We start from the raw sequence: 144,179 nt of genomic DNA on the forward strand, positions 1-144,179 counted from the left end.
GTGTGTAAGTAGAATTTTGTGATCTACACAGTTGAATGCTTTAGAAAGATAAGAAAAAAGATTCCAACTGGTGACATTTTATTGTTTATTGATTTGAGGAGTTGGTTAACAAGTGAGAAAACGGCGTGTTCAGTTGAAATGCCATTCTGGAATCCAAACTGATTTTTATGAAGGATGTTATGTTTATTAAGATGATCCATGATTCTCTCGAACACAAGTTTCTCTAGGATTTTAAAAAGACTTGTTAGCAATGAAATTGGCCAGTAGTTAGAAACCTCAGCTTTATCATCTTTTTTGAATAGTAGCATATTTGGGTCTATTAGGAGCAGTACCCTAATTTATAGACTCATTAAATATGTGACACAGAACTTCAAGAATAAACATGTAGCAGTGCTTCAGTACTTTCACAGGTATATTAGCCACGCCAGTGGAATTTTTATTTTTCAATTGGCTTATTATCTTCTCACTCTCGCTGGTTGTAATATCTGACTAATTTTGTTCTGCACTGCTTTTTGAAGAAGTTTCACTGCTTCAATTGTAGATACTTTACAAGGAATTTGATCTGCTGCTGTCAGAAAACGATTGTTCAAGATATTAGCAGCTATATCCCATTCATTACCACGTTTCCATAGTATGACTCACTTTGATACCGTCTCTCTCTTCTTAAATTTTTCCTGTCTCCATTTTGACCACCTTCCAAATAGTTTTTATTTTGTTATTTGACCTGTCAATTTCAGATTTGATAAACATGCTCCTGGATTTTTAATTACATTTATTAGGATGCTACAGTATAATTTCCAGCACTCACTATCCTGAGGTTTGTTGGAATTTCTAAGGGAAACTTAAAGCATTCTCTTTGTTTTACAAATGTTTTGATTCCCTTAGTGAGCCATTGTTTCTTGTAATCACTCAGGTTGTTACTTTTTGAAATTCTCCGGGAAATAGAGCTTCAAAAAGGGTAAAAAATTCATTAAGGGGTAGGATAAATTTATCACTGACATTTTTAGCCTTATATGCTGTGCCCCATTCTACCTGCTGCAAATATCTGCTGAATCTCACTGTTAATTTGTCTAAAAGATCTATTAATAAAACTACTCTCGTTAGGACAGCTTACATCACACATTTTTAACAGCTGTTCATCATGGTCAGAAAGTTCATTTAAGATTTGTGTTACATGTATGTTATCAATTCTGTTACTCCCTACAAAGATTCTGTCTATCTGACATGTGCAGTTCTTTGTCAGTATTGTGGGAAAGTCATCAACTGCCCTCGGATTAAAAGAGCTCATCACATTCTCAAAATCTGTTCGATCATTATTAAAAGTAAGAAAATTTACATTAAAGTCACCAAGCACGATTATTTCTTTGGGTTTTGAGAAGAGGCAAGTTAAAAGTCATTCTACTTGCTTGAGGAGTATACTAAGCTTTCCTGAGGGAGCTCAGTAAACAGTTATCACGTAAATAGGCAGAGCATTAACATGGAGTTCAGCACAGCAGGCCTCAAAATGTTGATCAACATAATAATTTCTTACATCTATAGACTTGTACACTATATTATTTTTAACAGACATTATTACTCCATCTTTATCCCTTGTACTCCTAGTGTAATAAGCTGCATGGTGAATTATACTTGTATCATTTCAGTCCTTTCCTTAAAATGACATTTAGTAAAACATAATACATGGGCATTGTTTATTGCATTGCTGTCATTAATGCAAACAGGCAATTGGTCAAGTTTGTTTCTTAGATCCATTATATTCTGGTGGGGAAAAAAAGTTTTTCATATCCTAAACTCTTTGTTCTGATTTCACTGTTCTGTTATAAATTGCAATTAGAGATTATAGGAAGTGTTCCTGCAGGTTTCTGACTTAAGTTAGTCTTGGAAATTGTGAACTGGAGAGAAGTCATGTATGTGTTAGTTATTAACCAACCACACAGGCATGACCTACCTTCCTGGTCATGTGTGAATAATTTAGTGATTAAGATAAACTCTGACATAAAGGATGTTTGTGGAAAATTTGAGCATGCAAATGTAATAGATGTGAGCACTCTTGAAAAATCTATGCACACCAGACATGGACTTCATCTAAACTATGCTGGTAAACAATACCTAACAGAGAAAATATATAATTTTGTAAAGTATTACACTAGAAAACTTACCAGTACATTGGATAATTGGCTCATAACAGGCAATGAAAGCCCAAAGAACAAAGCAGAACATGTTAAAGGGGTCCAAATTGACTCACAAGGAAGGATGAAACCCAAGGAAAGAACAGGTAACACAAAAATGGTCCAAAACACATTGGATAAATGGCTGGGAAGAAACACACACCAAGGGACAGGTAGACGTTTTTGAATGTAGCTGAGGGTGTCACAGGGGAATGTGTTACAGAACAAACTTATACATACACTTTAAAAGTCATTCACCAAAATGTACAGTCCCTACCAAACAAACTGGATGAAATAAATGTGGAAGGAGGTATCAGTTTTATGTTTTTGTGAGCACTGGCTAGAGAAGGACCATTTACAGTATTCAAACATAATCAGTTTCACTCTGGCAAACTACTTTTGAAGATCAATATCAAAGCTTGGAGGAAACTGCATTTATGTAAAAGAAAACATAGACTATACGATAATAGACTGTAAATCGATTAGGAAGTGAAAAACACTTTGAAGCCTCAGCTATTGAAATAACATCAGGAAAAGCTATACTAATGTTTGTTTACAGATCACCCAACAGCAATGTAAACATTTTCTTTAAAAAACTTGACCTTGCAAAACTATAGTTCTGTGTGGGGATTTTAATATTGACCTCTTAACACACAGCTCCCCTAAGAGAAAAATTCCTTAATATTATTCAAGAATATAACCTGTGCACTAAAATAAACTCCCATACACACATAACAAAAACTAGTGCTACACTTATTGATCAGATCTTTGTAAACACAGGCATGCACACCTCAGAAAACTTTAATACTGGCTACAGTGACCACAATGCACAGCTACTTGCCGTATGCGGAAGTATTGACTTGTCTAGGAATGGAAGTGTTATCTACATGAGAAAATTCTGCATGCAAAATATTGAGAACTTCAAACATATGCTAAGTACACACTTGTGGAATCAAATCTACAACAGTTACAACACAGATGAAAAGCTTGATAATTTCACGGAAATTTACAGCCATTGTTTTGAAATTGCATTTCCAAGAAAGAAAATAATTTGTAAAGGCTCCAGCAAACCCAAAACTAGGATTACATAAGGGATCAAAGTATCATGTAGAAGAAAAAGAGAACTTTTTGCATTATCAAAAACAGATAGCAGCCCTCAATTTGCTCATTACTTCAAAAAATACAAGTTAACTCTGAGTCATGTAATAAGGGAAGCAAAATTAAGGGAAAATGAATGACAAACTTATTATGGAATCATCAAACAAAGCTAAGACAATGAGGAACACGGTACAGAGACTTACTGGAAATGTAGAAACACACAAAAATATTGTATTGTCACAGGCGGGCAACAAGATCACTGATCCAAAATTAATTGCTAACCACTTCAATACTCACTACACCAATATTGCTGGTGACCTAGTGAAGGAACAAATGGGAAAAACATCAAAGAAAATATTACAAGAAATTTCTGGAAATAGTGTAACAAATACATCCATGTTCCTTAGACCAATAAGTAGGGAAGAACTGTTAAACACAATAAAGTCATTAAAAAATAAATATTCAGCCAGAGTTGACGATGTGCCAGACTATATTATAAAAATATCAGCTGAACCATTGCTAGATATATGCAATTCTTCACTATTTTCACACAACAGTTAAAAAGTGCAAAAGTTGTACGCCTTTACAAAAAGGGCAATTGGCAGCAGATGGTCAACTATAGACCTGTCACTCCTCTCAGGTTTTTCAAAAATCATTGAAAAACTAGTTCTGTCACAATTAACTGATTTCTTTAACTAAAAAATATGATCTCAGGATGTCAGCATGGCTTCAGGCCTCAGTGCAGTACTGAAACAGCCACTTTTAGCATCATAAATCGTATTTTAATTTCAGTGGATAATCACAAAAATGTTTCAGGGATTTTCCTGGATTTAACAAAAGCATTTGATTTAATAGACCATGAAATTCTCCTAAGAAAGTTAGAGTGGTATGGTGTAAGCGGCCTGCCACACGAGTGGCTGAAATCCTACCTAGAAAATCGCTCTCAGATAACAGATGTAAAACACATGGGAAAAAAATGAACTCCAAGCTTAGCAATCGAAACCTTCCACATTAACCCATGGTGTACCACAAGGCTCAATTTTAGGTCCCTTTCTCTTCTTAATTTTCATAAACGACTTCCCCCTACATGTTCAACACTCCGAACCAGTGCTATTTGCAGATGACACGAGGATATTAATTGAAGGTGAAAACGAAATGACTCTACGTTTAAATGCTAAAGTCACAAATGAAAATGTCACAGAGTGGTTTATGAGGAATAAATTACTGATAAACCCTCAAAAACAGTCATCTTACACTTCCATACACAACAAAATAAAAATCCATTAAAACCAAACATGTCCATGGAAAACCAAAGAATTAACAGTGTCACTGAAACAAAATTACTTGGCATCTACTTACAAGACAATCTTAAATGGAATTCCCACATCACATTATTAAATTCTAAACTATCGAAAATGACTTATGTGATGAGGATTATATGGAACAACACAAGTCCTGAAACAGTTAGCGCAGTGTATTATGCTTGCACACACTCCCTATTGAGATGTGGCATCATATTCTGGGGAAATTCTCCTCATAGCATAACAACATTCCGGAAACAAAAAAAGATTGTAAGGATAATGAAAAATGCTAACAGTCGAAAATCATGCAAACCATTCTTTAAAGAACTGGGGATTCTACCCCTACCATGTATCTATATACTAGAAGTTGTCATGTACCTACCAAAAAGCATGCTAAAAAATGGAAATGTATTTATTCAAAATAAATCTGTACATGAACACCATACAAGGGCAAATAGTGACATACACAGACATCACTGTCATACCACCCTGTGCAAGAAAGGTGTATATCATTCAGGTTCACATTTGTTTGATAAGCTGTCAAGTAACTTAAAGGCCATGAACAAAATCCATAGCTTTAAAAAATCTGTAACTTCATATCTCTTGGAAAACTGTTTTTACTCAGTAACACAGTATCTTGAAAAATAAGTTAATTTCTGTCGTAACAATATCAAAATGTAATGTAACAATATAGCAATATAACAATTTATAAATGTAATGTATACAATCAATACCCTAATTTAGCTCCATACCCTCTGAATCATCTGCTGCCATTCGTACAATATATTCTAGGACTAAATTAAAAAGTAGCGGAGACAGGGCATCTCCCTGCTTAAGTCCGTTCTTTATTACAAATTCTTCTGACTCCAATTTCCCCACGCGTACTCTACCTCACTTCTATAAGTCTAACATACTTCTTTGGTATTCCAAGTTCCAAAAGAATTCTGTACAATTTTGATTGCGATACTGAATCATATGCAGATGATCTAATCATCATTAGGGATAGGAAAGAATGTGTAACAGCAAATGCGAATGTGTTAATCAAGGCTAGTGAAGATGTAGGTCTAAGGATAAGTGAAGACAAAACCAAATACCTGGTTACTACTAGAATGCCAACAGCAGTAGATCAGGAAATGTTAAGAGTTGGAGACATGCAGTTTGAAAAAGTGAACACATTTAAGTATCTAGGTGTGGACATCGCTTCGAAAAATGAGATTGAATCCAAACTGAAGAAGAGATTATGGGCGGGAAATGTGTGCTACTTCTCACTGAATAGATTACTTTCATCACGGATATTGTCTAGGAATTTCAAGATTAGAATATACAAAACTATTAGTCTACCAGTTATGCTGTATGGGTGTGAGACTTGGTCTCTCACTGTGCAAAATGAGAAGCCGTTTCAAGTATTTGAAAATAACATTTTGAGGAAAATTTTCGGAACAAAAAGGGATGACATTAGCGGAGAATGGTGAAAACTGCATAACGAAGAGGTTCACAAACTCTATTCAAGCCCTGACGTAATCAGTATTATTAAATCACGTAGGCTGCGATGGGCAGGTCACGTAGCTCAAATGGGTGAGGGCAGGGCAGCGCGCAGAGTACTGGTAGGGCACCTAGAGGAAAAACGTCCTGTGGGGGGACTGAGGTGTAGATGGGAGGACAATGAGAAGACTGATTTGAGGAGCCTAGGTATTGAAGGTGGATGGAAGGAAACAGCCCAAGACAGGGACAGGTGGCGAAAATACGTTGCTGCGGTAGTGGACTCTCGAGTCCAGTATGACCAGTGAGTGAGTAAGTAAGTAAGTAATGTATACAATCAATGTAACAGTATCTTAATGTATGTCATTTTGTCCAACATCTAGGGTATATTATATGTACCTCAAAGATTCGGGACGTACATAAATAAATAAATGTAGATTTTGCTAATCACCATTCACACAACAGCCACAATTTAACATAAGTATTTTATAGCTTCTTCTGAGTTAGCCACTGTTGTTTATGAGAGATACAGCAGTCTTGTTATTAGATATTCTTTCATACAATGCGAATTAATTCCTACATCCAAGTGATACATTTATATGCCTGATTATATACATTACATCTACTTATGTCAGACTTGGAATGTTGTGTTAAACTGGCTGAGTCACACATGGATCAAAAAGGCAGGCTCGAAGCTCATAATTTGGGGCTTTTTGTGTCATCTGGGTGTACATGTGAGAAAAGGTAAGTAATGGCATATTTGATCTATTATATAAAGGATTGATATCTGTACCCTTTTATCCTCCTAATAATTGCTTCCAGAATCTGAGAAAAAACAATGATTTGTGAAAATAATTAATGAGATATTCCCCCAAAAAATTGGATTAAAAGAACCAAAAGTCACAAAATTCTGAAAGAAGATCCTAGAAATTTTAAATAAAATCCCCTCTTAATTTAACTCAGTACTTCCAAAATACTGACATTCCTGAGCACACACATATCTGTCCACCCATCCCTAATGACAAAAAACTTTACAGTATTTGCTATTACATGTATTTCGTTATGCCACATAAATTGCAAGAATAAAAGTTTAATCTCAAAACTTAACAATTGTAGGTCAATCTAACAATGTCAGTCAAATATTTCATTACTAGTAAGCTCTCATCCTTGATTCTTTAACCAATCTAGCTCTCAAGTATAATGATTACTTCACAAATGAATTAAACAAAGGAAATTCCAGGTAGGAATATCAACATAACACACTTGATTTCAGTGGCTGCTTCACTACCCAAGCCATCTGGACTCTTCCTTCCACCCCACATTTTCTGAGCTGTGCAGATGGGGGTTATCCTTACAACACATTCTCTGCTCCTGTAATTATCTCCACCTCAATGTATGATAAGATATTGTCCCCACACCCTCCGCCCAACTGTTTCCACCCCCTCTGTTCTGTCATCTCCTCCTCATTCTCATCTCCCACCCTGTTTATTTGCAGCTGTCTGCTAATGCATCCACCTGTCTTTTCCTGCTCCTCTCCTCTTTTGCTCCTTTTTTCCCCACCTCCCTGCCCCCAAACCTCCTGACACTGCACCTGTTGGCAGTCTAATCCCTGCACACTCCACCAGATGGTGGTCATCTCTCTCTCCACCCACACACTACTATTCCTTCCCCTTACCCGCCCCCTCCAGATTGCTACTTGCTTCCCATGTGATATTCGCATTCCGGCCTGAAATGCTGGAGTTAGCAATCATGTGCGCTTGAGGTGTGCTTAATTGTGTGTGTGAATGGTGTGTGTCTTTTACTGATGAAGGCTGTGGCCAGAAGCTTTATATTAGTGTCTTTTAATTGTGTCTGTCTGCAATGTGGCGTGTCTTCTTTATAGTAAGTTCACAAACGAATTAATGAGTTAAATATCTTATGTTAAGAATGTAAGTGAGAACCAGTTTAGAAAGGGTCTGAAGTTAGGTTCAAAGTTTGCTGGAAGTCGCTAAGTGCTCTCATTATCAAATAATAGATGAGTATAGTCTGGGCAACTAGCACTCTGTTTTAAGCAAAAGCTAGTTTTTCACCCATTTCAATGTTTATGTGTAATACAATAATAAAATTTTGCAGGTACATTCAGTGGTGTATGTGGGTATGACCGACAAAATATGTTACAAATAGAGGTAGTAGTAAACAAATAATACTGAAATCTGGTTTCACAGGATAGAGCAGATCGGGTTATGGTTGTGGAGGGGGCCGTAATCAATTACTGTCAGTTGCACAATCACACAAACTTTTATTTTCCTCAGAACCACTCAATTACACATTGCCTTAAAAGAATCAAAATAAAACAATATGGCTGAAGGCCTAGTTAAGAAAACTTGAGTTACCTCCTGGGCTGAAGGCCCAAAACCACACCAAAAACAAGAACAGCTGAAGGCCTGAACACAAGGTATAAAAAATTGCTTTAAAGAATACAAGTGGCTACAGGCCACACCACAAAAAAAAGTTCACGTAAATACTTGGCTGAAGCCCACACTCAAGACATTGAACAACTCAGAATTTCAGATGGAGCAAACTTTTTTTTTTTTTTTTTTTTTTTTAAAAAAAAGAAAAAGAAAGATTTGTTTTAGACAAATAAATCTTCAAATTTTAATTTAAGAAGGCTGAAGGCCTTATCTTAAAAATATTTCATGTAAAAGCTCAGCTGAAGGCCACACACTGGACATTGAACAACTCAGGGCTTAAGGCCTGGATAACAAGAATTTCAGATAGAACAAACATTTAAAATTTAGTTTTTAAACAAAACAATCTTCAAATTTTCATTTAAGTCAGATGAAGGTCTTATTTTAAAATTAAAACAAAGTAAATTACTAGACAGCTGAAGGCCTGGCACAGTACTTCAGACTAAAATGAAAATCACAATCTAAAACCAACAGAACAGTGATGCTCAAAAGTGTTCCAAGGGTCGGCCTGAGGAGGTAGCTCTAACGTAAGGTGAGGTGAGACAGGAGCCAAAAGTTGGGTTAAATAATCAGATGGCAACTCGACCCAGGGGCGGCTGAAGGACCGACCAACAACCTAATCAATTCCCTTTTGTCCGACCAACGGCACGACAACAGAAAGTATCAGCTGAGGACGAATATACTAGCAGCACTACCTCTTCAAAATTGGCATCTAAAAACAGCCAGGGCACAATAACCACTCTAAGAAAAAAATGTGAACAAACAACTAAAAGGCTGTTGGATTGCATGCCGTGCCGGACAGCATCAACATGGCGAGGAAAAACACACTGCCGGAAAACTACGCTAACGACCAGGGCAGATAACCAGGGGGGTTAACGGCTGCAAGGCAGAAAATACCACTGGTGCACTTCACTGATAAAGTAACAACCAATTTAATTGTTAAAGACCATAGGAAGATGGCTGCAAAATTTTGCAACTCCAACACACCGTAAGTCGCTGCTAGCTGGAACGGCCCATGAAGCAACAACCGAACAAAGAGTTGTCACAGCAGTTGAGGTTTCGTAACAGGTTAACTGATCACTCAACTTTAGTGTCCAGGTTCGGTGCGCAACGAACTTTGTAGCTCTTGCAGCTAGCGCCTCACAATCTGACCCCGCGTGCACGATGTCAGTGGTCTCGGCCAGACCTCACGCTGCGTAGACTTCCTCGTTGCTCTGTCCCAACTGATTGACTGCATCCAACATGCAGAGAGTGTTACAATAACTGGTCATTCAAAACCACAAGCTACACACAGTTCCACGGAAACACTTCCACAAACAACTCGAACGATACTAAAACCGGTCACTGAGGAACAACAAGGATGAATCACAAGTCAACACTCACAGAGAACCCAGAAGCAGTCAGCGACCAAATACACATTGTCCGATGAGACGACCGACCAAACGACCAACCAAGGTCATCTTCAATCAAATCATGTGTGTCGGCAACAATCGGGTGAGTCATGGCTGTCCGGACCCCACTGCTGCTACGTCTTGACTCAACTCCCAACACATGACGACCCAGAAATACTAGGGGCACTCCAAAGATGATACGACAGTGCTCTTATCGATAAGTGTGCTGCTGCCACTCAAGGGCAGGCAAGCCAGCACTTGGTGACGCCAGTAAATCAAATAAGAAATGAGGCGGTAGTACCGTAAACACAAGATGACAAGCAATAAACAGCATGAACACGAGCCATGCACGGCTCAGATACGTTAAAACGTCATACCTGATTCTGAAGGTTTACTACATGAACAGCAAAAATGTTGTATTATCTATTTTCCTTTCATCATTTTGCTTGGAGTGTCAACATGAAAAAGCTTTGTAAAGGTTTGAAATAATGTGTAAAGGTAGTTGGAAGTCACTAAGCGCTCTCATTCTCAACTACTTGATGGATATGGTCTGGGTAATTGGCACATTGTGAGTTGTATTGAATTAAGAATTCTACAGAGTTTCTGACTGTAATACTTGCCTTAGTGTGTTAAAACTTTAACATAAGATTATACTTCCTAATGTGTAGATTATGACAGCATTTTAAATTCATTCAGTAATTATATTAAATACTGAAAATCAATTTTTTGTCCCTGTAAGCTATCATATAGGCAACCTACAACAACTGGAACTGGGTTCAAAGATCTGGATTAGCCAGTTAGTTGGTGAAAAAATTCAGACATCAGAGACATTTGCAAATAATTCATGAAGTCAAACATCTGCAAAATTTAACAAAGCGTTCTGTTATACAGAGTTCCCAAGAAATGTGATTTGTGTCATATACTAAAGCAATGGCCTGATGCTTCAATGACAGGCTTCTTTAATGCAATAGTTTGTAAATTTGATTCGATCAGTGTGAAAGAAACAATAAATAAAAAGATCAGAAACTTAAGTCAGCTGAAATAGGAAGCCACTTCACTGTTTCATGCATTCAATAAAGCTAACTCTTTACATATGCAAGATTAACACACTGGGAAGTAACAGTTTAGCATAGGCAGCTGTGCACATGCAAACTTAACATGTACAGTGCACAAACACTTCATTTTTTTCTGTTTGCTGCTACGGTAAGGCATTCCATTACTCAGAAACACAATGTCTGAAAGGGCTGTAAGGCTTAGCTCCACCATCTGCTCTATGATAGGGGCTCATTGACCGCATCCACTGAAAGACGTCACGGCTCCTGCTGAAGTCTTCCCACTCTACTGACCACTTTCAGATGCAGTGTGAAGCTTCAGCCACTGGACAGCAGCTATTCTGCTGTGCCACTCTGTAGAAGAATGGAACTTTCTTCTCTCGATAGCTCACAAATTCAAACAAAAGCAACATGCCACATGTCTGTTTTCACAAGCTGGAGCTGCTATATTTCAGACGAGTACCTCCTCAATTTGCGTCACAAGTGCAGACTGCAGTCCACTTGCCAACACTGAATGGCAGACCTGGATGGTTGCTCATTGAAATGCACCTGCTTAACTTTGCAAATCTCACAAGAACTGGTGTATCCACCGCAGCAAGGCCATTGGCACATATACTCATAACATACTCATTTTCTGTAAGCAGATTTAACCTCACTACATTTTTAGCTCATATATATGAGGGAATACAAGCATAGGAAACTTTCAGTAACAACAAAAGTCCAGAAAAATGGCAGGAATTTTTGAGAATACAGAAAATTTCATCTAAGGCAATACAAACAGAAAAATGTACATATGGTATAAACTGGCTTAAAGAAATTGAACAAAAGTTTATCAAGAACAATACCAGAAAATTTTGCAAAATTTTCAGGGAAAACCTGAGAGGATATCAACCGCCTAATCTGTGCTTTTGCCAGCCTTATGGATCATTGGAAACCAAACAAGAAATAATTGTCATATTTTAACTACGCACTTTCACTCCTTCTCAACTGTGAGCCTCTGATAGAACAACTAGATTTTGAAAAAATCCCATCCAATTCTGATTCAAAACCACTATCTCACAAAGAAGTAAAGGAAATAATCAACTCTTTGAAGAACAATAAGTCTCCTGGGGAAGACAAAATCATAGCAGAAATACGAAAATTAAATGACAGTAATCTCACACAAGCAACTCACAGAATTATATCAAATAACCTCTCCACAAAAAAGGAATGAAAACTAATCCAAATAAATACAGGGGAATTTCACTGCTTCCTGTAGTGTACAAAATTCTTTCAAAAGCCCCTATAAGACTAGGTGGACCAATTAATAAGAAAGTATCAGACAGGATTTCATAAAGGTCAATCTTGCATTGAACAGATACGGAACCTAACAACACTCTTACAAATGAAAAGGTGTAAAAATACTGTGGTAACGTCTGTTGACTTTAAAAAGGCTTATGATTCAATAGACAGGCAAACATTATTTCACACTTTAGGGGAATTCAAGACTGACAGGAAAACAAGATCAGTTATCCAACAGACATTAACAGGTACAACCTCCAAAGTTAAATTCATGTGACAAACATCAGAAGCAATTGATATTCATACTGGTGTTCGCCGAGGAGATGGCCTTTCCCCTGTTCTATTTAATATGGTTCTGGAAAAAATTGTGAGGACATGGGAAAAGGCAATAAAGGAATTCAACTCAGGATTAAAAAAGAGCAAAGAATCAGTATTGTTGAGTGGTACTTAAGTAAATAAATTAGTGAAATCAAAGTGAAGTAGAAATTAGAATATAAATGAAAAACTTGGTTTAGTTTAGAGAGTTACATACTGGCAAACAGCGGGCAGAACAGCAGAACAGAAGAGACAATGACCGTGAAGTCAGCAAGTTCCACATAAGCGGGCACTGTCGATTCAGCCGTCAGGGCATCGCCTGACTGGCTCACGTGTTTCTCAGTCATCACATGTGATCAAAGGCCCTCGCCTACATTCCAAGAGCCAATGACCGACGTTAAGAAGATTCTTCGAGAAGTTTTTCAACGTGACAGAAGAGGCAATGACCGTGAAGTCGTTCACCTCCAGTAAACCGAAGTGAATAAATACGCGAGACGCAGTGGGCCCGACAGCCGAGAGACGAAGAAGTGAAGAATCGTAGCAGTAGTTTTCAGTCAGTTTCGGTGCTGAAGACCGTCATGCTAGAAGAGACTGCATCATGCACAGACGCACCAAGTCCGCCGCTGTAATGGAATAGCAAGCAGCAGCCGCGGCGCCAGAAGACAAGTTAAAAGGTATTTGAAGTCTGATTTTTACGTACCCGGGTGACTCGTGAGGACGGGAAGGAGACGGCCTCACATCAGCAGACACCTGTGAGCTGGGATGAAGATCTGACAGCTGAAGACTGGAAAGCGGGAGTCTGTTGTTCGAGTCCGGGACACTGGCCTTCCCCCGCCGCGCCGCTCAGCTGGCCGACGCACAACACACGCGGCCGCTTAGAGAAGAGAAACACTGGGACGCCACATCCAAGGTATCACCATCCGATGCACGACTTCGCTCGCAATAATTAAACGGGCCACCTCGCGCTGCGCATCTCCAGTCAACTGGGCGAGACGGCGACACGAGATACAAACTGCCACGCGTAATCAGACGCCGCCGCTGCCGCAGCGGAAGGCTACGCAAACGACACAGCTGCCGTTCTCCGAACCAGAACATCCAGTAAGATACAGTTGTACGAAACTTTCAATAAAAGTTATCTGATGTAAAAATGCTGTTTCATTCTACCTCATACCCGAGCCAAGGAAGAACCCACCCCGCCCACATGTTGTTAAGAGAGAAAAGTTAATTTATTTAGTATTTTCACCCTGACATAATGCCTTAGAATCAAATGCCCTTTGCAGTAATGCTCATCCTGACAATTGACTAGCATCAAAAGAGAAAACTCAGTTAGATTTAGTAGCAGAAGTGCTACAATTAGTACCAGAACTGTTACAGTATGAAGTGTCTGGCTTTTATGGATGATCTTGCCATTCTAACCACAACAGAAAAGAATGCAAACTTACACTGGAACAGCTTCATGAAACCTCACAGAAAACTAGCCTACAATTCCTATGAGAAGACTCAATACATGGAAAGCAAACCTGAAAATAGTCTTCCCCTTGCATCTCAGTATAGGAAAGTGGCACAAGTTGTGCACTTCAAATATCTAGGAGAGATAATTCAACCATAACTTCAAATACCTAGGAGAGATAATTCAACCATCAGGACTGAACTCCGTAGCCAATCGAGAAAGAATCTTCAAATTACAGAAAGTATGAAAGCTCACTTGGAATCACTACAATAAGAAATCTATTTCTGTCAATGCAAAACTAAGGCATTAGAACACAGTGGTTCTACCGGAAGCAGTCACGCTGCAGAAACTACAGTGATTCGTGGTCATACGTAAATCAGAGAGACTGAGAAGCATGTAAGAAAAATTCTGAGGCAAATATATGGACAAGTGTCTCATGGAGGAATTTGGATAAAGAGGCTAACAAGAGAGATCTACAAAGAGATAGAAACAATAACAGACACCTTTAGAAAGAGGAGGATGAAATTTTATGGACATATCAGCAGGATGAACAAGAACAGGCTCACAAGCCTATAGTAACCACTAACAAGAACAAGACAAAGTGGATCACTGAAACAGAAGAAGACATTAAGGAACTGGGAATTGAGAACAGTTCAGGAACATCATAAATGAACATACACTTCAACTAAAACACACTGAGAAAAGAACAGGAAATAAACGCAAGAGAGAGTACAGTGATAATACAAAGAGAATTTGGGAAGAAGTCTTTAACGTAAACATGTATAACTTAGCTCGTAGCAATATTGTTCTTTTCTAGTAGTCACAGCCATCACAAATAAGCATAACATTTTACTCACTACTGTCCTTTTTATTAATGCCTTCTGAGTGTGTTTCCTTCACTATACTGATCATAAAATTTCCCACACTGTTTCTTTCACTTTTGCACTAATATGGTCACTATTTCTTCTTGCAATAATCTTTCATTGCTCATTGTATCAGTTGTATGGGTACAAATACGTTTAAAAGGTTTTCTTTACTTTGTTGATGGAGGTCATGTCACGACTCCTGGTTGTTTGGTGAAACTTATAATACTTTTTTATTTTAGTACTTTTGTTGTCCACCTTGCCTCCTTCTACAAAAGAAAAAAATTCAACAGCAATGAGAGCTGAATGCTTCTTGCATAAGAAGGTATTCTCATTCTGCCAACGGACTTGACAAAGAGGGCGGAGGAGCGGACAGAGGTTCAGGGCCCTCACTTGCCCTTGGGATGGTAAACTGCCACTAAAAGGTGGAAGAATCAGCAATGATCAATGCCATGAGTATGTTGAAAGCAATGGAAAATACTGGATTAAAGGCACATAACATGTATCCACAGGACATATGGTCTGTAATTGAAAAAAGCGTCATGATGATCTCTCCATTGGTAACAGATTTTGGACTACCGTAGTCTCCCATTTGGATCTCCGGGAGGGGGCTGCCAAGGGGCAGATGACCTAGAGAAAAAGATTGAATAACTAACTAAAGTATAATGTTCTATGAGTCAGGGCATGAAATGGCAGAAGTTTGGATGTGGTAGGGAAGCCAGAAAATCTGAAAAGGAAATGCTAATGCAGAATCTGGATGTAGTGGGTGACAATGAAATGAAATGGAAATAAAACAAGGATTTCTAATCAGACAAGTATTGAGTAATATCAACAGCAGCAGAAAATGGTATAACGAGAGTAGGTATCATTATAAACAGCAAGGTGAGACAGGGACTGAGTTACTATTAACAGTTAAGTGATAGGATTCTGTTCATCAGAACTAACAGCAAACCAACACCAACCAATATAGTTCTCATATACATGCCAATGTCGCAAGCAGAAGATGAAGGGCTAGAGAAAGTATATCAGGGTACTGAATAGGTAATTCAGTACCTAATGGGAGATGGAATGCTGTTGTAGGGGAACGAGGACAAGAAAGGATCACAAGAGAAGATGATATTTGTAGTAGAAAGGAGAATGCCTAGTTGAGTTCTGCAATAAATTTCAGATGGTAATAGCAAATACTCTGTTCAAGAACCATGAGAGGAGGAGGTATACATGGAAAATGCTGGAAGATACAGGAAGGTTTCAGTTAGATCACATCATGGAAAGACAGAGACTCCAAAATGAGATACTGGTTCTAATGGTTCTAATGGCTCTGAGATACTGGTATTGTGAGGTGTTCCCTGGTGGCAGACATAGACTCAGATAACAATTTGGTAATGATGAAGAGTAGGTTGAAGTTTAAGAGACCAGTCAAGAAGAATCATTGTGCAAAGAAGTGGGACACTGAAGTATTAAGGAGAGAAGAGATACACTTGAAATTCTTTGAGGCTATAGACATTGTGGTAATGAATCACTCGGTAGATGATTCAGTTGTAGAGGAATGTAAATCTCTAAAAAGGGCAGTCATAGAATTTCTAAAGAAAAAGACAGATACAACGAAGGTAACTGCAAAGAAACCATGGGAAACAGGAGAAATTCTTCAGTTGATTGAAAAGAAGAAAGTACAAAAATGTTCAGAGGAATATACAAACACAATTTGCTTAGGAATGAAATAAATAGGAAGTGCAGAGAAGCCACGACAAAATGGCTATGTGAAAAATGTGAAAAAATTGGAAAATAAATTATTGTTGGAAGGACTGACTCAGCATATAGAAAAGTCAAAATAACCTTTGGTGAAATTAAAAGCAAGGCCAGTAACATTAAGAGTGCAAAGGGAATGCCACTGTTAAATGCAGAGGAGAGAATGTATAGGTGGAAAGAGTACATTGGGGACCTCTACGAAGGGGAGGACTTACCTGATGACATGATAAAAGAAGAAACAGGAATCAGCAGAAAAGAGATAGGGGATCCAGTATTAGAATCAGAATTTAAAAGAGCTTTGGAAGACTTGAAATCAGATATGGTAGAAAGAACAGATTACATTCCATCAGAATCTCTAAAATAATTTGGGGAAGTTGCAACAAAATGATTATTCATGTTGGTGTGTAGAACATTTGAGACTGATGATATACCATCAGACTTCCAGAAAAACATCATCCACACAATTCCCAAGATTGCAAGAGCTGACAAGTGTGAGATTAAAAGCTCATGCACCCAAGTTGCTGACATGAATGATATGCAGAAGAATGGAAAATTGAGGATGTAGTAGATGAGAATCAGTTTGGCTTTAGGAAAGGTAAGGTAAGGTAACAGAGAGGCAGTTGTGATGTTCTGATTTTGATAACAGAAGCAAAACTGAAGAAAAATTAAGACATGTTCATAGGATTTGTCAGTCTGGAAAAAGCATTTGACAATGTAAGACAGTGTAAGATGCTCAAAATCCTAAGGAAAATAAGGGTAAACTATAGGGAAAGGCAGGTATATATACAATATGCACAAGAATCAAGAGAGACCAATAAGAATATCAAACCAAGAATGAAGGGCATGATTACAAATGGGTAAGACAGGAATGTAGTCTTTCACCCATGTTGCTCGAGGTGAAAGAATATCAATGTTAAGATTTGCTGATGACATCACTATCCTCAGTGAAAGTGAAATAGAATTACAGGATCTGTTGCATGGAATGAAAAGACTAATGAGAGCAGAATATGGATAGAGAGTAAACTGAAAAAAGACAAAAGTGACAAGAAGTAGCAGAAATGAGAACAGTGAGAAACTTGACATCAGAATTGGAGATCACAAAGTAGACGAAGTCAAGGAATTCTGATACCTAGACAGCAAAATGATGGATAGAGCAAGAATGACATAAAAAGCAGACTGGCAGAGTAAATATGGGCATTCCTAGCCAAGACAAGTTGGCTGGCACCAAACATGGGTCTTAATTTGAGGAAGAAAATTCTGAACTGTGGGAAAACTGGAACAGAAGAGAACAGAAGCATTTAAGATGTGATACTACAGAAGACTGTTGAAAATTAGGTGACTGATACGATAAAGAGTGAGGAGGTTCTCCCGAGAATTGACAAGGAAAGGAATATGGAAAATGCTGACGAGAAGGAACAGGATGAGAGGACATCTGTTAAGACATCATGGAATAACTTCCATGGTACTAGAGGAAGCTGTAGAGGATAAAAACTTAAGATGAAGACAAAGATTGGGGGTATATTTAGCAAATAATTGAGGGGTAGGTTGCAAGTGCTATTCTGAGGTGAAAGGATTAGCAGGGGACAGGAATTCATGGTGGACTGCATCAAAAAAATTGACTGCAAATCACATCTTGGGGAAGTTCAGCTTCTTTTATTCATGTCTGTACATCAAAATTTGATTGCCTCAGTTAGTGCTCATTGTTTTTAATACAGAGCTACCAGTTATCTAGGAGAAAAAAAACTGGATTCATTCTCTGATACTGTCTTCCATAAAACATATTTCCTATATTTCTATTTCTGCACAAAAATTCCCTTCACTTCTTCTCATTTCTCTGTAATAATTCTCCACATTAGCACATTTTTCCCTTCACAACTGCAAACGAGGTAAGGGGCCACATAAAACAAGTCCCCTTGACATGAGATACATATCTAGCTCCTCACATTTTAAGCCCAGCAACATCGGACATTTAATAGGTACCTCACATTTGTCCACAGAACCATTTATTTTTAAATCCACTAATCAGTAATGTCGATTTTTTATTCCTTTTAACAGGACATCACTATAACAATTAACTGCTATTGCACACCTGACTTCCAGAATCAATTAATGATTTTGTTGTTTGTGCAGGGGTTAAAATCTTAATAAGTTGAATAATTACAGTGTTCTTGTTCAACACATTTAATTGCTCTAATAAACCGTCATATTCTTTATTTCAACTTCTGTTCTTACAACTCATGTTGTTTTAGTATCACCCGCTGCTTCTCCCCAAAAATTTTGCATCTATAGCATGGAGGGCTGCATCAAATCAGTCTCTGGACTGAAGACCACAACAGACTTGCTGGAATTTTTTGCCCTTTTCCTGCTCATTTTCAGACTCTCTGCTTTGTATTCACTCAGACCAAGTCCTTCTTCTCTTCCTCTGCCTAGTATCTTCAGTTTGCTACACCCAAAATGATATCTGTCACATTTGTGATTCCTTTCAGCAATACAGGAAATAGCTTTCTTCTTTCCACCTGTATTGAAGACACTGCTTTGCATGTTCGGCAATCTTTTTCTGTGCCACCGCATTTCTAGTAGTCTTACTCATTCCACCATTCCTATATCCTCACCTATTAAGTGGCTATGTATCTCACATTTGATCAGTGGACATATTACCTGCTGTTCTTCTACTGTCACTTCGACATCACTATTACCATCCTTGTTTAGTGACTGGTGGCTGCACACTTTGACTGGAGTCCCTACAGCTGCCCATTATATCACATTTTGTTCATCATCCTGCATGACTACCAACTGGTTTCTTTTGATTTCTCTTTCTCATGATGCACAATGCACTCTCTTTCAATCAGAACCTTTTACAGCTGCTTACAGTATCTATGGGATGGTTATTTCTAAAAATTAAAGTTGTTTAGTGCTCCCATACTAAATGTATTCTCTAAAAAGGGTTCTATGTGTTTCTGCACCATCTGATGCACTTTCTGTACTTCTTATTCCACTTCAGCCACTTGTAACTGCTGCTTCAGTCTGCTGTTTCTGGTTTTCCGTAGTTTCCATTTCCTTCTCTTTAAACATTTTCTCCATACTTACCAACTGCTCTTCAGTTGTTGTTGTTGTTGTTGTGATCTTCAGTCCAGAGACTGGTTTGATGCAGCTCTCCATGCTACTCTATCCTGTGCAAGCTTCTTGGATCTGTTTCCAGCATCTCGAAAGCTACATTCCCTGGAAAAGTGCATGCATGCATGTGGGCACAATCCTCCTGCCTTCCGCTGGCTGTACCTGACAAAGGCATTGGTACTATTTCCAATGCTTTGAGTTGATTGCTGTTTCTGGGTCACGCGTGAGTGTATTACTGCTTACGATATCAAGTCAGTAGTTCGAACATTTAATATAGGTTGTGAAAACATGTGCTGTTATTGTGGTCTTTAGTCCAGCGACTGGTTTGATGCAGCTTTCCATGCTACTCTATCCCGTGCAACCTCCTTCATCTCCCAGTACCTACTGAAACCTACATCCTTCTGAATTTGCTTAGCATATTCATCTCTTGGTCTCCCTCTATGATTTTTACCCTCCATGCTGCCCTTCAATACTAAATTGGTGATCCCTTGATGCCTCAGAATATGTCCTACCAACTGATCCCTTCTTCTCGTCAAGTTGTGCCACAAATTTCCCTTCTCCCCAATTCAATTCAATACCTCCTCATTACTTATGTGATCTACCCATCTAATCTTCAGCATTCTTCTGTAGCACCATATTTCGAAAGCTTCTATTCTCTTCTTGTCCAAACTATTTATCATCCATGCTTCATTTCCATACAAATACTTTCAGAAACTACTTCTTGACACTTAAATCTATACTCAATGTTAACAAATTTCTCTTCTTCAGAACTGCTTTCCTTGTCATTGCCAGTCTACATTTCATATCCTCTCTACTTTGACCATCATCAGTTATTTTGCTCCCCAAACAGCAAGACTCATCTACTACTTTAAGTGTCTCATTTACTAATTTAATTCCCTCAGCATCACCCAAATTAATTTGACTACATTCCATTATCCTCATTTTCTTTTGTTGATGTTCATCTTATATCCTCCTTTCGAGATACTGTCCATTCCGTTCAACTGCTCTTCCAGGTCCTTTGCCGTCTCTGACAGAATTAAAATGTCATCGGCGAACCTCAAAGTTTTCATTGCTTCTCCATGGATTTTAATTCCTGCTCCAAATTTTTCTTTTGTTTCCTTTATTGCTTGCTCAATATACAGATTGAATAACATTGGGGACAGGCTACAACCCTGTCTCACTCCCTTCCCAACCACTGCTTCCCTTTCATGCCCTTCGATTCTTATAACTGCCATCTGGTTTCTGTACAAATTGTAAATAGCCTTTCGCTCCCTGTATTTTACCCCTGCCTCATTTAGAATTTGAAAAATAATATTCCAGTCAACATTGTCAAAAGCTTTCTCTAAGTCTACAAATGCTAGAAATGTAAGTTTGTCTTCTCTTAATCTATCTTCTAAGATAAGTCATAGGGTCAGTATTGCCTCACGTGTTCCAACATTTCTACGGACTCCAAACTGGTCTTCCCCGACATCGGCTTCTACCAGTTTTTCCATTTGTCTGCAAAGAATTTGCATTAGTATTTTCCTGTCATGACTTATTAAACTGATAGTTCGGTAATTTACACATCTGTCAACACCTGCTTTCTTTGGGATTGGAATCATTATATTCTTCTTGAAATCTGAGGATACTTAGCCTGTCTCATTCATCTTGCTCACCAGATAATAGAGTTTTGTCAGGACTGGCTCTCCCAAGGATGTCAGTAGTTCTAATGGAATGTTGTCTACTCCCGTGGCCTTTTTTCGACTTAGGTCTTTGAGTGCTCTGTGAAACTTTCATGCAGTATCATTTCTCCCATTTCATCTTCATCTACATCCTCTTCCATTTCCATAATATTGTCCTCAAGTACATCACCCTTGTATAGACCCTCTATATACTCCTCCCACCTTTCTGCTTTCCCTTCTTTGCTTAGAACTGGGTTTCCATCTGAGCTCTTGATATTCATACAAGTGGTTCTCTTTTTCTCCAAAGGTCTCTTTAATTTTCCTGTAGGCAGTATCTATCTTACCCCTAGTGAGATATGCTTCTACATCCTTAAATTTAGCTTAGCCATTTTGCACTTCCTGTTGATCTCATTTTTGAGACGTTTGGATTCCTTTCTGCCTGCTTCATTTACTGCATTTTTACATTTTCTCCTTTCATCAATTAAATTCAATATATCTTCTGTTAACCAAGGATTTCTACTAGCCCTTGTATTTTTACCTAATTGATCCTCTGCTGTCTTCATTATTTCATCCCTCAAAGCTACCCATTCTTCTTCTACTGTATTTCTTTCCCCCATTCCTTCTGTCTGCTTCACATCTCCTGTGCAGCAAGCTATGTAAATTTAAGTATTAACTATGTTTTTCGTACTTGTCACTTCTTTTTCTGTGTGTTTTTGCTTTTAGGAAGCTTTAATTTTCGAGTACTAGTAATAGTGTTCCATTGATTTCGTGTTTGTTTTGAAGAGACAGTTAGTGCTTATTTTTATTGTTTCCAACAAGAAGTGTCTAGTAACCACAGTCTAGTCAGCTATCAGCCGCCTTTAGTGAATTAGCAGTCTAATTAAAAGTTGATTACTTAACTCTCTACAGTAAATTGTTGATTTCTTAGGATGGATAGGATGTGTGACTACTGTGTATGGACACAGGAGGAACTGGCCACTGTTCGTGATCAGTGGAATGTGCTGACGGCCACGGTCAGTCGTCTTCAGGCTGCTGCCTTGGATTGTAGTGGTAGTGGGGAGTCTGATGCATCACATGGTACACTCCAGGTGTTACATGCTTCACCCATGGTCCCTGCTGTCGAGACATCTTCGCGGGTACTGGGCTTGGTTGGGCCACCCTCTCCCCAAGGGGAGCGGCTGGTTCAACGGTGTTCGCGTAGCATGAGGCGGAGGGTCAATGTGGAGGCTGCCTGTGAGTGGACACATGGCCGTTCCTTCAGCAAGGTCCGAGGGGGCCCACAGGGGGAGAGGTTTATTAGTGATTGGGATCTCCAATTTAGGTGGGCTGTGGAGCCCCTTAGAGAAGTAGCGGAAAGGTCAGGAAAAAAGGCCACTGTTCACTCTGTCTGCTTGCAGGGTGGTCTCATCCAAGATGTGGAGGAGGCCCTGCCAGTGGCGATAGAGAGCACTGGGTGCACCCGACTGCAAATTGTTGCTCATGTCAGCACTGATGACTCCTGACGTCTGGGTTCAGAGGTCATCCTCAGTTCATACAGGCGATTGGCGGAGTTGGTGAAGGCGGAAACCGTTGCTCACGGGGTGGAATCTGAGTTAACTGTTTGTAGGCTCGTTCCCAGAACTGAACGCAGTCCTCTGGTTTGGGGCAGAGTGGAAGGCTTAAGCCAGAGGCTCAGACAATTCTGCAGAGATCTGGAGTGCAAATTTCACAACCTCCACTATCGGGTGGAGAAATGCAGGGTCCCCCTGAATAGGTCAGGTGTGCACTACATGCAGGAAGCAGCTACAAGGGTAGTGGAGTATGTGGAGTGCACATGTGGGTTTTTTAGGTTAGAGAATTCCCTCCCTAGGCCCGACAAGACACCTCCTGAGACACAACAAGGTAGCAGTAGGCAAAACGCAACAGGGAATGACAATATTAATGTGGTAATAGTAAACTACAGGAGCATCAATAGAAAGGTACCAGAACTGCTCTCATTAATAAACGGTCACAATGCCCACATAGTACTAGGGACAAAAGTTGGCTGAAACCAGATGTAAACAGTAATGGATTTCTAAACTCAGATTGGAAGTATACCACAGAGACAGGCTGGACAGTGAAGTGGGAGGTGTGTTTATAGCGATAAAAAGTGCAATAGCATCAAAGGAAATTGACGGAGATCTGAGATGTGAAATAATTTGGGTGAAAGTCACGGTTAAAGCAGGATCAAACATGGTAATTGGATGTCTCTATAGGCCCCCTGGCTCAGCAGATGTTGTGGCAGAACTCCTGAAGGAAAATTTGGAAAATATTTCGAGTAGATTTCCCAACCATGTTATAGTTTTGGGTGGAGATTTTAATTAACGAGGTATAGACTGGGAGACTCAAATGTTTATAATGGGTTGCAGGGACAAAGAATCCAGTGAAATTTTTTTAAGTGCATTATCTGAAAACTACCTTGAGCAGTTAAACAGAGAACAGACTTGTGGTGATAACATATTAGACCTTCTGGTGACAAACAGACCACAACTTTTTAAAAAAGTTAACGCAGAACAGGGAATCAGCAATCAAAAAGCGGTTACAGCATCGTTGATTTCAGCTGTAAATAGAAATATTTAAAAAAAGTAGGAAGGTTTTTCTGTTAGCAAAAGTGACAAAAAGCAGATTTCAGAGTACTTGATGGCTCAACACAAAAGTTTTATCTCAAGTACAGATAGTGTTCAGGATCAGCGGACAAAGTTCAAAACCATCGTACAATATGCATTACATGAGTCTGTGCCAAGCAAGATCTTAAGAGATGGAAAAGAGCCACCGTGGTACAACAACCAAGTTAGAAAACAGCTAAGGAAGCAATGGGAACTTCACAGCAAACATAAACATAGCCGAAGCCTTGCAGACAAACAAAAATTACATGAAGCTAAATGAAGTGTGTGGAGGGCTATGTGAGAAGCGTTCAACGAATTTGAAAGCAAAATTCTATGAACTGACTTGTCAGAAAATCCTAAGAAATTTTGGTCTGATGGCAAAGCGGTAGGTGGATCAAAACAAAATGTCCAGACACTCTGTGACCAAAATGGTACTGAAACAGAGGATGACAGACTAAAGGCCGAAATATTAAATGTCTGTTTCCAAAGCTGTTTCACAGAGGAAGACTGCACTGTAGCTCCTTCTCTAGAATGTCGCACAGATGACAAAATGGTAGATATCGAAATAGATGACAGAGAGATAGAGAAACAATTAAAATCACTCAAGAGAGGAAACGCTGCTGGACCTGATGGGATACCAGGTTGATTTTACACAGAGTACACATGAACCATGGACCTTGCCATTGGTGGGGAGGCTTGCGTGCCTCAGCAATACAGATGGCCATACCATAGGTGCAACCACAACGGAGGGGTATCTGTTGAGAGGCCAGACAAACGTGTCATTCCTGAAGAGGGGCAGCAGACTTCTAAGTAGTTGCAGGGGCAACAGTCTGGATGATTGACTGATTTGGCCTTGTAACACTAACCAAAACAGCCTTGCTGTGCTGGTACTGTGATTGGCTGAAAGCAATGGGGAAACTACAGCCATAATTTTTCCTGAGGGCATGCAGCTTTACTGTATGATTAAATGATGATGGCATCCTCTTGGGTAAAATATTCCGGAGGTAAAATAGTCCCCCATTCGGATCTCTGGGCAGCGGCTACTCAAGAGGACGTCGTTATCAGGAGAAAGAAAACTGGCGTTCTATGGATAGGAGTGTGGAATGTCAGATCCCTTAATCTGGTAGGTAAGTTAGAAAATTTAGAAAGGGATATGGATGGGTTAAAGCTAGACATAGTGGGAATTAGTGAAGTTTGGTGGCAGGAGGAACAAGACTTTTGGTCAGGTGGATACAGGGTTATAAATACAAAATCAAATAGGGGTAATGCAGGAGTAGGTTTAATAATGAATTAAAAAATGGGAGTGTGGGTAAGCTGCTATAAACAGCATAGTGAACACATTATTGTAGCCATACCTACTACAGTAGTACAAGTTTATATGCCAACTAACTCTGCAGATGATGAAGAAATTGATGAAACGTATGATGAGATAAAAGAAATTATTCAGGTATTGAAGGCAGACTAAAATTTAATAGTCAAGGGTGACTGGAATTTGATAGTAGGAAAAGAGAGAGAAGGAAACATAGTAGGTGAATATGGATTGGGGGTAAGAAATGAAAGAGGAAGCCACCTGGTAGAATTTTGCACAGAGCATAACTTAATCATAGCCAACACTTGGTTCAAGAATCATGAAAGAAGGTTGTATACATGGAAGAGGGCTCGAGATACGGAAAGGTTTCAGATAGATTATATAATGGTAAGACAGAGATTTAGGAACCAAGTTTTAAATTGTAAGACATTTCCAGGGGCAGATGTGGACTCTGACCACAATCTACTGGTAATGAATTGTAGAGTAAAACTGGAGAAACTGCAAAAAGGTGGGAATTTAAAGAGGTAGGGCCGGGATAAACTGACTAAACCAGGGGTTGTACAGAGTTTCAGGGTGAGTGTAAGGGAACAGTTGATAGCGATGGGGGAAAGAAATACAGTAGCAGAAGAATGGGTAGCTTTGAGGGATGAAGTAGTGAAGACAGCAGAGGGTCAAGTAGGTAAAAAGACGAGGGCTAGTAGAAATCCTTGGGTAACAGAACAAATATTGAATTTAACTGATGATAGGAGAAAATATAAAAGTGCAGTAAATGAGGCATGCAAAGAGGAATACAAACGTCTCAAAAATGGAAGGAAGTGCAAAATGGCTAAGCAGGGATGGCTAGATGACAAATGTAAGGATGTAGAGGCTTATCTCACTAGCGGTAAGATAGATACTGCCTACAGGAAAATTAAAGAGACCTTTGGAGAAAAGAGAATCACTTACATGAATATCAAGAGCTCAGATGGAAACCCAGTTCTAAGCAAAAAAGGGAAAGCGGAAAGGTGGAAGGAGTATATAGAGGGTCTATACAAGGGCGATGTACTTGAGGACAATATTATGGAAATGGAAGAGGATGTAGATGAAGATGAAATGGGAGATATGGTACTGCGTGAAGAGTGTGACATAGCACTGAAAGACCTAAGTCGAAACAAGGCTCCAGGAGTAGACAACATTCCATTAGAACTACTGACAGCCTTGGGAGAGCCAATCCTGACAAAACTCTGCCATCTGGTGAGCAAGATGTATGAAACAAGCGAAATACACTCAGACTTCAAGAAGAATATAATAATTTCGATCCCAAAGAAAGCAGGTGAAAATTACTGAACTATCAGTTTAATAAGTCACAGCTGCAAAATACTAACACGAATTTTTTACAGACGAATGAAAAAACTGGAAGAAGCTGATCTCAGGGAAGATCAGTTTGGATTCCGTAGAAATATTGGAACACATGAGGCAATACTGACCTTACAACTTATCTTAGAAGAAAGATTAAGGAAGGACAAACCTATGTTCCTAGCATTTGTAGACTTAGAGAAAGCTTTTGACAATGTTGCCTGGAATACTCTCTTTCAAATTCTAAAGGTGGCAGGGGTAAAATACAGGGAGCAAAAGGCTGTTTACAATTTGTACAGAAACCAGATGGCAGTTATAAGAGTCAAGGGGCATGAAAGGGAAGCAGTGGTTGGGAAGGGAGTGAGACAGGGTTGTAGCCTATCCCCAATGTTATTCAATCCGTATATTGAGCATGCAGTAAAGGAAACAAAAGAAAAATTTGGAGTAGGTATTATAACCCATGGAGAAGAAATAAAAACTTTGACGTTCATCGAGGACATTGTAATTCTGTCAGAGACAGCAAAGGACTTGGAATAGCAGTTGAACAGAATTGACAATGTCTTGAAAGGAGGATATAAGATGAACATCAACAAAAGCAAAACAAGGATAATGGAATGTAGTCAAATTAAGTCGGGTGATGCTGAGGAAATTAGATTAGGAAATGAGACACTTAAAGTTGTAAAGGAGTTATGCTATTTGGGTAGGAAAATAACTGATGATGGTCAAAGTAGAGAGGATATAAAATGTAGACTGGCAATGTCAAGAAAAGCATTTCTGAAGCAGAGAAAAGCGTTTCTGAAGAAGAGAGATTTGTTAACATTGAGTATAGATTTAAGTGTCGGGAAGTCGTTTCTGAAAGTATTTGTATGGAGTGTAGCCATGTATGGAAGTGAAACATGGATGATAAATAGTTTGGACAAGAAGAGAATAGAAGCTTTCGAAATGTGGTGCTACAGAAGAATGCTGAAGATTAGATGTGCTGAACTATAGACCTAGATCATTAATGTCGATCAGTTGTAGAATTTTGGAACACATATTATGTTCGAGTATAATGACTTTTCTGGAGACTAAAAAGCTGCTCTGTAGGAATCAGCATGGGTTTCGAAAAAGACGATCATGTGAAACCCAACTCATGTTATTCGTCCACAAGACTCAGAGGGCCATAGACACGGGTTCCCAGGTAGATGCCGTGTTTCTTAACTTCTGCAAGGTGTTTAATACAGTTCCTCACAGACGTTTAATGAACAAAGTAAGAGCATATGGACCATCAGACCAATTGTGTGATTGGATTGAAGAGTCCATAGATAACAGAACGCAGCATGTCATTCCCAATGGAGAGAAGTCTTCCAAAGTAAGAGTGATTTCAAGTGTGCTGCAGTGGAGTGACGCAGGACTGTTGCTATTCACAATATATATAAATGATCTTGTGGATAACACTGGAAGTTCACTGAGGCTTTTTGCAGATGAAGCTGTAGTATATCGAGAGATTGTAAAAATGGAAAATTGTACTGAAATGCAGGAGGATCTGCAACAAATTGACGCATGGCGCAGGGAATGGCAATTGAATCTCAATTTTTGAGTGGTACTTAAGATAGGGAAATAAATTAGTGAAATGAATGTGAAGTGAAGTAGAAATTAGAAAATAAATGAAAAACTTAGTTTAGTTTAGAAGAATTACACACTGACAAACAGCGGACAGAGCAGCACTGGCAACGGCCTGCTCTTGCAAGTCAGCACATTGAGGAGAAGCCATCGCCCTCCCCACATAAGCAGAAGCTGTCGATTCAGCCGGCAGGGGATCGCCCGACCGGCTCACATGTTTCTCAATTGTCACATGTGATCAGCGGCACTCGCCTACATTCTAAGAGACAATGACCGAGATTAAGAAGATTCTTCGAGAAGCTTTTCAATGTGACAGAAGAGGCAATGACCGTGAAGTTGCTCACCTCTAGTGAACTGAAGTAAATAAATACGCGAGACGCAGTGGGCCCGACAGTAGTAGTTTTCAGTTCAGTTTCGGTCCTGAAGACCGTTATGCAGGAAGAGACTACATTGTACTCAGAAGCACCAAGTGTGCCGCTGTAATGGAATAGCAAGCAGCAGCCTCACCACCAGAAGACAGAAGTCAGAAGGTATTTGAAGACTGATTGTTACGTACCCGGGTGACTTGTGAGGACGGGAAGGAGACGGCCTCACATCAGCAGTCACCTGTGAGCTGGGATGAAGATCTGACAGCTGAAGACTGGCAAGCTAGAGTCCGTTGTTCGAGTCTGGGACACTGGCCTTACCCCGCCGCGCCGCTCCGCTGGCCGACACACAACACGGACAGACTCGGCCGCTTAGGGAAGAGAAACACTGGGACGTCACATCCAAGGTATCACCATCCGTTTCACAACTTTGTTCTCAATAATTAAACGGGCCATATCATGATGCACATCTCCAGTCAACTGGGCAAAATGGCGACACGAGATACACACCTCCAGGCGTAATCAGATGCCGCCGCTCACGCAGCACGAAGGCTTCTCAAACGACACAGCTGCTGCTCTCCCAGCCAGAACAATCCAGTAAGAAAACCGTTGTACAAATCTTCAATAAAAGTTATCTTATGTAAAAATGCTGTTTCATTCTACCTCATACCCGAGCCAAGGAAGAACCCAACCTGCCCACATGTGTTTAAGAGAGAAAAAATAATTTATTTAGTGTTTTTCACCCTGACATAATGCTTTAGAATCAAATGTCCTTTGCAGTAATGCTCATTCTGGCAATTGACTAGCATCAAAAGAGAAAACCCAGTTACACAATGTAAACAAGTGTAAGGTGCTGCGAATACATAGAAAGAAGATCCTTTATCATTTAGCTACAATACAGCAGGTCAGCAACTGGAAGCAGCTAATTCCATAAATTATCTGGGAATAGGCATTAGGAGTGATTTAAAATGGAATGACAATAGAAAATTAATGATCGGTAAAGCAGATGCCAGACTGAGATTCATTGGAAGAATCCTAAGGAAATGCAGTCCGAAAACAAAGGATGTAGGTTACAGTACACTTGTTCATCCATTGCTTGAATACTGCTCACTGGTGTGGGATCCATACCTGATAGGGTTGATAGAAGAGATAGAGAAGATCCAACAGAGAGCACCGTGCTTCATTACAGGATCATTTAGTAATTGCGAAAGCATTACAGAGATGATAGATAAACTCCAGTGGAAGACTCTGCAAGAGATATGCTCAGTACGGGCTTTGTTGAAGTTTCGAGAATATACCTTCACCGAGGAGTCAAGCAGTATACTGCTCCCTCCTACGTATATCTCGCAAAGAGACGAATTGGATAAAATCGGAGAGATCAGAGCCCACACAGAGGCATACTGGCAATCCTTCTTTCCATGAACAATACGATACTGGAATTGAAGGGAGAACTGATAGAGGTAATCAAGGTACCATCCACCACACACCGTCAGGTGGCTTGCAGATTATGGATGTAGATGTAGATGTAGAATCGTTCCTTAATGCTCTCCCTGAAACTCTCTACAACCTCTGGTTCTGTCAGGTTATCCAGGTCCCATCTCCTTAAATTCACCTCTTTTTGCAATTTCTTCAGTTTTAATGTACAGTTCATAGCCAATAGATTGTGGTCAGAGTCCACATCTGCCCCTGGATATGTCTTACAATTTAAAACCTGGTTCCTAAATCTCTGTCTTACCATTATATAATCTATCTGAAACCTTCCAGTATCTCCAGGACTCTTCCATGTATACAGCCTTCTTTCATGATTCTTGAACCAAGTGTTACCTATGGTTAAGTTATGCTCTGTGCAAAATTCTAGCACATGGCTTTCTCTTTCATTCCTTCTCTTCCTTTACCAACTATCAAATTCCAGTCACCCATGACTATTAAATTTTCATCTCCCTTCACTATATGAATAATTTCTTTTATCTCATCATACATTTCATCAATCTCTTTATCATCTGCAGAGCTAGTTGGCATATAAACTTGTACTACGGTGGTAGGCGTGGGCTTCATGTCTATCTTGGCCACAATAATGCGTTCACTATGCTGTTTGTAGTAGCTTACCTACACTCCTATTTTTTTATTCATTATTAAACCTACTCCTGCATTACCCCTATTTGATTTTGTATTTATAACCCTGTATTCACCTGAACAGAAGTCTTGTTCCTCCTGCCACCGAGCTTCACTAATTCCCACTATACCTAACTTTAATCTGTCCATTTCCCTTTTTAAATTTTCTAACCTACCTGCCAGATTAAGGGATCTGACATTCCTCGCTCTGATCCATAGAACGCCAGTTTTCTTTCTCCTGATAAAGACGTTCTCCTGAGTAGTCCCCACCCAGAGATCCGAATGGGGGACTATTTTACCTCCGGAATAGTTTACCCAAGAGGACGCCATCATCATTAAACCATACAGTAAAGCTGCATGCCCTCAGGAAAAATTACGGCTGTAGTTTCCCCTTGCTTTCAGCTGATCACAGTACCAGCACAAAAAGGCCGTTTTGGTTAGTATAACAAGGCCAGATCAGTCTATCATCCAGACTGTTGCCCCTGCAACTTCTTCAATATTTTGACTTATTTTTCTTAATTATAATATCAAATCTTTTTTTATGCCCCTCATTTCTTTTATTTATTCTCACATTACAACCTGAACGCTTCCCTCATTTGATTGAATTCTATACTATTTCCTAACCTTCTCTTTGGTGTTTTGGCATATGTTACATAGCCAATTTCTGCTCTTGCTCTACATTTTCCCATCACACTGCTATGGGTGTGGTTACATTTCTCTCCACTCTGTTAAATGGTCTATATTAATCTTTCCTAGTCCAACAATTTTTTTTATTTACTTTCTTACTTGCACAAATTTATGACTGAAATATTATGTCGCACAAAGTAATTGTTGTGACTCTATTACATCAGCCCATCAGATTTTTTCACCAATTTTACACACTTTATGCCTACTGCAGAAAATCTAAATACTTGCCTACAGTAGTGATTCTAACTACTTGTCTGCAGCAGTGATTTTTAATTTTCACCTACAGCACCTCTGACACTTCCTCAGTCTTTGTGCTGCTGATGACTGCTTCATACTCCAACATGGCAGTTGGTTGATGCATATCTGTATGTCATGTGGTCTGTCCTCTTCTTCTTCCTTGTAGTGGTTAGTTTCTACGATTTTAAACAGTTCTAGTAGCCATCATATTTCACAAACAGCCCTGCCCTTTCTCCAGAAGTTTCTGGTAGTTGATATTACTTTCACATCTTTGCTGAAGTTGTGTCTGAAGATTTGGAGCAATTCATTCATTTGTCACACTTGTAGGTCATTATATCTGAAGATTTATATAGGTTGGTCCTGTCATGCAGGAACATATGTAAGTCCCCTCCCAACTTTCACTACAAAAAGTTTGGTTAATTTTGCTATCAAATTTATCTGGCACCTGACTTAGATTTATGACATCACTGGATTGGGGGAAATAAGCAAGCACTGAGAAGTGTATGCAGTATTAGTTTTCCTTCCAAGCAAAGGCTGAGACAACACAGCCTAGCAAAATACGTCTTCAGCAGTTAACAATGAGACTGCAACATACATTTATATAAACTTAAATGTTTAAATATTGTTTCAAAAATTGGTCAGATTATGTAACACTATGAAAGGGTTAAGTATTGTGAAGCTCAACACTGTTTGCTAACTAGTCCCTTTAAAAAATCCACCTTTTGTAAAATTTTGAGAGGTGCATAATATTAAAGTGAGAACACTCTAGTTTTGGAATTAGCTGCATTTTGTCACAAAAAAGGTGGCTGAGCTTTTCCATGAAACTACTCTTTTACTTTTTGAATTATTTCACTTTTTTTAAAATTTCAGAAAAACAGAATATTAAAGTTACGGAGTTCTACCTTCGTATGTGCATGGTTTTCAACAAGCTACTTCTTCTACTTTTTGAAATAGAGCAGAAACATGATGTATCATGATCCAATATACTGTGGACTTGGATATAATGTGGTATAAAGTAAGTCCGCAAAAATAAAATATCACTTATGAGTGATTTTTGTACTCTCAGCATATTTTATATAGTCTGTGTGTATCCTTTCTGCAATATAATTTACTACTGCAGCCTCCAAACTCTCTTCACAATAACGAAAATAGATGGACATAATTAAGCTCAACTTTTGGTTTGTCTTATCAACATACCAGGAGTGTTGTTGGACAGAAGCTTTGAATACACATCTCACAATTAACACTGTGACACAGTGATTATGCAACAATGCTTTGTAATCATTGAAATGAGCACATCCATCATGTGGATCACAGATTGTTCATTCACTGTATAGCTTTTTGTGTGCTTGTTATGATGTTACAGAAACAGAAAGCATGTTCTGTGAATGATAATCTAAAAATCATTGATCATGCGAAGAATCATGAAACTAAAGCAAGTTTATCACCTGAATGTGGTGTCCCAGAAGGAACAATTAGGAAATGAGTGAAAGAAGATGTGGGAAATGAGGTACTAGCTGTGTGATAGCAGTATAGTGACACAACATAGAGATACGATTTCCACACTTTTTATAGTAAGCACATATACATAACACATGTAAACATTACAAGACATTACAAGAGTACAGAGCCCCCCCCCCCCCCCCCTCCCAAGTGTGGAGCACATGAGGAGAGGCTTCTTTGGGCCATTATCTGTCTGATGTGATATGGGCAGCTGTGTGACAGTGGATGCAGTGGAAGATACGTCACAGTCAGCAAAGTGTGCTGGGGCAAAGGTACACCCAAAGCATGAGATTAGCAATGCAATTAATGGATTGTGGATGGTGGCATTAGCAGATAAGGAAGTAGTTTTGGCAGTGTCTTTAATTTTTCTAGATTCGGAGGCAGCATGTGAAGAGGGAGGCACGTTGGTGGCATAGGCTTGCATTGTTGTGTTCACAGGAGGTGTTGCAAGGCCAGTAGTAGTGTAAGCTGGGACACAGATGGTGAATGTACTGTCTGCTGAAAAATGGGAGGTGAGTCATGCCATGTCAACTTATGGTCGAACAGGAGTGGTGTACACAGAACTATATGTGGCAGTGCTTGCATCCAACTGCTTGTCCATGTAGGTAGCAGTAATCACGAGGTCAGTGTCGCATTACACGATGGATATGCCATCAGGCAGAAAAGCAGGGAGATTTACACGCTCTTGGAAATTGACTAATGGGTGCATAGGAGGTGTCGGTGTGGGGAGTGTGTGTAGTGGCAGGTCCACTACAGTACACACTGGTTCAAGCCGGCTCATTGACACTGTTTTATTTTTCCAGAAAATACTATATCAAAAATGTTTGTATTGTGTTTCAACACCTGGTATAGTCCTGTAAGTGGCAGTTGTAGGGTTGGCTTCACTGTGTCTGTATGTAGCATCACAGGAGAACATGAGACTAGGTCTTCATGAATAAAAATTTGTTGTGTCTTGTAATGGGAGGGGGTGACACATGGATGTTTTGAATATGTGAGCGTATGCGCGTGACTGTGTCTGGTAAGTCCTGGTCTGTGGGAATCGTTTCATGTACTATGAATTCAGTGGGTTGAGCAAGGAGCTCACTGTATAGTATTTTGGTGAGCGATGCATCAAGGTCATCTTTATGTGCTTTGTGAAGGCCCAGGAGAACCCATGGAGGGGCCTCCACCCATGATTCTGAGTGGCACATAAGAACAGCTTTCATCGTCCAATGCCACCGTTCCACGAGGCCATTGGATTGAGGGTGGTAGGCAACTGCATGGAGCTGGTAGCATCTGCATTGGTGGCATAAGTCATTGAACAGTTGAGATTCAAACTGCAGACCCAGGTCTGATGTTTAGAGTCTGGGCAGCCGAATCTGGCAATCCAACCATTGATGGTAGGTTTTGCTACTGTCTCTGCTGATAATAATAGGCGTGGCCTCCATCTATCATGTCGCATGATCTATCTTTGACAGAAAGTAACGGCACCATCTGATTTGGGGAGTGGCCCTACAAGGTCTATGTGGACGTGCTGGACCTACCCATTTGGAATCAGTAATTTACCAAAGAGGATCTTTGTATGGTGGCCAGTTTTTGCCTGCTGGCACAGAATGCAAGTCCTGGTCCACATGGCACAATCATTTTTAATGTTATTCCAGACAAACTGTACTATGATGAGGCATACCGGGGGGGATATGCCCTGATGTGCGAGGTTGGGGAGGGGGGGGGGGGGGGGGAGGTCAGAAATTGTCTTACGATGTGGCTCTGATATTACTAGTCAGATACATCCATTCAAAACGTCATACCAAACTTATTTCGTCACACTGGGTAATGTGCACTGCTGTAATTGGAATCCGGCATCTAGTTTGTTAAATCAGTATAGATCAGAATCTGTCACTTGTGCATCTGCGATTCTATCAAAGTCCATCTGGATGGACGTAACTGTGATCTGCTACAATATTATCAGCACTTTTAATGTATCATACATCGGTAGGTGGTGGAATTTCCTTGGTGCAGAATCTGCCGATAGATTGCAAATGCATCTGCCAATGGGTGATGATATGTATATATGGTAAGAGGTCTCCTCTCAACATCATTTTGAAAGAGAATTCTTTCTGAGTATCGGTAAGTTTGCATGAGAGCAACCTGAGCGGCTGAGTGATTCCATCAGTCTCTCGCTGTAAAACAGCCCTGATCACACGATCGCTAGCATCAGATGTGATAGTTATATGTGCATTGTGTGATGGTTGGCTGAGGGTCGTGGTGTGTAACAGGTGTTCTTTTATTTTGTTGAAGGAAGCTTGCATTTGTGGTGTCCAATCGAGACATCATTTACCAGATCTGTTCTTGCTATGCAGTTCTTGGGTGAGTGGTATCAAAGTTTCAGTGGCATGTGGCAGTTAGTTCCTGTAGAAATTTGTGATCCCCAGAAGCCTACACAGCTCTTGGTGGTAGGAGGAGGTGTATCTGGTCAGTTTTTTCAGGAGTAGGATGAACCCCAGATATGCTGATGTGGTTTCTGAGAAAGAACACATGGGGTTGCTGAAGCTGGCATTTATCATGACCACATGAGAGGCCAGCTTATCAAAGATATGCAGGTAGTTCTTGTGGTGTTTCTCATTTTGCAAAAAGATTGTGATTTCACCTAGATAGGCATAACAAAAAGTCAAACTGAACTGTAAGCTATCAGTAAATCTTTTCCATATCTGTGCTGTGTTTTTTAGTCCAAATACTATGTAGAGTTTAGCCTTGGACCCAGAACCACTGCCTGATGGCCTAACTATGCCAGTTCGCAAAAGTTCGTCCACTGCAGCTTTGGCCACTTTAAGTTTGTGGGGAGTTAGAAGACAGGGGCAATGACAGACAGGGGGCCTGGTGTGGTTGTGGCACAGATTGTATATGGTCTAAGGGGGGAGCCAGAGCGATTCTGGGAAGCAGGATGTGCCATGATTCACCATTGTTGTTAATGTCACACAGCTTTTCTCAAGAGTGCACTCAAGTGGGGGTTGTGATGTTTCACTAACCTGAGAAGTGTCCATAGTAGTAGCACCATAGCAGTGATCAGTGTCAAGATGACAAAGGTCATCAACTTCTCATCATCCCCAATGACACCCCTGGCTGACATCAAACACTCTCTGAGGGTAAACCACATTGTGGAAGAATCTGCATGGAAAAATTGTTATTTCGGATAGTGGTGGATGGTATGATGGCTGTCAGTGGTTTGATTGTAAGGCAACATCATGAGATGGACGTGGTATGGTGTTGTAGACTTAGGAAGCATGGGAGCATCAGTGTGCAAGACAGGCATGAAATGTGAGATGACATAGGGTGGCACGTGATGAGGCAGGAACATATTGCAGCATGGGTGGTGCCAGCATCATGCGGCCATGTATCTAGAACTCAGGTGGCTGTTGGAAGAATGGCCAAACATGTGACTAATGTTACAGGGCCAACACACTAGGACTGACATCAGCAATGTCAGATGTCTGAGATGGCAGAAAAAGCATTTGAGCGTGTGCATGATGTCCTGGCATTGCAAAGAAGGAAGGTATAGTCCATTTATTATCCAGCGGCACTGTCTGTGTCTCTTGGAGTGGCCCAGTTGAAATGGGTGTGATGTCACTCGAACCAGGAGGCAGCAGTATCTGACCTTGCTTAGTTGAGGTCATGAAAATGTGTTCTTGGAGGCCATGGTTGGTTTTGGTGCTGGGTGCAAGTGATGCAGATGTGAAGCATGGTGCTGGACCAAAAGTGAGTCAGTAGTAATGCTCAGTGTGGCTGGGATATGAGCGACATCACAGTCTGTCATGGAACTCGCGTTTAGTCAAAACGGTTGAAATAGGATTTGGTTAAACAGAATGCACAGGTACTGAAAGGTGATGTAAACCTTGATCCCTTGGTCCATTGGCAGATGGATGACAAAACAGAATGGGGTACTGGCAGTGTGATAGCAGAATAGTGACACAGCATAGCGATAAGATTCCCTCACTAGTTATTAGTAAGCACATACACACAACACGTGTAAGCGTTACGAACCTACAGGGCATACTAACTCCTATCGCCTTGTAGGGCAGCGATCCTCATATACAGAGTCAGAGATGTTACGCCACTACAAAGAGAATAAACTTTGAAGTTTTATAAACACAGTTGAAAGTGTGGTTAGAGGGACCCCCCCTTGGGCGAAACGATAAAATACCTGACGGCTTACCAGAGAGGACATTATCATCGTTGATAAAGAACGTCCGTCCTCAGAGACCAAAAACAGGAAAAGTTAACGTAATATTGGTAAACTGCAGGAGTATCCAGGGCAAGGTTCCTGAATTAGTATCTCTTATTGAAGGAAATAGTGTGCATATAGTATTAGGAACGGAAAGTTGGTTAAAACCGGAAGTGAACAGTAACGAAATCCTAGACACAGAATGGAATATATACCGCAAGGATAGGATAAACGCCAATGGTGGAGGAGTATTTATAGCAGTAAAGAATTCAATAATATCCAGTGAAGTTATTAGCGAATGCGAATGTGAAATAATCCGGGTTAAGTTAAGTATCAAAGGTGGGTCAGATATGATAGTCGGATGCTTCTATAGACCACCTGCATCAGCAACCGTAGTAGTTGAGCGCCTCAGAGAGAACCTGCAGAACGTCGTGAAGAAGTTTCGTGATCATACTATTGTAATAGGGGGAGACTTCAATCTACCAGGTATAGAATGGGATAGTCACACAATCAGAACTGGAGCCAGGGACAGAGACTCTTGTGACATTATCCTGACTGCCTTGTCCGAGAATTACTTCGAGCAGATAGTTAGAGAACCAACTCGTGAAGCTAACGTTTTAGACCTCATAGCAACAAATAGACCGGAACTTTTCGACTCCGTGAATGTAGAAGAGGGTATCAGTGATCATAAGTCAGTGGTTGCATAAATGACTACAAGTGTAATAAGAAATGCCAAGAAAGGAAGGAAAATATATTTGCTTAACAAGAGTGATAGGGCACAAATCGCAGAATATCTGAGTGACCACCATCAAACATTCATTTCTGAGGAAGAGGATGTGGAACAAAAATGGAAAAAATTCAGAAACATCGTCCAGTACGCCTTAGATAAGTTCGTACCGACTAAGGTCCAAAGCGAGGGGAAAGATCCACCGTGGTATAACAATCATGTACGAAAGGTACTACGGAAACAAAGAAAGCTTCATCATAGGTTTAAGAGTAGTCAAATCATAGCTGATAAGGAAAAGCTGAACGAAGCAAAAAAGAGCGTAAAGAGAGCAATGAGAGAAGCATTCAACGAATGCGAACATAAAACATTGGCAAACAATCTAAACAAGAACCCTAAAAAGTTTTGGTCATATGTAAAATCGGTAAGCGGATCTAAATCCCCTATTCAGTCACTCGTACCACGATGGCACCGAAACAGAGGACGACCGAAGAAAGGCAGAAATACTGAATTCAGTGTTCCGAAACTGTTCACTGCGGAAAATCGTAACACGGTCCCTGACTTCAGCCGTCGCACGGACGCCAAAATGGAAAATATTGAAATAAACGATATCGGAATTGAAAAACAACTGCTATCACTTAGTAGCGGAAAAGCATCCGGACCAGACGAGATACCCTTAAGATTCTACAGTGATTATGCTAAAGAACTTGCCCCCTTTCTATCAGCAATTTATCGTAGATCGCTGGAAGAACGTAAAGTACCTAGCGACTGGAAGAAAGCGCAGGTCGTTCCCATTTTCAAGAAGGGTCATAAATCAGATGCGAATAATTATAGGCCTATTTCGCTTACGTCAATCTGTTGTAGAATAATGGAACATGTTTTGTGTTCTCGTATTATGACGTTCTTAGATAATACAAATCTCCTTCATCATAACCAACATGGATTCCGCAAACAGAGATCATGTGAAACTCAGCTCGCCCTATTTGCCCAAGAAATTCACAGTGCCGTAGACACTGGCGAGCAGATTGATGCCGTATTCCTGGACTTCAGGAAGGCATTTGATACGGTTCCGCACTTACGTTTAGTGAAAAAAATACGAGCTTACGGAATATCGGACCAGGTTTGTGATTGGATTCAGGATTTCCTAGAAGAAAGAACACAACATGTCATTCTTAACGGTTCAAAATCTGCAGATGTAGAGGTAATTTCGGGAGTACCGCAGGGAAGCGTGATAGGACCTTTATTGTTTACAATATACATAAATGACTTAGTTGACAACATCGGTAGCTCCATGAGGCTATTTGCAGATGACACGGTTGTCTACAAGAAAGTAGCAACATCAGAAGACTCGTACGTACTCCAGGAGGACCTGCAGAGGATTAATGCATGGTGCGACAGCTGGCAGCTTTCCCTAAACGTAGATAAATGTAATATAATGCGCATACATAGGGGCAGAAATCCATTCCAGTACGATTATGCCATAGGTGGTAAATCATTGGAAGCGGTAATGACCGTAAAATACTTAGGAGTTACTATCCGGAGCGATCTGAAGTGGAATGATCACATAAAACAAATAGTGGGAAAAGCAGGCGCCAGGTTGAGATTCATAGGAAGAATTCTAAGAAAATGTGACTCATCGACGAAAGAATTAGCTTACAAAACGCTTGTTCATCCGATTCTTGAGTATTGCTCATCAGTATGGGACCCTTACCAGGTTGGATTAATAGAAGAGATAGACATGATCCAGCGAAAAGCAGCGCGATTCGTCATGGGGACATTTAGTCAGCGCGAGAGTGTTACGGAGATGCTGAACAAGCTCCAGTGGCAGACACTTCAAGAAAGGCGTTACGCAATACGGAGAGGTTTATTATCGAAATTACGAGAGAGCACATTCCGGGAAGAGATGGGCAACATATTACTACCGCCCACATATATCTCGCGTAATGATCACAACGAAAAGATCCGAGAAATTAGAGCAAATACGGAGACTTACAAGCAGTCGTTCTTCCCACGCACAATTCGTGAATGGAACAGGGAAGGGGGGATCAGATAGTGGTACAATAAGTACCCTCCGCCACACACTGTAAGGTGGCTCGCGGAGTATAGATGTAGATGTAGAAGTGGTGTGAGAATGGATAAACAGAGGACTAAAGTAACAAAAAACAGTGAACTTGACAAGTGCATTTATAGGTGATTTTTAATAAAGAGAAGTGAAGGATGTCACTTTCCAAGCCAATTATTACAGCCGAAGCTGAAAAATTTCCTTTTGATTTCCATGGCAACACAGATTTTATAGCTTCCAACGGACAGTTTTTCAAGGTGGAAACGTCGCCAGGGAGTTTGCCAAATAACCATTGAAGGAGAAGCTAGGTCTTGTGACAGTAAATCTGCTTCACAGTTTCCTGAAATTCTACACAAATTGGTAGTAGATGAACTTTTAAATGATCATCAAGTGTATAACTGTGATGAAATTACTCTTTATTATAGATTGCTTCCAACTAGAACTTTCGATACAAAAAAAGTCAGGTAGTAAGATGGGTTTGAAAATGAATAAAGACAGAGTAACAAATAAGTAAACATGTCATCATTACAATTCACTAACAGGCATTCAAAGAATGCTTGGATAGTATGAGACTTTTTTACCAATTGGTTTCAACTGGAGTTTGTTCCATCAATGAGAAAGCACCTACATTCACTTAAGCTGAGAGAAGAAGCTCTAATAAACCTTGATCAATCTCCAGCTCATGCATATGCTGATGTGTTGCAATCAGGGACGGAAAAATAAAAACTTTGTATTTGCCAAAACATATGACAGCATTAATCCAGCTGCTGGATCATGGCAACATATGAGCATTTAAGGTTCATTAATGCCATGAATTGCTTTTTTCAGCAGTAAATTCAGAAGAGGAAATGGAAAAGTTTTTGAAATCTGTTAATCTTAAGTGCGTTGTGTATTCAGTAGGCCTGGCATGGCTAAGCATCAGTTCGAACACTATTAGGAATTACTGAAATAAGTGTTTCATTGAGGAAAATGCAACAGATTAACACTTTAGCGGCATTTAGTCTGCATGTGATATTCTACAGTGCAATAGTGATTTTGAAGCCTTCAACCACTGGGTAGTGATTCACAATCAAAAACTGATTTCAGAGTTCACAAATGATAAGGACATATTGAGTCTGCTGGAAATGAGAATAATGAAGCAATCTAGGATGTGAATGATGAAGTTGAAGAAGAAAGTATAGATAATGTTCCCATTACATGCAAAATATTGGATAATATAAATAAAGTCATTATATGGATGGAGCAACAAAGAGAACCAAACCAAAGTGAGTTGTTGCACCTGATGTGCATAAAACATTACATACTTAAGAAACTTTGTAAGTGATCAACCATATAAAGCTAACTGACTACTTTAAAGTAATAGAATAATGACATGTTGTAGCCTGCAGGCAGTATTGTAAATTATCACGCTGTATTTGATAGTGAGCTATATATACTGTATAGAAACTCATGATATTGTATGGTTGATGTTTGAAAGAAGTTTATCTAATTGCTGTGTCCTATTTGGCAAGTTTCTGAAATGTTTTAACATTTTTTTTTTTTTTTTTTTTTTTTTTTTTAAATTTAGATACAGTATAGCACAGTATGTATAATATTGCATTACGTGTTCTTCCTAACTTTCTATGTGCAGTTTGTCACTACATGTCTTACTTCCAATGTACCACAGGAACTCTATAATGCCATAGTAAATCATGACCCCAACAACTGCATTATATCAGGCTTCTACTGTATTAAGAAACAAACAGTTTTTGGACCTAAATTTTGTAAAACAATTTAGATTATCCTACCTTTTTTATTAATCTATGACGCCAAGATGACTGCACTATATTTATTAGATATAATAATGAAACTGCACCAAGTTTCAAGATAATGTGATTTTACAAAAGTACACAAATGAAAACAGACAGTTTAGTGGCCACTATCTGCCCTCAGTTCCACTTGAAAAATTCTGGAATTCAAAATTTAATATTTATTGGGGTGAGCATTTTATAGAACATAAATAAAGTACAGACTGACAGAGAAAAATTGGGATCACTAACAATGAGATAAATATGGGTGTTGACTGGACACTGCTGCCAAAGCTGGTAGAGATTTTGGAGCAAGTGCTTCCTTTGGCATCCATATCAAACATATAAAAGAATGAGGCATATTAATCTAAAAAGTTGTTGTATCATTGTCAGTCATTTGGAAAAGTGCTACATTCTGCCATGGCCAGAGTTATGGGACAGCAACAAGGACTACAGCCACGGGGCCTCCACAAGAGGGAAGCCCCCACAACCCACAAATTTTATAATGCTATCAAATAATATGCAAAATTATATTTGGGGAAAAAACTCAGTTTATTTGGCCTACAGCACAGCATTAATACTATAGCTATTTGATTGATTTTTATACTAGTATGGAATTTGTTCCAATAACTTTTTCATTTTATAGTTTAACAACCACAAATCATATGAGATGGGATCAGATCAGGTGAAAAACAATTTATCTGTGGTTCTCTAACTACTTTACTCTGTAAATCTTTATTATTCCAAGCAGCCCTGATAAGCAGGTACTATTTTCCATCAACATTTTCATGAGACTGCCAGTGGCAAACTTGGAGAGTATTCTACTACTAACTTGAAGGTATTGTTGACAGTAATACAAATCTATTTTGTACATGTAGTTAGATATGCAAAAAAACCTTTTTGGAAACAACGGAATTGAATCAATTACTCACATACCTTACTGCACAAAAGAAATATGAAATAAATAAATCATTAATTTCTTTGATAGTCACACAATATTAATTGACTGCATATTATTATTTATTTGTGTTCAAACAATGGAAACTCCAGGCTGGAATAACAACAATAATAAGAATAGGATAGTGTGTTACTCACCGCAAAGATAACCTGCTGATTTGTGGACAGGCACAACGAAAAGACTGTCACACATGTAGCTATCAGCAAAAGCCTTCCTCAACTGGTCGGATATGCTGGTGGTGCTGGCTGAATGTACATGAGGTGCGCTTGCTTGTGTGAATGTGTGTGTGTCTTCTCTCTGCAGAAGGCTCTGGCTGATAGCTACTTGTGTCGCAGTCTTTTCGTTGTGCCTGTCGGCAACTCAAAGGGTCATTTTTATTTGTGTTCACCATCTTATAATGAGAAGAAACAATTGCCTGTCTGTATCTGTTTTTGCATGCACTGTCAGTCACTGCATTAACAGGTGTCCACCTCATGGTGTGCTTGCAGCAGCAGATCCCTGAAATCTAGGGTTTCATGTTACATTGTTTTAAGTGAGTCTAAGAGTCTATGAACATTGTGTAACAAATATAAATCCTTTTAAATCATGTCCTTCTGAATGTGTATGGACGCATATAAATATTTTTATATTCATATTGTGATTTGCAATATAAATTCCATAACTGAATAGGTTTTAGTGTAGAGCTTTTCTATTCTTTTCATTTTTTATGTGCAATCATAACACCTTTTTGTTTCCTCACAATTCCATATACCATCTCTTTTAACTTAGTTTGCTAATTTTTAGATTCTGATTAAGTATGGATTTTCTTCAACTATTTCCTTACTGGTTAAGGACTTTCCTTCAGTAGTTGCATGTTTTTTCAATGGCTGAGACTCAAATTTTCTTTTATAGTGGATACATGGGTGATCATCAAAAAACTGCTTGAGTATTCACTAGTGGTTGCCAGAAGAGGAAAACAAAAACAGAGCATACAAGAAATTTGAAGAATCTTTAACTAAAACACCCAATTTGACCTTTTATTTTACCTTTATTTTATCACATCAACCAAACAAGAAGTTCCACAAGATCCTAAAAATACAAGACAAGATTCAAGAGTAGATGGAGATTTGGTCAATAGTATTCAAGATAATCCATCTGTTGCATCAGGTGACATGGCAGAATCATTGAAAACCTGTAATCAGAATCAAGAGCAAGCAGAACTTTGTGGTTCCAGATATGACAGTGGTCTTTGGCCTGACGTTATTACAGAAGAAATGATCAAATATTAGACAGGAAAAGGTTCTATACAACATAAAAATTGTCATGAATTATCTTTGCAGAATTCAGTTCTACAAGGTCATGGCAAGATAATCTAAACTTTGTTCAGGAATATTCAAACAATGTGTTCACATGCTGGAATCAAAAGCAAGAAACTGTCAGCTGATTTTGGCTTTGTTTTTCTCCAACTACAGATAGAATATATTGCTATGCATGAAAATCATAACAGGAAATTAAGTGGGGAAGACTTTTGTGACAACAAACATGCATCTGATCATCTACACAAACATGAAATTTCAAAGGCTCACTTTAGTGCAACTGGGAAAAGTCTCAGGAGCTAGCAATACAAGAGGCACGACAAATCCAGTATTATCAAAAAATCCTCAGAATTATCGTTAGAACTGTTACATGCATTACTGAATGTGGATTAGCTTTCCAAAGTGATGATGAAATAACTGGTTCACTGGAAATGGAAATTTCCTCAGTATTTTGGAATTGTTAACTGAGTATGAACTGCACCTCGCAACCCGTTCAAAAGCACAGACAGAGGGAGTGGTCATGTCAATTACCTTTCGTGTGATAATTCATGAGTTGCAAGTATTTTTAACAATCACTTTCTGAATGTAGCAGCAAAAATAGGGTTAAAGGGTTCAGTTGAAGAAGCAAAAAAATATGTTAAAAATGTCATTCCCCAGGACTTTAAGCCTTTAGAAATAGCACCAACATCCTCCACTGAAAGTAAGGGAACTATAAATATACTGAAAAACAGGAGCTCATGTGGTGTTGATGGGGACTCTAACAGAATTTTGAAGTGTTGTTCTAATTTAATAAGTGGAGTCTTCACTGGCACAGGGAATTTTTCCAGACAGATTGAAATACACAATTGTCAAACCCCTTCATAAGAAAGGGGACAAGAATGACTTAAATATTTATAGACCAATCTCATTGCTAACTTCATTTTCTAAAATATTCAAAAAGTTATGTATTCATAAGTAGTCTCACATTTAAGTGAAAATAATTTACTCAGTATGTCACAGTTCGGATTCCGGAAGGGTTACTAGACTGAGAATGCTATCTACACATTTACCCATCAAATATACAAGCCCTAAATGCCAAATTATCGCCAGCTGGTATTTTTTGTGATCTTTCCAAGGCATTTGACTGTGTGGATTATGTCAAACTCTTAGAAAAACTCAGGTTTTATGAAACTGAAGACTATACGCACAGCTGGTTTGAATCATACTTAACGAACAGAAAGCAAAACGTTGTGCTGAATAATACAAATAATGTTGGGAGGTTGGTAAATTCTAGTGTATGGGGCATTATCACTAAGGGAGTCCCACAGGGTTCAATTTTGGGTCCTCTGCTGTTCCTTATTCATGTGAATGACCTCTCGCTTAACGTTCAGCAAGCAGAAGTAGTACTTTTTGCAGATGACATGAGTGTTATAATAAATCCCATTTCAGTAAAAGCAGTTGAAGATATTGTTAAGGATGTCTTTCAAAGAATTATGTGGTTCTCAGAAAATGGACTCTCTCTTAATTTTGAAAAAACTCACTACATCAAGTCCTGTGCACCGAACAGAGTCATACTGACAATTGATGTAGCATATGAACAGGGCTCAACTAACATGGTAGATTTCTCCAAATTTTTGGGTGTTCACATTGATGATAACTTGAACTGGAAGAAGCATATTATTGAGCTTCTCAAACAATTAAGTTAGCTTCTTTCGCTCTTCGTATAATCGCTAGTCTCGGTAACAAACAGATCAGCTTCCTAAAGTACTTTACATATTTCCACTCAATAATGTCTTATGGAATAGTTTTCTGAGGTAACTCACCACTTAGACATAAAGTATTGGTTGCACAAAAGAGAGCATTGAGAATAATTAGAGGTGCTCACCCAAGGACGTCATGTAGGCACCTATTCAAGGAGTTAGGTTTTTTAACTGCATCATCAGAGTACATATATTCGCTAATGAAATTTGTTATAAATAATCCATCTCAATTCATGAAGAACAGTGATGTTCATACATACAACCCAAGAGGGAAAAATGACCTTTCCTATCTGTTATTGAAGCTGTCAGTTGCTCAAAAAGGAGTACATTATTCAGCAACAAAAATCTTTGATCATTTTCCCAACAACATAAAGTGTCTAGCAGGTAGCAGATCAAGTTTTATTAAATCTACCTTAAAATCATTTCTTTTGGAGAACTGTTTCTACTCCATGGAAGACTTTAAAAAATTGTACCTCTAAATGTAACTGCATGTGTAGAACTAAAAATTTCAGTAATATTAATATTTGCACTGTTCATGTGTGTATATATATCTCTTGTAATCTGACTTGCTCCACATCATATTGATGAAATAATCGTGAAAATGATCTACAGAACATGATGTAACTAAACTAAACTAAAATGTGATTTGTGAAACCTGTTCAGTTCCTTGGGTTATAAAGTCCTCTATGAAGTAATATAGTGAATTAAAAAATCTGAGTATTATTCAATGTCTGTGGACTCAATGCCCAAGAGGTCTTGTATCAACTAACTGACTATATTTGTTTGATGTACTGAAGGATCAATGACAAAGGGAAGATTTCTGATCTGCAGCTGTACTGGTGAAGCCACAGCAAACACTTTACTAAAACTTTAAAGTGAATATCAAATTGACATACTCAATTGCCACAGCCAATCATATGACAATGCTGCAAATATGGGTGGCAAACACATACAGATGCAAACTTTAATATTAAAAAAAAATTGTATACTGAAGCTTGTACCATGTTGTGGTCATTCTCTTTATTTAGTTGGAAAGGCAGCTGCAAAACTCTTGCCCATCTGCTGCTCAAAACTTTGATTTCATTCAGAATTTCTGACAGCAAATACAGAATGATAGCGAATTGTAATTGAAAAATTATCACAGAATAAAGAACAGACAGTTTTATGAGTCGAGAAAGTTTAGTAATACTCACTGGTCTTGTCTAGCCGAAGCTATGAAAGCCATTGTCAATGGTTATTCCAAAATGAAAGAAGTTGTGAGCAACATATCTTCTGATAAGGAGAAAAAAATGGCTCTGAGCACTATGGGACTCAACTGCTGAGGTCATTAGTCCCCTAGAACTTAGAACTAGTTAAACCTAACTAACCTAAGGACATCACAAACATCCATGCCCGAGGCAGGATTCGAACCTGCGACCGTAGCGGTCTTGCGGTTCCAGACTGCAGCGCCTTTAACCGCACGGCCACTTCAGCCGGCGATAAGGAGAAAAAAGATGCTGTAATAAATGAAGCAAGACATCTTTTTGAAAATGTGAGTGGTCTCAAAAATGCTCTATTTGTTACTGTTTGGAATAAACTTTTAGAGACATTCAGTACTATAAACCAGATGTTGCAGGACACAAAAATGATTCTTGACTCTCCCATGTACACAATGGGGTCATCAAAATAATTTGTTGAATCCAAAAGAGACAAGTTTGATAAATATAAAGAAGCAGCTAAAGGATTATCAAGTACTAACCAATACATACAATCATGTAACAGAACAAAAAATGTGAAGTTCAATCTGCTACGTTATATGACAGTGCAAGAGGCTAGCACTAACTTGTCACCAAAATAGATATTTAAAGTGTCAGATTTTACCCCAGTGATCAGTCAGCTATGTGCTTCTCTTACTGAAAGACTGGATGCATGTGATGCTGTCCATTTGAGATTTGGATTTCTGAATTACTTAGAGGAGAGGGACACTGCATATTTGTATGCTGCTTCAGAAGAATTGGTGAAAGTTTACAAAGATGATTTAGAACCTAATCTTCATAATGATTTGGTTCAATTTACATCACTGATACATTTATACAAAAAGGAGTATCAAAAAGACCAATGTAAAGAGCCTTTGTCAATCCATTGGGGACAGTGGGACAGCAGTTCAATGTGAAGTACTTGAATAATGATAATTGAAATCAACAGCTGTTTTGTAATCCAATCTCATTTACTCAAAACATGCTACCACTTTTGGTGCCAGAAAGCCAAAAAGTGTCATCTTGAAGCCCCCAAGTATAATCTGCCATGAATGTATGAACCACTAATGGAGTCTTCAAATGGAAACAATACAACTTATTAAGCATGTTATGCCAGCGAGTGCAACCAACAACCATTGAACTCGATTTTGTTGGTTGTATATGCTGGTGTAACAGGCTAAATAAGTTGTATATTTCCATCTGAAAACATCATTGGCACTTGTCATTGTAATTCATACACTGATGGCAGATTACACTTGGGGCCTGGAGATGACACTTTTTGGCACTGAAACTGGTAGCATGTTTTGAATAAATGATGTTCAATTACAATACAGCTGTTGGTTTCAAATATCACTATTCAAGTAACTTAAGGAGCTGTTCTACTATCAAATTATTGACAGCCAAAGTTTCAGAGCTATATTCTCAAACATTGAAGTTACACTGAGAATGCACTTAGTTTTGATGCTCTTGAATTGCACTGGAGAGCACTCATTTTAAAAAATGTAAATTATAAAAAACTGTGTTGAAGTAGAATCACCTATCGAAGTCATCCCTTATCAGCACTGAGTGTGAATGATTTTGGATGCTGGATTTTTGCAAAATCATCAACAATTATTCATCAAAAACACTTTGCAAGGTTCCATTCATTAATGTCATATCTTAATTTAGTTAATTTCTTATATTTCATTTTATTTTGTCATATTATTATTTTTTCTCGCAATAAATTACTGAAAAACTCAAAAGAAAAAAAATTGTTGAATCTATTTAAAAAATGATTAGAGCCCTCCACTCCTTTGTTGCCCCAGGGGCCTGGACGCCTCTAAATCCAGGCCCAACACTCCACTACAAAATGTGCTACAATTCTGTCCATGACAGTGGCCATTTAAGCCTCAGGTTACTTTAATGATGATAGAAATTAGTGTGTTTCAGTTGAATGACATATTGTGAAACTGAGTAAAGGTGAACATATTTGGAGCAGGAATTTATTTGGAAAGCTGTTTTGTTCTCAGTGTTCTGTTTTGTATGCCACCAACAATATTACAGAAAACCGAGTGGAAAGTGTCCAAGATTATCTTCCAATTTTAAGATCATCAATTAACTTTCCATAAATGGTAACAGTGAATCCAAATCACCTCTGAATTGTGTCAAGTGCTGAGCATGAAAAGACAAGCTTTAATGATTTTCAGAACTGATATTTATTCATGTGAAATTTACACACACTATACTGATTAATTATACAGCAGTTTTCCTTGATCTATTGCAATCTTATAGGATTAGAACATGTTATTTCAGTTTCAGTGAACTGAATAGTGGACCTGTGGACTGGAGACTATAAACAGTATTTTATCCATTGCTTTTTTCTGTTAACACAAATAGTTTTTAGGCCCTTGTAAAAGGCTGTGGTATCCAAAAACTGCAAAAGACTATAAAAAATTTCAACTTATAAGCTAAATAACAAACTATGTAATCATACCTGCCACTCCACAGAAGGACAGGTTTACACCCAAGGTACACACATCAAACTACTAGAGTTGCTAACCGTGAGCCTACTGACAAGTGCCATATCAAAACTTCTGCTATTTCTATACATCATTCCCCACTAAAATAATAAAATGTGATAGAAAGTCTTTCTTCAGTTAGGCACTGTTTAAATAAACACTGACTTTATCGTTCTTTAGGCTCAAGAAGAATGTTCCTACAATGCCTAATCACCATTCACGCCACAATCAAAATCAAATATATTTCATAACTTCTTCGGAGTTAGCCATTTCCATTTGTAAGAGATACAGTTGCTGTACTATTAGATATTCTTTTGTACAAAACCAAATTAATCCCTATCTCCAATTAGTACACTCATACTCCCATTTATGCACATCACATTGGCTCATGATCCACTCAGAATGGACTGACTCAATCAAATGTCAAAATTGGCAGTTCCAAAACTTAACCTCACTCATAATACGGGGAACACCCACACCATCTATGCTGCTACAGCTGAGCAAAGATAAGTAAGGATAGATTGGTTATGTCATATACAGTATATCTGTAGCCTTATAATTTGAAAATGGTATTTGGGAAAGACCAGAAGACAGAGTTATGGAAGAATATAGGCTTAGAAGTGTAGTAACACTACCAGGTTAACAGCAAAATTTGTGAAAGGTGTGGTGCAACTCTGCATTAGCCAATGGTGGCTGGTATATGAGATTACTGTGAGATGGGCTAGCTCTTTCAGTATAACTTGTCAGTACAGTGGTAATGCATGGTGGAGCTGAGATAATGTCTCCATCATCGGCATTTCAATGGTGTTGTGAAGTACATGACCAGGAGCAGCGCATTAGTACAAGTGTGCTTTTATCAGGTGTAAATAACCTCTGATTCTGTAACAGATTTATTCACAGCGTAACAGGTCCACTAGGGTACAGGAGCTAAGCCACACAAGGAGGTGACAAGGACTCACTGGCCACAGCTGTGGGTTTGAGTTACCCTTGGGGTATCTGCCTCCTGTAAAGTCCGTCCAATGGACTTCGCCCCACAGTGCAGTGGATCTGCTGGTCCACTCCAGCACCTGCTAGGAGGCAGTGGGCTGCACCCCAGGCACAGACACTGTCTTCCATCAACATTATGACGATACCTCTTGTCACTCATCTTGGCCAGCTGGGTGCAGTTATTCACTGAAGAAGGGCCTCCTCTGCAAGATTCCAGTATGTGCTGCTGACATTGCTGTTGTGGCTCACACAACATAGCTGCCGGCCCAGCACTGAGTCCAGATATCAGCAAAGTTGGCAGCACTTGTTGCAGCCAGCTGGATGGGTGCTAGCCACCAGCTGACCAATTACTGGTCCACTCTTGTAGGGTATGTGCACTATCACCTCCCCACCATGCCAAAAAAATGGATCAAATGGCTCTGAGCACTATGCGACTTATCATCTGAGGTCATCAGTCGCCTAGAACATAGAACTAATTAAACCTGACTAACCTAAGGACATCACACACATCCATGCCCGAGGCAGGATTCGAGCCTGCGACCGTAGGGGTCGCTCGGCTCCAGACTGTAGCGCTTAGAACCGCACAGCCACTCCGGCCGGCCCCCACCATGCCACAGAACCAGTGTATAAGTTGTAAATAAAGTGTTAATTTTGACAGCTACTTCTTCCTGGGTCTTTTCAGCCTGCCATCCAGCCTCACCCAACAGCACCCAGCCTCCTGACAATGCAGTTGCCCCGCTCTACCCTGCAGTTCATTTATAAAGTGTTGTCAGCAATACTGATGCCACCTTCAGTGGGCAGCAGAGGGTGTGACGTCCATGCAGTGTGATGTTTGGACCACAATCTGCAGTGTTAGCACAGTGGGGTGAATAAATAAACTGTTTGTTACTGTTTATGTGTGTGACAGGTATGGAGTGCAAGACCGAGTGTCCTCATGAAGTGAGGGTTACTTTGTTTAGACCAGAAAAACTGGATGATGTGTTTGAATTTCATGGCAAACAGTAAAGAGCAGTGTTGTGAGCCTACTTGAGTCCTTTGCAACTTGCGCTGAAACTGTATCTGCAACTTGTTTTATGTGCCTTCATTTTGGTCATATGGCAAAGCAGTGTAGAGAATCTAAGTGGTTGATGATAAGGTGCAAGGTGTAATTGTTTTCTTTTTGTCTGTTGGTAATTGTTTTAAGTCTCCCTATTTATGAGTGGGCACATTAAATTGACATAAACTCGACAGACTGATATTTTGTGTGACCCAAAATATTATTCTCTCAGAATAACTGGCTTGGCTTCGTATTTTTGAGCCCGCAAAAGATTGAAATATTTCAAGTACACTAATTTGGTTTGCACTTGGCAGTCAGACTTTTTAATTAAACAATATAGAGGTTCTAAGAAATTTCTACAATTTTTATTTATCTAAGTAAGATGGCCACAATGGTGACTAAACAGATTTGCCTAAGCCAATTTTTCAGGTTCATACAACACTATTCACCCACATTTCCACTTGGGAACCTGTCAATAGCAAATTAAAGACACTAGTGGTAATAAATAATAAGACATGAGTCAGAGCTTGAACAAAAATAATTACTTATTCTCACTCATATGATGCATACATCGTAACAGACCAAGGCCAGGAGGAGGAAAGGTAACAAAAGAAGAATGTCGGACAAATGATAGAGACTACTTCACAAAGATATCATAATTTTGACTTATTGTTCACTATATTCAGTAAAAAAAGTAAATTTGCTAGCAAAGGTTCAAATGGCTCTGAGCACTATGGGACGTATCTGAGGTCATCAGTCTCCTAGAACTTAAAACTACTTAAACCCAACTAACCTAAGGACATCACACACATCCATGCCTGAGGCAGGATTCGAACCTGCAACCGTAGCGGTCGCGTGGTTCCAGACTGAAGCACCTAGAACCACACAGCCACACCAACTGGCTTCTAGCAAAGGAAAAACAAGGAAAAAAATACAAATTTGTTATACTGCCTTCTTTGACAGAGGCAAGAGAACAATGTTTACTAGACAAAATCAAATTTAAAAGTCTTTCACTAATTCCAGATGTCCAGGAATAATAAATTCTTAGTATCCTAAATAGATTGTAAGTTCAAATCAGTGTTTATCCGTTGGCAGAAATTAAGTTTATCACTTTCTTTTTTATCAGACCCATACATTTTTTGGATGTATACAGATGAAAGACAATACTGTTTTCATTATGTTGAATCATCAGTTGGTTCCATAGTTTTAAATTTTGCAAAATCAAAGAAGTTCAGTAATTATCACAAGGAACAGATGTACACTACACATAATTCTGATTACTTACTGCATAGCACCAAATCACAAATGGTTTAATTTCTTATTTACAGTTTTTTCTTTAAAAAGTTTGGATAAAATTTAATTAGGAGTTTTATTTGGATAGGATTGGTGATGAGGGCTTTGCAGACAATGGACCAGCTGCATCAGACTGCAGGTGTGGTGATGTGATGACATAGGACCTTCATCAAAACCAGACCATCTATGAAGGCTATTCAGAAATAGTGGACACAATACCCCAAGGCCCTTCAGGACAGGATTCCATGGAGATTATGATGATGTCCACATTCAGTGGATTACATGAACAAAATAGATAGACCAATATTAGGATAATTGCGCACATGAAATAACTACCTGTGCAACAAGTAAAGCTTGTATTATGGCACAGTTAATTTATTTTCTTTTTGTCTGATAGTAATTATTTTTGCTTAGATCCACGTTTATTTATAACAGATTCTCATGAGTATGATATGAGGCCATGTATGAACATGGCAGTCTTGGCTAGAACACAATTTATTTACAGAATACCATAGACAGTTTTATATTGTCTTTATTAGTCACTCACCAGTCTAGAAAGAATTGTACACAGGCACTGTATACACTGTCTCTGTCCATCACTTGCATTGATTTGTCAAATTTAAAAAACTTCTCATCTGTCTGTGGAATGTTAAGAATGCAGGCATCAGAAAATATACTGACAACAATTGAGTTTAAAGCCACAATGATGGACAAGCTACAGCTTGAATCATTCCATGCTGTCACACCTAGTGGTGCTCATGTATAACATTGATTTAGTGAACGTTCATTACAAGTGTGTGACCAGTGATTTTACAGTATTTGGCACAATTCACACGATGAATCAATGACTCCTTTTGTGTCTGGAATTGCCATCCCCTCCACAACAATGTGGCACTGGTAAGTGAAATGTACTTTTATTTTCACATACTTCATTCAGTGGGTAACAGTGCTACTTCACATCACAACCTATTACTATTTCAAATTTTATAGATCACAAATAGTTCTAGATGCACATATCACAAATAGCTGCTTACTTGATTCATCCAATGCTACTCATTTATTTACCAAAAGATTGCCAACTCATGAAACAACTCATGACAAGCACCAGTGTGTGCAGAAAATACTCTCACCAAAGGAAAACTCTAACCGCCGAGCTTATGGAAAGATGAAATAGAAGTAAAATTTATTTACTTGAGACTTGTATACAATTCAATAGACTCTCTCATTTACTTATTTATCCATATAAATAAGTCTGACATATTAGAACAAATGCATATTTCTCATTTATCTAACAATGGAAAATCCAGGATGGAATGTAACAATATTATATATTAGGCAGATAGTGTGGTTTCAGTTGCCTGAGACTGCAGTCGTAGGTGTGAGTTGTGAGTTTTAATTGTGAGAGTCTTTTTGTTGTGCCTATCTGCGACTCGGCATATTTGCTATATGATGAGAGGCAAATTTCCTTCTCATAATATTGTTTCTTATTTATGTGGTTATCACAAGCTGGCATTTTAAAGAAACTGCTTTGTTCCTTTATTTATTCACATATCAGATAATTTCTAATAAGTATTCTGCTGTGAGACTACTCACTTTCTATCTTTGTAGGAATATACACGTTTACAACAAAGTGAAATTTGATGACTAAAGTCTCTTTGCATTTCAATTACTTCAGTAATACAAATAGTTTATGGTAAAACATATTTTCTATTGTTTTTACAGCTTCCACTCATTAACATGACATTGTTGCTAATATGCTAAAGAAATAAATTCCCAGATAAATCATCAGATTTTTATCAGTTAAACATTTTCCACAGTATTTAGGTTCTTATTCTTACTATCATTATGTAAAAAGCTCATTTTATTCTACAGAACACCAACAAAATATTTTCACGCAAAGATTTTGAGTAAACAGTGCCTGAGAGTTTATAATCAAGACTTTATGCCAGAGTACACATTTTTATTACATTAATTAGCACAGTTAAATTTCTATTTTCATTTGTGTTTCCTACTGCATTACTCATTCATTCAGATCTTTGAGAACATGGCCATTTATTCTTTAGATAATATTAGTCTTTTTGTTTATATAAAACAGTATCTGCTCTGACACATATTTCACAAAATTTTTACACACGTGTTTACTTGCCCATCAATTAACCTTTCAGACCCTCTGGAGAGAATTAAGTATATTAACCCCCTCCATGAACCATGGATGTTGTTCTTGCTTGAATGTCTGAGATATATACATAGCCGTACCATAGGTGCAACCACAACAGAGGGGTATTCGTTGAGAGGCCAGAAAAATGTGTGGTTCCTGAAGAGGGGCAGCAGCATTTTCACTAGTTGCGGGAGCAAAAGTCAGGATGTTTGACTGATCTGGCCTTGTAACACCAACCAAAGCAGCTTTGCTGTGCTGGTACTATGAATGGCTGAAAGCAAGGGGAAACTGTGATGAAGCAAGCTGGGATATTTTTATATCCCCTCTTGTTTTGCCATCTGCCTCCTTAAATTTGTTTTTTCATTTTGACTAATTACCATTAACAAATGCGAGTATAATCTGCAATTCCATAAAGGAGAAAGATTGGCCCTCAGTTTTAAAGAATATAACACCAGATCAAATTTCGTATTCAGTTTTATGGACGTAATTGATTTTCTAATTTATTTCGACTATTCCTAGTTAATACTATTGTTATAGGGTGAAATCAGTAATTGTTTTATAACTTAAATTCTATTGTTGACATACAAACAAATATAAATACTATAATAATAAAAATGTTTAGAACACGAAACACTGGCATTCTTAAAGTATCTATTTGGCTCCATTCGAAAACATGTTAGCAAAACCAACCCTTCATTAATTTCAAAGTAATTAACAGTTTTGTCAAAAGTTTTGTTTGCACAACTATATTTGTCAATTTCATGATTTAAACAAATAATTCAGTTTAACACTTGCAGTAGAAGAAACTGTTAAAAAGAAACAATTTTTCAATGTATTCAGTTAATTGATTGTGTTAATTTTTAATTGTAATTTCAGTAAATTTAACTATGAACAATGTGTAGTTTCAGTACCTATTATTGTGAGGATAGGGCCCAATTTTTAGTCCCGAGACAGACAGTCCAAGGCCCAGTTTCAGATGAGAAACCTGTGTTGGTTAGAACAGCAACAATGCATCAACAACTGTGTAATAAGTGTAACACAGTTAGCCCATGTGTTAAAACAATGACAGTGTCTGTTCCACACATATCTTTTATTCTTCAAGAACTTTTTGGTTAGATTTTTACTGCTCATAGATGTTCAACTAAAAACTATCGTAGCAGTATGTGGATGTATGCCTGCAACCTTTAAAGAGGCTTATCAAAGGTTAAACAATAGTGTCCTGGCCATATAACAGTGTATTATTGGGGATGGGGGGGGGGGGGGGGTGGGGGGGGGGAGAGAGGAGGGGGAGGGGAGGTTGTGAACAGGGACAGTAAAGTACTGTGAAATGCAAATGTACACCTGTCGGCTACATCATTTAAAGTCGTCAGTGTTGTACTTCCACACCCCATTTTTCAGCCAGTGCAGCAACGCAGAAGTCGAGACCGAGGATGATGAAGAAATAAAGCAGGGAACATAATTTTTCCCAAGGGCGTGCAGCTTTACTTTATGGTTAAATGATGATGGCGTCCTCTTGGGTAAAATATTCCGGAGGTAAAATAGGGAGGGGGAGGGGGAGGGAGTTGGAGAGGGAGAGGGAGAGGGGAAGGAGAGGGAGAGGGGGAAGGGGGAGGGGGAAGGAGGTAGAGGTATAGGTATAGGTATATTGGTATAGGTATAGGTAGGGAGAGGGAGAGGGAGAGGGAGAGGGAGAGGGAGAGGGAGAGGTAGAGGGAGAGGGAGAGGGAGAGGGAGAGGGAGAGGGAGAGGGAGAGGGAGAGGGAGGGAGGTGGCCTCTGGCAGCTGTAGCCAGACTATAAGCAGCAGCAGTGCATGATGGGAGAGGCAACAGGGTGGGGGTAAGGAGGATGATGGGGTGGGGAGGGGGACAGATAGCAGGGATGGTGAAGTGCTGCTGGGGACTGTGCAGGGATGAGGTGGAGAGAGAGCAGGGAAGCTACATGCAGTTGGGAGTTTAGACTGTGGGTGGGGGGGTGGGGTTATTGAGAAAGGAGTCAAGTAAAAAGACTGGGTGCATTGGTGGAATAGAGGGCTGTGTAGTGCTGGAATGGGAACAGGGAAGGGGATAGATGGGCAAGGAAAATGACTAACGAAGGTTGAGGCCAGGAGGGTTATGGGAATGTAGGACGTATTGCAGGGAGAGTTCCCACCTGCACAGTTCAGAAAAGCTGGTGTTGGTGGGAAGGATCCATATGGCACAGACTGTGAAGCAGTCATTGAAATGAACAATGTCATGTTGGGTGGGTGCCCAGCAATTGGGTGGTCCGTTTGATTCATGGCCACAGTTTGTTGGTGGCCATTCCTGCAGATAGATTTGCAGCTTAGCTTGTAGTTTACATGACTGGTTTCACAGGGATAGGTGATGTTTGTGACTGGACTGGGGTAGGGGGTGGTGGTGGTGGGAGGATGTATGGGACAGATCTTGCGTCTAGGTCTATAACAGGGATATGAGCCATCAGGTAAGGGGTTGGGAGCAGGGGTTGTGTAGGGATGGATGAGTACATTTGGTTGGTTTGGTGGACGGCAGAATACAACTGTGGGAGGGGTGTGAAGGACAGTGGGCAGGATATTTCTCATTTCAGGGCACAACAAGAGGTAACAGAAACCCTGGCTGGGAAAGCAATTCAGTTGCTCCAGTCCAGGTGGTACTGAGTTATGAGGGGAATGCTCCTCTGTGGCTGGACAATGAGGCTTTGGCAGCTGGTGCCAGGAAATTTATTTTTGTGCAAGGCTGAGAGGATAATTACAGTCTCTAAAGGCCTCAGTGAGACCCTCGGTATATTTTGAGAGGGACTGCTCATCACTGCCACCAGTTCCCATAACCCTCCTGGCCTCAACATTCATTAGTCATTGTTCTCACCCATCTAGCACCCTCCCTGTTTCCATTCCAGCACTAGGCAGCCCTCTATTCCACAAACACACCCAGTCCTTTTACTTCTCTCCTTTTCTGCTAACCCCCATTCCTTCCCCCTCCCTCTGTCTAAACTCCCGACTGCACCTACCTGCCCTACCCTCTCTTGACATCATCCTTGCATGCTCACCAGCAGCACATCACCATCCCCCATCCTTACCCTGCTATCCCTCCCCCTCCCTGCCCCAGTCTCGAGGTCTATTTTTGACAGAGAACTTGTTGGTTGAAAGCTTATCTTGTGATAGTCTTTTTGTTGTACCTACCTGTGACTTAGCATCTCCACTGCACCTATCCTTTTCATAATATTGTCGCTGTATAATTCAATATTGTTATTGTTATTTGTATGCTAAATGATCATTTTACTATTTATTACAATATGGAATATTTTGTAATTAATTATTTTAGCCCATAAAGTGAAGCCAAGTCTACAAAGTATGTTTTGAAAACTGGTACATATTTTTGTATAAATACTGCATCTAAAATCATTAGAAAATCACCTAAAAAAATTACTACATGAACAAAAATTGTCTTCGTCCCTCAAAAAAATCAAGTCAGAAAGGGTTGAATTCCATTCCTTGCGGAAGGTCAATTCTTTTGCCCCCCCCCCCTCCGCCCAAAGAGAAAGAAAATTCCATACTCCCAAACAAACTGCATCTAATTACTTATTTGGGTCATGTCAGTTGTCTACAATTCCCTATTATGAACCTCTCCTAAAACTGCAATGGTCATAATACCTGTCTCTATTCACTACAGCAAGTATCCTTGTCACTTATAAAATAGCATTAATACTAACACTGTGAAGTATAACCAGATTTTTTCCAGATAAATAGGATGTCATTCATTTTATAGACAACAGCTGTTTGCTTTTATTTTACCTTAGTTTGGTCATAGTTTGAGCATATTCAGTGGCGACTAACTGAGCAGATAACAAAGTGCAATTCCTGAGTCTGTCATTTGCTTTTCGCCTTTTAGTGGGTTACATGTACTGGGGAAAATATTTCTTAAGGTCTTTATGTGAATAGAGCAAGCAACTGATTTGGAATTGCTACCACCCATTCTAGTGTCATGGTTTGTTTAACGCACCATAGTGTGTATAATATATGTTTCCTATCTGACTATTAAGGTGATTATGAACTTCCTCTTGCCATTTAGGCAAATCCCATATCAAAGTTTCTTTTGTACATGTGCGGAAGTGCTCTGTTTGGAACACAGTTTGGTAATAGTGTGCCACATGGCTTTCTGTAATTCCGATTCTAATCTTTCTGTAATTTAGTCATTGTTTTCCTTTAAAAATTCATCTATTTTTTTCCATTATCAGTGTAGAGGTCCTCATCCTGGGTGTTGGGCTGTTGAAGGGTGGATTTCAAAGTTCCTTGCTCTAGTTTCAAAGTACTATGGTTTCAGTTGATTTTTCTACTAATTCTGGAATACCCCTAATGGTGGTTTCAAGTCTGAGATCTATTCAGTTATCATTTCTAGATCAGCTCACAGCTGAAAGACTGTGGTCATGTGTGTGTGAGTTGTTGGTCGTGCACGCGAGTGTGTGTGTGTGTGTGTGTGTGTGTGTGTGTGTGTGTGTGTGTGTGTGTGTGTGTGTGTGTGTGCGTGCGATTTTTGACAAGGGAATTGTTGGCCCAAAGGTTATTGTGTGACAGTCTTTTTGTTGCGCCTATTTGCTATATGGTGAGCAGCAACTATCCTTTTCATAATATTGTTACATTCCAGCCTGGATTTTCCATTGTGATTTCAGAGCACAAGTTGTTAATCACTTGGCTATCAACCTTCGTTTGAACTCCTCACTATGATTTTTGACTGGTTCATTAATCTGTGTGACCTGATTAATTACATTGTCTTGTTATTGCATCATACCTTCCTGTCTCTGATTCAACATGCTTGTATTACTAGCCATGGCATCTAATTTTTGTAAAATTACAATGATAGGATCTGGTTCTGTACTAACAGGTACAGAAATAGTCACATCTATAGCTGGCGTGTTATTTAAATTTTCAGTGGTGAATTCCTGCTCTTGTACCTGATTAGACCCAGTCCCTGGACGAAAAGGAACCATCATTCTGAGTTGCTTTTAGGTTATCACCATACTAATGTGCAGTAGAGTCTGTTGAATCTATTACTTATTGAAATGCAGTACATGTACAAACAACTCAGACAGGGTATTTGTGCACAGCACGTCATGACAGATAAACATTTTCTTTCATTTTAAAAAATAATGCAGATCACTTCACCAAGCTACACATCTACATCGCCTTGTGGTTCTTTTACAATATCTACAATAATTACATAATAATTATAAAGTTTTCAATTGACTACTTTCCTTTATTTCAATCTAGAAGCCTCAAATAAACAAATTTTACAGCTACAGAAATCAGAACTAGCAGAATGAACGGTATATTGTTTTACCTTATGTTGTAGTTGTTAACAATAATGTATTATTAAGAATTTACCCACTTTGTCTTCTTGCATTTTTATTTAGTTTACTGGTTTCATATGAGTTCTATTCACTTATAGACAAAGTTTTTCAGCTTTCAGAAAATTTTCAATCAGTTACTTGACATCTAAATTTCATATTGTTGGAATGCATGGGAACGAAACACACATTTATGAAACAGACATATTTGAAGTAAATTACATATACACTACACTAATGATCTATTTTAACAGTCCTATAAGTGGTCATGAGTTTAGCTCTCCCGATTTAGGACCAGGCAAGTTAAATTGACAAAAAGTCTAAAGATTGATATTTTGTGTTACCCAAAACATTATTCTCTCAGAATAACCGGCTTGGCTTCATATTTTCATGACTGTGAGACTGGAATATTTAAAGTTCACTAATTGGATTTGCACTGGGCAACTGGAATTTTTAAATGCATAATATGCAAGTTCTATGAAAGCACTACAGTTAGTAATTATCTCAGTGAGATGACCGCAATGGTGCTAAACAGATACAGGCCAAGCTGATTATTTGCATTCTTACAACACTACTCACCCACATTTCCACTTGGGAACCTGTCAATAACAAATTAGAGAGACTAGTGGTGGTAAATAATGATATATGAGTCAATGCTTGAATAAAAATAAGTAATTTTTATCACTTATAGAGCTTACAATGATACATTCATCTTAACATATCAAGGCCAGGAGGAGGAACGTAATGAAGGAGGTAACAAAAGAAGAGTGTCAGACAAAGATATCATAGTTTTGATTTATTCTTCTACATTCTGGATTTATGTTTCACATTTAATACTCTCTTATTTATCACCAATGCACAGTACACAATTAGTTCATTATATTTAGAAGCAACATAATTTTAATGCCACAGGAAAAACAAGAAAAAATACTAATATGTTGTTATATTGTGTATTTGTATTGTGCATGAATGAAGGTTAGTGGCAGAATACTTGAATGGCAGAGTAAGAAACGCAGGGTTCCACTGGGCCAGAGGCAGTTCAGGCATTAGTTAATGAGGTAGTGCGATGGAGAGCAGAAAATATGGTCTTGCTTAGTCTGCAGCTAAAGATGAGGAGTTAGCGTTGCTTAAGATGCTGAGCCTTGTAATAGATCCAGCTGCCAATAACCTAGTCAGACTTTTCTGGAAGGTCATCTGAGGGTGGTGTGTCAGTTGTGGAGGACCTGACTAAGTCTGTGAGTATTGACAGTGGACAGTTGTTGCAGATAGTGAAATTATGTTTGACAGGAGAGGCAAAGACTAAAAAGACTTCTGTGAGATGCACAGAAGCACTGGATAAGGTGGAGACATTTGAGCTGTTGAAATAGAAGTATAAGTAGCAGACTAGCCTGAGATCCTTTTGGGAGCAGTTGTGCGCTATTGGGAAGATGTGTAAGAATTTTCTGATGGAATAAGAAAAGGGAATGTACAAACATATAAACTGATTCAGAGTGAGGAAGTGAATAAAGTTGCACTGGAGGTGGCAGAGCAGAGGGTACTTGTTGCTTTCATGCAGGGTTTGCCACCAGATATGTTGAGAAGAATGTGTGTGGGGGCACCTAAGGATCTCAATTCGAGTGTGGGATTAGCAGCGGAATGTGAGGAAATTGATTTGTCACTGATTGTGATGGATAGGCATGGTGTATTTTCTGCAAATGTGAAGTGACAATATTGTGGGCATATAAGGTACGTGCAGAAGCACCGTATTCATAACTGTATCAATGAGTGGACCTAAACTAGTTGCTTATGTAGTACCACCCTCATACACAACAGCATTTAGCAAATATGTTATGATCAGGTATCTAGTCTCTAAAATAAAGCTGTACAGTTATAGAACACCAGTTTTAATCACCAAGATCAGTAGCCAGAAATGGATGGACCATCTAATACTGTAGCACAAAGAAATGATGACAGCAATACTGCCGAGTAACATTATCTGTAGTAAATATTCCATCAATGCATCTGTCCTCCAGGGACAAATTATGTACAGGCCACCTGCTGCAAGCCACTGTGTCTCCCATACACACTGTGAGGTTTCAGAGCAGAAATTGACAAATATTTTAGTGACATTAGAAGTAATATCAATGAGTGTTTCAGCATTTTACAATCAGAATCAAAGAGTAGTATTGAAAGTGAGCCGTGGTAAAAATTGCTGTTTTGAAGAGCGTACCGCAACACGTAGTGTGGAGCAGTCGCCCTCTATTTCTGGCGGTGGCGCTGCTGTGGCAATTGCAGCTTTGGTGTTTCCCTCTGGTGGAAAAGGGGAAGGTTGCCTGTTCACGTGCATTTAAGGGGCACTATAAGCTCGCAAGGGGGTCAGTTGGTCAGCCGGGTCAGTGTGGGGCAGTCAGTGTCTGTCTGTCGAATGGAGTGTCAGTATGTCTGTCGTTCGGATCGACCTTTAAGGCCGGCTGCATCAATCGGTTGGTCAGTCACGCACTGAGACACAAGATGGCTTGTCTGCCTTGAGCGTTGGCGCATGTGAGGTCGCCATGTGAGTCCAGTGGGCTGCGCCATATAGCGAGGGGTAGTGGCTTCGCAGCTGACACGAGAGCAACAGGAGTCAACCCACGACATCGGTCTGGCCGGTACGAGCTGCGACGCCATGAGACGGGAGATCGCCATGCCTTCCTGTGTCCGTTGAAGTGGCTGGCAGCAGACAGTTCGGGAGAGCATTTTGGGGGTGCTGCGCCAGGTCTTCGCCAGACATTGCAGTTTATTAGAAGTTAAGTGATTTGTGATATGTTGTTTCATTTACTTGTTAAATTCTACTTGTTTTCTTGGTCAGTCTCTCGTCCCCAGCTTGCTTGTCTGTCCCCCATCCACATTTGTTAGGCAGTTAGTGTCTGTCTGTCTGTTGTATGTTAATAGCTGCCTCTGTCATGTTTGTCGGATTCGGTGTGTTAACGAATTTATTGCTTGAAGTGTAATGGCCAATTTCCTGAAATATGTTTTCATATTGCCTATGATCTTGAGAGGTGGTATATGTGTAATGTAGAGCATATTTGGCCAACCTTGTATATTTTATGTAAGACTGCATTTCATGGGTTTTTATTTAAATGGTCATTTTAGCATATAAAGTTGCCACCGTTCCACTGTAAGAGTTTTTTTTTAAGAAGGGTTTTGAAAGTAGATTCACAGTTCAGAAAGTATAAGTAATGATGTATAGTCAATGCAGAATTGTTTGACATAAAAAAGGAAATGTAACAAAAAGGTTTGGTACAAGGTTACAATCTTTTAGTAGTGATAGGTTATCAACTGAAAAGCTGTGTAATAAGGAGATGGAAGCTGCTGATTTTTGTCAGTCTGCTTTAACTGGAGTAGTACAAACTTAGTATTCAGATGATAGGAATGGAATGATTTTTTATGTGAAGCAAATGAATGCTGTTGGTATTCAGAAGGTGGGGATAGTTAAACCAGGATGTTACTGTAAATAGGATACATTTGATAATGTTGAAACAGAATGTGTGCAAATAGTAAATGAAGTTCTTGATAAAATAGATAATAGTGTAAATGGTGTCAGATTGAAAAAGAAGGTAGGACTTTGAGGATTAATAGTAAGGTAAATAATTTCTCATTAATTAAACCTGATGTAAGTGATGTTACTAAAGACTGTGTACAAACAGTGATGGAAATGGTTGTTCAAGTTGATGAGCTTATTAGTGAGGGATGTAAGCAATGTGAAGATGACAGCAGTAACGGTCTTGCTGAATGAAAATGTAAATGTAAAACTTCAGTGGTTAGCAATCAAGTAAATGAGTGACAAGTAGTAAAATCAATGGAATTAATACTGAAATGAAAAGTGTGCATGTTGAAACGAGAAATGTTACACAGTAAAAAAGCCTGTAGTGACATTACTAGCAGCTGTTCTGGACAAATTATTAGAAGTTAACAATGAGTTAACAGTGCGATGGGTGTAGGAACAGTTTTTAGAGTTTACAGCAACGTAGTCAATATGCAAAAAGTTATGTTCAGTGTTAATGTACAGAAAGTAGTTTTTAAGGTAGATGTAATGGCCAATGCATTTGTGTTCGCAGGGGTTGAATGCTCAGAAATCATGTTGTGTTTTGCAATGGAAATGTTGTGAAAGATAGTCAATCTGGAATAAGTAATGCAAAACTAGATGGAAGGGCAGCGAGCCAGATTAATTGTGAATCCACCAGATGGAAGAGAGTTCACAGCTCTTTCGTGAATTTATTATGTAGTGCATCATATCTCCCTGAGCTGGGTGATTTCATTCTTTCTCTTTTCTAAAACACTCAACCTCTTTCTCTATCTTGTCAGTAGCTTGTAAGTAAACAGTTATTGTCTTCTACTTTGCATGAGTTTAAGTATAAGAAAATATAATGAGTTAATGATAAAAATTCATAGTGTGTAAATACTTTAGGAGTAAAAGAGGGCACTCACCGAAATGCAGAAGCATTAAGTTGTCAATAGGCATACAGGAAAGAAAGAAAACTTGCTAGCTTTTGGAGTTATCCTTAGACAAACACAACATTTATAGTGTGTCAGATATAAAACTTTATTAGTAGTGAATTATAGTACCACAAGAAGATTGAATCCTGTACAATATGGTATATAAATTTTGCTGAATTTTATGATTTGCTGTCTTGTTTTGTTTTTGATTGCAGTAATGATGATAATTTTGTGTCTAAAATAAATTTCTTTTAGACAAAGGGCAATTTAAAATAGTAAAATAAAACTGTTGAAATATGTGGAGGTAATATTGAAAAACTAAAGTAATCAGCAAATATGTGAGCCAATAAATGTTTATAAGGTAGCAGAAAGAAACAACATGTTAAATAGATGATTCAGTACTATTTGCATAAACATACAAAAGTTTGTCTTGCCCTTCAGGCCTCAGTTCAGAATATGTTGGCAAAATTTCAGTAACTCAGACAATGGAAAATCCAGGATGGAATGTAACAGTATTATGAAAAAGAAAGTTGGGACTCACCATATAGTGAAGATGCCGAGTCTTAGACAGGGATGACAAAAACATATAAGCTTTCAGCCAACAAGGCCTTTGTCAGCCAGCTGAAGCCACACTGCGTGCTACAGCAGCAGTGCATGATGGTAGTGGCAACTAGGTGGGAGTAAGGAGGAGGCTGCGGTGGGGAGGTGGAGGGATAGCAGGGTAGGGGCGGTGAATAGTGAAGTGCTGGGGAGCACCCAAGGTTGAGGTGGAGAGAGGGTAGGGCAGCTAGGTGGAGTAAGGAGGTTAGACAGATGGCAGAGGACAGTTGGAGTGAAGGGGGGGGGGGGGGGTTGTGGAAAAGGAGGGAAGTAAATGACTGGTGGAATGAAGTCTGTGTAGTGCTGGAATGGGAACAGCGAATGGGTTGCATGGGTGAGAAAAATGACTAATGAAAGTTGAGGCCAGGAGGGTTACAGGAACGTAGGATATATTGCAGGGAGAGTTCCCACCTGCACAATTCAGAAAAGCTGCTGTTGATGGGAAGGATCCATATGGCGGCATAGGCTGTGAAGCAGTCATTGAAATGAAGGATGTCATGATGGGCAGCATGCTCAGCAACAGGGTGGTCCACTTGTTTCTTGGCCGCAGTTTGTCGGTGGCCATTCATGCAGACAGACATCTTGTTGGTTGTCACGCCCACGTTGAATGCAGGGCAGTGGTTGCAGCTTATCTTGTAGATTACATGACTGGTTTCACAGGTAGCCCTGCCTTTGATGGGATAGGTGATGTTTGTGATTGGACTGGAGTAGGTGGTGGTGGGAGGATGTATGGGACAGGTCTTGCACCTAGGTCTATAGAAGGGCAATGAGCCATGAGGTAAGGGGTTGGGAGTAGGGGTTCTGTATGGATGGATGAGTATATTATGTAGGTTCGATGGACGGTGGAATACCATTGTGGGAGGGTGGGAAGGGTAGTGCTTCGGACATTTCTCATTTCAAGGCATGATGAGAGGTATTCGAAACACTGGCAGAGAATGTAATTCAAATGCTCCAGTTCTGGGTGGTATTGAGTTATGAGGGGAATGCTCCTCTGTGAACGGACGGTGAGACTTTGGGAGGTTGTGTGGGACTGGAAGGATGAGGCATGGTAGATTTGCTTTTGGACAACCTTGGGAGGATAATTACGGCCTGTGAAGGCCTAAGTGAAACCCTCGGTACATTTTGAGAGGGACCGCTCGTCACTAGCGATGCGATGATCACAGGTGGCTAGGCTGTACGAAAGGTATTTCTTGGTATGGAATGGGTGGCAGCTTTCAAAGTGGAGGTGTTGCTGGTGGTTAGTAGGTTTGATATTAACATAGATATTGATGTAGCCATCTTTCAAATGGTTCAAATGGCTCTGAGCACTATGGGACTCAACATCTTAGGTCATAAGTCCCCTAGAACTTAGAACTACTTAAACCTAACTAACCTAAGGACATCACACACACCCATGTCCGAGGCAGGATTCGAACCTGTGACCGTAGCAGTCCCGCGGTTCCGGACTGCAGCGCCAGAACCGCACGGCCACCGCGGCCGGCTGTAGCCATCTTTGAGGTGGAGGTCAACATCTAGGAAGGTGGTTTGTTGGGTTGAGTACGACCAGTTGAAGAAAATGGGGAAGAAGCTGTTGAGGTTCTGATGGAATGTGGATAGGGTGTCCTCATCCTTGATCCAGATCGCAAAGATGTCATCAATGAATCTGAACCAGGTGAGTGGTTTAGGATTCTGGGTGTTTTGGAAGGATTCCTTTAGAAGGCTCATGAATAGGCTGGCATAGGATGATGCCATGTGGGTGCCCACAGCCATGCCTCGGATTTGTCTGTAGGTAATGCCTTTAAAGGAAAGTAATTGTGGGTGAATGTGGGTGAGGATATAGTTGGTCATGGCGGGTAAGAAGGAGGTTGTTGATTTAGAATCCATTGGGTGTTGTGAAAGGTAGTGTTCACCAGCAGTAAGGCCATGGGCATTAGGGATGTTAGTGTAAAGGGAGGTGGCATCAGTTGTGATGAGCAGGGCACTGTGTGGTAAAGGGATAGGAACTGTGGAGAGGCAGTGGAGGAAATGGTCGATATCTTTCATATAGGGGGTTATGTTCTGGGTAATAGGTGGAAGGAGTTGGTTTAAGAGAGTACAGACTCTCAGTGGGGCAACAGTAACTGGCCACCATGGGGCATTCTGGATGGTTGGGTTTATGGACTTCACAAAGCACATACATATAATGTAGGAGTGCAGGGAGTGGTAGGGGTAAGCAGAGATATGAACTCCAGAGAGAGGTTTTGGGATGCGTCGAAGGATTTGAGGTGAGACTGGAGATCCTATTGGATTTCTGGAATGGGGTTACTGTGGCAAGATTTGTAGGTGGATGTATCTGACAGCTGGTGGAGTCCTTTTGCCAGGTAATCCTTGCAGTTCAAAACAACAGTTGTGGAACCTTTGTCAGTGGGTAGGGTCATAAGGTTAGGATCAGTTTTTGGATGGTGGACTGTGATTCTTAATTACATTATCCGCCAGGGTTTTGACGACCTCTCGTCATGCCTTGAAATCAGAAATGTCCTGAGCACCACCCTTCCCACCCTTTCACAGTGGTATTCCGCTGTATATTGAACCTACACAATATACTCGCCCATCCCTACACAGCCTCTGCTACCAACCCCTTACCTCATGGCTCATATCCCTTTTATAGACCTAGATCCAAGACCTGCCCATACATCCTCCCACCACCATCTACTCCAGTCCAGTCACAAACATCACCTATCCCATCAAAGGCAGGGCTACCTGCATCTACAAGATAAGCTGCAACCACTGTGCTACAGTCAATGTGGGCATGACAACCAACAAGATGTCTGTCTGCATGAATGGCCACCGACAAACTGAGGCCAAGAAACAAGTGGACCACCCTGTTGCTGAGCATGCTGCCCCTCATGACATCCTTCACTTCAATGACTGCTTCACAGCCTATGCCGCCATATGGATCCTTCCCACCAATAGCAGTTTTTCTGAGTTGCACAGGTGGGAACTCCCCCTGCAATATATCCTATGTTCCTGTAATCTTCCTGGTCTCAACCTTCATTAATCATTCTTCTCACCCATCCAACCCCTTCCCTGTTCCCATTCCAGCACTACACATCCCTCATTCCACCAGTCTTTTTACTTCTCTCCTTTTCCACAACTCCCCCCGTCCCCTTCCGTCTAACCTCCCAACTGCACCTAGATGCTGCCCTACCCTCTCTCCACCTCAACCTTGGGTGTTGCCCAGCACTTCACTGTCCACCACCCCTTCTCTGCTAACCCTCCCCCTCCCTGCCCCAGCCTCCTCCTTAGCCCCACCCAGATGCCACTCCCATCACACCCTTCTGCTGCCAGAAGTTGCAGTCTTCTGTGTGTGTGTGTGGGGGGGGGGGGGGGGAAGGGGGGGGGGGGTCTATTTTCGACAAAGGCCTTGTTGGCCAAAAGCTTATAGTGTGACAGTCTTTTCATTGTGCTTCTCTGTGGCTCAGCGTCTTCACTACGTCATGAATGGCAACTTTCCTTTTCATAATATTGAATTCAGTAACTGATATTCTGCCTGTTGTGTTATGGACAGCGGAGATTTGCCTACAGTATTATGTTTGGTTACTATGGAGTGTAATTCTTTAAAGTAATCTCTTGTACATTAAGCAATGCAGGTTTCTTTTAATTTAATGAAGTAATGAGGTAGCAATGAAGCAACAACATAATGAAGTACAATGGAATATATGAGGTATAGGTAATGAGAGCTGGTATAGGTAATGAGAGCTGCATCAAACCAGTCTCCGGACTGAAGACCCAACAATAACAACAGGTGATGAGGAAGTTGTATTGCTGATCCATGAGAAATATTATGCAAAGTAGTGATGGTTATGGAACCTGACTTTGTAGTAGTTTAACTAATGGGAATATACTCCTCTACTTAACTAGATTGGTAAAGAAAGAATTTGATGGCAATAATAGGCTGAATAATGGTATAATATTAGTTGTGTACGGACAAATATGGTTTTTGCTGTGGCGAAACATTTAGATTCACTGAGAAACATTTAGTATTATTTACGTAATTTATGACATTTCTGAGGAAAAAAATTATTGAAATATTAATACACTGAGAAACTACTGACTGTACATTGTTGTGTATTTTGTTTCTCATGATGTGCAAATTTGTTGTTTATAATTTTGATGCTGATGATTCCAAATAATGATTAGCTAGAGGAAAATGTTTTGCTACTTAATAAATTGCAATAAGTGAAAAGTATCATGAATATTCTGACAGGAGTTAACACTAGTAAAGTAATAATTTTGGGAAATGCTAAGTAAAATTTTATTTAACATTTTATTGAAATTTGACTTAGACCTCGGTAAAGTTAGTATTGTGCTTTTAGCAAATTTTCAGGGTAATACGAAACATCTTCCATCCCCTTGGCCTGATATCATCACTAACAACGTATATAATTTTAATGTAGGACAACATGAGACATTCCTTTTAAGTGTTGGAGGGTGAGAGGCTTTCATGCAGCTATCTCATATGAGTAGATGCGTGAGATGGTGCTGTCTTGGAATGCTGACTACTAAAGTGTCAGTATATGCCTGCCAGAAGCACCAAAGCCCCTCCCCACTCTCCCACACACACATACATACAAAGCAGTGGTGAGTCATTGACCACGTGCATACAGCAGAGCTTACATGGTTTCGATGAAGAATATATGTCTTTTTTGGCTCACAATGGAGTCTTGATAAATCTGTATACTCTGCTGCTAGAACATCAGACATGATTATGACTGGTCAGTGTGGCATACACATTATTATTGTGCAGTCCTAACACATCGAGCGCGCACCGACCAGTGCAACGCTGGAAAATGACATCAAGAATGTACTGACCCATGCCACCAAAGAAAAGAAAGGGCAACGCCACACCTCCAGAAAGACAGTGGTTAGATCTCCCTTTCAGCACTGACTTAATATGCCATCCAGTGCTGGTCGGGCCGCAGTTCAGTCACGGACTTTGAGAACATCAGTACTGAGAAAGAGGGAGATAATACGTAGCCTGTGTTCTGCAAGTATCAAAGCGTGTAACAGCATTTCCATGTAGGAACACAGAAGCCACCTCATAACAATAAGTTATGTTTCTTTCCTTTTTAGAAATAAACAGTTCTATTAATTTGAAAGTTAAATGTACAGATTATTTTGGATTCCTGCTACTGGCCATTGCAATTTCTCTTCTTCCTTGTTTGTGTTGGTGCTGACTCTCACAGCAGCTGACACTGCCTTTGCTCTTTGCTGCTCTGTCACAGTGTGTCACTGAATACGAATATTTCTCTCTTTTCTTTCAGGGGAGCATTGCTACAAATTGTGTTCTTTCTTGCTGACTACCCACAATGTTTCTGCTATTTGTGTATTTGAATTGCTTTTAATTACTTTGTTGTGGCACTTTTCTCATTAAAATGGCCTCCTACCTACCTCCCACATCACCTGCACCTTTGTGTCCAGTTGCTGCTGGCTTTGATGTAATGAAGTTTACTCAGTTTCAGAGCTACCAAATGTCACAGCTGATGACAGCAGTCCAGCAACTCATTAATGCACAAGCCACTGCTGCAACTCTGCCCCAACAGCCAGTGACATCTGTGGCACCGCCTCCTTGCATTTCACCATTCCATGCTTACAATGAACAACAAGAGGAATGGAACAAGTTGTATGCTCAGTTCAATGCTCATTGTGCTACACATCAAGTGTATTCTTATTTCATGTTAACAGCCAGCACACGAGTTTACCGCCTTGCTCAGAGACTATTCATAACTAGTAGACCGGAGTTGCTAGTTTTTGAAGATTTAATTTCTGCCCACACTAAATATTAAGAGGATCAGGTTCAGGTTGCTGCAGCTCATTACAAGTTCTTTCAATTGTGAAAAAAGCCAGAACATACACAATGTCAGTCAGTCACTGAATTTCAGGGTCTGACATGGCAGTGTTGCTTTCAATGTAGCTGTGGACAGTTCTACAGTGACACAATGATTTGTGATGCAATTATGTACTGTGTGCCGGACAGCAGGATTCATGAACAAATTCTCAAACATTCTGAACCTACTTTGAAACACGTGTTACAAATTATTGAACGTCAGGACTCATGTGATAGGGTTGTGAAGAACTTTGAGGTAGGTACCATTTGCAGTGAAACACTAAGTGACAAACAGTTACGGCCTTGCGACCAACCACCATCAGTAAACATGTCACCACACTGTGGGCAGATTAAACAACTGTCAACATGTGTGTCTGCTGTGAAATCATGTCCTTGCTGCTTTTCCACACATAAAAGACACGATTGCTCTTCACCGAATGTGACTCGCTTTACTTGTGGAAAGCCAGGTCATGTACAGTCTCTGTGTTTGCAACAGAAAAAGAACTCTATCCATGTTCGCTCTCATAAGCATGGAGCACCTGCTCATTCAGTGAAGGTAGTTTTTTCTAAATCACTTACCAGTACTAGTAATGACCAACTTCTGAATGTGCCATCACCCAACCCAAGTGCTGTGCAGCAACAGTCAAACAAACTGTTTGTGACCATAGTCATTGCCGGACACTTTGTGCAACTTCAGTCAGACAGTGGTACTTCTGTTGCTTTGCTTAATCGTGCTGCTTATGGATAGTTGATCTTGCCACAATTGGCAAAATCTTGCATGAAATTTACTGTGTATAATGGTCAGGACATTCCAGTGCTTGGTACACATAGTTTGCCTGCCACCTTCCATTCTCACACTAGAACAGTGACATTTACAATTTTGTGTTTTTGAGACTGTGAAAATATATTTGGGTTAGATTAATTTGATTTGTTTGGTCTTCATATTCAGGACAACATACTTTCTGTTTCTTTCAACCCAAAAGGCAGTGTTATTCAATTGCTTATGGAGTTTCCAGATTTATTTTCTGAAGGACCTGGAAGAGCAAATAATTTTGTGGCACACGTTAAAAAGAAGGACAATGCACAACTTGAGTTTTTTCGGGCTGTCCCATCCTCGTGCACTTAGAGACAGAGTTGCAAGTGAAACTAAAAAATGGAAAGACAATGGTGTTATTGCTCCTATCCAGGCTAGTCAATGGGCTTCTACCTTAGTAATCTTATCAATGCCTTCTGGAAGATTTTGTCTTTCTATTGACTTTAAATCCACTGTGAATCCAAAAATAATAATTGGTACTGATCTGTTGCCTTGCCCTGAGAAATTAATGGACAGACTTGATGCAGGCCACTATTTTTCAAAAATTGACTTACACAATGTGTATTTGCAAATTATGCTCGATGAGGAGTCTCAGAAAGTGTCTGTTTTCAACACATATTTGGGGTTGTTCAAATGTTTGCACTTAGGTTTTGGCAGCAATTCCACACCTGACATATTCCAATGCTACTTGGAACAGCTTACTACAAAAGTTCAATTCTGTTTAAATTACTTGGAGGTGTCAGAGCTGATTGTTTTCACTTCCAAGTTTTTGACCAAGACTCACTGTAAAAGGAGAAGGAAGCACTTGCTGTTACAAGGGTGGTTTGAAAAGTTCTCAGAATCACCACGAGAGAACAGCGTTAGCGCAATGAGCTGTTCACGTGATATTCATTGGACTGTTGTCTGTAAACACATGCCACATCAGTGCTCTTGGAAGAGAGCTGTGGTGGTGATGTGGCTCTGTTATTGTTCCTAAGTAGTGATTTGAAAAGATGGAAAAAAAAATCAAGATTTAAGCAGTGGTTAAGTACTTCATAAAGAAAAGTATGAAAGCAAAGGACATTCATCCCAGTTTCCAGAATACACAAACGAATCTAAATTTGGGCGGAAAATCTTAGACGATGATTCATGCAGTGGTTGGCCAAAGAGTGTCATTACCCCAGAAATCATTGCAAAAGTGCACAAAGTGGTTGTGGCGACCATCGACTGCGAGTAAGTGCCACCTACGAAGGGCAGAGTAAATGGTCTTTGGGGACTCAGTGTTCTTTCGTTTGGTCTTGTGGACTTAGGTTGCAATGTGCGTACTGTGAATTTCTGTAGTGTTTTTTTGTTTTTGTGTAATTACAAGAACTTAATAAAAGTGCCTGATTGTAGCTGGTTGGAGTTTGCCATGCACAGTCAGACGCTACAGCCAGAAAACCCACGTTGCTGATCCTGATTCGCGAAAATACGTTGCATTCACTTGCTGTGTACCACCAGTTTCACACCAATAGACAATGACACAATCTCCAGTTTTTCCGGCAGTGCAGGACGCCATGATGGCAGAATGAACATTTGAGTGTGTAGCGCAACGCTTTACCCCATGTGCTACTAATACATCGGGAATTTTTGTATCTCCGGTGTTTGCTTCGACCGGCAAGATGACCCTAACCTCCACCGGCACACCACACCGGGTGCTGTACACATTGGCGGAGACACCTTCTACAGCATTCTACGCTCAACAGAATGCTCCTCCAGCTCAAGATCCCAGAAACCCCTCGCCCGAGTTTCTACCGTCCAACATGGACCACGCGGCTGTCCAGTTTCGGGGTCCAGACACATGGCCGCTCCCTCCTCAGAGCGGTATGCCGTTTAATGTGTCCCCCTCTGTGCTGGTCGAAGGGACACTTGCATCAACCACACCGGACCATGTATATGCCTACCCATCCTGCCGCCCCACAAACACCTCACGTGACACACCTGCCATGGTTCTGCCCTATCACTTGGCACACAATTGCGATTTTGCGCCTCTGCTCGAGATTTAGGTTCACACTGGTATTTTCTTGATGATACTGGAGCAGATGATAGTGTCATACCTACCACATTTACCGTAAAAGTCATGACATCAGCCAAACTGATCCTTCGAGCAGCAAATAAATTGCCACTTTGTGTCGACGGTTTGGCCGAGTTACCTATTGAACTCATACCTGGCAAACAGTACACTTGGTCCTTCTATGCGGGTGATGTAGAAGATCCAATTTTAGGCATTGACTTCCTTTTCCATTTCGGACTTTCTCCAGACCTCTAGTCCACTGCATTATTGCATCATGCCTCATCCACTCACATTGTGTGTTCAGTCACCTCCTCGCCCCTCCCCCCCCCCCCCTTCCCCCTCAGCTTCATGATGATTTCGACATGGCTCTTATCGAGTGTTCTTCACTGACGGACAGCCAAGCTGCAACCTCCTTTGCCCAGCTGCAGTCCGAGCGCTCTGCAGTCGACGATCTCCAAGCTCACAACGCCGAACTGAACCATGCCATATTGTCGGCTACGCAAGCTCTCGCCGAGGCACGACACACAAAATTGTCACAGCATACGGGCCACTAGTGTGTCATAAAGCATGCCGACTGCCGCCACACAAACTACGCCTCGCTAAGGCCTGCAGTAGAGAAAATTCTGCGGGCAGGTATTGTTCATGTGTCAGACAGTAACTGGTCTTCGCCCATACACTTAGTTCCCAAAAAGGACGGCACAGTGCAACTCTGCAGCGACTATCACCGCCTCAATGCATGGACCATATTAGACAATTATCCGATACCTCATATGCACGACTTCACTAAAGCACTTAGCGGAGCACTCATCTTCAGTGTTTTGGACTGCTGCAAGGCCTATTTACAGATACCCATGGAACAGAGTGACATACCAAAGACAGCGTTGATCATACCTTTCAGCCTCTACAAATTTTGTTACAAGCCTTATGGTCTCAAAAACACAGACTAAACTTGGCAACGTTTTATAGACTCACTTCTATTTAACTGCACATATTGTTACGCATACCTTGATGACATACTCATTTTTTCCTCCTCTGACAGAGAACATGAACTCCACCTGGCCACAATACAGGACTTATTGACACAACATGGAGTCGAGATCAATAATGACAAGTTACAACTGGGGTACACCGTCACTTCGGAAGCTATACGGCCCCTCAGGAGCGGGTCGACTGCATTCGCGATCTACCTCTCCCAGTGTTGTTTCATGAATTATGCCGGTTTTTAGGAACTATCAATTTCTACAGTTGTAACCTGCTGGTGGTGGCAGCAATTCAAGCCCCTTTGACTGACGCATTGGCCGGGAAACAAACCTCAGGCAGTCACCGAGTACAGTGGTCTGACAACGTGGTGAGAGCTTTTGAAGACCTCAAGTCAGCATTAGAATGTGGTGTCACTCTCGCCCACCCTTTCCCAGATGGCTGTATCTCTATTACAGCAGATGCAAATGATTTTGCAATTGGAGCAGTCCTCCAACAGCACTTCAGTGACATGACACAACCACTCCGTTTCTTTTCCAAAAAACTATCTACAGCTCAATGTAAATGATCAGCATTTGACAGAGAATTGCTCACAGTTTATGAAGCTGTAAAATATTTCTTCACAGACATCGAAGGAAGGAACATAACAATTTTCACAGACCATCGCTCCCTCATGGAGGCTATGTATAACCCCACTGTTGACCTTCCCCAATGTAGGTTTCGGCAGATGGACTTAATTTGCCAATACATAAAAGACATCCGTTACATCTGAGGTTCAGAAAATGTGGTGGCCAACTACTTATCACGTATCATTGCAGTTTCGTACCCCATTAATTCTGATGAATTGGCCCACTTACAGGACAATGATACCGAATTGCACAACCTCTGACAGGACACAGATACTTCCCTCCAGATCGATCCCGCAACCTACCGGGCTTGGTCGGGCCAATGTGGTGCGATACGTCCATAAGCACCGCCCGGTCAATTGTTCCCCCTGTGCTGCATCACCAGGTATTCATCACTACATTACATAACCTTTCACATCCTGGTGCTAAGGTTACTACGTGCCTTGTTACAGAACACTTTGTGTGGCTGATGTGAAGAGAGATTGTCGTACCTGTGCTCGTGCTTGTTTACAGTGCCAGCGCAGCAAAGTCAGCAGGCACACACAACCCTGTCTAGGTAAATTCAACATCCGAAAAGTCCACTTCCGACATGTGCATCTGGACCTTGTAGGACTGTTACCTGTGTCTGTCAATGACCGCATTACACGTTTGGTGGAGGCAATACCCCTGCAGGACATCACAGCGGATTCCGTAGCACACACATTCATATCCTCCTGGATAGCTCGATCCGGCTGCCTTACATCCATCACCACCGACCAGGAAAGGCAGTTTCCATCCCTGCTGTTTAACAAACTTTGTGTACTCTGTGGGGTGGAAAGATTCCACACTACGGCTTACCACCCACAGAGCAACAGACTGGTCGAGCAGTGACACAGGACTCTGAAAGCGGCCCTCATGTGCCATGGTGGTGAGTTGTCTGACACCCTTCCCTGGGTTACGTTAGGAATACATCAGGCCCAAGCACATGTTGCATGTGATATCACCCTGTCACAAGTGTCAGCAGGCAATGCCCAACAGTGTGTTCCAGTGTTTCTCCTGAACTACGTTATTTTTCCACACCGCCTCCACTATGGCCCCCTACGTCCACTGTCAACTAACTCTGCATCTCAGTCAATGCCTATGAATGCCCACGTGACAAGCTTTCCTTGCAGCTCAACGAGGGATCCATCTTCATCCTCCGCATAGGGGACACATCATGCGAGTCAACCCCCATGTCACATATCACCATCCTGCGCACAGTCCCAATCCCAAATGAGGTGGATACGGCTGGCATAGCTGCAATGTTCAACACTGATAGGATGCTCAAGATTCGCATCCCCCTCTCCACCTGTACTGCAACACCAATATCTTCCGTGCCAGTCCAGTTCACGCGTGCAGGTTGAGCAGTCCCCCCCCCCCCCCCCCCCCCAATGGATGGTGGACTATACCAGCGCTAGTCCACCCTGCACAGACAGCACGGACTCTTCACACATGCCTCTATCAACCAGCGAGCATCCCACAACACCACTACACAGGGGGGGGGGGGGGGGGGTTCTCTGTGGCGACCATCGACCTTGCGTAACTGCCACCTACGAAGTGCAGAGTAAACGGTCTTTGGGGACTCGTTGTTCTTTGGTTCGGTCTTGTGGACTTCGGTTGCAATGTGCATGCTGTGAATTTCTGTAGTGTTTTTCTTGTGTTTTGTATAACTACATGAACTTAATAAAAGTGCCTGATCATAATTGGTTGGAGTTTGCTGTGTGCGGTCAGTGGCTACAGTCAGAAAACCCACGTGGTCATGGAGGATCACCAATTGCAAGTGCGTGAAATTGCTCACGCTTTCCAGATGTCATCTGAAAGGGTATATCACATTTTAACTGAATAATTAGTAATGAAAAAAATTATCTACAAGATGGGTGCCGCTATCCTTGACACTGGATCAAAAACGCATGAGAATGGACACGTTTTGCCCATTTTAGGAGAAACAAATAAGATTTTTTGTGCTGGTTTGTGACCACAGATGAAACATGGGTGCACTACTATACCCTAGACACAAAACAACAGTCAAAGCAGTGGAAACATGGCAATTCTCTGCCACCAAAGAAAGCAAATACAATTCCTTCGGCAGGAAAGGTCATGGCATCAGTGTTCTGGGATGCGAAGGGGATTCTGTTGGTAGATTATCTCCCCACTGGGCAAACAATTACTGGAGAATACTATGCTAGCCTCCTGGACATATTGCAACAAAAGATACACGAAAAAAAGGCCAGGTATAGCAAGGAAGAAAGTCACCTTCCATCAAGACAATGTGCACCAGCACACATGTGCCATCGTGGGAAAATTACATGAACTACGGTATGAACTGTTGCCACACCCACCTTATTCACCTGACATGGCTCTGTCAGACTTCCATCTCTTTCCAAAACCGAAAGTTTTTCTTGGTGGATGAAGATTCACTTCAAACAAAGAACTGATAGCCAGAGTTGACAACTATTTTGCAGGGCTGGAGGAAACTCATTGTTGAGATGAGATCAAGGCATTGGAATACCATTAGACCAAGTGCATTAATATACAAGGAGACTACATTGAAAAATAACAAAAGTTTCAGTGATATGAGTCCTTTTTTCTTTTCCATTCCAAGAACTTTTCAAACCATCCTTGTATCTATAGTGTGAGAAAGTTTCGCCATTATCTGTTGGTCAGAAGTTTTACCTAGTGTCGAACTGTAAGCCATTTCAGTCTTTGTTTCATCCGTCCAAACCTGTTCCGCCATGCATGGCTCAGAAGCTGCAAATTTAGGCTTTGTTATTGTCACAGTACCAGTATGAAACATTGTGCATGCCCACATCAAAGCAGCCGGCCAGAGTGGCCGTGCGGTTCTAAGCGCTGTAGTCTGGAGCCGAGCGACCGCCATGGTCACAGGTTCGAATCCTGCCTCGGGCATGGCTGCGTGTGATGTCCTTAGGTTAGTTAGGTTTAATTAGTTCTAAGTTCTAGGTGACTGATGACCTCAGAAGTTAAGTCAGATAGTGCTCAGAGCCATTTTTGAACATCAAAGCATGCAAATGCTGACGACCTTCCTCACCTTCCTGTTGGTCCTGATTCTCAGTTTGATGCTACTGAAACATCTTGTTGCCAGATTGATGCACACGACACTGAACTTTTACAGACTTTTCTACTGCACTATAGCAAAATTGCTCAGGCCACAGTAGCAGGACCTGACTTGAACCTTGTTGTCAAAGGGCTGTTAAATGCTAATATCCTCCTCCTCCTCCAACTTCAACCTTTGTGCACTACATCTGTACTGCATGCCCATGTCCAATGAAAAACATTAAGGATTCCTTTGAGTGCCCATATTTTGCTCGTCAACATAGCCTCTCTGTCCAGCATGGTGTGATCTTATTGCAAAATTACTGTGGACAGTCACATGTGCTTATTCCTAAAGTGTTGCAAAAAGATGTTTTGTGATTGCTCCAACACAGACACTGGGGAGTTGTATGCACAAAACAGTTAGCGCATTGGCACTGTAGTTGGCCGGCCATCGACATCCACACTGAACAGATGATGTCACAGTGTCGCACTTGTGCTGAAGATCTATTGACCCTGCCTCTGATGTTTTCAGCTGAGCCGAAGTCGCTGTGGTAGTGAATGCTTATTGACTTTGCTGGTCTCTTTTGGAACATACACTGGCTTGTTGTTGTCAAATCTTTTAGCAAATCTCTCTTTGCAGTGTTCATGAACTTGACTATGTTGCATAGTACCTTTCAGGCTTCGCCACCAATTTTTTGGCTTGGAAGAGTGGATTCTAAAGTTTCGATCACCATTAACCATAATCAGTTATCAAGGAATGAATTTCACGAGTGAACTGCTTAAACAGACCATTGCAAATAACAGAATTAAGAATTACACCAGCACACATTGAAGGAAATGGATGCATCAAGTGTGTTCACAGGGCAGTCGTTAAAATGGTTAGCCATCACTAAGTAGCAAGCATGGAAACTGGGATGTGTGTCTCCCGTAATTCATAATTGCTTACAATGCACACTTCCATCTGAAATTGCATATGGAAGGAGGATGCATTCACCCTTCAACTATGCCCGATCGACCTCTCAAGTCAGCACAAATATGGAAAGGAATTATCATGCAGGCTAATGGAGGTGCGGAAGGGAGTGAAACATAGGAATCATCAATTCTCTCTGCAGCAAGACAAAAAAACATGTCAGCCAAGCAGTAGCATCACAGTATTGAGTTGCAGAGCTTGTCTACCTGAACAAACTAGTGTTAAAGAAGAGTCAATTCAAAAAAGAAGTTTTGGTATGTTTTAACTTGTCAGCATGTAGAATATTTAAATGTGAGTATAGAAGGGTGATAAATCAGTCAAAAATTGAGAATTTCAGGAGACTGCTCAAAGACTTGAACTGGATAGATGTTTACAATACAAAATGGACAATACAAAACATTAATTAATAAAGTTACTTCCTCATTTGAAAATTGTTTCCCACTACAGGTATCTCTAGTCAAACAAAAGTTTGGAAGAAAAAAAAAAACATGGATTACAAAAGTAATAAAGGTATCATGTGGGACAAAAAGGAAATTGCATTTACTATCTATGAACAGCTCTGATGTTAGCATTATAATGCTTTACAAATAATACTGCAAAATATTGAAGCAAGTAATCCAGAATTCTAAGCAGCTTTATTATGAGAAAGAGATGACAACATGACAACATCAGGCAACAAAACAGAAACTATATGGGATACTTTGATGACAGAGGCAGGTGGGGTCAGGAAGGAAGAGGAACAGATAGTTCTAAAAATAAATGAAACATTGGTAATAAGTGCATGTAGTGTTGCAAACCTCTTAACCAAGTACTTTGTTTCTGTTACTGACAGCTTGGACTTATCAGGTTCAGTTACCAGTGCAATGGAATACCTGAGATCAGTCTCTACAAATAACTTAAGCAAAATGGAAATGACATTCACTTCTCCCAAAGAAGTAGCATCCATCATAAAATCCTTAAAATCAAAGTAGTCAAGTGGTTATCATAATATAATAAAGAAGTTAATCAAAGAGTGTTCATGTGAGTTGAGTTCTACTTAAGTTATTTGTGTAATCAATCTCTTACATTGGAACATTTCCAGACTGGTTAAAATATGCTGAAGTTAAGCCTGGTTACAAGAAAGGGGATGAAGAGATATCATAAAACTATTGACCAATTTACGGTTTGTTGGCTTTTTCAGAAATATTTGAAAATGTTGTATTCGAGCATCTTCTTAACCATCAGACTGCAAATAATACACTATCCAAGTCACAGTTTGTGTTTCTTATTTTATTTTATTTACACATCAAGTTCCATAGGACCAAATTGAGGAGCAAATCTCCAAGGTCATGGAATGTGTCAATACATGAAATTACAACATAAAAGTAATAACAGGAAAAAATAAAATGTGTATGAACCAAAAAATGTCAAGCCATACGTTTAAGTAAATGCAGTCAACAATACAACAAGAATCAGCTTAATATTCCAAGGAACTCCTTGACAGAATAGGAGTGACCCATGAGGAAACACTTCAGTTTCGATTTGAATGTGCGTGGATTACTGCTAAGACTTTTGACTTTTAGTGGTAGTGTATTGAAAATGGATGCAGCAGAACTCTGCACATATTTCTGCACAAGAGTTAAAGAATTCCGATCCAAATGGCTGGCTTGATTTCTGCTGGGTATTAACTGAGTGAAAGTAGCTTATTCTTGGGAATAAGCTAATACTGTTAACAAGAAGTGACAGTAAAGGGTGTGTGTGTGTGTGTGTGTGTGTGTGTGTGTGTGTGTGTGTGTGTGTGTGTCAGAGACGCCAATGTCAAAATACCCAGACTAGTGAACAGGGGTCGACAAGAGGTTTGTGAACTTACACCACTTATTACAGAACCGCTTGTTTCTGAGCCAAAAATATCCTTTTAGAATGAGAAGAGTTACCCCACAATATAATACCATATGACATAAGCAAATGAAAATAAACAAAGTAGACTATTTTTTGTTCTGAATGATCACTCACTTCAGATACCATTCAAACAGTAAAAATGGCAGCATTAACTCTTTGAACAAGATCCTGAACGTGGGTTGTCCATGGCAATTTACTATCTATCTGAACACCTAGAAATCTGAACTGTTCAGTTTCTCTAATCATACGCCCATTCTGTGAAATTAAAACGTCAGGTTTTGTTGAATTGTGTGTTAGAAATTGTAAACACTGAGTCTTACTGTGACATAGAGTTAGTTTATTTTCTATGAGCCATGAACTTATGTCACGAACTGCACTATTTGAAACGAAGCTAATGTTGCACAAAACACCCTTTACTACCAAGCTAGTGTCATCAGCAAACAGAAATATTTTAGGGTTACCTGTAATACTAGAGGGCATATCATTTACATAAATAAGGAACAGGAGTGGCCCCAACACTGATCCCTGGAGCAGCCCCCCCCCTTCCCCCCCACTTGACCATAACCCTCTCAGACCCCACATCACAGCCATTCTCAACACCATGAATAATGATCTTTTGCTGCCTGTTGCTAAAGTAAGAGGTGAACCAATTGTGAGCTACTCCCCATATTCCGCAATGGTTCAACTTCTGGAGCAATATTTTGTGATCAACACAATCAAACACTTTAGTTAAATGAAAAAATATGCCTAGCTTTCGAAACCTTTTGTTTATCCCATCCAGTACCTCGGAGAGAAAAGAAAATACAGCATTTTCACTCGTTAAACAACTTCTAAAGCCGAACCATACATTTGATAGCAAATTGTATGATATAAAATGATCAATTATCCTTACATACACAGCCTTTTCAATAACTTTAGCAAATACTGATGGAATAGAACCAGGACTAAAATTTCTACATTATCCCTTTGTCCCTTTTTATAAAGCAGCTTTAATACTAAGTACTTTAATCATTCAGGAAACTGACCATTCCTAAAGGAAAAATTGCAAATATGTCAAAAGAATTATTGATTTGTTAAATCACCTTTGACATCAGCTGACACACACTCTCTCAGAATTGTCATGCACAACTCCTGAAAACATTCCCACTCCTTCAGAGTGAGGCTCACCAACTCAGCCAAGAAACCGCGACACAACAGATATGGAAGTCGCAAAATGACTTCCTAAGGTATTGCAAACATACTAACTTGCCTTTCCACATCCACAGTAAAGCAAAAATCTTACTAGCTGTTGCAAGGTGTTAATAGCAACAGAAGCTAGTCCCTTAAAAATAGTCATGAGAGGAAAAGGTAGCTTAGCAAAGTGTGACAATATATTATCTGAACCACTACCCCTAACAACCAGAGAACTACTGATGTTTTTTAATACCAGATGACTTAGCTCTGCTCTCCCTCCTAGCTTCTTACTCCACTCTAAGGCACATAATCTAAACTGCAATTGCATTAACTGGGACCACAACTCACTTACACTCATCATCTCTTTTGAATCATGGACTACCAAATTCAGACCCTTGATAAAACTAAACCAATGAGAAATCTGACCCTGAACATGATCGACCTGCATGTGAGATGGATTGCTATCTTCAGAAAGTCAATATTTTTCTCTAAATCAGAAATGACGCAAAACTGTATCCAACAGTAGCAGTTACCTGGACAATTCAGGTCACGTGTCAGCTGTACCGAACATACCTCTGCTCCACATAGCCACGCTGACAGTAATGTGACACCTCCTACCTCAGGTTGCCCACAAATATGACGTTCATAGTGTAGCTGCTCCTTCTGCAGGCAATGCACTCCAAGTACTGTTCGAGCCCCCATTGTATTGCCAAGTATGCCTAGAAACTAACAGCAAGAATAGATTCTGAAAAATACAAACCACTATTACAACTTTGCTAGGAGGATATTACTACCAACAATCAAGACATGAATGATTCTTGGGTTTAGATTAATCCCCCACGTCCAAAGGGAAACAAGCTCTGCTAACATTTTGATATGTGGCTTGTCATGCCTAGTTGCCTCTGGATCAGAGGATCAGAAGGACTGGACCAAAGGGGTATTGAACATCCTTCATGGCACCAACAAGAGCTCTTATTATACAGGGTGGTCCACTGATAGTGACCAGGCCAAATATCTCACAAAATAAGCATCAAACAAAAAAACTACAAAGAATGAAACTCGTCTAGCTTAAAGAGGGAAACCAGATGGCGCTATGGTTGGCCCTCTAGATGGTGCAGCCATAGGTCAAATAGATAACAACTGCGTTTTTCTAAATAGGAACCCCCATTTTTTATTACATATTTGTGTAGTACGTAAAGAAATATAAATGTTTTAGTTGGACCACTTTTTTCGCTTTGTGATACATGGCGCTGTAATAGTCATAAACGTATAAGTACATGGTATCAAGTAACATTCCACCAGTGCGGATGGTATTTGCTTCGTGATACATTACCTGTGTTAAAATGGACCATTTACCAATAGCGGAAAAGGTCGATATCGTGTTGATGTATGGCTATTGTGATCAAAATGCCCAACGGGCGTGTGCTATGTATGCTGCTCCGTATCCTGGATGACATCATCCAAGAGTCTGGACCGTTCGCCAGATAGTTACATTATTTAAGGAAACAGGAAGCGTTCAGCCACATGTGAAACATCAACCACGACCTTCAACAAATGATGATGCCCAAGTAGGTGCTTCAGCTGCTGCAGTGGCTAATCCACACATCAGTAGCAGACAAACTGCGCGAGAATCAGGAATCTCAAAAACGTCGGTGTTGAGAATGCTACATCAACATCGATTGCACCTGTACCATTTTCTATGCACCAGGAATTGCACGGCGATGACTTTGAACGTCGTGTACAGTTGTGCCACTGGGCACAAGAGAAATTATGGGATGATGACAGATTTTTTTTCATGGGTTCTATTTAGCGACGAAGCGTCATTCACCAACAGTGGTAACGTAAACTGGCATAATATGTACCATTGGGCAACGGAAAATACACAATGGATGCGACAAGTGGAACATCAGTGACCTCGGCAGGTTAATGAATGGTGTGGCATTATGGGAGGAAGGATAATTGGCCCCTGTTTTATGGATGGCAACCTAAATGGTGCAATGTATGCTGATTTCCTACGTAATGTTCTACTGATGTTACTACAAGATGTTTTACTGGATGACAGAATGGCGATGTACTTCCAACATGATGGATGTCTGGCAAATAGCTCGCGTGGGGTTGAAGCGTTATTGAATAGCATATTTCATGACAGGTGGATTGGTCATTGAAGCACCATAGCATGGCCCACACGTTCACTGGATCTGATGTCCCTGGATTTCTTTCTGTGGGGAAAGTTGAAGGATATTTGCTATCGTGATGCACTGACAATGCCTGACAACATGCATCAGCGCATTGTCAATGCATGTGCGAACATTACTGAAGGCATACTACTCGCTGTTCAGAGGAATGTCTTTACACGTATTGCCAAATGCATTGAGGTTGACAGACATCATTTTGAGCATTTATTGCTGTAACAGCATGCATTCTCAGAAATGATAAATTCACAAAGGTACATATATCACATTGGAACAACCAAAATAAGATGTTCAAATGTACCTACATTCTGTATTTTAATTTAAAAATTAACTGTTACCAACTGTTCTCTAAAATTGTGAGCCACATGTTTGTGACTATTACAACGTGATCTGTCACAAAGTGAAAAAAGTGTTCCAACTAAAACATTCATATTTCTTCACGTACAACATGAATATGTAATAAAAAAATGGGGACTTCCTATTTAAAAAAAAAAAAAAAAACGCAGTTGATATCTGTTTGACCTAGGGCACTGCCATCTGGCGGACCAACCATAGTGCCATCTGGTTTCCCCCTTCAAGTTAGCCAAGTTTCGTTCTTTGTAGTTTTTTTGTTTGATGCTTATTTCGTGAGATATTTGGCCCAGTCCTGATCAATGGACCACCCTGTAGAGAAGGCTATTTACATGTACAGCGAGAAAGTTCTTAATTCATTAGATACCAAATTAGAGGCTACTGGCATCTTCTGTGACTTGTCAAAAGCCTTTCATTGTGTGAATCACAGCATTTTCTTAACTAAATTAGAATATTGTGTCACTGACAGTGCTGCAAAATGGTTAGAGTGTTACCTAACGAACAGGAAACAAATATCTGTGGAGTAAGCAGTCAGTCTTCATCTGAATGGGAATTAATTACATGTGGTGTTTCTCAAGGGAAAGTCCCTTGATTTTTATGATGTACATTATAAACCCCTTGTCTGTTACATTGGCAATGGTCTTGCCGCAGTGGTAGCACTGGTTCCCACCAGATCACCGAAGTTAAGCACTGTCGGGCTGGGCTAGCACTTGGTTGGGTGACCATCCGACCATCCAGTCTGCCGAGTGCTGTTGGCAAGTGGGGTGCACTCAGCCCTTGTGAGGCAAACTAAGGAGCTACTTGGTTGAGAAGTAGCGACTCCAGTCTGGAAAACTGACAAATGGCCAGGAGAGCAGTGTGTTGACCACATGCCTTTCCAAAACTGCATCCAGTGATGCCTATGGGCTGAGGATGAGAAGGCTGCTGGTCGGTACCATTGGGCCTTCATGGCCTGTTTGGGAGGAGAAAGAGAGTGTTACATTGGCAGATACAAAGTTTGTTTTGTTTGCAGATGACATAAACTTTGCAATAAATAGCAAGTCAAGTACAGATTTAGAAATGGCTGCTATTCATATTTTCACTGACATTAATAAATGGTCTGAAGCTAGTTCACTGTCATTAAAGTTTGAAAACACCTGCTACACACTGTAAAAGATTTCCTTCCAGCATGTGTATAACATATGAAGACATGCAGATAGAAGAGATTGATAGTGTTAAATTTCTGGGATTAAACTCAATAACAAATTTAATTGGGAAGGAAATGCCACAGAATTGCTGAAGTGACTAAACAAGTCTGCATTTGTAATGTGAGTGATGTCAAAGGTACGACATACAAAATAACTTCTTATTTTTATTCTATTGTGTCACATGGGATCATATTTTGGGGTAACTCATCAAACTGAGCAAAGGTTTTTAGAGTGTAGAAGTGTTAGTAAGACTCAGTTGTGGTGCAAATTCAAGAACATCACATAGAAAGCTGTTTGAGGAACAGGGTATTCTAACCACTGTTTCTCAGTATATTTATTCGTTAATCAAATTTGTTGCAAATAATATTTCTCTATTTCCGACCAATAGCTCAATACATATGACAGTCTTTCAGTAGGTAATGGGCCACTTTTTTTTTTTTCCTCAGAAGTTTTTTATTGTTAAGAGTCAGAATTTGGCGACAATATACATCAACATGTCTTGTCCATGTCCTATTTTTCTACACAGTCTCCATTACATTCTATAGCTGTATGCCAACGTTGTGGAAGAGCATGCATTCCCTGCTGGTAAAAACTCTTATCCTGTAGGTGTAGCCATGTTTTCACTGCATGACTGACACTCCTGTAATCTTCAAAGTGTGTTCCCCATAAAGAATCTTTAAGCAGTCCAGACTGAGGGTGCCAGGACTGGGCTGTAGAATTGATGAGGTAATGATGTCCAACCCAATTTGGCGATGTGTTCCCTGGTTTTCAGGCTTGCACATGGGGATCCATTATCACGTTGGAGCAAGATGTCTGCTGCATTCATATGTGATCAAACACGTCGGAAACGGTTATTGAGTTTATTCGGAGTCTTCAAGAATGCCTCTGCATTGATGGTTGACCCTCTTAGCATCACATCCATGAGAATGACAGCATCACAATACCAGAAGATTGTCACCATGGCTCTGCCATCTACCAGAATGGTTTGAAACTTCACCGGCACACAGAACGAACATGAAATGTGAAGCACCAACAAGGACGTTTGTCTATGTATACTAACGGCTTTTTAAAAAAATGTGGGGCATTAGTTATTGAGCTACCCTCATAGTATCAGTACTAGGAACAAGAACAATCTACATAAAGACCAAAAATCACTTACATTGTTTCAAAAAGGGGTCCAATATGCAAGAACACACATTTTCAATAAATTGCCAGCAACCATTAAGAACTTGGTTTCAGATAAAGCACAGTTTAAACAGAGTTTGAATGACTTTTTGGTAGACAACTCCTTCTACTCTGTAAATGAATATCTCAACAGGGACTGTTACACAAACTTAAGTAAAAATGTCTGTTAGATTTCCGCTGTTCTTAAATCCAATGAGTAGTGTGAGGTCGGAGTCCAAATTTCGAGGCCAAGGCATGGCCATATACTGAGTGCCAGTCCCAGTCTTTGTAGATGTGTGTTATGTGAATGAGTGCATGTGTGTGTATTTTTCAGCCATGTGCACACCTGAATGTGTTGTGCAAATGTAGATTGCAGCTATTACATTAAGTCCACAAGTGAAATTAAAACTTATTCCTCAGGTTAGTACAAGAAATGCATTTGTATTATAAAATTCTTCTCAGGTCTGCAGCCAGATCATGAGGACATCTTGACACAATACTTCTGTGGTCTAGCTGGGTGCCATTTTCAGGTGTGAATATTGTTGCATGAATTCACTGGAAATGAATTCAGACCGCAAGCAGCGGTTCTTTTGTACATCATTGAAGGCCAACAGCATGTACACAAGAAATAATCATAACTGCCCTCCAGCACAAGTGAAAATATAATAAGATTGTCCAATGGTCGAATATCAGTTGGCTCTTTTAAATCACAGCCCCAATAGCAAGACATAGGGGCAACTACTTATATCTCTCCACACAACTTTTTATGTCCCTTGGTAAGACTGTGTTCTGCCACCACAGATTTCTCAAGTTGAAACAAATGTGTGTGGTCTGGTGCTCAACACATCAGTCCTGAATGGTATGAATTGTTTGACCAATATAAGCTTTCTCACTGTAGCAGGAGATTTTGTACTCACCAGACTTCCTCAATCCCAAGTCATTCTTCACTGAGCCAAGGAGCGCTCTAATCTTGACTCTAATCAGATGAAAAACAGTTTTGATCTCATATCCTTTTAAAATTCTTCTTATATTTGAAGATACACTTTCAACAAAAGGTAGGACAGGCACCGATTTACAAGTATCTTCTAATGGTTCCCGTGAAGGTCCAAACTGGAAAGCATGATGGGTCTGTTTGTCTGTACAGCCATTCCCCTCAAACACAACTCTGAGATGATCCAGCTCTTGTGTGAAGCTTTCTGCATCTGAAATGGCATATAATCTTCTTACCAATGGCCACAGGACTCACATGCATTGGAATGATGGATGACAGCTCGATGCACGCAATTAATGGTCCATGAGGGTGGGGTTTTGATAAACAATGTATCCCATCATCCTTTCTGTAAAGCAAGACATTTAGAAATGGAAGCTTCCCAGCCATTTCAACATCCATTATGAACTTGATGCTGGAATGAAGGCAGTTAAAATGATCTAAGAAAAGCGATTTAGAAAAGATTGCTGTATGGTGTGGCAGGTGGCAGTTGATGCTAAATAACAAAAAGTGCGAGGTGATCCACATGAGCTCCAAAAGAAATCCATTGGAATTCGATTACTCGATAAACAGTACAATTCTCAAGGCTGTCAATTCAACTAAGTACCTGGGTGTTAAAATTACGAACAACTTCAGTTGGAAAGACCACATAGATAATATTGTGGGGAAGGCGAGACAAAGGTTGCGTTTCATTGGCAGGACACTTAGAAGATGCAACAAGTCCACTAAAGAGACAGCTTACACTACAATCGTTCGTCCTCTGTTAGAATATTGCTGCGCGGTGTGGGATCTTTACCAGGTGGGATTGACGGAGGACATCGAAAGGGTGCAAAAAAGGGCAGCTCATTTTGTATTATCACGTAACAGGGGAGAGAGTGTGGCAGATATGATACGTGAGTTGGGATGGAAGTCATTAAAGCAAAGACATTTTTCGTCATGGCGAGATCTATTTACAAAATTTCAGTCACCAACTTTCTCTTCCGAATGCGAAAATATTTTGTAGAGCCCAACCTACATAGGTAGGAGTGATCATCGAAATAAAATAAGAGAAATCAGAGCTCGAACAGAAAGGTTTAGGTGTTCATTTTTCCCGCGCGCTGTTCGGGAGTGGAATGGTAGAGATAGTATGATTGTGGTTCGATGAACCCTCTGCCAAGCACTTAAATGTGAATTGCAGAGTAATCATGTAGATGTAGGTCCCTCCCAAGTGGCCATACCATGAATGTACTGTCAACATACCTTCAAAAACAAGTAGGTTTTAAAAATTCCATCCTCAGTGCCGTGTTTTTAGTATCCTCCATAAATAAAATGGTGACTATTGGGGCAGTGGGCTCCCCATACCCACTTCATCAATTTGCTCAAAAACTTTTCCACTGAATGAAAAGAACTTTGCCTTGGGCACATTGCGACAAAACTTAGTTGTCTCCTTGTTCAGTTTTTCACCAATTAACTGCAAGGATTCTTCAAGAGGAAGCCAGGTAAAAACTGACACTATATCAAAGCTGACAAGCTTGCATGAAAAGACACAAGTGGATGCCCCTGCATCTCACTACTGGGACTGTTTTTTAAAAGAATCTTATAAACGAAGACAAGGGTTACACTTTAACACTAGAATGGCAGAGTTTCTGACATTCCTAAAAAGGTGGAAAGGGGTAATTTTGACACCACATAAAATATTTTCCTATTTGACTTAAACAAGTACTCTGGTGTTTTTCTTAATCCGTACATTATTTCTAGTAACCACAACAGTTATTTAAATTATAAACAATAATTACTAATTTATTTGAACAACAATGTATCATACAAATTTATTGTCACTACTGCTAACAAGTTCCTTAATTATAAATTTTAACTTATTAACTATTCATACAATTTTCAAGACACATTCAGTATATTTGGTCCATTTTACTCTCACCTGGGTTTACAAACAGCTCTGTATTACTTTTCATTAAAGTCATCTGAAGCTGATAGACACATTTAGCGCAGGTGATTTCTGTTTAACGTGCACATTTTCTGCAAGGCTTTGTAGTCTTTACACTGGTCTTGTTGTCTTTGCAGATTCTGAATTGGCACTTCCTCCATTTTTTAGGTGATATCAGTCCCATATTCTCTTCCTCTGCCTGATGTTCTTGCTCTTTCAATCCGTTGAGTACAATTGCCAGTTGACGTATGAATTACTTCCTTTTCATTTTCTTGTTCGTTACTATGTTACGGATGACCCATGCATTTATTGCCGCCATGTCCAGTATGTTGTAGAAGACATGCATTCGCCATCTCCTACATGCAACCTGTGTAGTATATTTACAGATCATTTGATCAACCACACCCACCCCATACTTTGTTGCATTGTAGAATGTTATGCTTTCAGGTTTTTTCTTTCCTTCCTTGCTTATTGCTACTGCAGTATGCAGCGTACTCAGAAGAATGACATTTTTATTATTCTTTCCTTGGTATACAGTCAAGGTGCAGTCTGTGTCACCACTATTGTGTAGTATTGTGGTGGAATGTATTTCAGCATTTGGTTTCCTTACTTCATCGAGGATTTCACAGTGGATCTTGTTCATTGTACCAACTAATGAAGTTTTCTTTTCTTTGACTTTTTTAGCAAGTTGAAGAGACTTAAAGAAATTGTCTATGGTCAAATTTCTTCCGTGATTTACAAATAGCTCCATGAGATGCAGAACGACATATTCTCCAAGTGGTTGTTTCTCTCTATATATGTCCTCTTTGCCAAGGTATGGGAAAGTGTTACATATACACTCTGTCGTTAAATAAATAGCCAGCCAGAATTTGAGAGCGTATTAGTCTGGTTTGTTGGACATGAATTGAGTAAACCTGCCTCTTGCTTTGCTTGGTAACAGTTGCTAGTCAATTGATACATTTTCTCCAGGGCGGCAAGTGTGAATACTGTTTTTGAAGAACTTTCCCAAAATTTCAGATACAAGAGTGAATTTGATGGCTGCCACAATGGAGAAATCTAAGCCCCTGAAATCTGTCCCTTGGCATAATGTCCTTAATAAAAGCAGGCCCCCAAGAATGCGTCCAGAGATCATCCACAGACATACACTGCGAACATACAAGATGACTATCAGTTTCTCTAGTTCCTCAAGTGACACAGTCCAGTCATTGTTTTTAGTACTGTTTGAGCATTTGATCCTGTGTATTTCTTCATGAGGCATAGCACTGCTTCATTAATAATAAGATAGAAGGCAGACCTGTCTACTCACTGGCAAGCATAAGCAGTAGGACCTCCTCCCATCCTGCAGAACATTCACAGCTGACCGCCTTCCAGAATATGAATAATTTCCAATCTCCCACACAGTTCCATCCCTTGCAATCATCTTTGTAGATGCTTCCAGCTGTACCTGCTCTGGTGAAAGAGGTGATGATTGACATATATCAGCATCTGAAACCTCTTCCACTAATCGCCCCTTGTTCACAAAGGCTTCATCTTCACTTGTCAGGTACATAATCATCATCTTCATCGGTGAAGTCAGTTTCCGATTCAACTTCGGAATTCTCTAAGAGATGTAACATTTCTTCATCAGAAAGTCCATGCTGACGATACATGTTCAAAAACATTTCACGGACAAAGACTGCCTGAGTGACACAACATAAGTTGTGGCAGACTGGAATGTACATGTGCCAAGTTGTAACAATGAGGAGCAACTGCTCTGCGTTACTGCTCACTCTTGCCACTGTGTTGTTGGATAGTTTACTTATATTCAGAAGAGAAATTACATTGGGGTCAAATTGACCACTTCCGGCATTCTACGTATACTGAATGAAATGGCAAAGAAAATTAAAATATTTTGTAAATACTAAAACATCTTCAGAAAGAGGAGAAAAAATTAGAAAGAGTCATATAATTTCATTAACCAAGTAAATAAATTGGATATGACAATGAACGAAAAACGTATGACACGGGTCATTTTGACTCCTCCCACTGTTCTAGTGTTAAGTCACATTTGAAACTCTTGTTTTATCAGACATTAAAAGACAACGATCTTTGATTCAGCCATCAGAATAGCTTTTGATCTATCAATTTCACCAACTTCCAACACTGCTGTGCTATATGTTCTCTCGCACTAGACAGGAGTTATGACAATTTCTTGCACATGCGTTATTGGTCTTCTGCAGTGTATAAAGGATCTGCCATTTGCAGCCTGAATTCAGTTCTGGCGACTTCATGCAACAGTTTACTCACTTGGAGATGATGGCCAGGTTGACTGTGGAAATATTGTGACACAATGGCTTCACACTGCAGAAACAAAAAGAATATTGTCAGGTATTACTCTGGGAAAACCCAAATAACTACCTAAATAGTTGCATTTGTATTTCATTCATCATTTCACTCTTAGAACTATTCAACCATATTCACTGTAATTCTAATTTTTGCCTTGACAGTGTGATCCATTAATGCATTAGTAATAGTACCACAGACAACAGGCATGTTGTTTGAACCATAATCAGACATGGTGCTTTCAATAAATAATACTAAACTTGTGCCTAGATACAAATTGATTTAATTTGTTCAGCCAAAGATAATGATACAGTTTTCGAAGTTGGAATGTCTTGGTTTAATGACTGGATCACCGCTAAAGTATAGGTAGATTCCACATTTACTAATTATGAACAAGAGAGTAACTGTGATTCTTTAGTTGACGAACTGAGCTCGTGAGGGTGTGGGGACAACTAATATCCCCTGCCCCCTCTGTCTATGCCTGTGGCCACATGTCGGTGGTCAAAAAGACACTAGCATTGGCATATGTGGTAGCATTGGCCATCAGATTGTTTTGTTTGCTGACAGTCTTCTTAATTAAACTCAGTACTGGTTCCCAAGCCTTGCCAAGATTATAGCCACAATCTCAGTTAATGAGATCATCCCTGGTACAAATTTCCATAGCCTCTCTAACAACGCTGCCCCAGTAATTGGAACCTGAAGATATCGGTACATTCATACTCCGTCGGTGATTCTCAGACAAACAGTGCTCTGCTACCACTGACTCGGGATACATCAGTCAAGTGTACCTCTGATGTTCTCAGCAATGAACTTCAATGGTGTGCACTGTCTGACCAATACATGCCTTTCCATATTGACATGGAACCTGGCATACATCGGCCTTCTGCAAACCAAGATCATCTTTGATGCTTCCCAACAATACTCATACTTTATTGGGCAGGCAAAAGACAGTTTTTACTTCCAGAATGAGATTTTCACTCTGCAGCGGAGTGTGCGCTGATATGAAACTTCCTGGCAGATTATAACTGTGTGCCGGACCGAGACTCGAACTCGGGACCTTTGCCTTTTGCGGGCAAGTGCTCTACCAACTGAGCTACCCAAGCACTACTCACGCCCCGTCCTCACGGCCTCACTTCTGCCAGTACCTCTCCACAATATCCTTTCTTTCAAGAGTGCTAGTTCTACAAGGTTCGCAGGAGAGCTTCTGTAAAGTTGGGAAGGTAGGAGACGAGGTACTGGCAGAAGTGGAGGAGGAGGAGGAGGAGATCAGTGTTTAACGTCCCGTCGACAACGAGGTCATTAGAGACGGAGCACAAGCTCGGATTAGGGAAGGATGGGGAAGGAAATCGGCCATGCCCTTTGAAAGGAACCATCCCGGCAATTGCCTGAAATGATCTAGGGAAATCACAGAAAACCTAAATCAGGATGGCCGGACACGGGATTGAACCGTCGTCCTCCCGAATGCAAGTCCAGTGTGCTAAACACTGCGCCACCTCGCACGGTGTGTGTGTGACTTGTGCAACTTTGGGTATGGATATTTCTATGAGCAAGCAGTTGTATATGATTGCTAAGTATGGAGCTATTGTATCAGCATACTCTGAGGGGAACCTGACTGGTATACAATGTGGACCAGAAGTCAAGCCTTTCTTAAATATTTTAACCTGTTTTGCTACTCTGAGGATATCTTCTTCAAAGTTACTCATGTCAGCTGTTGTTCTTGATTGGAATTCTGGAGTATACTTTGTCTTCTTTTGTGAAGGAATTTCAGAGAATAATGTTTAGTAAGTCTGCTTTCCTGGCACTGCCATCAATAAGATCACCATCGTTATTGAGCAGTGAAGGTACTGATTGCATCTTGCCACTAGTGTACTTTACATATGACCAAAATCTCTTTGGGTTTACTGGCAGATTTTGAGGCGGAGATTTGTTGTGGGAACTATCAAAAGCGTCTCGTATTGTAGTTTGTGCTAAATTGTGAGCTTCTGAATAACTTCATCAATCTTGAGGATATTGCATCTTTTAAATTTGGCATGGTTTTTTTTTACCTGTTTTGTGTACTGTGGGAGATCAGTACCAACTCTTATTAATATATTTAGTATATATCTCTCAATTTCTGTTGAATTTAAACCACATCTGGTCCACACTTACACAGTCAGACTGGGAGGAGCAGAGAATGTCTCTTAGGAAGGTGTCAAGCAACACTTCGTATGTTTTTTTTTTTTAAATAGATGTATTTTGCGATTATTTTTGGTGGGTATGGATGTTACTGTATTCAGTCTAGCTACAACAACATTGTGATCACTAATCCCCGTGTCTGTCATGATGCTCCTTATTTGGTCAGGCTCATTTGTTGCTACTAGGTCAAGTATGTTTTTGGAATCGTTTACACTTTGAGCAGGCTCCTGAAGTAGTCATTCAAAATAATATTCTGAGAAGGCATTCAGTATGATTTTGGATGATGTTTCATGCTTACTACCTTCTTTGAGCACATATCATCACCACCACCTATAAATGGATGAGTTGGGTTCCGGTTTGAATCAGCAAGTATAATCTCACCCATACTAGCTCACAAGAACTATCTACTTCAATTTCACTACAAGGTAAACTACTTCTAACAGCAATAAACACTCCACCACCAACTGTATTTAATCTATCCTTTCCGGACAGAGGTCCTTTATAAAAATTTCAACAGAATTTAGTCCAGCTTTCTGAGCCTATAACGATTTATGATTCAATGCTTTCTGTTAGCGCTTGGAGAACTGGTTCTTTTCTAAAACAGCTACAACAATTTACAACTACAATATTGGTTTCTCCTATGTCTGCCCTCTCTCTGGTCCCTTTGAAACTGAAGTCCTTACTACACTTTCCCACGATCCTCTAACCTAAAAAACCATTAAGTCCCTTAAACGCAGCCCCTGCTACCCATGTAATCGCTTCCTGCGTGTAGTGGACTTGGGACCTATTTAACGGAACCTGGAAAGCCGCCCCCCTAGGGTGGAAGTTGAGGAACCTGCAACCTACATGGTTGAAGAACCATTCGAGTCACTGGTTCAATGTGCTGAAATATTTTCATATTCGAGAAACTTGTTGTTGTTCTTATGTAGGTGCTGATCTGGTTCAATGTGGTTAAATTTTTTTTGTAGTTGAGAAAATGGTCACCATTCTTAACACACAATATTCTAACTGCTCTTTCATTTCTTCATACTACCTGCATTGGACTACAAGATAATTCAGTAAGACAAGAGGGTGTGATCTGCAAATCAGCACAGTGGGAGCTGTGTATAGAGATAGGCACTGCTGAACTGAGCTTCCTAATAGTGTTGACTCCATTCTAATGTGTTATCCAGCTGGATCCAAAAGAATTTCACACATACTGCTTCATCTGATATTTGACCATTAATGTCTTCCAATATTAGTAGATCAACTGTGTTTCTTGGAAATAACTTTGACAGAGATTCCACAATCTATCTAATTTAAAGCTATAAATTGGAAATTTAACTAATTTGAAACAAAATTAAAGGTGCACCTCATTAGCCAATCCTTCAAGAATTGGCTGAATACAAAGAGTCAAGGACTGAAAAGTTCTTTTAGCTACTTGGTAAATAGCAGTGTTCATTTTAAGGCTTCATGGCAAGTAGTAAAATACTGTGGCAAAAGGTGAATCAAGTTAAAACAGAGTTCATTCAATTAGGAAGAAGACAAGAGCAGAAAGAATTTCTTGATGGTATGAGGTTCAAGAAAGTTCACCAGATCAAACACATGGGATCTTGGTTTAGCAATGACAACAGCATAGGAATGGGCATCAATGAAAGAATAGCAGTGGAAATAAAATACATGTATTCCCTCACGGAAACACTCAGCTCGAAGTCAATATCTGTGAAAACTAAGATGAGAATATGTAACACAGTAATATACCCAGCAGCAACCTGGAGCATGACTAAACAAGAAAAGGAAAAATTAATAATATGTGAAAGAAGAGTAATGAGGGAGATATGGGGAACCATCTTAGATAAAGGAGAATGGTGGAGGAGGAAGAATGAGGAAATCTACCTCTTCATGCAACAACTAACAATCCTACAGATGCTGAAGAGCAAAAGAAAGCAGTGGGCAGGCCATGTAGCCCATGTGCTAGAAGAAAGACAGGTAAAGAACACACTTGAGGGGAAACCAAACACAAGGCACTCTGTAGGTCAACTAAGGCAGTGCTGGACGGATGACCTGGTGAAGGACCTGGTAGTCCTGGGGACTGAAAACACCTGGAGGAACCAAGCACAAAACATAAAGGAATGGAAGCAGTTTGTGGAGGCAGTGCATGGACTACAGGGCCTGTGATTGCTGGATATGTGTGACTGTATTAACATATATAGATAATTACTTTCTTTAAAAAAGTACTAATATATTGAGCAAGCTTTCAGAACCTGTGGCTCTTCATCTGGCAGAAGGGGAAAGAAGAGGGGTGAAGGAAAGGGACTGGAGAGGTTTAGGAAAAGGGGTAGAGTTTGGAAAAGTCACCCAGAAACAAGGGTCAAGGGCGACTTGGCAGACAGGATGAGAAGGAAAGGCTGATTTTGGCAGTCGCCAACAAGCAGTCTTTCCTTCTCATCTGTCTGGTAAGTCTCCTATGATTCGGGGTACTGGGTGACTTTTCCGAACTATACCCCTTTTTCTAAACCTCTAAAGTGCTTTTCCTTCACCCATTTTTCTTCTCCTTCAGCCCTTCTGCTAGGAGGAGGCGCCATTGGCTCTAAAAGCTTGCATATGTAAGACTTTATTCTTTTAGTGTGTTCTCCTGCCACTGCTTGGTGAGTAGATTTTTTATCTATCCCATTACATCATATTGTCAAAAAATAATTATTTTCCAAGTAAATATTAAGCTATAGTTAGGAGATAAAAAGCCTCTATTTAGTATAACTAAGGAGACAACAGATTTTTTCATAGCAACAGTTTTCTTTCCAATTTATTTGATTAAATTTAGCTGACATAAGCAATGATAGCAAGTCTAATTTATTATTAATAAAGAATGCATACTAAGTTTGTATTATTTACCTTTTGTTAATGTCTGCTTTGACTTGTTCCACACACCTAAAGGTTTTAATTTTTCAAAGGATCTATGGAACAACATGAATGAGTGAATGGTCCTTGTTTAATATGCATGTGTGTCAGCAAAAATTACAGTTTTGGGGCAATCCTTCAAAGTTTTTACAAGGTCATTTCTGTACAACAGAAATACAACTAGAATCAATATGGAATCTCATAGGAATCCCTGTTTTCTTTAATTCTCACTTAAATTCAGTAAGGGATGTTCACGCAGAATGTAAATAATTCAGGAGAAAGGGAACCCCTTGCTGAATAGCAGAAACGTTGAGTCACTGACAGGAACAAATGACACAGAATGAAAACTTGGCCATCTTTTGTAAAAAATCCTTTGAGAAGATAGAGTATATGTATTCTAGACCTTCAAAGAATTTCTTCTGAAACTAGCAAAGTTCTCATTTTCATTTGTATGTGCCTGCTAATGACTCAACACTTTTGCTATTTGGTGTGTGGTCTTGAGTTAAATGTTATTTCTCTGGTTCAGTAAGTCAATGTGGCTTCATCCTTTTTGTAATGAACATAATAACCAGTCCATTCAAGACTGCTACCATTAGTCCTAGACCAACATAGTTAACCATGCACAGTTTTATGCACAAACCTATAAATGCCTTGGCAAGGTAACAAAATATGCAATCAGGAGAGTTTTTATTGTTGCACCCAGTGAGAACCTCATTTGTGAGATCATATTTGCCTTTCTCTGAAGAGAAACTTTTACAGTAGCTAGACTGACAGGGAGAGAACGAATTATTCTGAAAAAACATGATACAGTGTTCTGCTGTAGGCTACTCTCAAAGTAATTAAAGGTATTGTGCATATCTCGATTTTTGTAGATGCATGTCACTATATTATAATTTATTTTTACAGGATATGTGACTTCAGACATTGAAAGATTTCAAAGATGTTTAAGTGTCATTTTATCAGGTCAGTACTAGATTTTAAAACTCTGCCTCAAGAATTACTGCATCATAGGGATATAATGACTTTTTGTAATTCCAGTAGGTGTTGTAGTTTTGAAGCAAATGTTTGTTGGTAGGGAAATAATGTTTTTCAGAGGAAATAGAATGGATTTGCACTTGGCTGTTTATTATCAGGTGCAATGGTTTTTGGCATTGCAAGCCAGTAATCATTGAATGTGATGCCAGTCATGCCAATGTGCCATTATTTCTGCAGTTGTCTGACATCAGAATTTCTTCTGCCTGGCTGTTTTTTATTTATCTTCTGGTTGATAATAATCCAGACTGAATTTCTTCCATTCTTTGAGTCTTTTAAGCTAGTACAAATGTTTCACTTTTTTTTATAATAAGATTTTTAGGAAAGAAAACATTGTCCATTGAAGATGTGAAATCTTTCGTGTAATTGCTGCTATGGCTGATTTCCACTGTAAAGCCACTGTCAAGCACATAGCATTGCTTTTAGAGGCAACTGGACTGAGGTTCTGCATCTAAAATAGATCCCTTACAAACTTATTTATGAAATGGTAATTTGTTTTCTTGCAGTGTGCTTCATTGTGTAGTTTCACATCCACGTCACAGTCAAAACTAATAGCAGCAAACAGAAAATTTTTCTCCCTGAAACACACTTTTTTTCCAAAAAATTTCTGGAGGCTGTGGATCTACATACAAACAAGATTGAGGGTTTTACAATGCTGGTGATAATGAAGCTACAGCTCTTGGTTATGGCTTGTCTTCTGAATAACATAAGACTTTCTCTTCCTGCTAAAAGATACTTTAAACCCAGTTGATATTCATCCCTTGTCTCTATTTGTGTTTAACTTTAGTTTGGCTTAGGGGAAAGCAAGGTTTGGTTTAGGGGAAAGCAAGACAGTGCTTCTAGAATATGATCTGTCAATGTCCATCACACTGTTCTTTCCATACATTCTTTCTGAACTTTGTGACTAACAGTTAACATCTACATCTACGTGATTACTCTGCTATCCACAATAAACTGCCTGGCAGAGGGTTCAACGAACCACCTTCAAGCTGTCTCTCTACAGTTCCACTCTCGGACAGCATGGGGGAAAAACAAGCACTTAAATTTTTCTAAGCGAGCCCTGATTTCTCTTATTTTATTGAGATGATCATTTCTCCCTATGTAGGTGAATGCCAACAGAATGTTTTCACAATCGGAGGAGAAAATTGGTGATTGAAATTTCATGAGAAGATCCCGTCTCAATGAGAAAACACCTTTGTTTTAATGATTGCCACTCCAATTCACGTATCATGTCTGTGACGTATCTCCCCAATTTCGTGATAATACAAAATGAGCTGCCGTTCTTTGCACTTTTTTGATGTCATCCGTCAGCCCCACCTGATGCGGATCCCACACCACACAGCAATACTCCAGAATAGGGCGGACAAGTGTGGCGTAAGCTGTCTCTTTAGTACTCCTGTTGCACCTTCTAAGTGTTCTGCCAGTGAATCACAGTCTTTGGTTTGCCCTACCCACAATATTATCTATGTGATTGTTCCAATTTAGGTTATTTGTAACTGTAATCCCTAAGTATATAGCTGAATTTACAGCCTTCAGATTTGTGTGACTTATCGCATAATCGAAATTTAGCTGATTTCTTACAGTACTCATGTGAATAACTTCACACTTTTCTTTATTCAGGGTCAATTGCCACTTTCGCACTGTACAGATATCTTACCTAAATCATTTTCCATCATGATAACATTACAAGACAGTAAATGACAGCATCATCTACAAACAATCTAAGACAGCTACTCAGATTGTCTCCTATGTTGTTAATATAGATAAGGAACAAAAGAGGCCTATAACACTTCCTTGGGTAATGCTGGATATTACTTCTGTTTTACTTTATGACTTTCCATCTATTACTACAAACTGTGACCTTTCTGACAGGAATCAAGAATCCAGTCACACAACTGAGGCAATACTCCATAGGCATGCAGTTTGGTTAGAAGATGCTTGTGAGAAACGGTGTCGAAAGCCTTCTGGAAATCTAAAAATATGGCATCAATTTGACATCCCCTGTTGATAGCACTTATTACTTCATGAGTATAAAGAGCTTGTTGTGTTTCACAAGAACAATATTATCTGAATCCGTGCTGACTGTGTGTCAATAAATTGTTTTCTTCGAGGTACTTCATAATGTTCAAATACAGTATATGTTCCAAAACCCTACTGCAAATCGATGTTAGTGATATAGGCCTGTAATTCAAGGATTACTCCAACGTTCCTTTTTGTGTATTGGTGTGACTTGAGCAATTTTCCGACTTCGTTATGTGGTATTACAGACTAAAACTGATTAATTAGTATGTTCTATTGACAATATGTGATCACTTGAAGGTACATAGGCCTACACTTAAGTTATTGTTGGCTAATAAACTTGAATTCCAATCATTAGTGATAATGTTACTGTAAGAACTATTCTAGAGCTGGACATAAGAGAACTTTAAATGTCCTTAACCTGAGAATGTTATTCTTGAGCTGGTAAGGAACACTGTGAAAGTGCTCTGCTCTCTTGGACATGGATGTGAAACTACACAATAAGCACATTGCAACAAAACCAATTACCATTTCATAAATAAGGTTGCAAGGGATTTTAGACACAGAACCTGACTTCTGAATTTTGGAATGCTGGATAAATGCTTATCTAGGATCATGCATGCAGTCTTGCTGCTGCTTACTTCTGTCTGAGAAGTAATACTTCATTTTGCACAAAAATTTCATCTCTGAATATACTTACCTGGATGGTTTGTGCGAGTTACATCACTGCATAAACTTGCAACTGCAACTACAGACGTTGGTATTTAATTACTCAACATATTGTACAATTTTAAGTTACAAATCATGTTCACTTTACTCACTGAGACTAAGGGAACACATCTTGATACATTGTCTGAAGGTATCTGTTTTAGGGTCTTCATCCAGTCAAAGAACCCAAAACAAACCCTTCAAGCAATTTTTTAATGTTTTAGAATTTATTACAGCAACTTCACATCCACCCTATTTTAAATATATACAAATCCATGACTCAATTGTTTACTCACAGTGTTATTACAATTGCTAAATTTTTACCAATAGGCCATTACGTATCCTCAATAATGAATGGACTTTATCACTCACTAAGTTGTCAATGAGCTTTAGGCACCATGTCTTTTCTTCACATCCCTACTCCAATCAGTATAATCAGATAGATTAATACTGAATCCTCCACCAACAATGAATCTCTAATTAAGTCTGATGATATTATTAATACATCCTACGACTGTTAAGTGAGACTTACATTTCTTGTTGTCAGACTCTAAGCTGTCTGCAACTGATTAGTGTGTGGCTGGTTGCATTGTTGTAGCAGATATGTCAATGGTTGTTTATGTACTATCCCTTTTTTTCTTTTTTTCTACAGGATTTGAAAGATTAGTTACTAACAAACTCTATGAGATGAAGGAATGCTTCAATTGTAGTAGAACAGCATAATTTGATCACTAATCTTCTGTATTTTTGAATGCTATTGTATTGTGTGTTCAATTACATATTTGCTGTAATAGTCAAATAATAATAAAACTATTACTTTGAGAAAGAAAACATGGTCCACGTAGGCTGTATTTTTTTTTTATTATCCATGCATATGACCAATTTCAACTGAGTCATTTTCAAACATACATCTTCCAGCTTCATTACATATTCTAATACATTACTGCTACATGTGGGCAGGTATACATTGTATTTCTTTGTGTATGTGACACAAAAACAGTACAACAGAGAACTTGATTACGTCCATAAGCTGACACAACCAATAGTTTCCATATCATTGTATCCAGGTTTGTTTGTGTTGGCCTATGGACATAATCATGTGCACTATTGAATTATTTTTGTCTCACATATGCACAGAAATATGAGGTACACCTGTCCACTTATACCAGCAACATATTAGAATGCGAAAGGAAGCTGGAAGCTTAAGAGATATACTTCAAAAAGACCCATGGTTGAAACTGGCCAATTGCATGGATAATAAAAATACAAGCTAATTGGAAGATGTCTACATTCTCAAAACACGCTGATACTGCGGACCTCCACAAAAATAACATTTTAAAATTATCACTACTGTTACTTATAGTATGATATTACTTTCCATTGTACCACTTGTTGGGGTGTCTTCCTGTGTGTGTGTGTGTGTGTGTGTGTGTGTGTGTGTGTGTGTGTGTGTGTGTGTGTGTGAGTGTCGCCCATATACAAATCATACTGATTGCAAGTGTATATAATGATACAAATGAACCACAATTCTGCCTTCTTGTACCTGCCAGTACACACACCAGCATTTCCATTATTCTCTTTCATGAGACACAGAAACATGTGACCATTCATTTTGAACTTCATTGCACACATTCACAGCCCCAACCCTTGTCAGTCCTAAACACCTGAGCAACATACTAGAATGTGCCGTACATGTATTTTGTAAACAGTCTCCTCAGCAGACGGACTGCATTTTACCACTAAGCCAATAGTGATTGGAAGTCTGCCACTTACATTGCCTAATACAGAATCTAGGTGAACATTCTACTTCATATCTGCACGAACTGTTACATACGTGTATTTGCTTCAGTTGACAGATATGTAAAGAAGTGAAGGATTGGTTGTTGTTTTCTATGTACTAAACATATCAAAAAACCTACAAAATGCAAGAAAACAAAAAATATTTATTCTTGTATAAAACATAGTTTTACTTTAACTGTTAATAACAACTAAATCTGTAAGAACAATTATTAATCTTAAGAAGAAATCTGAAAAACAAATAAACCCATAACAGAAATTTTGATAAATATGTATGATGCCCCAACATAGGACAGCAGCTGTTACTCAAGACATATTGCATATTAGAGTAATTGGTAAGAATTTCTCTGGAATCTATTGCAGAATATGAATTTTCACATTTTTCTCCCCATGATCCTCCAGGACATTCACAGACGTAGGTCACTTCTCCACCAGCCATTTTTGTATAACATGTTCCTCCATTTTGACATGCCTCTGACAGACACATTAGAGATTCTTGGGTTATTTTTTTGTCACATCTTGTTCCAGTAAAACCTCCAGGACATTGACAATAGTAATTGTCAGTGCCTGCCCATATTATCATATAACATACACCGCCATTTAGACAGAATATATTGCCCAGTGACTTTGGACAGGGGAATTTGAGGGTACCACTAAATTCACATCTTTCACCCCAATACCCATCTGGACATTCACAGTAGTACACCACTTCATTCATAAGTGATGTTTCATAACATATCCCACCATTGAGGCAAAAAATTTCTCCAAACTGAATGGGACAAAATTCGTGCTTAGAACTCATATCCAATTCACACTTCTCTCCACTGTAACCTTGTGGACAATGACAACCAAACAAAGCATGACCCTGAAACAGTAGGGCGACACAATTTCCTCCATTCTGACAGAAATAGCTGTCTAGAGGATACGGACACCCTAGTCTTCTTGCAGGTGGAAATTCACACCTTACTCCTGTATAGCCCTTTGGACAGGTACAGGCAAGAACTGTGTTATCTCCACATTCTGATTCATAGCACAAGCCATTATTAAGGCAGAAATCCTTTTCTTTTTCCCTGTCACATCGTCTAATTACAGACCCTGCACAAGGCATGCGAATTTCACACCTAAGTCCATAAAAGTCTGTTGTACATTCACAGTAATAAACTGTAGACTCTGGAATTTTCACTTGATTGCACGTACCTCCATTAAAACAAAAAGTTGTATCTAATGGAAAGTCACACTGTTCTACATTCCGCGACCAATGTTCACATCTTGGGCCTGTGAACCCACTAGCGCATTCACAAAAGTAAAATGTATTAGTCCCATTGTCCATCTGGTAGCATGTTCCGCCATTATGACAATAGCCCTCATTAAGTGGAGGAGGGCACAATTTTGTCTGATTTACACTCGTATCAGGTCCATATTCACATCTTAAGCCCCTGTAGTCCTCAGGACAGTGACAAAAATAAATTGTGTCAGGTCCATGATCTGCCTGATAACATGTTCCACCATTGTAACAGAAATTAGAAGCAATGGCTAGTGGACACTGGAATGCTAAAAGTGTAGCACTGGACTCACATCTTGGCCCATAATAGTTTGCAGGACAGTAGCACACACGATCTGCATCTGGTCCTGGTTCCTCTTGATAACAAGTTCCACCATTAAGGCAGAAACTTTCATTGTGTGGAGGATAACAATTACCAGTAACTTCTTCACCTGCATGGAATTCACACTGCGCACCTTGATATCCTTCTGGACATTCACATATGTAGGGACTGCCAGTAGTGTTAAATGGTGCCAAATAGCAAGTGCCACCATTTTTGCAGAAGGTGTCATGTAATGGAGGTGGACACTCTGGCTTATCTACAGGTTGATAATCAGAAAATTCACACCTTAACCCATTGTAGCCCTCTGGACACTCACAAAAGGTCACTTTTTCATCTGGATGATCTATTTCATAGCATGTTCCACCATTCAGACAGTAATGTGCACCAAATGTCTCTTCACATGGATACGCTATACCTTCAGAGTATGGAAATTTAGTCTCACATCTTAGTCCATAGTATTCAGTTGTACATTCACAATAATAAACAACATGACCTTTGAAAAAAAGCACATGACATGTAGCACCATTTAAGCAAAATTCTGTTGCCAAAATTGTTGGACAGTTATGTTTGTATTTTTCATACTGGCACCTCATACCTCTGTAACCTTCAGCACAATCACAGTAGTGAAACATTGTACCCCCTATCACCATATCATAGCATTCACTGCCCAAGCGACAAAATACTTCACTAATGTTTACAGAGCACGTAACAGCTTCAGTAGACAATTTAGACTCACATCTTGCCCCAGTGTATTGATTTGGGCATTCACAATAATAAAATGGCTCATTCAACACTAGAATATTAAAACATGTTCCACCATTTGCACAAAACCAGTCAGCTATGTCTGCTGAGCAGAGTCCTTCTACTAAAGTATTATTTACTGCATGTTCACACCTTCCTCCATAGTGTCCATCTGTACATTGACAATAATAGACTGTGACTGATTCAAACAGAAAGGAATAACATGTGCCACCATTCAGGCAGAAGTTTTCAGCTAAATCTGATTGACAGGTTTCTGTACTCACTGGCTTATATTCACATCTGGGTCCAAAGTAGTGCCCTTGACATGCACACATGTAATAATCCTGCTGCTGGATATTTTCTTTGTAACATGTCCCACCATTCAGACATAATATTCTATCTATGGATACTGGACAACAATCTCTAATTCTGGGCTGCTTGTATTCACAACGTTCTCCAATAAAACCATCTTGACATTCACAGTAAAACATTGTTACTTTATCGACTGAAGTTTGAAAACATGTGCCACCATGCAGGCAAAATACCTCATTATATCCATATGAACATGGTTTTGATTTCCCTTTAATGCCCAGTTGACACCTCTCTCCAACAAAATCTGTCTTACAGTCACAGTGATAAATGTTTTGTCCATTAATTACTTCTTGAAAACATATACCATTGCCAAGACAGAACCAATCACTACCAGGTTGACTGCAATACTCTGTCTCTATCTCAGGGAATATCTTATTTTCACATCTATGTCCGCCATATCCTTCCTTACACTCACAATAGTATATGTCACATTGATGAGTTTTTTGTAATAAGGAAGAACATATACCACCATTGAGACATAAAAATTGATCTAATATCCACGGGCAAGACTGCGGCTTTGTATTAAAGAGCTCACATCTTCCACCAAAGTATGGATCAAGACATTCACAATAGTAAACATGAATTCCTTCAATATTCACTGCATAACATGTACCACCATTTTCACAGAAATGTCGTTCGATTTCTGGTGGGCATTCCTTTCCTTTATTTGCCTCATGAACATGTTGATGTTCACATGAAAGTCCATAGAAATTTTCTAGACACTTACAAAAATAGAGTTCTTGACGATTAATAGACTGAGCTACACCATAACATGTTCCACCATTCTTACACAATTCTGAATCCAATGGATGTGGACACTTAAATGTATGGACACCTGCATCTTCAGAATTGTATTCACACTTACTTCCATAGAACCCTTCTGTGCATTTACAAAAGTAAATTCCATAATGGGTCAGTCTTATATGAATACATGTGCCACCATTAAGGCACAAGTGCTTAGCAAGGGACTGTGGGCAAGATGACTGCACAGGATGCATGTATTCACATCTTTCACCAGCAAAAGGATAAGCACAAGTACAGTAGTACAATAACTGAAAGGCATCAAAAAGGCATGTACCTCCATGTAGGCAATATGGTGCTATTTCTTCATGTGGACACACAACTGCGGAAGGTACAGGTGTATGTAAGTTTTCACAATATAACCCATAGAACCTTTCTGGACATTCACAGAAGAATAAGTCGCGGTCAGCAGGGGATACTATACCCACACATGTACCACCATTTTTGCATAAATCTGTCTCTAAATCAGGGGGGCATTTAAGTACATTGCTTGCAGTATGATTTTGAACGTGTTCACATCTTGCTCCATAGTATCCTCTTGTGCATTCACACCACTGAATGTTATAGCCATTTGATTTCCCTTGAACACATGAACCACCATTTAGGCATAAAAATAGTCTGAATGGCAATGAACAACTTAATTCTTGGGAATGTTTCAGGTCACACATCTCACCATAGTATGGCTCAGGACAAACACAGTAGTAGATTGGCTCTCCAACAACAATATCCATACAACATTTACCACCATTTAAACAAAGGCTTCTTGTAACATACGGAGGACATTGGACGCATGATAACTGTAGTGCTGGATAGGGGTATTCACAGGACATTCCATAGAATCCTTCTACACATTTACAGAAGTAAAGATTCTGCTTGCCATTGGTCATGATGGATACACATGTGCCAGCATTCTTGCACAATTCAGTACTAAAGGGGCGTGGGCATTCCTGTTGTGTTTCATGAGCATGTTCACATCTAGCTCCATAGTAGCCTTCTGCACAACCACAGTAGTAAATGCCACAGTTATCCAAGGTTATTTTGGAACACTCACCACCATTGCAGCATAGACAAGAACCAACACTCTGTGAACAAGGTGATACAGCAGAAAACATATGCTCACATCTCTCACCATGATAAGGATAAGGGCACCTACAAAAATATGTCAGACTGTCCATGAATCGATTCACTTGACATTTTCCACCATGCAGGCAGAAGGTTGCTTTCATAACTGGTGGGCAGACATCAGTTAGTGTAGGCACATAAGGGAGAGAATATTCACAAGATGGTCCTGTAAACGCTTTAGCACACTGGCAGAAAAAAATTTGTTGTCCTTCACTGTCTATGGCATTGACACAAGAACCACCATTCTTGCACAAAACAGTATTAAAAGGTGGTGGACAAAAAAGTTGTCTTCGCTGAATGTGCTCACATCTAGCTCCATAGTAATTTTCTGGGCACTGACACCAGTAAATATAATGCTCATTTGATTTTGCTTCTACACATAAACCACCATTCAGACACAGTGATGCTTGGAGATCTGTTGGACAACTGAATGGTTCTGTGTATTTCAGCTCACATGTTTTGCCATAAAAGGGGTAAGGGCAATGACAATAATATATTGTATCACCAGTAAAAGTATACGCTGAACATGTGCCACCATTTTTACAAAGCTTATTAGCATTTTCTGCAGAACACTGGCCACTGTAAGAATGGTAATAAACATTTTGTTCACATCTCTTTCCACTGTAATGTGGGGTACAAATACAATGGACTCTAGGAGAACCAATGCCACTCTCCATATAGCATGTACCACCATTTTGACAGAAGTTGACATCCAAATCTTCCGGGCAAGGTAGTCTTCCACTGCGTATCCCGAAATTAAATTCACACCGATATCCAATGCGATTGGGTGGGCAGTCACAAAAGACCTCCCGTGTCTCAGTCATGTAACATGTACCACCACTCCGACAATAATCATTCTTTTCTGGTGGACAGGGGAGTTTTGAAGAACGCTTGGAGCGGTAATTTGAAATTAGAGAGCTGAATTCACACTCCTCTCCATAGAAAGGTGCAGGACAAACACAATAGGAAATTGTCTCACCACTGGTCACATTTGTAACACATGTACCACCATTCTGACACTTTATAGCTGCCTTTAATGGTGAGCATGTACCATTTATCTCAGCAGGCAGATGTAGGGAACGGCGGTGAACTTTCTCTTCACACCTTTCACCATAATAAGGACTAGAGCAGGCACAATAGTAGACTGGCTCACCCACAGTGCTAAATTCCATGTAACATGTACCACCATTCTGACAGTAAGATTTTGCAATATTGTTTGGGCACTGAGTACCTGAGGAATCCTGAATATCAAACTTTCGAGCACTTTTAGATTCACACTTGTCTCCATGATATTGACTAGGGCAAACACAGTAATACGCTGGCACACCACTTATAATCATCATGAAACATGTACCACCATTTAAACAGCGAGTATCAGCTATCACTGATGGGCACTTAAGTCTGCGTATAGGAGGGTATGGATATTCACAAGACAGTCCATAGAAACCCACTACGCACTCGCAAAAGTGAAGTTTGTGAAGTTGTTTTGTTATTATTTGAATACATGTTCCACCATTCAAGCATAAAATTGAGTCCAGAGGAGGTGGACAAACCATTTCTCCAATTTCTGCTGTTGTTATAGAAGTATGTTCACATCTTAATCCGTAGAACCCTTCTAAACATTCACAGTAGTAAATAACAAAGTCGTTCAACGTGATTTCAATACAGGTAGCATGCTGTGAACATAACTGCTTTTGAATGAAATCTGGACAATGTGACTCTGTGGGGAACCTCAGTTCACATCTCTCCCCGTGAAATGGATAAGGGCAGACACAATAATAGCCTGATACATCTGAAATTATATCCTTATTGCATGTTCCATTATTTAAGCAGTATTCTCTCGACATATGTGGTGGGCAATCACTTACAGTGCTCAAAAGCTGGTCTGAATACTCACAAGCTATTCCAGTGAATCCTTCAGCACATTTGCAGAAGTACATCATATCCTGTCCGTTGGATGTAATGGCAAGACATGTTCCTCCATTCTCACATAAATTTAGCTTTAATGTCTCTGGGCATTCGAGCCGCATTATAGTTTGTTCTTCACATCTAGCTCCCCAGAAGCCGACACGACACTGACAATAGTACATTGTAATTCCAGTGACGTTCCCTTCATAGCAAGTGCCACCATTCCGACAAAATGTTTCTTGTAAGGAAGACGAACACAGCTCTCCATAGGCTTCTAATTGTAACTCACATCTCTGACCTGTGTATCCATCTTTACATTCACAAAAATAAACAGATTCGGTTTCTGCGCTCACGGCATAACACGTTCCACCGTTCAGACAGAATGATTCACTTTGACACTTATCATGGCCTGCATTTCTCGACTCCTGTTCGCATCTCACGCCATAAAAACCTTCTGTACAATGGCAACTGTAAACGACGGTATATTTCCATATCAATCGACTACACGTGCCCCCATTCAAGCAGAGAAGAAAATAGAATGGTGGTCCGCAAGCTTGCTCAGGGAATGTTTCATGCTGGCAACGAAGTCCAGTATAATCTCTTGGACAGTCACAGTAGTAATGCAATTCGTTTTCAAGACACTGAAAATAACATGTACCACCATTCATACAGAAAGTTTCGTCCTTATTAGGTGGACACGGCTGCGCTTCTGGTAACGATTTCGTTTGGCACTTCTCCTTCCAGTAGTAGTTTGGACACACACAGTAGTAAATTAATTGTTCTCCTATGTTGCCTTCAACACATGTACCACCGTTCAAGCAAAAATGTTGCTCCACTTCCGTGTGACAGGACTTACTTTCATCACTTTTTCTTCTGATCTCACATCTTTCTCCGAAAAATTCTGGAGGACATTCACAGTAGCATAAAGTTTGTCTATATATCTTTTCGGCTCTGGATGTGCCACCGTTGAGGCAAAATGAATCATTTGCTGCCGATGGGCAAGCGTTTTGGATTCTTCCAAGCATCCATCTAGAATGTGGCTGGTTACGGGTCTGAACAAAACATGAGATTCCCGTGTAAAGCGCAAAAGTAAATATTGCGCCTGTAAGTAGATTCATATTGAGATTCCGCTTTTCCGGGCTTCAACGTTTCAGCATTACTGCAGAAAGAACTAATTCGACCGCACAGAAATGTTATGTAATTTTGTTTCTGAAATTGGGAATTATATGATTCACGTTATCACAGATATCAATGTCTTCGTCTTGTATTAAAAACAGCAGATTGTTTAAAACTAAGAGAAAATAATTACCCTTTTTTTCTACAAGGAGCGCATCTGTACAGGAAGAAGCTTATGTTTTGTCTCAGAATTTAAAACATGTTGCTCAATAATTACAAAGGCACAGATATTTGTCTTTCACGACACACGATGAACGGCTGCAACAGTAGAACTTGATTTTTTTTTTTTTTTAAGTTTTTCTTGATGACTGGAAGAATGCTCTGTAATCACTTCCAGAATACGCCACAGTCGACCACTTGAATATCTATGGGGCAGCTTTAACTGAAGTTCCGTAACATCCGGAGGCGCCGATTATTTGCATACAGCATCAACACGAACACATACGCAAAAAGGGATTCACATGCATTTGATTTTCTCATTAATGTATTTTACGTACGTGTGGTGAAGTTACTAAGCTACTGATGAGTCTATAACAGCATCATGCATTAGTACAAAGAACATCATCTGTAATACGTCTGAATTTTTGTGCTTCCCATTCAGATGAAAGTGTATTGGGGGGGGGGGGGGAGGGTGTCTGTCTTTTTTTTCCTCAAACTAACACCATTTGGCGGCTGTGGAACGTAAAAAATAATATTTAAAACTTTAAAATTTACGCGTGAAAGGTTGTGTTCCAGAAATTTATGCATTGTCTGACTTTCATAGACAACGTCTAACAGGAGGAAGAGTAATTATATCCAAATATTGAAACTCGACTAATAAAGAAAAGAAACACTAACTGGAACGAAGATTCATCTTCAATTTGTCGCTCTTTACTTTCTGGAGGGGTATGAAAACGGGTATGAATCTTTTACATTGCAAACAAAGTTTTTGGCTACAAACCTAAATCAATGGGAACGGCCACCGAGTAAAGCCTTTTATGAGCTGATTGGTTGGAGGTCGTGATGTCGCCTGTAATTAGCGCTGGGTGAACGATACTCGCTTTCGAACGGGCTCGAGATTTCCCGATATGCCCCAGCGTCCGATACAGTATCCAAGTTATTCGAAGAACCACGTGACATTTGACTCCACTCTCGAGCGGCGTGAGTGCAAGGGATACATGAGTAACTGTGAACTAGCCATAAAAATAAGCTATGGCTGTGCTTAAAATTTGACGTTTTCGTGAAACAACGTAGAAAATAGCATTAAGTCCCACCTCTACACAAACTCCTATTATGTCTGAGCAAATTTACAGCAGGAGTTCTTATACAGTACCGGTATGTATGATATACATAAACTTTTATGCTGATTGCTGTTTCTTATCAAAGATAAAATGCAAAGATGAAAATATATTCCTCCAAAATATATCACTTCACTAAACACCGTATAATGCTTTGTTCATGACCATATAGGTTGCAGATGAGCAATTCAATCCCTGTTCACTTATTAGAATAGGTAACCCTTTAGGGCTCGAAAGTCGAAACATTTAAAAATTACATTCTTTGAATTTTCTTGTTTTTATTAGATTATGAAGCGTACATTGAAACAAAAAATGTGAAAAAACAAGTGTGACATACATTACTATAGAACACTTACTGGGCAGTTTCAAATAGAGATTCAGACACATGAAGTTGTACCGTAACCGACATGATAGGCAGTGTCAGCGATCTTCCTTGTGATGATTACTTACGAAGAAACAGTCACGATCGCAAAAATCATTCATTTAAAGTGACAGGCATTGTGAAATTCAATAGGCCATCTTCTGATGAAGTGCATCAATTGCCAGTGCTGCCTACATGCAGAGAAGCAGCGTTGTTGTCAAGAAGACAACTGCCGTTCGAGCTGCAGCCGCTACAGGGTAGCATGTACTGGAGATGTAAAGGGTGGCTACAGATGCAGCAGCTATTGTGCATATGCCACGACGCGAGAAAATGCCAGGTGACTTCAAACGGAACCACATCATCAGAAAGGAGTGAAATAAAAACGTTGCTATATTTTCATCAGTTTGAAAAAAAGACGGCAACATTCAGATGAAACAGTCAAGGCAACTGGTGATGAATTAAATATCGATCTAACAAAATATGTAATAATAAAGTGACTATGGGCCAGTTGTACAATCTCCAGTTGGCAGCTGATTAAGCTCTGTTATCGGAATAGCGCGAGAAACGCGCTGTACGAACTTCACGAATTCGGAATAACGTCTACCGGAGAATAAACTCGAGATAATGTAACCGGCGATTTATGGCCGGTTAGCGGGGTTAACTGGGGAATAACTTTTCAAAATGGCATGTGCAGACAGTGATGACGAGATTTTGGAGTACTGTTCATGAGGAAGAGGAAGGGAAAGGAAGAGAGACGACGCCGATTCCAAATTTATATCCACATATTGCTTATCAAAGGAAGCCGTACATCGTCTTGTCAAGCTTGTACGTCAAAACCTGGAGCACATGACGGCAGGTGAGACTATTTTCCCCATAAAATAATACCTTTTATTTGTAGTAATATACATTCGATTTCAGTACCTCGTGAATTTCGTGGTGTTATGTATGTAAATCACGCACATTAAATTGAAGATTCGCACAAAACATAGGCTTGTGTATCTGGTGTGTATTACAATTGCAGCAGTAGCGAAACGCACTGTTCCGTTTTATTTAGCAGACAGTCCCATAATAGGCTTAATCAAAACCGAAAACCACACCTGTTATGTATACTATTAACAGTTTTTGTTTTTTTGTTTTTGAGGAAAGATCGATTTTTTAAGTTACAAAACGTTTTGATAAAATGGTAGTGCTCCAATTTCATCAATAGCAGGAAATATTGTTCCACTATGTTTTTGGGATTGCAGAAGTGTCAGATTCCACCCATCGGGTCTAGTGCAGCAGGGGATACAACCCGTCGGCTTTGAACAATGACGTCATTCCTTAGTCATAGATCTTAATGTCTTCACTTCGAGGCATAGATAATAAAGCAGTTCTGTGTTCTAATAAGCTTTTGCTGTTATGTTTCAATTTCGTTTTTTTACTGATTGCTTAATAAAGTAGGATCAGTTTATTCTATCTCGTGAGATTTTTTTTTTAAAGCCAAAAGACACTTATCAGCTACTGAAGGCAGCTACAACACTAGAAGAATCGCTTCTCGGCTTTTGACAAGATATTGCTTAATAAAGTAGGCTCAGTTTATTCTATCTCGTGAAATTTTTTTTTAAAAATCCAAAAAAACACTATTGCTTAATAAAGTAGGATCAGTTTATTCTATCTCGTGAATTTTTTTTTTTTTAAAAAGACAAATAACACTTATTAGCTACTGAAGGGAGCTACAACACTAAGAAGAATCGCTTCTCGGTTTTTGACAAAATATTGCTTAATAAAGTAGGATCAGTTTATTCTATCTCGTGAGATTTTTTTTAAAAAAGCCAAAAAAACACTATTGCTTAATAAAGTAGGATCAGTTTATTCTATCTCGTGAGATTTTTTTTTTAAAAAAGCCAAAAAAACACTATTGCTTAATAAAGTAGGATCAGTTTATTCTATCTCGTGAGATTTTTTTTTAAGCCAAAAAACACTTATTAGGTACTGAAGGGAGCTGCTTAATAAAGTAGGATCAGTTTATTCTATCTCGTAAGGATTTTTTTTTTTTAAAAGTCAAAAAACACTTATTACCTACTGAAGGGAGCTAGAACATAAAGAACAATCGCTTCTCGGCTTTTGACAAGATATTGCTTAATAAAGTAGGATCAGTTTATTCTATCTCGTGAGATTTTTTTTTTTTTAAAGTCAAAAAACACTTATGCTTTTGACAAAATCAATGTTTATCTCTCTCGCATTCCTTTGTTTCTCAACATTCTCCTCAGCTCTTTCATCTCTGTAATACATGCTCTCTGGCGACTTGTGACGTCATTGTTCAAAACCGACGGGTCGTATCCCCTGCTGCACTAGTCACCACCCATCTGCTTTGACCCATGACATCAACAATTTGGCGGAAATTCGCTATTCGAAGCGTCTCCAATATGGCGGCTATGACGTCACTACATACACACGAAAATACAAATAAATAAGACAGTAACATCTCCCTCCGAAAATACAAAAACTAATGGGACAACCGCTGGTAACTGCGGGTTTTAGGTTGGGGAGAAGCTAGATACAACAGTAAAAATAACACACCACGATCCAAAGAAAAAATTACATTACACTACACGAACAAAAATCAACAGGAATCGGATACTTCTCTTGACCTACATAGGACAACCACAGCTGACGATATCAAAACGCCAACACCAACACCTACAGCTAAAACTACGAAAATTGGAATAGGACAGTTCCCTTGACCTGTATAGGTCAACCACAGCTGACGATACCAAAAAACACACACACACCACCACCACCACCACCACCAGAGGCCACGATCAGACACAACAATACGACATCAACAAATACAACCAACTCGTAAACTCCACACCATAGTGACGTCACACACCACATCACCCTTACGTCATGGGTCAAACAAAGCAGATGGGTGGAATCAAGTGTTCCCATTGACCCGTTGGGCAGGTCTTGGATCGAGATCTTCCACAGTGATATGATCCCTGAGGCAATGGGTTGGGATTGGGAGTGGCCTAGGAAGCATCCAATTCCACCTGTCTGCGTTGACCCATGATGTAATGGTGTTGTGAATCAGATGTTGCTATGGCGTGGAGTTTTTAAGTTGGCTGCGTTTGTAGATGTGGTGTTGTTGTATTTGATGGTGCCCTCTCGTGGTGGATGTGAATGTGCCGAGTTTAATGTGTGGTATTGGGCTCATTTGAGTTTTGGTTGTCATTGTGCTAACATGGTTTTGGGTTTAGGTAGTTGGTGTGGTAATGTGGGTTGTGGAAATGTTTTCAGTGAGTTAGTAAGGTTTTTTTTGTTTATGTATTTGACGTTTTTGTTAGATCTGATTAGTTTGGTGTTTGTTGTGGAAGAAGTCTAATTTTATTAACTGATTTTTTTGTTAGGTGTGGATATGATAGTGGAGTTCATGAGTGTATCAATATGTTCTAATATGGATGAGGATATGATGTCTGTCATACAGTTTCTGCCTATATTCGGTTTTATTGCTGAATATGTTAAGCGTCATGTTTGTGACAATTACACGAGGTTGACGAGAGTTCCAGTGGCTCGGGCCCAGGATATGTACCAGGTGGTTGTAATTAAACTTTCCCTATTCAACACTTTATAACACGGAAACTAATTACCATATGAGTACCAAACGTGATAGCATTAATGTCCAGAGTATGGGGTGCATGATTCCGTGCGTCACTGCGCTACCATCCAGTGCCAACTATGGCCACTAGTTGCTGTGATCATTCTTGGTGATGCATAGTCTCACACACCTGACCAAACACAATGCACTTGTTGATGTGTCAACATGAGCTTGGTCAAAAGGAGCAGGGCATTATTGGTGAAACTCTGTTATCAAAACAGCAGTAATGCTGTAGCTGCACTTTGAGAATATCTCTGGCTGAAAGGATTACGGAAGGGTCCTCTTTCTCCACATGCTGTTCGGAGCGTGGTGAAGAAGTTCAAATCAAATGGAGAACTGGGCGTTGCTCTGGGGAGAGGTTGATGAAATCGCTGTTGCTATGGCAGACTACCCTGCACACAATTCCCGACCATCAGGCAGTGCATATGCTGTCACGACAGTTGGGCATCCCATGGTCAACTGTATGGAAGGTGCTTCAAACCATTCTCAAGTGGTATCCATACAAGATCCATATTGTACAGCAGCTTGCACCACAGGATGCACAAGTATGTGTTGCGCTTGCTCTCTACTTTCTTGCAAGGATTGAAGTTGACATGGGCTGGCCCTGGATCATCCTATGGACAGACGAAGCTCATTTTTTCTGTGACAGGACACACAGAATTGCCGAGTGTGGGGGGTCCTCACCTCCAGTCACTGTGCATGAAGTTGCTCTGTATGGTGAACATGTCACCGTATGGTGTGGCTTCACAGCTATGTTCATCATTGGCGCAGTCTTTTTTGAACAGGTTGGCACTCAAGGACCAAAGACGTTCAGTGTGCCTGGGCAGCGTTACTGCGATATGCTTCGCCAGCATGTCATACCCACCCTACAGGAGAAAGACGCATCAAACTCAACAGTTTTTGTGCAAGATGGGGCCCAACCGCACATTGCTTGTTAATTCACCTGCTTCTCAAAAACACATTTGGAAACCATTGAATTATCGGCCGATCATTTCCAAATGCTTGGTCAGCACGATCACCTAATCTCGCTCCCTGTGATTTCAGGTTGTGGGCCTACCTGATGGACAGAGTTTACTAGAGGATCAGTCACATATGTGCTGATCTCAAGCACAACATTTCAAGAGAGGTAGCCAGCATACCTATGGACATGCTTCGTTCTGCTGTACAGAATGCAATCTTGCGCTTTCAGATTCTTCTGGACACTGATGGGCACCACGGAGTCCCTCTTGTAGCAGTAATGGTATCAGTGTGTAATGGTATGATGTACCATTGCAGCAAATTAAAGTGTTTCAATTGAATTGGTTCTGCATTATATCTCTTCCCCATGCCCTTGACATTAATGCGACCAAGTTTGGCACTCGTATGGTAATTAGTTTTCATGTTATAATGTGTTAAATGTGTGTGTGTGTGTGTGTGTGTGTGTGTGTGTGTGTGTGTGTGTGTGTTTTGGTTCCATTCCACTTTTTGGAGTTGTAGGTGTTTTTTTTGGTTTCGGTAGCTGCAGTTGACCTATGTAGGTCAAGGGAAGTGTCAGATTCCTGTGGTTTTGTTGCTGTAGCGGAATGCCATAAATTATTATTATTATTATTTTATATTATTTTTGTGGGGTGGTGCGGTGTTCTTTTATTGTTGTATATTTATCTTGTACCTGCTCCAAACCCCCAGTTTTCCGTGGTTGTTCCATTAATTTCATTTTATTTTTGGAATGAGACATAATTGTGTCATTTTAATTTTTGTTTGTGTTTGTTGTCATGTATATGTAGTGACGTTGTTGTAGTCATTTTGTATACGCTGGAAGTAGCCCTTTCTGCTGTGTTGATGACATCATTGCTCATAGCAGACAATTGGAATTGGTCACTTCTGTAATGCCTAAGAATATGGGCTTCTGGCGTTTTCTTTGTGTCCACTAGAGACTTCATTGCTACACTTCTCTGATGTAATTAAAATAAAATAAAATAAATAAATGTATATGGGTAAATATATTTTTATTCTAAAATAATTTGTTTTTATTTTTATTTTCTGATCCTAATTTTGAGTTTCATGATTCTCTTTTAACCACTACAGTTTTTTCTTCCTTCTGTAGTTCTTGCCAAGCTACTTTGAAGCAGCACCATCTGTAACTCTGTTAATTCTTTCACATTTGAGAACAGGTATTTTTATTCTGAAAGTAATGCCTCTGGTTACTTCCCCTTCTCCTCCCAGGTTACCTATAGCTACTAGAGATGACTGCAAAAGCCAAAATTATGTTTGAAATTGTTAATGTTCCTCAAACATGTAGTGTGAGATACGACAGCCTCCAGTTTGATATGCACCACAGGTATGTTTCTACCCAGGATTATAAAAAAATATTGGTTGCTTATTGTAAATGTTGGCATCTTATTCTTCATATATTTCAATATAATTAATAATCACCAAATGATAGAAACAGAATTTACATTTGCCGAAGAAGTGCAAAAGTGGATGTGCAAATAGTGCTCAGTAATTTAGCAAGGGTGTTTTCTGTATAATATCAATTAATGCTGTAATGAATTAATCATTCTAAGATGTAAATACAGCAGCAAGCTTGCCAGCAACACCTCTCAGAATTTTTGGTCAAATCAATCTCTGTGATGGCTGTGTTTTCAGTTTGTTGGAGAGATGGAGAAGACCACATTTCACAGTTGCTTCTATTTACGTACCTACTTACAATTCACCATCTACCAATCTACCATACAGGTACATTTGGTGGAATACTGTCATGTAGAAATGTTCATCTGAATTGAACTGACAGTGGCGTCCTTCTGTTGACAACTTTACCAACTTCTGTTTTTCATTGTACACAATTTGGAACTTACGTTCCACATATGGGGTGCCACCAATCTGAAGCCTCTGCTACCTTTTCTGTGCATAATATTTACATGTTTCTTTCTTTAATAATAATAATATAATAACAATAATAATAATTGTACATCTGCTGTAGCTGCTCTGTCGATCTATGTGAAGTCGTTTGTGAATGGAAACTGTTGCATATTTTTTTCCTGTACTTTATTTGGAAATGTAGAAATATCTCTCACTGGGCAAATATCAAATACCCGATCTTCTAACTAATGTAAAGATAGACCGTTATATATATAAGTACTCTACCAGTTATGTTAAATGTTTTCCACTAATATTTTCATTGAATGAGACTGCAGCACTTATCGTGTTCTACTATACTCCTGAACTCATTTACAGAAACTGCCAGACTCAGAGTATGGTCAAGTGAAAAGTTTTGTGGTCTGGAATGCTTATCACTCGTGTCTGACAAGTGACATGCTATTTCTGCAGATGATGACTAAGTAAATATGAAATGGGGTATGCGAAAATACCGCGAGTACTCTTCAGTTGTTGCCAACTTAAATGGACATGAACGCTATTCCGGAAATAATTAACTGAAGAATAAAATGACAACGCACAATGCATACTCCAAGTTAACCCATGACTACTGTATTACTCAGTTAGCTACCCGTAGATTTATCCCAAGATTGCACAACCATCCCTAGAAATTACAGCAGCAGGACTCATCGTGGAGATAGTACCATCAGATGTCACTAGATTGCGGAACAAGTGAAAGTTCAAAAATTGGGCAGTCATGATTGCAGTTGTGTATTTATTTATCAACCACTGTTGTTAAGCATGACCTGCTTGCTAGAAGATATTTCAGTCAGTGCTTCACAGTTACTTTTACTGTAAAATCCATAGTGCATTAAAAACACTTAAGTTGGCCTAGTATCAGATGAGGGGAAACTGCAGGTGGCTGGATCAGTAGTTATGCTAAATATCAAGCTCAGTATGTTCATATAAATAAAGTAAATCAGTCAGGTATCCTAAATGTGGTATACTCATTTACACAACTCATAAAACATGCTGTGTCACAGGTCTCAGTTTTAGGTCCTTTGTTATTTCTTCTTTATGTAGACGACCTCCCCTCCATCCTACCTGCTAGCAAAGCAAATTTTTTTTTTTTTTTTTTTTTTTTTTTTTGCCAACAACACTAATGTCCTTATCTGAAATACAGCTAAATCTCTACAGTCAGCAGTCGACAGAAATACAGCCCAAATAGACTCATGGCTGCACCTCAGTACAGGAAAGACAGTATGTCTAACTTTTTATACAATTCAGAACAGAACTTCATAGATTCCAACAGTAACATTACATGACACCAATGTTGAATTTCCCAATGAGACAAAATTCTTAGGGATCCACATCACAAACACGCTCACATGGAGAAACTGCACTGATGTGATTAGTTCCAGGCTAAGAAAAGTGTGTTTTATGCTCCACTCATGGATGAGCTAAATACCAGCACATCAAATTGTATGTATCATGTTCTTTTTGATTCAGTACTAAGTTATGGAATTATTTTGTGGGGTCATAATACCAAATCAGTGAAATTATTCAAACTGCAAAAAGAAAGCAATTAAAATAATCCTGCACAAGCATCAATGACAAGCCTATAAACCAATCTTTAAAAAATTAGTCACACTGCCTTTCCCTAGTCAATACATTTTTGAACTACTCTGCTTATTAAACAAATCATCAGTAGCCTGGACCGGAACCTGGCCAGTCACCACCATTACACAAGGCTGAAGAGATTGTTAAGGTTAGTTCCCCAAAGAGATTGTTAAGGTTAATTCCCCATTCAATTAAACTGTACAGTAGTAGTGTTAAATGTATGGGAATCAAACTTTGTAACCATCTTCTGGGAGAAACAGAAATTATTCAAGAACCAACTAACTTAAAAGAGAGGCAGATCTGTAGGAGCACCCTTAACAAAGCAGTGCTTCTGCAGTATACAAGACTTTCTTCAGTGTAATCTATAAACCATTGCAATGTATACTAAGTAAACCAGTGTTATATATATATATATTATTCTTTATTATGTTGTTCACTTCTGTATAATGAATGATTGAATAAGAATACATGTGTAATATGTCTTTTGTGTGATGTATACTGTGTATAACAATATTGTATCAAATGTGTTTCTCATCATCTGATTGACTTGTCCCATATCATGTTGTACACTTGTGTACATTGAATAACTGAGTGGACCAATAAAAGTCATTGTGATAGTACCAACAAATGTCAGCAGATCGCAGGCTGATCAAAACCCAAGGTTTTCCAATCTGTGACGTAAACAGTTTGAAGAGTTCCAGTCATGTTCAAACACAGTCCTATTGAGTGTTGTAGACTGAGAAGTAGCCAACAGCTTTTGCAAATGAGAGAAATCATGTGGAGGCTCTTGCATAGTTACTCTTTCTGATGTAAAATATGAAATGATTTTGGTCATTTGAATGAAGGGTTTATATTTTAAAGCCACCATATCAAGTTAAGGGACCTAAATGGCATAGTAGTTTCTATTTACAGAGTACCAGAGAAAGCTACAATTGAAGCTTTTCTGATGAACTTTCACTACCTGCTTGAAAAGCTCAGTAAAGAAAAAAGATTGTAATAGCTGCTGACTTCAGTATTAATATCATACATGAAAGCAATGATGTGTCCAAATTCACTAACTTAATAGAAAACTTTGGCTTCAAAATAAACTTCATGCAACCTACTAGAGTAAATGCACAGTCAGCTACCTGTATTGATAATATTTTAACAAATTATGCATTTGAAGATGTTTATAAATTTTGCATTGATTTACGCATCTCTGGTTACTATGTATTATTCATTGAAGTACCCAAAATTAACAAAGAAATTTCGTGTAACAAAAGCCATATGAAATGGAACTTAAATTAAAACAAAAAATCAGTTATATATCTAAGGTTAAGAAAGGTTGAATGATGTTACAACGCTGTATTTCAAGTAGTAGGATCTTTAACAAATTTCTGAGTAGCTTTCTTCAAATGTTTTATGAAACTTTCCCTCTTAGAAAGACATTAACAAAATGACTAATGTACTTAAATGAATAACTGAGTGTATAAAAATTTCTAGTGTCAGGAAGAGGCAACTCCCAAATGAACTGAAATATAATAAAAACAAACATTTTACTGAGTATCTTCGACTTTATAAAGCTATATCTAAAAAAGGACTTGACTTGAGGACAATATTATGGAAATGGAAGAGGATGTAGATGAAGACGAAATGGGAGATAAGATACTGCGTGAAGAGTTTGACAGAGCACTGAAAGACCTGAGTCGAAACAAGGCCCCGGGAGTAGACGACATTCCATTAGAACTACTGATGGCCTCGGGAGAGCCAGTCATGACAAAACTCTACCATCTGGTGAGCAAGATGTATGAGACAGGCGAAATACCCTCAGACTTCAAGAAGAATATAATAATTCCAATCCCAAAGAAAGCAGGTGTTGACAGATGTGAAAATTACCGAACTATCAGTTTAATAAGTCACAGCTGCAAAATACTAATGCGAATTCTTTACAGACGAATGGAAAAACTGGTAGAAGCGGACCTCCGGGAAGATCAGTTTGGATTCCGTAGAAATGTTGGAACACGTGAGGCAATACTGACCTTACGACTTATCTTAGAAGAAAGATTAAGAAAAGGCAAACCTACGTTTCTAGCATTTGTAGACTTAGAGAAAGCTTTTGACAACGTTAACTGGAATACTCTCTTTCAAATTCTGAAGGTGGCAGGGGTAAAATACAGGGAGCGAAAGGCTATTTACAATTTGTACAGAAACCAGATGGCAGTTATAAGAGTCGAAGGGCATGAAAGGGAAGCAGTGGTTGGGAAAGGAGTGAGACAGGGTTGTAGCCTCTCCCCGATGTTATTCAATCTGTATACTGAGCAAGCAGTAAAGGAAACAAAAGAAAAATTCGGAGTAGGTGTTAAAATTCATGGAGAAGAAATAAAAACTTTGAGGTTTGCCGATGACATTGTAATTCTGTCAGAGACAGTAATGGACTTGGAAGAGCAGTTGAACGGAATGGACAGTGTCTTGAAAGGAGGATATAAGATGAACATCAACAAAAGCAAAACGAGGATAATGGAATGTAGTCAAATTAAGTCGGGTGATGCTGAGGGAATTAGATTGGGAAATGAGACACTTAAAGTAGTAAAGGAGTTTTGCTATTTAGGGAGTAAAATAACTGACGATGGTCAAAGTAGAGAGGATATAAAATGTAGACTGGCAATGGCAAGGAAAGCGTTTCTCAAGAAGAGAAATTTGTTAACATCGAGTATAGATTTAAGTGTCAGGAAGTCGTTTCTGAAAGTATTTGTATGGAGTGTAGCCATGCATGGAAGTGAAACATGGACGATAACTAGTTTGGACAAGAAGAGAATAGAAGCTTTCGAAATGTGGTGCTACAGAAGAATGCTGAAGATAAGGTGGGTAGATCACGTAACTAATGAGGAGGTATTGAATAGGATTGGGGAGAAGAGAAGTTTGTGGCACAACTTGACTAGAAGAAGGGATCGGTTGGTAGGACATGTTTTGAGGCATCAAGGGATCACAAATTTAGCATTGGAGGGCACCGTGGAGGGTAAAAATCGTAGAGGGAGACCAAGAGATGAATACACTAAGCAGATTCAGAAGGATGTAGGTTGCAGTAGGTACTGGGAGATGAAGAAGCTTGCACAGGATAGAGTAGCATGGAGAGCTGCATCAAACCAGCCTCAGGACTGAAGATCACAACAACAACAACAACATCTAAAAAAGTTGTGAAGGCAGCCAGACAAATGACAAACAGTAAGTTCATTGTACAATATAAAAGTGAGACAAAGGCAGTGTGGTCCATTGCCAAATCAGAGTTAGGCATTAGAGTTATTAGTAATGAAATATGTAGGATTAAAGTAGACGATAAACCTATTGTAAATCCAATCAAATATCAGAAAGTTTAAATGAGTTTTTCAAAAATATGTTGGTGCAGCAGAGCATTAAATTAAAGTAAATCCTTTGGACTCCACCAAGAAGCTGATTACCTTATGGATTTTGAAAAAGTCACAATAAAGGATGTGGTAAATGTTATATTATCATTAAAAAATAAAAACTCTTCTGGGTGGGATGGGATACCCACTAAAACGATTAAAACAGTGTGTGGCATAATAGTACCTCCCCTAACAAAAATACTTGACCATTCTTTTGAGCAGGGATGCTTTCCTGCTCTTTTGAAGTATGCCAAAATCAGACCTCTGTTCAAGAATGGGTTGAGGAAAGACGTGGGAAACTGTTGCTGTATTTCTATTCTTCCAGTCCTATCAAAAATATTAGAGAAAGTAGCTGCAAATCAATTAAAAATTTTATTTAAGATGATAAAGTAACCAATTTGTATTTCAACCAGGGAAAAACACTCTGGATGCAGAGAATAACTTTATTGAAAAGATATGCAAATCATGGGATCAGAGGAGTAAAGTCGCAGGTATCTTCTATGATCTTACAAAAGAAATTGACTCCATGAACCCTGCGTTGATTATCTACAAATTAGACAAATGTGGGATTAAGGGCAACATAAAACAGAGGGCAAGTATCATTTAATATGCAGTGAATTATTATTCTAAATGGAGTACAGTATCACAAGGAGTGCCTCAAGGCTCCATTGTGGCCAATCCTTTTCCTATTCTTTGTAAATGACTTACCCATAAACATAAAGTCCCCATTAGTTCTGTTTGCAGATTATACATCTGTTTTAAGTGAAGATGATGATGCAGAAAAAATTCCAAGCTCCATTGTAAGTACAGTGGATACCCTAGAAAACTGATTAAATGGGTTGAGACTGAACACCACAAAACTCATATGGCACGTTTCAAAACCTAACATTCAAAATATGTGGAACTTAAAAATACAACACAACAATCAACCTATGGAAGAAGGTGATGTGATCAAATTCCTAGGATTGAAAGTGGACAAGAACTTAAGCTGGAATACGCATATTGACTTCCTAGTAAATAAACTAAGCAGTTTTGCATTTGCTGTTCAAATATAGCAAATTCCACTGACTTGAGTACACGGAAAATAGCATATCATATTTATTTTGAATCTGTCATTGGGTATGATGTAATATAATTTTCTGGGGATGTTCAAATAGTGTATCTTAATTATTGAAACGGCAGAAGAAAATTGTCAGATACATATGTACTGCACAGCAAAAACTACAAATCCTAACTGTTCAATCCATATACATTTATGAAATGATAATCTTTCCTACAGAGCAGACAAAAATTATTTTAGGAGAATCATTTAAACACATATAACATGAGAAATAAAAATAATTTAATGCTGCCCACACACCAATTGAAATTATAGGCACAGACTCCACAGTATGTGGGGATGATAATATATAACAGGTTAATGGGCAAAGTCAGATATTTTAAAAACAAGCCTACAGCAGATTCTGTGGGAGAAGTGCTACTATTCAATAGAAGAATTCATAGAGGATGGAAAAATTGTATTATTATTATGCTGTTTGTTAGTGCCAGCTGTTCTATGGTTACAGTAAAATTTTAACACAGTTTTGATGTGTCTCTTGTAACTGGATCAAATGATTTAGATTATGTGTGTTAGGACCCTTGCTGTTCATGTTGTACGTTAATGACCTCGCAGACAATATTAATAGTAAAATTAGGCTTTTTGCAGATGATGCAGTTATCTATAATGTACTATTTGAAGCTTCTATAAAGTACCATTTGAAAGAAGTTGCATAAACATTCAGTCAGGTTTTGGTAAGATTTCAAAGTGATGGAGAGACTGGCAACATGATTTAAATATTGAGAAATGTAAAGTTTTGGACTTCACAAAATGAAGAAATGTAATATTCTATGACAATAATATCAGTGAGTCACGTTTGGAATCAGGGAAACCCGTACAGATAGCTGAGCATAACGCTTTGTAAGGATAAGAAAAAGAATGATCACATAGGTTCAGCCATGGGTAAAGCACGTGGTAGACTTCAGTTTATTGGTAGAATACTGGATAACTGCAATCAGCCTCAAAGGAGATTGCTTACAAATCACATGTCCGATCAGTCCTAGAATATTACTCAAGTGTGTGGGACCTGTACCAGGTAGGACTAACAGGGGATACAGAGAAGGGCAGCACGAATAGTTACAGGTTTCTGTAATCCATGGAAGAGTATCACAGAGATACTGAAGGAATTGAGTTGGAGACTTTTGAAGGTAAACGTGAACTATTCCATGAAATTCTATTAACAAAGTTTCAAACACCAGCATTAAAAGATTACTTTAGGAATATACCATAACCCCCTGCCTATCGCTCACATAGGGTTCATGAAGATACAATTAGAAATGAAATGAAATGATCGTATGGCATTTATTGGCTGGGGTATCCACTTCAGGGGTTCGGCTACCGTATTGCAAGTCTTTCTAGTTGACACCACTTCAGCGGCTTGTGTGTCAGTGATGATGGACACACAACACTCAGTCCCCTGCCAGGAATCGAACCCAGGCCACCTTGCATGGTAGGCGGTAATGCTACTCACAGTAGGATGTTGTCATTAGGAGAGACAAAAGTGGAATTCTACAGATCGGAGTGTGGAATGTTAGATTCCTTAATCAGGCAGGTAGGTTAGAAAATTTAAAAAGGGAATGGATAATTTGAAGTTAGATATGGTAGGAAATAGTGAAGTTTGGTAGTAGGAGGAAGTGGACTTCTGGTTGGTTAGGTGAATACAATGTTATAAATACAAAGTCCTATAGAGGTAATACAGGAGTGGGTTTAACAATGAATAAGAAAATGGAAATGTGGGTAAGCTACTATGAACACCCACACCTACCACAGCAGTAAAAACTTACGTGAAAACTAGATCTGCAGATGATGAAGATATTGAAGAAATTTATGATGAGATAAAAGAAATTATTGAGATAGTTAAGTGAGACAAAAATTTAATAGCCATGGGGGACTGCAATTTGATAGTAGGAAAAGGAAGAGAAGGAAAAGTAGTAGGTGAATATGGACTCGGCAAAAGGAATGAAAGAGGAAACCACTTGGTAGGATTTTTTACAGAGCATAATTTATCCATCGCTAACACTTGGTTTCAGAATCATCAAATAAGATTGTTTTTGTGGAAGAGACCTGGAGACACCAGAAGGTTTCAGATTGATTATATGATGGTTAGACAGAGATTTAGGAACCAGATTTTAAATTTGAAGACGTTTCCAGGGGCAGATGTGGACTCTGACCACAATTTATTGGCTATTAACTGTAGATTAAAACTGAATAAATTGGAAAAAGGTTGGAAATTAAGGAGATGGGATCTGGAAAAGTTGAAAGAAATTCTTTTTACAATGGACATAAAATAACACCCCTCTCCCTTGTAATGGCTGTTATGAAAAAAAAAAAAGACATTGGTATTGTTAGGGTTAAGTATGGGCATGAGGCTGAAATGGATAGACAGACACAAAACATGAGTAATGTAACACAATGCAACATACCACTAGTTAGGCTATTATTAAGTTTTTAAGTTGTTCGAAACTTATGGGTACCGGTACTGAAAAAGGTAGCGATTTCAATTAACAGCTTCCGAGAGAACCCTGCCATTATCTTTCTCATCCTCAGGATGCTACAAATTGCATCTTTCTTGTACCAAAGTTAAAAATTTCTGGGGTGGCCGAGCAGTTCTAGGCGCTACAGTCTGGAACTGCGCGACCGCTACGGTCACAGGTTTGAATCCTGCCTCGGGCATGGATGTGTGTGATGTCCTTAGGTTAGTTAGGTTTAAGTAGTTCTAAGTTCTAGGGGACTGATGACCTCAGAAGTTAAGTCCCATAGTGCTCAGAGACATTTGAACCATTAAAAATGTCTGACTATCCATATGTTAGATGTGGGAATTTCAGCCAAAGAAAACAAACGGATCTGAATTCCACCTACAAAGTCCACAAGAAAAATATATACATTCTTTGTCAGGCTCTGTTGAGGTATTGATATTGCCATTCAATTTGAGTTACAAATGTGTTGTAGTATGGTCTTTGGTTCAACAGATTTTATTGTTCTAATCGTGGTATTGAGAAAACAAAATGGTTGGTGCGCACTTGACATTCGAGCAACGTAAATGTATTGTGAAGTGGTTTTGCAAGTTTGAGAATTCCATTGAAGTGCAATGTCACTAGAGGCGGGAGCTTGAACAGAATCGCCAACCTGCCTAACAATTAAATGCATCATTGACAAGTTTGAATGGCATGGAATGATTTGTGATATTCACAAAGGAAGATCAGGAAGACAGCGTACAGCTACAATTCCTGCAGCATTGGCTCTCGTGTTGGAAACATTTGTTAATTCTCCACAGAAGTCGGTTACACAATGTGCACATGAAGTGGGGGTTAGCAGTACAAGTGTACAACGAATTCTGAATGCTGCAAAGTGGAAAGTTTACATTCCACAATTACTGGATGTGATTAATGATGACGCTCCTGATCACCAAATGCAATTTTGTAAGTGGTATCAGCAAATGGTAACTGATAACAAACAATGTGTAACGAAGGTAGTGTGGAGTGATGAGGCACAACTTGAACTTAATGGAACTGTGTATCGGCATAACAGTGTGTACTGGGCACTGGAAAATCCGCATGTTTATGTGGATAAAGTGGTCAATCTACTAGGAGTTCATGTGTGATGTGGACTATCATCTGTGGACTTAGTAGTACCATTTTTCTTTGATGCTACTGTCACTGTAGAAGTGGAAATGTTACACACATCAATTTTGCCAGGTATATGTGTGCTTTACGGAGCTGATGAAGACGTCTTCTACCACCTGGCCATACGAGCTTTCCTGGATGACAATTTTCTGGGGCATTGAATTGGACGAAGAGGTCACCAGATCGAACTCCTATAGACTTTTACTTATGGGGAACTGTGAAAGATAACGTCTATTGAAGTAAGCCATGCATGATGGAGGAACTTCGCCAGGAGATTATAGCGACTTGTGCAGCAATCTCCACTATAAGATTGACTGACATAGTTGCGGCGACCTCTCTGTTACGTGTATAGCTGCCAACAGTGAACATTTTGAACATCTAGAGTAACCTTGTGCTAAACTGAAGGTTGTACAACATGTGTGATCAATTATTAAACGTAAAATAAAGACATAAGCAATGTTTTTCGTTCCTTAAAGTGTTTTCTGGTGGACTCTGTATTTTTATCTGAAGTTTGTATGTTTGGGCATTGAGATCGGCTGCACTGAGACTGTGCTCATACTATTGTATTGATTTGAAAAGATCGGCTGTCTGTGGCCAATGTCATTTGTCAAAAGAATCCCCTGATTTCGGTACCACTGTGTAAAGACATTATCCCCCCTTCAGAAGCACGTGCTTTGGAGTGACCACATTGGAGTCATGAATGATGGTGGTCAAGTTTAGGCTTGTTCTGTGCACCTACACTACTGCTCATTAATTTAAATATGCCCTGGTATTTCAGATTTACAACACAAATCAAACATTATTTCTGACAAAATGTAATTATATTAACTTCCATATATATAATACAATTACAATCATTATATTTTAATTTCATCAAAGTATTCTCCTTTGGATTTAATGACTGCCTCACAAACTTGAGGCATGCGGTTGATTCATTTTTGTAGGTGTTGTGAATCTATATGATTCCACACATCCTTAACAATATTCCAGAGATGTACCTTGCTGGATATATTAACTTCCCTGATATGTCTGGTCACTTCATCCCAGACAGTTTCAATGGGATTACAATCAGGGCTTTAGGACAGCTATACCATATCATTCAGTACTTTCTGTTTTTCCTTTGATGCAGTGTAGTTTGTAAGTATGCCAACCGATGTTTTGGGTCATTATTCTGTTATAGGGTGAACCCTTTCCCTATTAAGTGCAATCCACTTTTTACTGCTTCTGATCCATACATCCTATTTTCACAACGTCGCCAACTCTATCTCCGGCAAAACATCCCCAAACCATAATAGAACCTCCACCGTGTTTAACTTTAGTTAGAACACACTGCTGGGAGACCCTTTGTCCTACAAATCGGCGAACAAATATTCTCCTTCTGGTTCCAAAAATCTCGAACTTCAATTCATCAGCGAAGAACACTTTCGTCCTCTCTTCCAATTTCCAGTTACGATGTTTTCTAGCCCATTCAAGTCTCTTTTGTTTATTTGTGGGCCTTAGAAGAGGTTTTCTCGCTGTGACACATCCTTCCAAGCCAGCTTGAGTAAGTCTCCTTTTCACTGTTGCAACAGATATTGTTGTTGTGTTCATTCCAACCAATTCTGCATGAATTTGGGGTGCTGTTTTGAATCTGTTTCTCTTACTGGTAATTCTGATATATTTATTGTCACTTTCAGTTGTTTTACAAGGTCATCCTGGTCATGGTATGTCCTTATTGCTACCTGTTGTCTTCTGGCAGATGTAGTGGAAAGCAGATTGAAGCAGAATATTAGCTTAAAGAAAGAAGACAGGTCGGGATCTAACCAGAATAGGAAAAAAAGAATTCTGCTTAGAGGCAGCAGTCATGGGAGGGCTGTGGGCCAGCAGCTTCAGGAGAAATTAGGTGCAGGGTACCAGGTCACAAGTTTTGTGAAACCAAGTGCTAGCCTTAGCCAGTTGACAGAAAACTTAGGTCAGCTATGCAGGGACTTTGTGAAGGAAGATCAGGTAATTATAGTTGAGGGAGCAGGAAACAGCCCGGCTATGAACCCAAGACACAGTATTAGGGCTGACCTAGATAAAATAGGAGCAGATACTGAGCACACAAATGTGGGGTTTGTGGAGGTCTTTCAGTGCCATGATCAGCCCTGGGTAAACACTGCTGTAAGGCATGTTAACACTGAGCTGAACAGGATGCTCCAGATGCTAGCAAAATCTCACATAAGTATAGTTCCAGTAAATGGTTGGTAGGTGGGGATACACTACACATGGCCTGCACCTAAGTAGGATGGGGAAAAGTAAGTTAGCTTCTCTAGTAGCAGAAACTGTAAGGGGGTCCACCATCACACAAGGGGTGATCCCTGTGATTAATGGGTCCAGGCAGACAGGTTTTTTTAGGTTAAAGCCAAAGACCAGACAGATGACAGTAAAAATAAATAGAATGAAAGAAACTTCATGTACAGTAAGTAGGGGTAAAGCTAAGGGCAGTATCAACTTACTTCATCAAATTATCAGGGGACTAAGAAATAAAGTAGATGAGGTATTAGTGTGTTTCAATGATCTCAAAAATAAGAATAAGAATGAGATTGATATACTCTGTCTGTCTGAACACCAGGTAACTGTGGGCATGGATATTGTCTGTATAATTGGGTATAATTTAGCATCTTACACTTGTAGATCTAGGATGGATATAGGAGGAGCTGCCATTTTCATAAAACAAGGGTATAAATGCAAAACTGTAGAAGTAAGCAAAATAAATGTTGATCAGCACTTTGAGGTTTGTGCATGTGAATTTCAGCTAGATAATGTAGTATTGATATCAGCAACAGCGTACAGCTGCCCATTAGGAGACTGCGAGCTGTTCATAAAAAAGTTTGACTCCCTATTATACTGTCTGTCAGACAAAAAGAAGAAGTTACTAATCTGTGGTGATTTCAATGTAAACTTTCTAAATGATTCTGAGAGGAAAAGTGAACTAGAAGTGTTATTAACAGCATATAACTTAGAATCGGTGATCAATTTCCCTACACATGTAGCTCAAGACAGTAGTACGCTAATAGATAATGTATTTGTACAGAAAGAGGATGTAAAACAAACACATGCTTTCCCTGTGGTAAATGGATTGTCAGACCACGATGCACAACTGATTAACTTACAAAACTTAACGGGGTGTACAGTTCGGAAACCATTAAGTAGAAGTGTAAGGTCGCTCAACCCAGTATCTATAGAGCATTTCAAAGAAAGCTTAAGAAATGTTAATTGGGGGGATGTATATAATATATATTTGTCGAAGAAAGGCAATGGCAAACCACCTCCACTACGCCCTTGCCTAGTCGGCGGTGCGGGTCTCCCACATCATTCCCTACGCTCCTCGAAGTATGGGACCTCATCATAATCATCATCATCATCATATAATGAGCCAAATGCTAATGATAAATGCAACATATTTCTTGATATGTTTATATCCCTTTTTGAACATTGTTTCCCAAAGAACATTACTAAATGTAACACCACACACTTCTCAAAGGATCCTTGGATAACTATAGGTATTAAAGTGTCTTCGGAAAGAAATAGAAAACTTTGAGACAGCAAGAACTAGTAAAGATATAGAAGTAGTTTTACACTATAAAAATTATTGTAACATACTGAGAAAAGTTGTAAGGAAATCAAGAAATATGTATGTTAGAGAAGAAATTAACAACTCCAGCAATAAAATCAAATCAATATGGAATGTTGTTAGAAGGGAGACAGGAAAAGTAACCACTGGAGTAGGTAGTATTACTGTTAAAAGAGAATGAGACCATCTTAACCAACAGTACACAGGTAGCTAATGTATTTAACAACCATTTCTTAAGTGTAGGAGAAGAAATAGGCGAGAACACTTAAAAAAAAAAAAAAAAAAACAAGGCAGGCTGTACATGGAAGAGACTGTTTTGAAAAAAAAATTAGTCAGATTAAGTTTCACCAAACAACCTCTTGTGAAATAAGTAAAATTATTAAATCTTTGAAAAATAAATGTTCTGTTGGAGTAGATGACATCTCTAATAAGATATTAAAACAATGTGGAGCAATTACAGCTGATGTTTTGAGGCACATATGTAATGCATCATTGACTCAAGTTATTTTCCCAGACAGGTTAAAATATGCCATTGTCAGGCTGCTCTACAAAAAGGGGGACACCACAGATGCCAATAATTATCAGCCAGTATCCTAGCTTACAGCATTTTCAAAAATCTTCGGGAAAGTTATATACTCGAGTGGTTAGTCATTTCAACAGTAATGGGATACTTAGTAAATCACGGTTCAGATTTCAAAAATGATCTTCCACTGAGAGAGCAATATACAATTCCACTGTCCACATAATAGTCTTTAAATAGTAAAATGTCACCAGTAGGAATATTCTGTGACTTATCCAAAGCATTTGACTGTGTGAACCATGACATTATGTTACAGAAATTACAATTCTATGGTATAAATGGAATAGCATATGAGTGGTTTAAGTCATACCTACAGAACAGGAAGCCAAAAGTTTCCTTATATGGGTCAAGTGATTTAAATAAGTTGGCCACTTCATCTAACTGGGGTGAAATTACATTAGGTGTTCCACAGGGTTCAATCATGGGTCCCCTTCTGTTGTTGATATATGTGAATGACCTCCCTTTCTATCTGAAACAGGTAGCTGAACTGACACTGTTTGCTGATGATACAAGCATCATTATTAATCTGGTAAAAGAAACTTCACTTGAAAATGATATAAATAAGGTCTTTGGAAAAGTCATTAATTGGTTTTCTGCAAATGGGCTTGCTCTAAACTTTGAAAAAAACACAGTACATCCAATTTTATGCTGCAAAAAGTACAGTTCCTTCAATAAATGTAACACATCAACAGAAGTCAGCAGCCAGGGTAGAGCACACTAAGTTTTTGGGTGTACACATAGATTATTGGAAAATTCATATTTTGGATCTTCTAAAGCGACTAGGTTCAGCAACTTTTGCAATCAGAAAAATTGCCAATTTTGAGGATATAGAAATTAGTAAGCTAACATACTTTGCATACTTTCCCTCTCTGATGTCATACGAAATAATATTTTGGGGTAACTCAACATTTAAACAAAAAGTATTCACTGCTCAAAAGAAAGTCGTTAGAATAGTGTGTGGGGATCATAGTCGCACATCTTGTAAGCACCTTTTTAAAAGATTGGGAATTCTTACAACAGCCTCACAGTAGATTTACTCACTAATGAAATTTGTTCTCAACAACATGGACCAGTTTAAAAACAACAGTGACATTCATGATTATAATACCAGAAAAAAGAAAGACTTACACTATCCTTTACTCAACCTGTCTCTGGCACGGAAAGGGGTAAAATATGCTGCTATAAAAATTTTTAACAAATTGCCAGATGAAATAAAATGTCTGACAGACAGCAGTAATAGCTTCAAAAATAAATTGAAATCATATCACCTTGACAACTCCTTCTATACCATAGATGAGTTCTTGACATAGGAATAACTAAATCTATAAATATAGTATATGCGTTTTGTGCCATTTATATATAGACACACACAGGGTGTTACAAAAGGGTATGGCCAAACTTTCAGGAAACATTCCTCACACACAAAGAAAGAAAATATGTTATGTGGACATGAGTCCGGAAACACTTACTTTCCATGTTAGAGCTCCTTTTATCACTTCTCTTCAAATCACACTAATAATGGAATGGAAACACACAGCAACAGAACGTACCAGCGTGACTTCAAACACTTTGTTACAGGAAATGTTCATAATGTCCTCCATTAGCGAGGATACATGCATCCACCCTCCGTCGCATGGAATCCCTGATGCGCTGATGCTGCCCTGGAGAATGGCGTATTGTATCACAGCCGTCCACAATATGAGGATGAAGAATCTCTACATTTGGTACAGGGGTTGCGTAAACAAGAGCTTTCAAATGCCCCCATAAATGAAAGTCAAGAGGGTTGAGGTCAGGAGAGCACGGAGGCCATGGAATTGGTCCACCTCTACCAATCCATCAGTCACTGAATCTGTTGCTGAGAAGCGTACGAACACTTCAACTGAAATGCGCAGGAGCTCCATCGTGGATGAACCAAATGTTGCGTTGTACTTGTAAAGGCACATGTTCTAGCAGCACAGGTAGAGTATCCCATATGAAATCATGATAACGTGCTCCACTGAGCGTAGGTGGAAGAACATGCGGCCCAATCAAGACATCACCAACAATGCCTGCCCAAATGTTCACAGAAAATCTGTGTTGATGACGTGATTGCACAATTGCGTGTGGATTCTCATCAGCCCACACATGTTGATCGTGAAAATTTACAATTTGATCACGTTGGAATGAAGCCTCATCCATAAAGAGAACGTTTGTACTGAAATGAGGATTGACACATTGTTGGATGAGCCATTGGCAGAAGTGTACCCATGGAGGCCAATCAGCTGGTGATAGTGCCTGCACACGCTGTACATGGTATGGAAACAGCTGGTTCTCCCGTAGCACTCTCCATACAGTGACGTGGTCAACGTTACCTTGTACAGCAGCAACTTCTCTGACACTGACATTAGGGTTATCGTCAACTGCACGAAGAATTGCCTCATCCATTTCAGGTGTTCTCGTCATTCTAGGTCTTCCCCAGTCGCGAGTCATAGGCTGGAATGTTCCATGCTCCCTAAGACGCCGATCAATTGCTTCGAATGTCTTCCTGTCGAGACACCTTCGTTCTGGAAATCTGTCTCGATACAAACATACCGCGCCACGGCTATTGCCCCGTGCTAATCCATACATCAAATGGGCATCTGCCAATTCTGCATTTGTAAACATTGCACTGACTGCAAAACCACATTTGTGATGAACACTAACCTGTTGATGCTACATACTGATGTGCTTGGTGCTAGTACTGTAGAGCAATGAGTCGCATATCAACACAAGAACCAAAGTCAACATTACCTTCCTTCAATTGGGCCAACTGGTGGAGAATCGAGGAAGTACAGTACATACTGAAGAAACTAAAATGAGCTCTAACATGGAAATTAAGCATTTCCGGACACATGTCCACATAACATCTTTTCTTTATTTGTGTGTGAGGAATGTTTCCTGAAAGTTTGGCCATACCTTTTTGTAACACCCTGTGTATATATATAATAGAGGGAAACATTCCATGTGAGAAAAATATATCTAAAAACAAAGATTCTGTAACTTACCAAACAAAAGCGTTGATACGTTGATAGAAACTAAGGGTGTATTGCACTCCCACTATAGACACACTACACTGTTTCGCAATTTGGCAGATTTATAAACCTGCTTGGCTAAGTGCTACAATTGCATCACGTTTTTCTATGAATATCTCCACTCATGAATTCATACTAGTGATGTGCACACTTCAGTGTCACGAAGGAACTGACGTGCAGCAACCACATGTTATGTATCATAGCAATGCTCCATTCACTGCGGACATCACATCTCTACAGGGAACAACACAGGTGCACCAAATAGATAAACAAACATATCAGATAGGTACATAATGTGTATGTACGCAACATTGTTTGTTGGATACTATTGTATCTCGATGTTCACAAACAAAAATCATGACATGTGTATAACTGTTGTACTATTCCTTTGCTTCCCCAACCATACCCATGGTATTAGACCTTATCTACAGAGAACTAGATGTCAGTTTGTGGGTGTACTGAAATTAATGAGCGGTAATGTAAATCACGCATTCTCTGACAGTCAATGAGTGTTCAGTAGTGCTCTGAGCATTCTGCTCTGAATGCCGTAGCTAATCTGAGGACTACATGTGATCGTAACAAATTGTGTAGTGAATTTTTATTCCATTTGTTGTGAGTTGTCATTGCTGATGGTGGTGGTAAGTAATACATTCCACGTACGCAAAGGAGAGATATGATTTGTAGAATATATGCTTTCTTCAAGCAGAAAGCATGCGCTCGTACTGCAGCTGTCGCTCAGAATCGTCAAGAAAGCAATCCTTGTCCTTGCCTCAACATGTACAAACTGCCATTGTTCGTGCATCAGACTATAGTGCTGGAAGAAGGTACCAGCAAACTTCTAGAAGCTTGACTTCCATGTAGTATGATAAAATATTTTCGAAGAAAAAATATTTGATGCTGCTTAAGTGAATCCAACTAGTTCAGGAAATTTCTTGTGTTCTTCTTCCGCTGCACTCAAAAATCCATGGCCTATTGAAAACCATTTAGAACATCCCCATGTGTCTTTGGATACAATAACAAAGATACCTGTCTTCTGCAGGTGAGTAATTAATTTTTACAGTATGTTTTTACTACTATGAAACTGTGTAGATTTTGACCCAGATGCTACAGCTAGGATTTTTGTTTTTGTTTTTATTATATACAGCATTAGTTTAAGTAAGAGTTCCACCTAACATTTCTAAATTTTTACTGGTGACCAGCTTTGGCTTTGCATGGGTAGCACATTGTATCTACAGCCAGATGCTTTGTCAGGTGTAGCAGTAACATTGTTTGTGAGCCACAGCATAGAATTATACGTACATGCAATTCAGAGAACATTGTCAGGTAACTGAATATCATCACATTAACATAGCACATTGTATCTACAGCCAGATGCTTTGTCAGGTGTAGCAGTAACATTGTTTGTGAGCCACAGCATAGAATTATACGTACATGCAATTCTGAGAACATTGTCAGGTAACTGAATATCATCACATTAACATAACTTACATGATTTAAGCAGTGAATTCTAGGAAAATTCTCAGGAGGCATGAATGTTATCTGTTCCATATGTAATTGGTATTTGCACGCACATCTCATGGCAAAGATGGGAGCACATCATGATGCAATTAATCATTACAACCAATGAAAATATTCTGTGGCATTGTGGGTGTAAGTATGAGTTTGAGTGGATATGTATTTCATTTTGCAACATAATATGTATCAAAGGCTGGCTGAAGGGATCATGTCTGAAGGCTACAAAAATGAAATACAAAAATAAACACAGTTAGGAGGGAGTCACTGGGCATTCTAGGCAGAAAAATACTGACATCAGCATCAGCAGTTTCTTATCATCAAGGCTGTTCAAGGAATTCTGCCATCATTACATTTAGCCACATGTGCCAAGGCTATTCCCAGAACCCTGACATCATCAAGTCATTGCCCTGCAAAGGACACCCACACCACCTTCCACCAGTGCCACTCACTGACATGCACCCCAACCTCCCGCCCTCCGCAAATTGCATCCCTGCTTACCAACATCGTCATGCGATCTGCCAAGGTGTGCATGCCCCCCACCCTTTGAACAATTTTAATTTGGCTATTGTGTATACTCTGAGGATGAAGGTGTTCCTGCTGATTTCGAGCACTTCCACTGCTTTCGAACAATACTATCTTCTTTCTAGCTCAGTGATCAGGTATTTGCTATAACAAATTATTTTTTTGCTCAAAAGTATCGAAATGATCTGATGGATGCATCACATCGATGTAACATCACTGTCACATATTCGACACACACACACACACAGGCGTATTATAATGTCAGTGTCCATTCTTGCTCTGTGCTCAGGTATGTGTTATAACAAATTAATATTTTGTTGCCCAAAAGTATCCAAATGATCTAATGAAATCACATGTTACACACATACATTGTGTGTAACATCATGTCAAGACCCATAATTAATTTTATGTTCAAAAGTACTGGTGTTATTTATCAACCATAAGGTGTTGCTCTCCTTTTGAGACCTCTGTTCTGTAGTGAGAGGGTTGGTGGTACAGTGGGAAACACACACACACACACACACACACACACACACACACACACACATTTGCTGGGTGAGATACTTTGACAGTACAAAATAATGACATTATCGCATAGTCTGCAAAATGTAAGTTGATTGGCACCAAATCTGGAAGTAAGTACTATTGGCTGTAGAATTGGCAGTTTGGTAGGGCTTCACATCAGGAAATTGGTGAACTGACTGTATAATTGGTAAAGTGGAGTCACAATGTCACAATTCAAACGCAATGACAATATAATTACCTCACAAATGCACTAGTTATACATCATACATAAACCACATGTGTTGTACACCTGATGTGTTAAGATAAAACAGTATAAAAATAAAGACATCATAGCATAGGTGGTAAAAAATGTTACTTGAGTGGTGCCAAATCAGGAAATGGTAAATTGTCATTTTGGTAGCATTCATAGCATCCGTATGCGATGTCGTGAGAAGCAGTCACGTGCTCTTGCTCTCCATTCAAGGCATCTGCTCTGTAGTAAGGGGATCAGACAATGTAGTGAGGAGCAGAGTAAAAAAAAAAAATGGCCAGGTAAGGTACTTTGACAGTATAAAATAACGATTTCGATTTGTGCTGAATCTGGAAATTGGCAAAATACCTTGTAGTGTCCCCCAAAATGCAGATATACCAGCCAAAAGAGACTGAGCACTTTGTGCTGGTATGTGTGTATGTGCTTATTTTGTAAAATGCATCCATTCTTGCAAAAAAAAAAAAAGATGCCTCCACTGTAAATAATTAGGTGCCTGATGTTAAGTGTAGGTCAACCTCCAAACAGCTCTTGAGCAAGAGCCAATCACAGAAACATAGCCTGTACTCAAAAGTATCTGAACAATATGTAGGGCTCCACTGGTCTTAGGCAATTTGCTCTCCACTTTATGTGAGTGCTCTGTGCTGAGGGGAATAGGATGTAGGTATTTGTTATATGTAATCCACTCTAGATATGTATTGAAAATGATGTTAGCGTGTCCACATGGTACACTTGTCAAGTGTGATCAGCTGTAAAAAGTGGTGGAATAGACCAACATGCAAACCTAAAAGGATTGATGGGGTTGAATGTACAGCATTAAGATAACAGAATTAGGGGCATTACCTTCATAAGGAAAGAAACTTATACTACCGACCAAAGAGTTGACACATTACCTGTAAGCATGACAGTCAAGAACCGTATACGTATGACTCATTTGGAATATGGACAAGCATATTACTATATGAACTAGATCAGATCTGCATGTCAATCCACCAATAGAAGTTGGGACAGTTAATAAAGTGCAATCAAGAGTGTAAAACCCCTGTTGTAGTAGATGAGAGAATTGTTGCAATATGTTCCAAATTATACTAATGTTGGATGAAGTAATGGCAACACTGCCTTAACAAGAAACTGTGGAAGGTTTCTAGGAAACAAAAGAAATGTGCATGGCTCAAGATTGAAGTTGCATCTAGTTTGAGTGCACAAGAATGTTTTCAGGGACAGCATGAGGTGTGTGGTAGTGCACTATTGCCCTATGGTACAGTGGCAGCATGTGTGAAAGTTTTTCAGGATGGTGGAGATGTCATTCAAGACTGGTGCAGTGCATGGAAATTCTGTGGTGAATGTGCGTTGTGAACCAGCTGGTACCAAAGAGATGGTTTTCATTGTTTATGATATCAATCATTAATCCTGCATCACATTGGTACTACAGGGGCAGATGGTCAATGGACTCTAGTACTGTTATTTCTTGTGACATCACCTTTGTCCTGCACTGACAAGAAGAAAGCAACAGCACCTTCTGGCACTGCATCCTCTCATCCTTCATGACAATGTACAATTCCACATTGTGAACCCCTTGCAGCAACTTCTGCATATGTGGGGGTGGGAGATTCTGGAACATCACCATACTCACCCCACATGAGTCCATACAATTACAACCTGTTCACCAAAATGAAGGACCTTGTTATGGCATGTGCTACAATATAAAAGAAGAAATCATCAGTGGCATAGGACAGTCCTTATGAGACATCAAAAGAGATGGATGCACTGATGGATTATGATGCCTTCCATGTGTGTGGGGGAAAATGTTAGAGGTGTGAGCAATTACATGGCAGACATGTAATGTAGTGAACATCCATCAGTGATGTCTAGTATGGATTATAACAGTGTCACTACTTCTTTTTACCGAACCCATGTAATAACATTTCTAATTTTACGAGGTGACTTACTTGGAATTTGCAGCCACTCTTCTTTACTCAATAGCCAGCTGCTGGAAACTCGCTTGACTACTTCTCCATCGATTAATGCGAGGTACAGGAATTTTTAGGCTCTTTATACTTATGAAATAAGTAGACATACAAACTTTACTTTTTGTCAACTGACGATGTATTTGACCTCCATACACAATAAAAATCTCACTTTCCACATGTATATGTAACTTCCTGCAAGTCTGTTGTACAGTTGGATGTTAGAAACAAATATAGTTACAGTTAAAAGAAAGTTGGCTTCGATACCATGACCTTTCTTAACAGGAATCGTAAAATGAGTCTTGCCTCTAACAAGGTTGCATCAAGAGTCCACAAGAGTACATTTTTCAACTGTTCTTATTTTAATAACAATATTCAGTGACACAATAAGCACAGAGCTGCATATAAACTCCATAGTTCTTCTTTACACACTCACTAAAACATCTATGGATTACCCCATGCAGTAAGTAGGATTTCACACTCCACACTCATATCCAGAATATCATGTGTTCGAGACAGTAGAAGGCTGAGTGGTTCTAGAATTTACACAGAAATTCTCGAATCACTATATAACCCCCACCTCAGATCGAACAAACAATATTTTATACATAATCATTATGCAAATAATATCACTCATAACAACATTTCATACCTTAACAGTATACATATCTTTCCTTTCCATAACAATTCTCTGTCCTCTCTTGAACAATCTTTAACTTACTGTTTCTCTACTCTTTTCTTATTTTGCTTTGTTATTAAGACATGAGCATTTTCTCGTGGTTTTAGTCAGCTTTACTAATATTTAGGAATTGAGGACTTAAATCATAAATGTCAGGTGTTTATGACAGATGTGTAAACTATTTTCTATTCTTATCTTTTGTACTGCCTTTTTCTTAGTATGTGCTATTTTCATTATTTGTAGCTTGGAGGAACTCCGGATGAAATGAAAGTGTTCTTTTGACTCTCATTTAGTTCCATGAAACATAATAATGCTAGTCATTCATAGAATTCACTCTTCCCAGAATAATCCCTATAAAATTTGTGACTTTTGTCACGATACTGTTCCCTTCTCCTAGGGTCAGCACCTATTCCTTGCTTGTGGGTTGACCTTACAAGAGCACTTCGTCTTTCCACTCTGTTAGGTACACCCCTTACAAAACATCCTTATTTTTTTAGGCCACAGATCGTCCTATCTCCATGTAGGTACACCTGCCCTTTATACTTAGTGAATGCCGGGTGCGCACCCCTTATCCTTTCTGAGTAGGTCTCATGGTTCATTACCCTAGTATATATTTCTATGTATATCATAATTAAGTATCTATGTATTTTAAACTTTGTATTCATTCTTTAATATATCATTTATTCCCTGGAGTCCTCCTCTACTTATAAACTTCTATATTTTCAATAGATATTATGTCTACATACACTATTTACATCCCACTATCCTTCAATTCATCAGAGTATTCATTACGCTGATGTTTCTTAATGATTAACATGACTAATTCTACCTCTACTTTCGTTTTCTTTCTTTGCTCACGCTTCTCTGTTATTTATCCATTACTCATTACTACTTTATAGGTGTTTGTTATGTATGTGCACCTCTTCTGATGTATATTTCATGTAGAACCATCATAGCTTCCTATATATGTGCACATATTTCCCTATGTACACACATTTTCCCTACAATACCTGGCGGTTCTCATATCGTAACAGGCTTCCTCTTATGTGATTTAATGTTTGTGTAGAAGTGTATATTTGGGTATATGTGGATGTTTGTTCGCGTAGTCTGATTCTTTGGCCTTCTTATCCAAAGATAAGATTTAGGTTTTTAGTAACCACGGAAATAAGGAAGGACTCCAGCGATAAGTTTGTGAATATGGAAAGAGGGGGAAAAATAGACAGGTCCTCAAATGAGAAGTAAGAAAGGAAAAAATAGATATGGATGCTAGGATCAAAGAAGAGAAAGAAGATGGCCCCCAAAGACAGGAAATCCTCCCCACCCGCTTCCCTAGGATCCGCACCCCTCAGGTACTTCAATGAGACGCTGGAGGAGGGTTGGTGTTAATCGTCTCCTACAGAACAGACTTGTCCCACCTTCACCCTCTGAGGTCCCCAAAGGAAATTCAAGAAACCCTATGGAAACGGCAAATGATGAAAAATCAGGGACGACTGCTTGTGAGGGTTGTTTGAAAGGTGTGATGTGTGTTTTGTGTTAGTCATGATTTATCTGTTCTAGTAAATCATACTTTTATCTACAATACCCACTCCTAACAAAATTTATACAAACCCTTGCATCTATATCACATCTCATAAAAGGTATAAAATACTCTATATAAAATAGAAAATCCATACACTACGGTATAACAGTTGTTCAGCTATTTACATCTTATTATATTTTCCACAAATATAACTCTATTTGGTTTATTTCTTCTTGATATTACTTTTTTCTGTGATTCTCTTAAGTTGTTCTCTATTTCATAGTCATATCCAGTCTTCTAAGCAATAAGATTACAGAATAGTTCTAGATTTTAAAGGAATTCAGTGCAGGAAACTGTTTGGAAAAAACACCGAAAACAACTCTGGATCCGATGGTCGTTACTGTGTCCGTGAACTTAGAATGTTAATGTCCCTGGAGGCTATACAATTTTACATCCTTTACATTGTATTTACCCTTCTCTAATCCATTTGTGGGATCTACTAAAAATAACGTCTTAGGATGGACCACCATTTGTACCTTGTACCGTCCCTCATATTTTTGGAAAAACTTATGAGTCTCTTACTTCAGAGTCCAGCTGGAAAGATGTTGTTTTATAAGAACCAGGTCATCGACTTGAGCCTGAGGTTCCACAGCCTTTTCCTTGTGCTTAGTTACTCTTTGTAGTGCCTTTTCAATTAAATTACTTTGTGGTTGACACTAGGTTGTTCAGGCCAATTAAAACACTAGGTTTGCCTATAACTTCTAAAGGTGACAACCCAGTCGATAAATGG

General features: G+C 39.4%; 1 protein-coding gene and 1 non-coding gene across 2 annotated transcripts; both read right to left on the minus strand.

Moving 5' to 3' along the window:
• Positions 1-37,176: 37,176 nt before the first annotated feature.
• Positions 37,177-110,289, minus strand: LOC124593920 (neurogenic locus notch homolog protein 1-like). The gene is made up of 3 exons (XM_047132270.1): positions 104,212-110,289; positions 83,460-83,612; positions 37,177-37,230 (listed from the first exon to the last, which is right to left on the minus strand). Exons 1-3 carry the CDS (start codon positions 110,287-110,289, stop codon positions 37,177-37,179), a joined length of 6,285 nt encoding a protein of 2,094 aa, XP_046988226.1.
• On the minus strand, positions 94,041-94,115 carry Trnal-caa. The gene has a single exon. It is a non-coding gene; the product is annotated as a tRNA-Leu (tRNA).
• Positions 110,290-144,179: the final 33,890 nt, after the last annotated feature.

This window comes from Schistocerca americana, chromosome 2, assembly GCF_021461395.2.
Source record: "Schistocerca americana isolate TAMUIC-IGC-003095 chromosome 2, iqSchAmer2.1, whole genome shotgun sequence".
In the NCBI taxonomy this organism is placed as follows: domain Eukaryota; kingdom Metazoa; phylum Arthropoda; class Insecta; order Orthoptera; family Acrididae; genus Schistocerca; species Schistocerca americana.

Bases quoted from the DNA above. Each gene is read 5' to 3' on its own strand.
- LOC124593920 (XM_047132270.1), bottom strand. From the start codon at position 110,289: ATGCGGCTCGAATGCCCAGAGACATTAAAGCTAAATTTATGTGAGAAT. The intron at 83,613-104,211 runs GTATGTTATATG...TCTTGCTGTTAG, and splicing joins TATTCTGTCTAAATGGCGGT to TTTCTAGGCATACTTGGCAA. The intron at 37,231-83,459 runs GTATGTTCGGTA...TTCTCTTTGTAG, and splicing joins CGTGGCTATGTGGAGCAGAG to TGGCGTAACATCTCTGACTC.